This window comes from Malus domestica, chromosome 12, assembly GCF_042453785.1.
Source record: "Malus domestica chromosome 12, GDT2T_hap1".
NCBI lineage: Eukaryota > Viridiplantae > Streptophyta > Magnoliopsida > Rosales > Rosaceae > Malus > Malus domestica.
This window is the reverse complement of record NC_091672.1, coordinates 5,344,359-5,451,471: the sequence shown is the minus strand read 5'-3', so window position 1 is coordinate 5,451,471 and position 107,113 is coordinate 5,344,359. Positions and strand designations below refer to the sequence as shown.

The 107,113-nt window shown below is 37.4% G+C and overlaps 3 protein-coding genes across 10 annotated transcripts; all 3 read left to right on the top strand.

Annotated features, from left to right (window-relative positions):
* The first annotated feature begins 14,077 nt into the window (after positions 1 to 14,077).
* LOC139187702 (ubiquitin C-terminal hydrolase 12-like) lies at positions 14,078 to 18,993 on the top strand. The gene is made up of 10 exons (XM_070809009.1): positions 14,078 to 14,152; positions 15,882 to 15,948; positions 16,094 to 16,301; positions 16,414 to 16,571; positions 17,548 to 17,813; positions 17,909 to 18,127; positions 18,206 to 18,314; positions 18,409 to 18,460; positions 18,566 to 18,650; positions 18,844 to 18,993. The coding sequence occupies exons 1-10, from the start codon at positions 14,078 to 14,080 to the stop codon at positions 18,991 to 18,993; spliced, it is 1,389 nt and encodes a 462-aa protein (XP_070665110.1).
* LOC103423244 (ubiquitin C-terminal hydrolase 13-like) lies at positions 18,610 to 65,395 on the top strand. 2 transcript variants are annotated; one of them, XM_070809722.1, is made up of 25 exons: positions 18,610 to 18,664; positions 18,844 to 18,942; positions 19,423 to 19,532; positions 19,654 to 19,728; positions 20,071 to 20,149; positions 20,251 to 20,397; positions 20,477 to 20,554; positions 59,925 to 60,044; positions 60,137 to 60,259; positions 60,765 to 60,830; positions 60,947 to 61,035; positions 61,113 to 61,221; positions 61,374 to 61,442; positions 61,546 to 61,647; positions 62,009 to 62,064; positions 62,167 to 62,344; positions 62,447 to 62,554; positions 62,633 to 62,704; positions 63,078 to 63,143; positions 63,361 to 63,426; positions 63,705 to 63,791; positions 63,889 to 64,005; positions 64,091 to 64,165; positions 64,305 to 64,391; positions 64,535 to 65,395. In XM_070809722.1, the coding sequence occupies exons 3-25, from the start codon at positions 19,477 to 19,479 to the stop codon at positions 65,288 to 65,290; spliced, it is 2,781 nt and encodes a 926-aa protein (XP_070665823.1). In that variant the 5' UTR covers positions 18,610 to 18,664; positions 18,844 to 18,942; positions 19,423 to 19,476; the 3' UTR covers positions 65,291 to 65,395. The 2 variants fall into 2 exon arrangements, with proteins under 2 accessions (XP_070665823.1, XP_070665824.1); XM_070809723.1 differs by lacking the exons at positions 18,610 to 18,664; positions 18,844 to 18,942; positions 19,423 to 19,532; ... (2 more) ...; positions 20,251 to 20,397; positions 20,477 to 20,554 and adding exons at positions 59,203 to 59,352; positions 59,496 to 59,559; positions 59,803 to 59,841 and having other exon boundaries at positions 63,705 to 63,797.
* Positions 65,396 to 77,993: 12,598 nt separating this feature from the next.
* On the top strand, positions 77,994 to 93,392 carry LOC103449641 (ubiquitin C-terminal hydrolase 13-like). 7 transcript variants are annotated; one of them, XM_070809719.1, is made up of 30 exons: positions 77,994 to 78,093; positions 78,164 to 78,236; positions 78,437 to 78,584; positions 78,696 to 78,853; positions 78,963 to 79,228; positions 79,324 to 79,539; positions 79,618 to 79,726; positions 79,820 to 79,935; positions 80,237 to 80,335; positions 80,513 to 80,622; positions 80,868 to 80,942; positions 81,333 to 81,411; positions 81,517 to 81,654; positions 81,754 to 81,831; positions 89,014 to 89,091; positions 89,208 to 89,296; positions 89,381 to 89,489; positions 89,581 to 89,649; positions 89,771 to 89,881; positions 90,044 to 90,099; positions 90,200 to 90,377; positions 90,469 to 90,570; positions 90,648 to 90,719; positions 91,101 to 91,166; positions 91,389 to 91,454; positions 91,647 to 91,736; positions 91,827 to 91,943; positions 92,064 to 92,138; positions 92,278 to 92,433; positions 92,508 to 93,392. In XM_070809719.1, the coding sequence occupies exons 2-30, from the start codon at positions 78,230 to 78,232 to the stop codon at positions 93,246 to 93,248; spliced, it is 3,774 nt and encodes a 1,257-aa protein (XP_070665820.1). In that variant the 5' UTR covers positions 77,994 to 78,093; positions 78,164 to 78,229; the 3' UTR covers positions 93,249 to 93,392. The 7 variants fall into 7 exon arrangements, with proteins under 7 accessions (XP_070665820.1, XP_070665817.1, XP_028946225.1 ...); XM_070809716.1 differs by having other exon boundaries at positions 78,434 to 78,584; XM_029090389.2 differs by having other exon boundaries at positions 78,012 to 78,093; positions 78,161 to 78,236; positions 78,434 to 78,584; positions 92,278 to 92,364.
* Positions 93,393 to 107,113: the final 13,721 nt, after the last annotated feature.

The window sequence follows — 107,113 nt, the reverse complement described above, 5'->3', positions numbered from 1 at the left end:
TTCCAAATTCCAATAGTTAGTATCTTTCTCCCCCTTCCCTGTGATCATTTTCAGTCCTGCTGTCTTCCTCCTCACTTAAAACCTTGTCCTGCCTTTGGAGATTGAACCATGTACTATATTAGGATTGGAACTCAAGAACTTCCTGTTAGAAATAGGAAGAGGTACCACTAAGCTACGGGTTGCTAGTGGTGTGGCGAGCCTCTCTTACATTGTTTACTGGACCACAACCATGGTTAAAAATTTGTACAGCAGATAGGACAAGTGGGCTGCTTCCAATGGAATTTTATGGATGTGAATATGAACTGTAAAGGTCTCCTTAAGTTCGCAGCTTATTCTCTTTGCGCCGAAAATTATGTCAGTATGTAATGGCTAGTTTATAGGTTGTTTCTAAATTTTGACGTTCCATGATGATTAGGGATCTGTTATAGCACCTATAAACTGAGCTCTAATATCTAATAAAACGACTATTGCAGTATTGCTGGATTTATAGAGGTAGCCTCTATGTCTGACAAAAATTATATATGGTATTTGCAATTTTCGATGGCACATCCCACTTCATTAGTATCTGGTCATAAATTGGTTTGAGTATATCAAACCGTTTACTAAATGTTTCATGAAGTTGAAAATGGAAGTGTTAAGACATGATTTGATACAATACTATACTAAACCAAGTTTTACATAAGTAAATGGAAGTGTTAAGACATGATTTATGAATCACAGCTTCAATAGAGTTTGGCTATGGCTTGAGAATCTTTGATCACATTGGTTTTTTATCATTGGACAAAAAATGGAAATGTAATGCCATATTCTGCTTATAAGTACGTTTTTATATATGGTTATTTTTTATTTTAAATAATGGATATTGATGCAAATATTTACTATGTAGAAGTATGCAAATGTTGATGAAATCAAGAAAATATTGATATCGGTGTAAGTTGGATGGAAATTTTGAATGGAGTGTCAAAAAAATGTCATCGTATCTAATATTAATTCTTGCTAGATGGATAAATATCGAGGATATTATGATATCTATGCAGCTGCTGTGCTGTTGTTTTTTTTGTCTTCAATCTGTGCTGCTATGTTCAATTGTGGGACATTTTTGCATAAGCAGTTTGTGCATATATATATATATATAGACACACACACACTCTCACACACACACACACACACACACAAAACATTTATATATCCATGGTGACATGATTCTTGTTGTCTCCTTTAGCTGGTTTTGTGTATGTATTGATTTGAACTGATCTTGGTGTTAGAATTAGGAATATAACCCTGTTTTACTGAAAGTGAATCAAGAAGAAGATGAATGATTTCTTCCAACACAGATGAATGCAGTAAGAATGTTCACACCAGAAATAACAAAGGTTTTCTCATTCATACATTGCACACAAGACATGTGCAAAGATATATCCGTAGAGAAGAGAGTTCACAATTCAATCTCAACCCTTCATGTAATCTATCCTATAAGATAGATACAAGTGGCAATAGACACTACTAAAAACTAAGATTACATCTCAGCTGTCCAATTGGTCTATAATCCAATGGTTCACATTTAAACTTAGACACATTAAGAAAACACAGCACACACACTTATATTCCAACACTCCCTTCTAAGTGTTGTGCTGAAATTACTCCAAGCTTCTGTCTCAAAAATTCAAATCGATCTCTGGCCAAAGCCTTAGTGAAAATGTCTGCAACCTGCTCCTCTGTCTTGCAGTACAATAAGTCAATTTCTCCATCTTGTAGTGCATCACGAATGAAATGAAACCTCCTGTTTATATGTCTTGTCTTATGATGATGCACAAGATTTTTGGTTATGGCAATAGCGGATGTATTGTCACATAAGATTGTAGTTGGCTCAACCTGTTCTTCACCAAAATTCGAGAGAACAAATCGCAACCAAATTGCTTGTGCTGTGGCCTCTGCTGCACTAACATATTCAGCTTCTGCAGTAGATAATGCAACACTACTCTGCTTAACTGATGCCCACGAAAACACTCCTGAACCAAGATTAAGTGCATACCCAGATGTACTTTTCATGTCATCCTCACTACCTGACCAATCACTGTTACAGTAGCCAATAAGCATTGCTTCATTTCCCTTCTCATATGCAATACCATAATCAAGTGTGCCTTGAATGTATCTCAGCACTCTCTTAGCTGTTCCCATATGTTTTCGAGTAGGACCATGCATGAATCTTGCTAACAAACTTGCTGCAAACATGATATCTGGCCTTGTTGCAGTCAAGTATAATAGGCTTCCAACTATCTGCCTGTATAGACTCTCATTAGCTTGTTCACTACCATCCATTTTAGACAGTTTATCATTCACAGCCAGAGGAGTAGCAACTGATTTACAATCTTTGAAACCAAACTTGTCTAATAGTGTCTTTGCATATTTCTTCTGATGCAAGAAAATGCAATTATCAGTTTGTATCACACCAAGACCTAAGAAATGATGCAACAATCCAAGATCAGTCATTTCATATTGTCTCATCATTGCAGTTTTGAACTCCATCAACAATTCTTTAGAATTCCCTGTGTAGATTATATCATCCACATATAGTGAAACAATAAGTATTCCACCTTTAGTAATCTTCACATATAAGGTTGCTTCACTAGGACTCCTTTGAAAACCTGCCTTAGTGAAATATGAATTAATTTCTTCATACCAAGTTCTTGGAGCTTGTTTAAGACCATAAAGTGCCTTCTTGAGTCTGTACACCCCATCTTCCTTGTTTTTAATCACAAACCCAAGGGGTTGATCAACATAAACCTCTTCCTGCAATACTCCATTTAAAAATGCTGACTTCACATCTAACTGATAAAGTTTCCACCCTTTCTGTGCAGCCAAAGCAACCAAAGTCCTTATTGTATCAAGCCTAGCAACCGGTGCAAAGGTCTCATTGAAATCTATACCAGGCTTTTGAGAGTAACCCTTTGCAACAAGTCTTGCTTTGTTTTTCTGAACTGAGCCATCAAGATTCAGCTTAAGTTTATAAACCCATTTGACACCAATTACTGGTTTATCAGATGGTCTATCAACTAACTCCCAGGTATTATTCTTTTCTATCATTGCAATTTCACTTTCCATTTCTTTCTGCCATGCTTCATCCTTGACAGCTTCTTCAAATGTTTCAGGTTCAAGTATACACAGATTACATCTTTCATACACTTCTGCAATACTTTTATATTTCAGAGGTGTGTGATCAACATCCTGTGGACCTGAATCAGATCTAACATGTATTTCTTCACTCTCTTCTGGTATTTCAACATCATTTTCAGAGATCTCAGCTTGACTCAACCTTGTTTCTTCAGTCTCATTTCCTTTCTCAGTGAGAGAGTCAGTAACTGGTATTGTAAAACTGCATTCCTTTTGTGCATTCCAGTCCTAACAAGCTTCCTCATTGAACACCACATCTCTGGAAATAATGACTTTTCCAGAGTCAATATTGTAAAGCTTGTAGCCTTTCTCACAACTACCATATCCCAGAAACACACATTTTGTACTAGTCAAATCAAGCTTTTGTCTCTGATGCTCTGGAATATGTGCATAGCACAGAGAACCAAACACTTTTAGATGTTTGATTCCTGGCTTTCTTCCACTATAAGCCTCAAATGGAGTTTTCTTGTCTAATGCCTTAGTTGGACACCTATTTAGAACATACACTACAGTGTTGACTGCCTCAGCCCAAAACTCCAGTGGTATATTCTTTTCAAACATCATACATCTAGCCATCTCCACAATAGTTCTGTTCTTCCTTTCAGCTACTCCATTCTGCTGTGGTGAGTATGCCACAGTGAGTTGCTCTGATACCATGTTAGAATTAGGAATATAACCCTGTTTTACTGAAAGTGAATCAAGAAGAAGATGAATGATTTCTTCCAACACAGATGAATGCAGTAAGAATGTTCACACCAGAAATAACAAAGGTTTTCTCATTCATACATTGCACACAAGACATGTGCAAAGATATATCCGTAGAGAAGAGAGTTCACAATTCAATCTCAACCCTTCATGTAATCTATCCTATAAGATAGATACAAGTGGCAATAGACACTACTAAAAACTAAGATTACATCTCAGCTGTCCAATTGGTCTATAATCCAATGGTTCACATTTAAACTTAGACACATTAAGAAAACAAAGCACACACACTTATATTCCAACACTTGGTTGTTTCGTTTATCTTTCAACTCACTTTAATCATTTTGATTATTAGGCAAAGATCCCTGATATTGAGAAGTGCTTAGACGTTGTCGCCACTTCGCAAGCCAAGAAGGGTACTGGTGAGGTTCCTTTTTTGTGATTCTCCATCCTTTGCAGTATGTGTAATACTATACTTGTTCTATCTCTATTTGTATTTGATGGACCTGTTTAGCAGCATGATTTAAATGGCTTATATTCTTCCATTTCCGCTTGTTTCTCATTTCTTTCTTTCTCAGTGAGGATTTACCCTACAATTAGGACTAAATGGCTTACATATTTTTGCCTTCCTTACTGTGAATTTTGTACTGTCCCTTTAAGCTCTCAAAGAGGTGTTTTTGTTTAGTTAAAAGGTCAGAATTGTTGCAAGCAATGTGGTTTTAGATTGTTGGATATAACAAATGACCACTCAAGATTTCTACTTTGTTTCCTTCTTGGATGATTACTATTTTGTGGTAATTTCATGAAATTGGTGTGCATTTTTCTCTCTTTATTTGATTAATGAATATACTTCCATTATTTATTTTTTTACAGATTTCTACATAATGTCTTAAAGTCAAAGTACCCCTAGTACTAATGTAGCATCACCTATGGCTACATCATCATGTCTTCCACAACCAACACAACCCACACAGTCAAAATCATCAATGCCTCCCCCAAAACCCTCCTCCTCCAGAAAAAGAAAAGCACCAACTATTCCAAAGACAAAACAACCAACTATATTAGCTTCACTAGAGAAATCTTGTTCTTAGAGATCTTGGGTTTGGGATTATGTCACTAAGTGTACTGTCTTGGAACTAAAAGAAGTAGAAAATGATGGAAAGAAAGAGATGGTGGAGGTACAAGCATTGAAGGCTAAGTGTAACCATTGTAGCACCCTTTTTGCATGTAATACTAGTGGAGGAGGAACTAGTACTTACATTAAACATATCAATAAACATTGCAAGATGTATAAACCAACTGATGAGTTGCAAAAGGTTCTAGACAATTCTGGACCTTCTGGGGATGTTAAAAACATGCTTGTTGCTAAAGGGTGGAGCCAAGAAGAAAGTGCGGAATGTATTGTTGAGTATATTGTGATCGACGAGGTATCTTTTAGTGTTGTGGAGGGTGAGGGGTTTAGACAAATGATATGCAAAGTCTAGCCTAGATTGCATGTTCCATCTTGGAGAACTATTGTGAGGGAGTTATTCAATATGTATGATACCATGAAAGATCAGTTAAAAAAGGAGATACACAAGCATAGAGATGGACAAGTGTGCAAAATTTGAACTACATGGTGCTAACCGCTCATTTTGTAAATGATGAATGAAATATGCACAAAAGAATTCTAAACTTCTGTTTGATTTCAAGTCATGAAGGCAAAGAAGTAGGGAAGCTGATTGAGGAATGTTTGGTTGAATGGGAGATAAAAAAGGTGATGTGTATCTCAGTTGACAATGCATCGGCTAATAAAATGGCAACTGACTATGTTGTTTTTAAAATGCAGAAATAGCCTAATAGTAAAATTATTATGAATGACAAGTTTATGCATGTGAGGTGCTTAGCTCATATTATCAACTTGGTAGTAAAATATGGGTTGAAAAGATTATATACAAGTGTGGATACTCTTAGAAATGTCGTGCGATTTGTGAAATCAAGTCCTTGAAGGTTTGGTTATTTCAAGAAATGTGTGGAGAATGAGAAGTTTGATAGTAGGGGTCTAGTTGTTATGGATGTGCTTACTAGGTGGAATAGCACATACATGATGCTAGAATCTTGCTCGAAGTTTAAAAAGGCATTTGAAAGGATGTCCGAAGATGATGAAGCCAATGTATACTCGACCTATTTTAGGGAAAAGGTGCTTAATGATGAAGGAGGAGAAGTGGCGAGTAAAGGGAAGGTTGGACCACCTAAGGAGGAAGATTGCGATGGTGCAGAAGCGTCTGTGGAGTTTTTGAAGGTTTCTATCTTGCAACTTTGAAAGTTAATGCAAGTATCCCACATCTAATAAAAATGTTCATGATGTCATTGCTGTGGAGAATGAGATTGAAAAGCTTTTTTTGCCTGAATATATGCAAACTAGAAGAACTGTGCAATTGGTGCTATGTGATATGGCAATGAGCATGTGAGCCAAATACCGAAAGTATTTTGGTTCAATGGAGTCCCTTAATCAAATATTTGTTGTTGCCCTTGTCTTAGACCCAAGGTTCAAATTAAGGCACTGCATGCATTTGTGTAGAAAGTAATTACAACTTCCTTAAGAAGAGATTCAACAGAAAAGTAATAAAGTGAAGACATTGTGGAAGGCGATGTGTGATGAATATGCTCAACAAGCTTTTAGTTCACAAACACAACAAAAGGGTAAAGAAGATTTAGTTGTTGACACTACTTGTTCAAGGGTAAAACAATCATCTTCTAGTGTACCAACAGAAAATCCAATGATATTAAGTCAAATGATGGATGATTGAGAGAAGGAACTAGAAGACACTGAGCATATTACGCTTGCACATGAGGTTGATAGGTATCTCCTTGACACTCTAGAGAAAGTACCACATGGTCAACCATTTGACGTTTTGAAATGGTGGAAGTTGAAAGGGAGGAGCACATATCCCACACTTGCTTTGATAGCGAAAGATGTGTTGCCAATTCAAGTGTCAACAGTTGCTAGTGAGAGTGCATTTAGTGCAGCAAAGAGAGTAATTGATCCCTTTAGATCATCTCTCCTTCCTCAAACAGTGGAGTTATTGATATGCCTCCAAAACTAATTAAGAAGTGAACAAATTAGCGACATTGAGTATGAAGCAAGTCCGGTAGAGCTTGAATTTTATCAAGAGTGTGAAGAAGGTAATTATTTTGTTTTGTATAGTTTGGTATACATTAATTGTTGTCTTCTATTCATTTACAATTATGTGCTTCTTTTGTTCTTTGTTGTAGAATATAAAATAAGAAAAGCAAATACTATATCTACAAGTTCAACCCTCTCACCAAGTGTTTCTGAAATTGAAGCTCCTCAAACAACTCGAACGAATAAAGGAAAAGGAATCGCAGTAATATTTTAAACTCAAATTAATAAACTTTAAATTCAAATGATTCAATGAGGATAATATGATATTGGATGATAAAAATGTCATGTTTATATTCTATTTTTCTTTACAAAGTCAATGAGAAATGTTGTTGGAACTTGGACGTTGGATGTGGTTTCGGATGTTAATTTGGAATTTATTGCGAATATCATGTTTATGTTATTTTGGATTATTTGATTTTGGACTTCGGAATTTGGATGTCTCGGACTCTCGGATATTTTGTATGTTGATTTGATCTTTAGATGTCACTCGAATGTTATTTTGAATGTCTTGGATTTAATGTATCGAACGATGTTAGACGATGTAATGTTGTTATTTTGGATGAATTGTTAATCTATGGACTTGGATGTTGGACTTTGTAATGTTTGGATGTGAATCTGTGTAGGGAGTGAATTTGTGCAAACTGTAAAATCTACACTGGTAGTGAATCTGTGCAAATTTTAGGTTTTTTTTTCTACAAAAAAAAAAAAAAAAAAAATGAAGGACCCATGGACTTGGCCCATTTCAACCTGGCCGGGTTAGGTCCAGTTCCTATATTAAAATATTTTGTCCCCAGCCCGGCCCGGCAAGTCTCTTTTAAACCCGGGTTTGGTCCGGTCCATTCAAAATTGGGCCCGTGCTCAGCCCTAGCTGAAAGGGATTCTAAGAAGAGGGTGGGAGAAAAAGAGAAAAAATTTTGGGCCGTTAGATGAATTTGATCTTGTATATTAATTAGGATAAAACTAATTATGATAACGCTAAATATAAATTTGTTTTGAAAACATTTTAGCTAAGGGAAGTGATTTCAATACATTACGTTTCATTTTCTGCACTCCCTTTTAATATTCACCATTGATTTTCCTTTGATTATTTACTTTAATGGAAACACAAGTGTAGTGTGTAAGAGGTGAAAAGAGAACAATGTTTGGCTACTCATGGAAGAGTAAGAACTCTTACTCAAAAATCTTCGTCTTCGAATAACTGTCTTTTGTGCTTATGATCATAACCGTTTATATCACAAACCATTATGTAAAAGATCCGACTTGCTTCCCACTTCGTAAACTTATAGCTTTTGCAGATTCGAATCCACCCTTTGGATTGACCACGGTTGAGCTAGGCAACTTACCTTGCTCTCGGAATTACCCCATGAACTCCATAATCTGCCCTACTTGCTTCTCTAACTCGTCTACCTTCTTGTCCCTAGTTTGCATACCCTACGCCATAGAAGTTAGTAATTGAAAATTTTGATCATTATCAATAGAAGAACCTGATTTGTTTTGGGCAGGTTGTGCTTGGGATTGAGTTGGTGCAAACGGCTTTTGATAGAAACCCAGGGGTTGTTGCCTAAATGTGCTTTGTTATTGGCCTTGTTGAAGTTCTCGCCATTTGAAATTTGGATGATCCCTCCATCCCGGATTGTACGTATTAGAAAAGAGATCATTTCTTTGTTGGTATTGCTGCCCAAAACCCACGACATTGAGGGTCTCCTATCCTCCATTTTCTATCAATTGTGGGCACTTGTCCGTAAGGTGTCCTTGCATGGAGCACACGCCACAAGCAGCCACATTTTGTACTTTTGGTCCTTCCACCACCTGAGAAAGCAAAGTAGTAAGGTTAGCCATTTGATTTTGAAGTTCGGATATGGCATTTACCTCATTCACTTGGTGTTGCCGTATGGTGGTTCTTTGCCCAACACATTCGTATTGTTGAGCGTTCAACGCTTGATTAGCAATCAAAGTCTTTGCTGCCATGGGGGTCTTGTCCACCAAGGCTCTTCCCGCTAAGGCATCTAGCATTTGGCGTTCGATTGGTAAAAGCCCCTCGTAGAAGTATTGTAGAAGAAGATCCTCCTTCATTTGATGCTGTGGACATGAAGCAACAAGAGATTTAAAACGTTCATAATAAGTAGGAAAAGATTCACCTTCATCTTGCTGAATTCCACTTATCCTCTTTCGTAGGAGGATGACTCGAAAAGTTGGGAAAAACTTCTCCAAGAAAGCCCGTTTCATGCTCTCGCAAAATGTGACAGTTCCGGGAGCTAATTCATACAACCAATCTTTCGCCTTTTCCATGAGAGAAAAGGGAAACGCCTTCATCTTCAATATGCTCCCGTCGATGTTGATAGGAGTCATGCTTGAACACACCACCTCGAACTCCTTCAAGTGCTTGTTGGGATCTTCCATGGACAACCCATGGTACTTCGGAATATGGTGCAACGAGCTTGACTTCAACTTGAATTCCTCGGTCTTTCCTTGAGCAACCGCATGGTATTGGATGCATAGAGGTGCGGCATTGTCCAATCCCGAAGTGGAAAACTCCTTGATTGTTCGGTTGTTTACTTCCATGTCCTACTTTACTTCACCCACTCTTGCCGTGGGTTCCTCGTCCTCAAACTCAGATTTGGCCTCTGAATTTGAACTTGATTCACTAGGTTCTGGATTCTTCCTCTTTCGTCTCAACTCTCGCTCAAAATCGTCGTCAAAGTCCAAGATATGTTCACGAACCGGATGAGAACTCCGAGTCATAAACTAGTACCTAACACAAGAAACAAAAACAAGGTCAGAATCTGGAACGATTTAAACAAACTGAAATAAAACAATCCAAGGGATTAGCAAAGTTGCTAATCCCCGGCAACGGCGCCAAAAATTTGATGCGAAATATATAAGCACCCAAATTAAACCCTCTTTTTATCAATTGTAGTAAAGAATATAAGTAGGGATCGTTCTAGGCCGGGGATTAGGAGGGATTGCTAAATCACTTGAAAACTGACTCAAAAACGTAAAAACAAAGTTTAAAACACTAAACTAGACTTAAAGAATGCAAAACTAAACTCTAAAACACTAAAACAAACTAAAAAACTCAAAGCAGCACATAAACACTCAAAACTGCCTTAAAAACACAATATGGGCAGTTTTGAATACCAACACAAAGTTGGATGAAAATAGGTTATAACTTGACTCAAGGCACTTCAAAACACAAACTAAATTGATTTCTAACTAATCTAACACTTCAAAATAAAGGGGGATTTGGTTTTGACGAAATTGAAAACAAAACAAAAACTTTGTAAACTAAAACAGATTTCAAAACGAATTTGATTAAAGTGAATGGATGGAAAGCTAGCTAAGGGGTTCTTCTCCACACATGTCACACTTGCATACAAAACGATTTCCAATTGCTTTTCAATAAACTATGAATTCTCCACGCCCCAGATTAACTGTGAATTGCACTAATTAACCCTCAGATTTTCCTAAAGTTAATGAATTGGATGATTGCATACGACAACCCAAAGCATTCCCCACAAGTTCCCTACATGAATTGCATAATAGAGATACAAGCAAGAATCATTAAGTTCTATGAAAACCATGAGCATTGACGAGGCACTTGTTACTATGAATTGCATGAAACTTATGCCAAGAATTTACTTAACATGATTGTGATCAACAACCTTTACTACTTGCGAATATAAGTTCATAACGATTAGGTGAAACTCCCTTATATCCTAGCATTAGATTTATGCATGAAAATTAAGCGTGCACTCTCAACCAACATACACAAATCAGTTTTAATTCATATCGATAAGCAAATTGAATTCACAACTCATGAAACACAATTAGAAGTAATCAAATCATATAGCAAGCATAAAACATGGTTTCGAATCCCCCCTTAGCCAAGGGGGGTTTAGTTGCTCATACGCATAAAGCAAAGATAAATAAGTTTAGACATTGAAATCCAAAGAAAGAAAACACCTAGACGCTCCAACGATCCAATCTTGAACAGCAAGCACGCATATGGATTGTCCTCATTCCTCTTTGCTGCGGCACAAGACTTAGGGACAGATTCTTGGGGTTATGAATGGTGTAGAATGGATGGGGGATGGTATGGTAGTGTTTAGGATGGATGGATGGTGCGGCAAGGGGTGGTTTTGGTAAGGAATTATGGAAGAATGGTGATGAAAGCTGCGGCAGAGAATGGCTTTATGTTTCTGGCGTGAATGATGTGTATGAGAGGTGGTAGTGTGCGGCATAGGCTGAAAATACATATTTATAGGCACCTAAACCCTAGGGCAATCAGATTAGGGCTTCTAGAACCCAAATCCAGTAGGAAAAAGGCTTAGAAATCAGAATTAAAAGGGGAAAAGGCCTACAAGGTGCGGCTGGATGATAAAGCTTCTAGAAAGCCTTGCAAGGCAAGGAAAAAGGGTTCTAGAATGTCTTGTCATGCAAGGAAAAGGGTTCCCTTGCTGTAATAAGTGCGGCATTCCTCTAGAATAAGAATAAGGCTAAGGTGTCCTAAAGTGTTTAGGACTCCTCTTTGTAGCTGAAACCCTTGCACATTAGGAATAGGAAAGCTTGTCTTGATCAATCCTTCTTCTTTTTGGACTCCTTTTCCTTCTTTGACTTGGAATACTTCTTTGTTGCTGAAACTCAAGGCCAATTAGGTTTAACTTTCCTACTCCAAGTAGGAAACCTTGTTTGAGTAGGAATCCTCATTCTTCTAGGAATCCATCTTTGACTAGGATTCCTCCGTTGATTAGGAATCATTCTTCAATTAGGACTCCTTCGTTGATTAGGAATCCTTCTTCAATTAGGACTCCTTCATTCTCGTCCATTCCTTTCGTTCCAAGCATGTGATATCCATTCCAGGCTTAATCTTGCTCCAAAAGGCTCCAAAATGCATCATTTTGCATACTTTGCCCTTATAACCTGAAAACACATGAAACTAACTTAAAAGACTAATTTAACTAAGAAAACACAACGTAAATACACAAGAACAAGCTCACTAAGTCGCATAAATATGCTCATATCAGCTACTCAAAACTATTCGTTGTTGATTCACAAAATTTCATGTTTATGATTAGAACCATTTATAGTATAATCTAGTTGGAGTTAGATGGAATGGGAGTGGAAACTAGATAGGGAATGCAATCAAAGCGAGGAATGAAATCAGTTCTAATTGTAATTAAATTGAAATTAAGTGTGGCCACTAGCACTATTGTTTAGTGGTATTCATGTGCTTGTAAGTGAGAAGTCTTAAGTAATAATTGACGTGTTCATTACCTAATTATGATTGACCCAATTAGGATTTAATTAATATTTTGAAAGATTTCAAAAGAGTTCAAAAATCTCAAAGTTATAAGAAAAAATAAAGCTCAAGAGTATTTAAAGAGGATTTTAAACAAATCTTAAAAAGTATGAGGTATTCAATTAAAATTTATAAAAAGCTTACCAAAATCCAAAGAAATCCAGTTGTATTATTGAACAAGACTATAAAAATCCAGTTTATTCAATTAAGATAAATGAATTTCATAATGTATTTTGGGCTTTAACAAATTTAGTCTTTCTCCTTGAGACTTCGAACAATTTCACATAGGGCCTATATGGAAGCTCATTAAAACATCATCAAACTACATGAATTTATAAGAGGGGAGTCCCATAGTGAAAATCAAACATCTTTGTGATCCTCCTCACCCAAATTCGAGACTTACCTACTCTTTGTCTCCCATAGAACCCCACCTAACTATTGAAAAAAAAAATGTTACATATCATGTCGAAGTTTTTCTACAGTGTGAGGGACTATTGTGCGAAAAAGGTAGGAACGTATTAAACTATGGAGATATAGGAGAGATATCTCTACAACACTCCCTGGGGAATAAATCACTGTTCTAAAAATCCCCGTCCAGCGCCGCCTAGGCGCTAGCTGCGCTAGGCGGCTGGCCACCTCCTTGATTAATGCTTAAGTGTTTGAAAATTAAGAAAGGGCGCCTACACCTGATGAGGCACCCGCCTAGCCCACCTAGACTCGCTTAGGCACCCATTTAGGTTGCAACTCACTTAAACAGAAAATAATAACTTTCATTTTGTATTTTATTTTATTTAATAAATTGTAAGAGACTTGCTGAATAGTTAAATGAACACATATTATATGATTGTTCCCCATATTTTCAGTATATTTCAATACTTCATAATATATATAGAGTGGAACTAAGTCTATATTCCCACCCACTATAAAAAGGTAAATAATAGCATCACTCTTTTCCCACCCACCATGATTCCAATTATAACATTTTAAATATCTTTAAGTTCTTTAAATTTTATTTTCTGTAATATGTATATATAAATATGTATGTAAATATTTATCTCAAAAAAAAAAAAATCCAACCATGGGATGAGATAGCAAGCTCCTTGGCTTGGGGCAACAATGATTGAAGAAGGAATACATTAGGGAAATGATAAACACACACCCTTTATAGCTTTCTACACACCCTTGGTTAATCATGTCCGTTGTTTTCATTTGATTTATTCAATCCAATGGCCTGGACCAAAGAGGGGTGTGGGAAAAGCTATAAAAGGTGTGTGAAAATCAGCTCCCATACATTAATGCTATTTCCCCTGTTTGTTATTGGATAGAAAAAGCCCATCTTACACATAGGAAGAGGCTCATGCTACTAATATGATATGAAACCAATTTTCAGAGAAGACGAAAGGGCAAGTTCAGTAGAAATCAAACCTGATCTCATAGGAAGCATGACTAATCTCCGTTGTCGTTTGTCACATCCCGGCCCGGGGTCCACCACATCCCAGGCCCGCTTCACCACCGTAGCACAATATTGTCCGCTTTGGGCCCCGACTACGCCCTCACGGTTTTGTTTCTGGGAACTCACACGAGAACTTTCCAGTGGGTCACCCATCCTGGGAGTGCTCTGGCCTCCTTCTCACTTAACTTCGAAGTTCCTACAAAACCCGAAGCCAGTGAGCTCCCAAAAGGCCTCGTGTTAGGTAGGGATGAGAATATACATTTAAGGATCATTCCCCTGGGCGATGTGGGATGTTACATCATTGACACAGTTAGTTTGGCTACTGTACAAGAGATCAGGCAGGAAAAGGGTTTTGCAGGTACGGGTGCAAAATGATTAGAATAATCTTTTTCTCACACATGGTCGTTGTCAATGGCTTCGACCGAATAGACTCAGATAACAGCACGACGAGTTCTACATACACAATAGATGGAATTTGAAGAGGGAGGAGCTGTCATCGACGTCGCCGTGTGGGTGTGGACTGGTTGGGTTTGTATAGGGTGGATTTTTAAATTATTTTTTTCTTTTTTCTTGTTTGCTATTTCAGCTGATGCTGATGTGGTAAAATGTTAATGGTTATTGTTTAAGTCCTTAAATGTCATTTTATAAGAGGAGATATTTGTCATTGGAATTTACATTTAAAGTAGGTGGAGTGATAAGACAATGGGGTGGCTTAACACCACACACCCTCTCTCTCTCTCTCTCTCTCTCTCTCTCTCTCTATATATATATATATATATATATTATTCTATTTTGTAGTTTATGATGAAAAATATATATTTTAAGTATAAAAAAATATTTATTTACACGAAATATAATAGATTTACTTAAATTTGTCTAGTTCCCCTAGGCGCCCGCCTAGACCCCGCATAACCACCTAGGTGCTAGGCCCCAGCTTACCGCCCGACTAGCGCCTAGCGTCTTTTAAAAAATTGGAATAAATAATTAGTTGTCTCATAAAAAGTTTATGAAAAAAATCTAGGCTAAAAAAAGAGTATAACTCTTGTTTAGATTATTAATATCATGTTGAACGTGTTTAATGTTACTTCGTTAAAATTTTGTTAGAAAATAATTTAATATAATAAAACTTTAGTCAAAGAGAAAAAAGAGTATATTGCACATATGTCTAATGTAGTATATTTTTTGTTGTTCTCTCTTAATGAGTCCATTTGATAATAGCGTGCTGCAACACTATTTTTAGTGAAGTTGACAGATTCCATGGTATTCACACAAAATTTTAAAGAATAGTCTTTAAAACATTATTGGCGCCCTTTCAATTCCTCATGCATGTATTTTTAATTAGCGAAACAATCACAATAAGATGTTGAACAAAGCTCACAAATATCTATTTAATTACTTAAAAGAAATATGAATAAAAATATACAATGTCTATCCCCAAACATTGCGATAGAGAGATGCAGATGTTTTATTTTCCCAGAAGGAAAAAAAAAAAGAAATTTAAATTGCAGACATTTTTTTTTTTGGAAACTATTTAAATTGCAGACATTAATATTTACTTTTATTGTCCGAAAGGCTCTGTAATCGAAAATCCTCTTGCGCAACACGTATATCGTTAACATCGATGAGGACGAGGGGAAATAAATGTAAAAAAAAAAAAAGAATTAATATTTCAACTATAAATATGCAAGAGGTACTTAAGCTCTTCATTCAAAAAAGGAAGCCCCGCTTCTATCCTTCATCCTCTCTCTCTCCCCTCTCCGCCTCCACTCTCTCTTGCTCTCCTGCACTGTTTTCACTCGTCTCTCAGCTTCCTTGAACGGACGGCTCATCGCGTGACAGAAACTACGATCTTTGCGCCTGCATCGTCAGATGTACGTACCGACTCTTCCTTTACATTTTTTGCTTTGGTATTTTTTTTCACATAGTTTCGGCTACGTTTTTCGTTTCTGATCGCCTAGGTTTCCTGCCAGCTGGATTTAATTGTGAAATGTCACCTGCTTACAGTTTTTGATTTGCTAGGGATATGATTCAGCAGGATAGGGTTACGGTTTTGTAGATCAGAGCTCTAATTCTGTTTATCTTTCCAGCAGCAAGAGGACGAGGAGATGCATGTGCCGCTTTCGAATTTGGCTGGAAGCTCTCGGGGCATGGAAGGTTTCGTATTTTTTTGTGGTTTTCGATGATCCGTTGTTTGAATTTCATAAGTTTGCGTTTACAGTGTGGTTTTGAAGCTTTGCATGTTGCATAATTGAGCTTAAAGAATTAATTTTTGTGTGTGTTATGTTGTGTACATGATTAGTGTGCAAGTCATTTAATTTTCTTCCGGGTTTTGATAATCTTGTTTTGAAATTTATGGTATTTGATGTGGTGGGAGTAGCTCAAGTGGAGCAGACTAATGCATTTGAGGATCCTCAAAAGATGAAATTCACTTGGACAATTGAGAACTTTACTAGGTTGGACAACAAGAACCACTACTCTGACATCTTCGTTGTTGGCGGCTTTAAATGGTATTTTCCTTGTCAACCACATGTCAAAGTCGATTTTGCACGTACGCCCTTAGTTGGTTTATAATTGTATCTCGCTAATTGGGTTTTATATTGCTTTGCTTTGTTTGATCAGGCGGATAATAATGTTTCCCAAGGGAAACCAAGTGGACGCGTTATCAATGTATTTGGATGCAGCAGATTCTGGGACATTGCCATATGGGTGGAGAAGATTTGCGCACTTTAGCTTGGCTGTAGTTAATCAGATCGATACCAAGTACTCAGTAGAAAAGGGTATATTTCTTTAATTATTAGTCTTATTTCTTTTTCGAATTCAAGTTGTGCTTTTGCTTGGTTGTCGTTTTCCGTTTTCTTTTCCTAATTTCAATACTAGCTTCTCTTGGTTGTCGTCCTATTGTCATTTAAACCTAAGGGTTTCATTTAGAACTTATTATTCTCGGGGTGAACGTACTAGCTTTCAACTTCGTAGTTCTTGGGCGATGCCATTTGAACGCAATCAATCTATAAGTAATCACCCTAATCTCTTTTATTATCAGATTTTAATTCCAATTTTACTCCCAGAAAAATAAAAACAATAAAGTAAAACTTCTTCCATCCCTTCCTCTCTAACATCTTGGCCAACAGCAGCAACGCGCACCATGGCATACCCATCTGCCCATCGTGACATTTTTTTGGAATTTATTTTAAATTTGACAAAAAAGATTGAGAAAAATTGTGGAGTAAAACGTACTAACAGATGATAGAAATTAATTCAAATACAATAGATTTGTTCTTCTATAGTCATCTAGATGTTAAATAAATTAACGGTAAAACGTGCAATAAAAAATAATGGGCAGATTGAATTCTGGGTAATGAAAAGGCTGAATATACTAAATCAAGGGTTTCAATTTATTAAGTGATGAGCTTGAAGTGGGACTTGCGACGTTTTTAAAATTAGAGTTGTGAAGTACAAATATTCTAGGCCAGAACCAAATGTAGTGGGGCTGGCAATGGATTCTATTTTGTTGGTGTGGCTCATGCTGTAGAACAATACAACAACAACAACAAAGCCTTTTCCCACTAAGTGGGGTCGGCTATATGAACGCCATTGCACTCGGTTCTGTGTCATATCCTCTGTTAGATCCAAGTACTCAAGTCTTTTCTTAGAGTCTCTTCCCAAGTTTCATGCTGCAGAACAATAATTTGAATTAATGCGTTTAACAAAAAACTAACAATCTTTAATCATTTTGATTGTTGTATGATGTTGCAGACACACAACACCAGTTCAATGCAAGAGAAAGTGACTGGGGATTCACTTCATTCATGCCTCTTGGTGATCTTTATGACCCAAGTAGGGGATATCTGGTGAGCGATACAGTTGTGGTTGAAGCGAAAGTTACTGTCCGTAAGGTTCTTAACTACCAGTCATATGACTCAAAAAAGGAAACTGGTTATGTTGGGCTTGAGAATCAGCGGCAAAGTGGTTATATGAATTCTCTACTCCAGACGTTTTACCATATACCATACTTTAGAAAGGTAGTTTACATGATATCCTGTTGTCATTGTAAGCCAAACATGAATTGTCTTGTGAATTTTTTATGAAAAATCTTAATTTTGGAGTTACTTACCAGGCTGTTCATCATATGCCAACAACTGAGAATGACATGCCTTCAGGAAGCATCCCTTTGACACTAAAACGTTTATTCTATAAGCTTCAATACAGTGACAGCATTGTTTCAACTAAAGAATTGACCAAGTCTTTTGGGTGGGATACACATTATTTGTTTATGAAACATGACGTCCATGAATTTAATAAATTTCTTAGTCAAAAGCTTGAAGATAAAATGAAGGTATGGGAATGTTTCATTTTGACCATGAGTTTAATTTTCATTTCACCTACAATTTTTATAATTGTTATGTTGGTTCAGGGAACTGTTGTGGAGGGTACAATACTGCAGTTATTTGAAGGACATTACATGAACTACACTGACTGCATCAATGTGCACTACAAATCTGAAAGAAAAGAGTCATTTTATGGTAACGTTTCTTGTCACAATCTTCATTTATTATGAGTTGGAAGTATTTCATGAATGTCAGTGCATGCTACTGGTTTCTTCTTATTGCTTTGCAGACCTCCAGCTTGATGTCAAAGGCTGTCGGGATGTCTATGATTCTTTCGATAAGTATGTGACAGTTGAACATCTTGAGGGTGACAATAAATACCGTGCGGGACAATATGGTTTGCAGGTTATATTACTGAATTTCTATTGTTGACTGCATTTATACAGTAACTCTAATCTGAGTTTGCTCTTAGTTGCTTCCTTCCACAAACCACTTTATGGAAATAGTGGTTTTACATTATTTCCTAAGCCAGTGAGATTTTTAATGTATGGTTCTTAAAACATTTGTGGGGTCGTGCATGTTATGTTTTACTTTCTGATTGAATGATGTCCACAGTTTTTCCTTCCATTAAACCACTTGCTGAAGCCACTATTCTTACACATTTTCCTCGATAGTGAATTTTATAAATATTATTCTCAAGGATTATGTTGTCTGCTTATTCCAGGTTGCTAAGAAGGGTGTTCTGTTTATTGACTTCCCTCCTGTTCTTCAACTTCAGCTAAAGCGATTTGAGTATGATTTTGTGCGGGACACTGTGGTTAAGGTCTGTAACGGAACTAATCTACATGCTTCAGCTTCATCTATGCTTACATGAAGCATTGAATCTGTGATTCTTTGTTGAAGATGTAGCATGCATCTTAGTCGCTAATGTATGCAAAGATATGTTTCTTCAAATTATTTATTGATCCAAGTGAAGGACTTGAGCTCACCTTATGGTTTCATCCAACTCTTAGTTTAATTTTTGTTTCACTATTGCATTCTGAGAGATGGATATAACCCTATTTGAATGGTGTTTTTTTTTTTTTTTTCAAAATGTCTGCAGCGTGAACCATTTTTTCTTCATACTAGTTAAATTGAACTGCCTCTATCTAGTGCATTATCTTTATTTGAAATTATATAAACTAATTAAATTCGTTTTTATTTCTTGGGCTGCAATTGTTTGTTCGGTGTGAAAATGATATTTCATAGATGGAAAGCAAATAAACTATCATGGTAAGAATATTGTATTATTTGTTTTTGCCAGGTAAATGATCGCTATGAATTTCCTATTCAACTTGACCTTGATAGGGAGAATGGAATGTACCTATCACCTGAATCAGATAGGAGTGTCCGCAACCTCTACACTCTTCATAGGTAACCATAATAATAGTAGTTGATTGGGTTGGATGATTAAAAAAGCGCGCTAACTTTAACGATAGTGTTAAAAAATTCCTAACAACATGCTACTTACTATGATACTTAATTACTGTTGCAGTGTCTTGGTTCATATTGGTGGGGCGCATGATGGACGTTACTGTGCTTTCATAAGGCCAACCCTCTCTGACCAGTGGTATATGGATCTCCTGGAATCAAAGCTCGGTCCTCTTTTACTTTGCTTCTTACTTTTTTGTTTATCGTTGTGGTTCAAATGAGTCGGTTTTGTTGTGAATCTTGTGATTTATATTTCTCACATTGCTTTTCGCATAGAACACAATTCGGTTTACCTGACTGCCTAATTGACAACTGTAAAGAAAGCACATGTTTAATTAGTTATATGCCTTTTTTATTTATTACTTGGTGTTGAGTATTTATTTATTTGGATTTTTATGCATGACTATCAGTGTTATTGTGCATGCATTTCATCTATGTCGATAACTTGTCCGTTGATGCAATTTGTCCTCTCGTGTTTTAGGTACAAGTTTGACAATGAACGTGTGACGAAAGAGGATGTGAAAAGGGCTTTAGAAGAGCAGTATGGTGGTGAGAAAGAGGTAGTTTATTGTTGTGGCTGTTTCCCAACTGCTCCAGTCATCCTTAATTTTAAAGTTGCTTAATTCTAAACTGACTTATTGTTGTCTTCTAATCCCAACAGTTACCACGGACCAATTCTCACTTTAATCGTACTTCCTTCAGCCTTACAAAATACTCAAATGCATACATGCTTGTGTATATACGGGAAAGTGATAAGGAGAAAATAATGTGTAACGTGGATGAGAAAGACATAGCCGAACATCTAAGGGTAATGGTACATCAAGCATAGTTCCTGCATTTAATTGTCCAACTAAGAGGCTGAACCAACTTTCGTTGATTCATTTCAGATAAGGTCGAAGAAAGGACAAGAAAAGAAAGAGGTTGAAAGATGTAATGCACAAGCACACCTCTACACTACTATTAAGGTAAAGATTTCCAGTAACCGGTTTTCACCCTTGCTTGTTCGGATGAGCTAGTACAGGCATTTGGCATACACTAAAATATTATTGCGAAATTTATGGATATGTTTAGGTTTCTCGAGATAACGACCTGGCAGAACAAATTGGAAGGGATGTATATTTTGGCCTTGTCGACCATAACAAAGTTCATAGGTTCCGTATTCTGAATCTAACACCCTTTAATCTTTTCAAGGTACACCAGTACAGGCTGAAGTTCATTTATGTCTTATCTTTTCTTCATTTTTGGCTTATGGAAGATTGGCGACCTTGAGTGCAAAGTATTCTGAATTCAATTTTATTAATTATGAGAATTCCTAATTCGGAAATGGTTAACAGAAGGAGGTTGCAAATGAGTTTGGCATACCAGTGCAGTTTCAGCGTTTCTGGATTTGGTCCATGAGAAAAAACCATACATATCGCCCCAAACGACCATTGACAAGTTGTGAAGAATCAAAAGCAGTATGACTTCACACTTCCTACCTTTGAAAGGATTTTCAAGCATAAACTTGGAGACAGTGCTCCTTGCATATGTGCTGTATCTCTGGGTTTATAGCTGGTTCTTTGCGTAATCCATATTTCTGATTGTGTCCAAATTTACTTTGTTGCATCTGACACCGAAGTTTTAAGTTCATGATTTTATGATGGGTGATTATAAATGTCAATTTCTTTTGCGAAATTGGAATTTGAAAACTGCTTAATGCATAGATTTGTTGGAGTTTGGATAATCATTAGCTTCTTAGTACTTGTTGAGGCATTTTAAATGAAGTTATTAACTTATAATAGTATATAAAAAAGTCTGTTGGTCAGTGATAAACATTTTATCTCAGATTTTGAAATGATTGATAGTGTTTTTAGTTGCACATCAATGCCCAGAAGAGGTTGTTTGGTGCCTTGTGCAACTAATGAAGACCACTTGCATTTTCCAGGTTGGACGATTGAGAGATGGATCAAATACAATACACAATGGAGAGCTAAAGTTGTTTTTGGAAGTAGAGTTCGGGCCGGTAATCCAGTGTTACTCTATTCTTGTTATGACCTATGGTGTGAGGGTTATTGCAGTTCCAATTGTTGGTTGAAAGATATCTTTTCTTACATTTATTTCTCTCATTAATGCTCCAGGATCTATGTCTTATTCCTCCGCCTGCCAAAACCAAGAAAGATATCCTTGTTTTCTTTAAGCTTTATGAACCTGAGAAACGAGAACTACGGTACGCCAGCTCTTTCTGCTTAGCTGAACATTTTTTGCATTTGACTTATGTTTGCTTATTTAAGTTTCTTTTCTGTTTCCAGTTTTGTTGGTCGGCTTTTTGTGAAGAGTTGTAGTAGGCCAGTAGAGATTTTAGCAAAATTGAATCAGCTTGCTGGTTTTTCCCCTGATGAAGAAATTGAACTCTATCCGGTGTGTTTCACATTATTTGTCGCATCATTTGTGTTAATAATTTGATGCATGCTTTGCTATAGCATCTTAAGCAAATTCTATAATATGTTTTTGCGCTACATTTAGGAAATAAGTTCTGAGCCTTGTATCATGTGGGAGCAGCTTGACAAGAAGATCCCATTTCGATTCAGTCAGGTAGCTATCACTATATTGCGAGCTTGGTATATTCTTAATTTGTGTCTGCTCTGGAAATTAATGTTTTGATGCTTTTATAGGTATATTTCTGGTTAACCGTCTATTGCTTTCCTTTTCCAGATTCAAGATGGGGATATAATATGCTTTCAGAAATCTACTCCTCATGGAAGTGAAGTATGTAAATATCCTAACGTTCCTTCATTTTTCAAATACCTACACTATCGTCAGGTACTGGCTGTGGAAATTTTTACTTTATTTGTAGTTTAAATTAGATGTTGTTATACAATAAGTAGACTTAAACAGTGGATTGCTTTTGCACCTCCTTTTACTTTGTTTTTAGTGTTTTTTTATAGCTGTATTTTGTTGAATTTTATACCTACCATGTTGAATGATTGGAGGCTTTACAGATTGTTCGTTTCCGTTCGCTGGAGAAACCGAATGAGGATGATTTCAGTTTAGAATTGTAAGTACTTCCTGAACCCTTGTTCCTCATGGTTTAATTTTAGGGTCAATAATTGTTCTTTACAGTTGGACTTGGACTGTCCATCATTGTTTTATTTCAGTGCTTTAACTTTTTTCTCTTGTTTTTTAGGTCAAAGCTTCACACTTATGATGATGTTGTGGAGAATTTGGCTCGCCTAATTGGTTTGGAAAATGCCACCAAAATCAGACTCACTGCACATAACTGCTTATCTCAACAACCTAGGCCCCGACCTATCAAATACCAGGGAGCAGAGCATTTAACAGAAATGTTAACTCATTACAATCATGTGAGTGGCATTGTATTGAGCTTCCTCCGTTGTTTTACTCTCACTCTCATAAGCACCATGTGGCGTGGCTACTAATTATGCTTTTCCTTCTATAGAGCTCTGATATTTTGTACTATGAAGTCTTGGGCATTCCCCTGCCAGAGTTGGAAGGCCTGAAAACTCTAAAAATTGCTTTTCATCATGCTACAAAAGACGAGGTCCGTGAAATATACCGCAACATCTGCTTATGGACGGTGATTACATCATTGTGCACATCCTAATCTTGTATAATTTATGTACAGGTGGTGATTCATACTATTAGCTTTCCCAAATGGAAAACTGTTGGGGATTTGATTAATGTACTTCAAACGAAGGTAGGGTTTCCCTTTTCTGTGCATTCCATATGCTTTAATTTACTAGCCATCACTTCTCATCTAAATATTTCTGGCAATCGTATACACTGTCCTATATGTGTGTTTTTTATTTTTCTCTTCTCTTTTTTTGGATTTCACTCAACTTGCAGTGATATTCATAACTTAGACAAAATTGGTAGATGCTCAATAAAAATTTATCACCACCACAATTGCCATGGAATTTTCTCACTGTACGGTGTACCTGAAACAGGTAGAGCTATCTCATCCAAATGTAGAACTCCGAGTGCTTGGCATTTTATATCACAAGATCTACAAGGTAATACTACTTGTATGTCTTCTTTATCTGAATTTGAGGTATTTTTTCTGGTCATAAGTGATTGTAGGTTGCTCCATTTGTTAAGCTGATAATGTATCGTATGTATTTGCATGTTCGTTATGGATCTTATTGCATCAGAAATTTTCTTCCTTCTATTTAATTTATATGATTTAATCACTCATGATTCATCGTGTTCTATTGCAGATCTTTCCACACTCAGAAAAAATTAGGAATATTCATAAACAGTACCGGACTTTGCGTGTAGAGGAGGCAAGTTCCTTTTGCCCCCTTTTCCTTATTTAGTTTTATTTTGAGATGTTTCTATTTTTATTTTTCAGTTCAAAATATGTAGATTACGGATATAGTTTTATGGGCAAGATTCGTAATTTAGTTTCTTTTCCCTTTCTAAAACAGCATCCCTACGACTGCATCGGACTGAATTGGATTGATATTTTGTACCAGTGTTATTTGTCAGCTGAATGTATTTTTTTTTTCTTCTTGTTATCAGATTCCAGAAGAAGAGAAAAAGTTGGGTCAACGTGATCGCTTGATTCATGTTTACCACTTCACAAAAGTCACTGTACTGAAAGACATGGTAGAAGCAAACTATTTCATTGCTGTTTTAGACTTTCAGTCAAAGAAGGTTTTACCCAGATACTTTGTGATTTTTAGAATCGATCTTATTGTTTGAACATTTTACAGCATGTACAAACTTTTGGGGAACCTTTTGTCTTGGTCATCCATGAAGGTGAAGGTCTAGCTGAAGTTAAAACACGGATACAAAAGAAATTGCGGGTTCCCGATGAGGAGTTCTCAAAGGTACTAGAGCCATACCTTATTTTCATTGGAAGGGGTCACTAGAGGAAAAGAGTGTTCTGTCGCTATTATTATTGGTTCTTTATTTTGCTTCCTCATCTATTTCCACTTTTGTTGTGCAGTGGAACTTTGCATTTTTGTCACGTGGTCATCCAGATTACTTGCAGGATTCCGACATTGTTTTCAGCCGATTTCAGGTGTGTATATGATTTATCGCTATTGATGTCTGATGTTCCCCTTCTTTCAAATTTTATGTGACGCAGAACAATAGGTTCATGCGTCTACTATTAGTACATAATAATGAAAATGTATCCACTATTAGTGCATACATTCACTCAATCGATGCATGTAGTCGATCAACTAGTATTTACATATTTCATTTTAGTAAACTGTCTCTTTACCCTCTGAACAAGAACACTAGCTGAAATTGGCCCCTTAAACTATTTTTTTGGTAAACTTTTGAAAATTAGTTGATAGAGATTTTTACCACCTGCAAAAGTAGGGATAAAAACACTTTAAATACTTGCAAGAGTACAAGGTAATTGTAGTAAATATAGCTCTAGCAAGGTTGCTCTTCACCGAGATTGAATGAATAATTTATATCAAACCAAATCTTAATTAATTACTTAAAACAAAGTTTGAGAAAATGTTGATTTTGTGATTTCAAATAATAAAAACGAATTTAATAGAAAATAATTAAATAAAGTGACAAAATAAAATAAACTAAAAGAAAACGGTTTTTAAAATTAAATTGTAAAAGTGGTTTAAAATTAAATTGTAAAAGCCTAGGGTTCTGCTGTTACCTTAACAATGTTATGTAGTTTTTCCAATTACTTATGAATTACACATGCATATTTTGAAGGTTAGGTTTTCCTAATATATGCCTACTTGGACTCTCAACATAGAGTGTATATCAAACATGCAACCCGTCTGTAGTATTCAGATCAAATTTAAACATGCATGACTAATTAAGCTTTGTGAAACCTTTTGAAAAATCATACAACCCTTAAGACGTGATATTCATCTTAAGTGAACTTGCACATATTAACCACAAGAAGCCTTTGTCAATTTCAGGGACCGACCTCCGAGCAAAATTGCATCAAATTACTTTTCTAAAGATCCTAATGGTAGTTAAGCATTAAGACAATTAGATAGTTTAAACCGGTGATTAATAATTCAAACCTACATGCATAATATCATAAGTAAATTGAAAAGAAATTACATATTCTTGCTAAGGCTCATGGCATAGCCCTAGCAAACGGAAATTAGTTACTAACAATCGTAAACAAAATATTATTAAAAACAAGGATAGAAAACACCTTGAAAATAAACTTGAATCCAAAAGCTCTCTAAGTAGTGCATGTGTTCTCTCCTCTTTCCCCCCTCTGTCTTTCCCTTTTTATTTTTTATTTTTTTTATTTTTTTAATCATAATGGCTGAAAAGCCTTATTTATACTACTAGAAAATAAAACCCTACCTAGAAAAGGTCTTAGAATAATACTAGGAAACCAAATAAATTAAAATAAATTAGGAAACATAATCCTAATCAAATATGGGAAATCTGCCCAGCCACAAATCAGCCACGTTTTTGGACTTCCAAGGCTCCAAAGCATGCCCAAAATGACTTAAATTAAAGTTTGAGATGTCTTGAATATAATTGCAAAAGGCCTCGAACCCAAAAGACATCATCTTGAACGTCAAAAAGCCCAAATAAGCCCAAAACATCAGGTTGACAGCACTGCACGCTGCTCCTTTCTTTCATCGCCATAAATAAACTGCTTAGTAGAAAATTATGAAACTTTGACACCAACAAGTTAACAGACACATGAACGTCCTCCAATTTGAATGACTCCAAAATTCGTCTGTTTCATCATGTTTTGCTCCAGAGGAAGTCGGATGTCCTACATTGAAAATACATAACAAAGTATCAAAAGTTCACACAAAATAACCAATAAATTAATACTAAGATTAGGGTAAAATATATTTACTAATTAATAAAACACTCATTGTCAACCAAAACCCTATAAAATTACCAATTTAACCCTCTAAAACAGAACATGAATAAGAAATATGGGGCATAAATGTAATTTCACTTAACCAAATTTTGTTGTTTTTTTCAAAGCTTCATCTACATGTAATCCTAATATATCTCTAATTAAAAAAAATAATTCCCACTCCCCACAGTCTCTATCACTCTCTTCCTCTCTCCTTCTCTCCTTCTATTTCAAAAAGTTTTTTAGTTGAGCATCACAGCCATGTAATACTAACAGATTTTATTTAAAATTTCTCTTGGTTCCTGTTTCTCTCTCATAAACTCTCCTGGAATTCTCTTTGTAGCTCTCTCGCCAAAAGCCTCTTCAACTGCCTACATCTTCCCACGTTCCCACTCCCACATTATCTATCACTCTCTTCCTCTCTCCTTCTATTTCAAAAACAAAAATTAAAAAAAAAATTCTCACACGCTTTGTGTATGTTCATATGCTAGCATATTATAATATCGACTCATCATTAGCCAATTCAGCCCCTCACGTTAGAGCCCTGTCTACTTTGCAGCCTTGAATTCAGGTGGGTCGATTTCATTTTTGTAGCCTTGAATTCAGATCATCATATTTTCGGCTACAAATTCAGAGAGTTTTCGTATCTTTCTTTGTTTTCTCTTCTCCTTGAGTTTCTAGGTCCTTCTCGATAGGATATATCTACGTTTCCTTAGTTTCTTCTCTTAATAGCTTCCGGTGCGATATGATGTCTTGCGTAGGTGATTTTTCTTTTAAATTCTAACATTTGAATTTTGTTTTCCCCAGAGAAATGAATCATTGCCTCCATGGGAGCAGTACCTCGGGTTGGAGCACTCTGATAAAGTTCCTAAGAGGGCTTATGCAGTAACTGAAGCAAGTGCTGCTGTACCCAGCAAAAGGAGAAAAGAGGGTCGAAAGGGGGGACAAGTGCCCTATCCCGTTCCAATCTCTACCGATGTCGTTCCAGCGATCACGGGGAGTTCTCAGCCCCAAGGACCTGCCGGGAATGCAGGCAAGGTAGGTGAGATTCCGGCCTTAAATCTATCTTTACCAACCACTGAGCCAGGCAAAGCCAACTCTTCCGGAATGAAAGGAAATGAAGTGTCGGGAAAAACTATTCTTCTCATTGATTGAATAATGATTACACCATATGAGACATTAGTTAAGTCCATTTAGATTATGATGAGTTTTTTAGGAAGTTGCAACTTTTATGCTATGCTTATCTTTATTTCCCTTAAATTATGATGTAATACAAGCATTTGGGCAGACTTGATTGAATTGAAAATATTTTTGCTTTGGAAACAATTAATACAGATTGCGGAATGACTCTCTGAATACTCCTCTTACTAGTCATCCTTTTGGAATAGCTTACTCTGATTCTAACTAAGAAGCCTGACTAATTCGATTGCCTAGACTTCATAGCTATGTACATCCCATTCTTTCTTTGCCTAGACTTCGTATCATTACACAATTTTTATTCCCAATTTGATAATATTATTTTAATATTCGCTTTAAAGCAGGCAACCCACTTTTGTTCTTGAAAATAACTAGACCAAAATAATCATTCACTAGATCCTAACTTCCATAGTTTTTTTTTTTTTAACTTTTTTTATTTACAAGTCGTGTTTAACATTCTTTAGGAATAAAAATTGCTATGTTTTTTCTTCCAAATATTTACCCAACAAAAAAATATATATATTTCGTAATAACTCAATAGCTTAAAAGTATTCAAATGATTAATTTCAATGATATTTTTCAGAGACAATTTACATATTCAACAGTAGCCAAAAAAGCATAGCAAATTAAATGACATCCACACAAGTTTTATGCAAAAGAACTATGAAGTGCAGATACTTCCTGCAATTTGCAACCACAAGATCAATTCCAACCATTTCTAACACAAAAGACCATTATGGTTGCAAGCAACCATTTCTTATTTGACAATTGGAAAACTTTTACATACACCGTACTTTTATCCAAAAGTGTTGCATCACTTCAAAGCTATTGGAGCAATGTTTCCCCTTTTAAATTTTAAACCAAAGCCAGTCTATAATATAGATCACTTACAGTTAACAATTACATGCATAACTACTAAATGTAAGAAATGACATACCACCAACTCAAGATATCATATCGCTTACTCAAATAACTTTTCCTTTGGCCTTGCAGTGGGGCCTTGTTTATGGAGTCTAAGTTATGCTCGTACAAAAAATAAATTTACCATTTAAGGATCTACAACTTCCAATGACAGATGTGACAATAGCTTTCACTTCTCCCTTATGTGTCCGGTCAACTCCGCAAATCTCTTTGATATGGTTCCAATAGAGGCAGATTCTCTGCCCTCCCACTTCCTGTGCCCTCTTGTTTTGTGTGGTCATGGTGTGGTCATGGTTAAGTCACGTCAACATTTTATATTATTTTTTTATAGAGATAATAAGACAAAAATGAATAATAATATAAAATGTTGACGTGGCTTAACCGTGACCACACAAACAGGAGGGCATGGGAAGTTGGAGGGCAGAGAATCTGCCTCCGGTTCCAATGGTCCTTAGCCTTCCATTCGCATTATTTCTGGAATTGAATACTAATTATTCCTAGGACTAGACAATGGAACTATCATTATTTCGTAAACTGAACAATTACTATTTCTAGAACTGAACACAGGTACCTTATCTATTTCTTAAATAGTGTGGATTATTTTGTTGTATTTCTAGAAATAATGTTTATTTTGTTCACTTCTAAAAAAAGTGTGGATTTTTTTTGTTCACTTCCAAAAATAATATGGATTACTTAGTTCAGTTTCAGAAATAATGTGGGTTATTTTGGTGTAATGTGAGTTATATTGATTCAGTTTCAAAAATAGTGTGAATTATTTTGGTTCAATTTAAAAAATTGTGTGTAATTTTGTTGTAGTTTCAGAAATAGTGTGAGTTATTTTGATTATTTCATAAATAGTGTGAGTTATTTTAGTGTAGTTTCATAAATAGTGTGAATTATTTTAGTTTAGTTTCAAAAATAGTGTGAGTTCTTTTGCTATAGTTCCAGAAAGTATGGTTATTTTGCTATAGTTCTAGAAATAGTGTGAGTTATTTTGCTATAGTTCCAGAAATAATTTTTATTTTGTTCCATTCCAAAAATAGTGTGGAAAATTTTGCTATAATTCCAGAAATATTATGGTTTATTTTGGTTTAGTTTCAAGAATAATGTTTGTTATTTTGTTATAGTTTTAGAAACAATGTTTATTTTGCTCATTTTCATAAATAGTGTGAGTTATGTTCGTTCAGTTTCATAAATAGTAGTTTCAGAAATAGTGTAAGACACTATTTATGAAAAATGACCAATAAGGAGATACTATTTATGAAACTTGACCAATAAGTAGATACTATTTATGAAATCAAATCAAGAATGAGACACTATTTCTAAAACTAAATCAATAGGTGAAAACTATTTATGAAACTAGACCAAGAAAGAAATACTATTTATGAAACTAGACAAAAAAAAAAGACTATTTATGAAAATGTACCAATTGTTATACACTATTTATGAAACTAGACGAAAAATTAGGCCACTATTTATGAAAGTGGACTAAGAATTAGGTACTATTTATAAAACTGGACCAATAAGGAGACTCTATTTATCAAACGGAACCAATAAGTAGACACTATTTATGAAACCAGATCAAGAATGAGACACTATTTCTAAAACTAAACCAATAGGTAGAAACTATTAATGAAATTAGACCAAGAAAGAAACACTACTTATGAAACTAGACCAAGAAAGATACACTATTTATGAAACTATACCAATTGTCATACACTATTTATGAAACTATACCAATTGTCATACACTATTTATGAAACTAGACAAAAAACTAAGCACTATTTATGAAGTGGACCAAGAACTAGACCACTATTTTACAGTGTGGTTATTTTACAATACTTCCAGAAATAATGTAGATTATTTTGGTTCAGATTCATAAATAGTGTGGTTATTTTGTTGTAGTTCTAGAAACAGTGTTTTTTTTTTGTTCCCTTCCAGATATTGAGAGTTATTTTGGTTCAGTTTTCAGAAATAGCGTGTAACTTTGTTGTAGTTCCAAAAATAGTGTAGATTATTTTGACTCAGATTCACAATTTTGGTTCAATTTTCATATCAATGCCCCCTTATTTGATATGATTTCTTATTAGATTAGAGATCCATTATGTGCACAAATGTATTCACAAGCACATGAAAGTTAAGAATTGGAATAATTTCGATACTTATTTTATGTGGATGAAGAGAAAATACTTTTTCGTAGGTTACCACATGGAGGGTTTGTACCCGTGCTCTATTAATAACTTTCAATGTCTACTGATATTATGTTCCCTATTAATATGATACGGTGTACAAGATCTTCAACCTAATCAAAATTTCATACCCACATGAACTCTTCAGTCAACCTGCTACCTGAATCAAGGTCAGACTAAAACATGTTCTACAAAAATGTATAAAATGGGTTTTCACAATTCAACTCCAAGTAATCGATTTCTCTCCTAAACCAAATGAAATGCCTAAATGGCTCAATGATATACACAAGTGTGCACCTGAACATGAAACTCCACACGATGCAAAAAAAGAAAAAAAAACTCACTTCAAATCCAAAATACCAGTTGGGTCCTGCAATTTACAAACAAACAATGTCAAACACGAAAACGTTGAGAATTAAATTAACAATTAGCTTGAACACCAATAATCAATTCAGTTACAGGCACACGCTGAAACGCTTTGTCAATCTTTTTTTTTATGAGACCCTTCTTTTTGAGAAAAGACCGTCTTTAAACAACAAGAGAGCCCCTAACTTTTTGGTGCGAAAGGAATTTCACAGCATTTTGCACTCGTTCCTCCCCCATTGGTTCAGAATTCACAAACACCGACGATGTAGAACTTTCCTTAGCGGGCTCTGCCCCATCATCTTGCTGACCCTAAATTATGAATTGAGCAAGCCCTGCTGCTCAAGTTAACAACCACAATTATTATTTTCACATAAATTAGACAGTAGTTAAGTTTGCAAAAATTGTGATTTCTTTCATAGGTCATCAATTCATTCAATCAATTCCACCAGGAACTAAATTTCCCTAAGAAAATTATTCAGTAATAACAAAAGAAAACAATAATTTACATAACTACTAGAATATACAAATTGTTCATTAAATATACAATTGCATAACTTCCTCGACAACTATATGAACAATAAACAATAAAATTAGAGTAAAAAATGAAACAAAGCAGAGAGAGAAAAAGAGAAAGAGAGAGAGATGGCACTTGGGTTCTGCTCTTTGTCCTTTATGGTGTCCCTATGTCCAACTGAATCACTCAGCAGAGAGACAAAAAAAATGCAAGAAAAATTGAAAAGAATGAAAAATTAATCAACAAAAACTTAATAAAAAGTTTCTAATTTAAGGAAATCAGCAATCAGCAACACCTCAGCCTCCTATTAACCTCAAACAAGAACACAGCCATTCATACAAATCTCGGTTAATTTGATTCTATAAATCCAAGATCACAAAAAACTCAATTCTAAATAATATAAGAGATTTGATGACAAAACCCCAAATTTTGTCCATCTTCTAGTACCTCTTGCAATCGATCTTCAAGCCATCTCTGATAATGGTTAGAACTATTGAAACTTAACTTTCAGAGAACTTAGAGATATAAAAAATATCTTCTTCTCATTTCACTTCCTTACTCAACAATACATTTACATCAGTATATATAGATACAATTCTATGGACATAATTGACCTCAACATACAGCAACTAATTACACATTTACCCTTGTCTAACTAACTCCAACTATACAATTACTACTAGAGTCTTTACACCCCCTCAAGCTGAGACTTGGGACAGGAAAAGTGCCAAGAGGAAGCTTGGATTTCAGAAAACGGAATCTGTGTTTTGAAAGGGATTTGGTGTGAATATCAGCTAATTGATCTTGGCTGCAGACATAAAGAACTTTAATCAAATGTGCCAATACTAACCCCCGAATGTAATGATAATCCACTTCTACATGCTTTGTCCGAGCATGAAACACAGGAATGGAGGCAAGAGAAATTGCGGAAATGTTATCACACCAAAGAGTTGGAACGTTACACAGAGGAAAGTTGATATCAGAAAACACTTTGCAAATCCAGGTGATTTCAGCTGCAGTATGTGCTAAAGCTCGATATTCAGCCTCTGTGGAGGACCGGGCAACAGTGGGTTACTTTTTAGCATTCCAACTGATCAGATTGGGACCCAGAAAAACACAGAAGCCAGTAGTAGATCTTCTATCAAAAGTACAACCGGCCCAGTCAGCATCAGAATAAGCAGTGAGGGCAAGATAACCCCTTTTAAACCAAAGACCTTGTGTAAGAGTGCCTTTGAGAAACCGGAGAATTCGTTTGACAGTTTGCAGGTGTTGTTCCCGTGGTGAATGCATGACCTGACAAACTTGGTTTACAGCAAAGGATAGATCAGGCCTGGTCCAAGTTAGATACTGTAAACCACCCACTATAGATCTATATTCAGTGGGATTAGAGAGTAAAGGACCACTGTGATCAAGTTTAGTGGTACCAAGAGGAGTGACACAAGGCTTGGCACCTGCCATATTTGCCTTGTTAAGAAGATCAAGAGAGTATTTACTTTGATGCATGAAGAGGCCTTCAGAATTGCGTTGTACCTCCAAACCCAAAAAATAAGGAAAAGGTCCCAAATCCTTAACAGGAAATGCTTGGCTAAGTTTGTGAATGAATTGTTGGCAGAGAATGGCATTTGGTTCGGTGACAAGAATGTCATCGACATAGACCAAAACAAGAACAGGAGCTGAAGCTTGAAGAACAAAGAGAGAAACATCAGAGGATGACTGCTTAAACCCAAGTGTGCACAAGACTTGGAACAGTTTATCAAACCAAGCCCTGGGGGCTTGTTTTAAACCATACAGAGATTTCTTGAGTTGGCAGACATGACTAGGAAGATTGGAGTCAATGAAACCAGGGGGCTGAGTCATAAAAACAGCTTCCTTGAGATCTCCATGTAAAAAGGCATTGTTAATGTCCAATTGATAGAGAAACCAGTCATATTGAACAACCAAGGTTAATAAAACACGAATGGTGACTGGCTTAGCTACTGGACTAAAAGTATCTTGATAGTCAACACCCTTTTTTTTACGAAATCCTTTGGCCACTAACCGAGCCTTAAACCTGTCCATTGTACCATCAGGTTTTCTCTTAATTTTGAACACCCATTTACAGCCAACAATGTTCTGAGACGGAGAGTGGGGTACCAAATGCCAAGTACCAATGAGTTGAAGAGCATTAAACTCTTCCTGCATAGCTTGTCTCCAGTGTACATACTTGGAGGCTTGTAAGTATGTGGAAGGAACAAAATTAACATCAACAGGTAAAGGATGTTTTGTGGCAGAATAGGCTTTTGGTTTAAAGATACCAGCCTTTGAGCGAGTAAGCATATGATGGGTATTAAGAGCTGTAGAATGTGATACAGAATTTGAAGATGATGGTGGGGAAGAAACATGCTCAGTGGAAGGGGCAGTGGATCGAACTGGAGGAGGTCTCTGTGGAATAGAGAAGTGCAAATCAATAGGTGAAGGTGGAGGTTGAGAGTCCGGAGAAACTGCCACAGATGAAGAATTAAGAAATGGAAACTGGTTTTCATTGAATTGGACATGGCGGGAGATATATATTCTCTGAGTAGTAGGATGAAGACACCGATAGCCCTTGTACTGCAAACTATAGCCCAAAAATACACATTATGTACTCTTCCTGTCTAACTTGGAGTGAACATATGGCTTTAACCAGGGATAACATGAGCAACCAAAAACCTTCAACTTGGAGTAATTGGGGATAGAGTTGAATAAAATTTCCTATAGAGACTTATTCAAGCTGGAAATAGGCAGGCGATTGATCAGATAGACTGCAGTAGAGAATGATTCAACCCAATACAAATGAGGAACTTTAGAGGCAACTAATAGAGTCCTTGCTGTCTCAACTAAATGTTTGTGTTTTCTTTCAACATAGCCATTCTGTTCAGGTGTGTGGGGACAGCTGAGCTGATGAGATATACCATGATCTTGAAGAAAAGATTTAAACTTGTTACTAGTAAATTCGCCCCCTGAATTGGACCTCAAACATTTGATTTTATTACCAACAAAATTCTCAACATAGGTCTTGAATACAACAAAAGTAGAATATACATCAGATTTGGCCTTTAAAGGAAAGAACCAAGAGTACTTGCTGTAATCATCCACTATTAAAAGATAGTACTAATAACCACAGGCAGAAATGACGGGAGCAGGACCCTAAACATCACAATGTAACAAACTTAAACTAGTAGTAGAAATAGAACTAGATGGATGAAACGGTAGCTTGTGATTCTTAGCAATTGCACAGTTCGAGCAGAAGAAATCAACATAGTGTTTTCCCTGCAGTGCAAGCTTATTTGCAGATAGAACTCGCCTGAAGATGGCAGAAGAATGATGCCCCAAGTGACTGTGCCAAATATTCACAAGTGCTTTAGTACTACTAAAGCATGAGGGGATGAACAAGATGGAGAGAAAGAAGCAGGGATACCTTGAAGAGTATAGAAACCATTGTTAACCGGTCCCTGTAAAAGCATCTTCCCCGTAGAATGATCCTTAACAACTGAGCCATTGGAATGCAAAGTCAAAGAGCAGGAATTATCCTTGAGAAATTGATATGCAGAGAGTAAATTGTGCTTCATTTGCGGAACATGTAACACATTGTTCAATTTAAAAGAAGCATGAGCAGTATTTAACAATGTACTGCCAGTATGATGAATGGACAAACCTTTACCATCGCCGATATACACCTTATCTTCACCAGTGTAAGGAGTAGGAAAAGAGATATTGGAGATGTCATGAGTGATATGAGAGGTAGCACTAGAATCTAAAATCCATGAAGGAAAGGGTTTGGAAGCATAATGAGTATACATGGCAGCAAGTTTAGTAGGGGTACTTTCCCAAAGATATTTGGATTCATTCGATCATAGCAATCAATAGCTTCATGACTTGACGATCCACAGATTTGACAATTGTTACGAACTCCAGGATTACTAGAAGAACGAAAGCTGGGATTGTTGTACCTTTGGAAACCAGAATTAGAGTGAGAGCCCCTATTGTTGCCATGATAGTTTCGATTGCCTCTGTTGTTAGGAAAGCGATTATTGTTCCGGCCACGATTAGAGTTGTAGCGAGAAGAATTCTGCATAGGTTGATGTTGAGCTGCATAAGCTTGAGAAGAATGTGGTGTAGGAAGGAGAGGTGGTTGATTCTGAGCAGCATAAGCATGAACCGGTTCAGTAGCAACTAATTTCTTTCGACGAGCCGTTGACAATTCTTTAGTAAGAAGAAGACCATGCAGTTTATCCAAAGTAGTATATGAGAGGCAAAGAGTAATAGAATCAACAAATGAGTCAAATTCCTCTGGTAAACCATGCAATGTAGCAGCAATCAAGTCATGATCGGACACAGAGGCACCATCAGCTGTTAAAGAATCAGAAATTGCTTTAATTTGCTGGAGATACTCAGAGATCGATTGAGAGCCTTTCTGAAGAGATTGAAGACGAGATAGAAGCTGATGAATATGAGCATCGGAGATGCCACCAAACCTCTGTTCTAATTTGAGCCATAGATCACGAGAAGAAGAAACCCCAACTGTGAAAGGAATAATCTCCTCTGAGAGTGTAGAATTCAACCAGATCAATAGATTTTGATCTTTTTTGTACCACTGTTCAAACGCAGGATTGACTGAGCGATCAGACAAGAGAGGAGAGGGACAAGGTTCAAAACCATCAATAACACCAAGAAGTTTGTAGCGACGAAGAATTGGGGCAAAGAATGCTCGCCATGGAAGATAATTCGAGCTCTTAAGCTTGATTGGAACCATACTTCCAATGTTCTGAATCGTGAGAGAGGTATAGCTTTGCACCAAATTAAGGTTTGGATAAGAGGAATTTAGGAGAGAAGATGACGAATCGGACGCCATGGTGGATGAAAAGATCAAGATTCAACCAAATAACCACACAAATTACAGAGAAGAATCACCAGAGATCGAATCGGACCAGAGATCGGAGCGGATAAGCCGTGAGGATCAAAGAGTCACCAATGCCGTGAGGCGGTGGCAACGTAGCAGTAAGGCGTTGACAACAGTGACGAGAGCGATCAAAGATTCACCAAGGCCGTGAGGCGGTGGCGATTGATACCATATTGAAACTTAACTTTCAGAGAACTCAGAGATATAAAAAATATCTTCTTCTCATTTCACTTCCTTACTCAACAATACATTTACATCAGTATATATAGATACAATTCTATGGACATAATTGACCTCAACATACAGCAACTACTTACGCATTTACCCTTGTCTAACTAACTCCAACTATACAATTACTACTAGAGTCTTTAAGAACCATCTGGAACTCCTAGTTATTGGTGGAAGACTGGTTGTGATCGTCATCCCGAACTTCTCAAAGCCATTTCTCATGATGGTCAGAACCATCTAGAACTCCTGGTTATCGGTGGAAGACTGGTTGGGATCGTTCCGAACTTCTCGAACTCTTCCTCGTCCTTGACTTCCTTGTGGATCACGAGGGTGGCGCCTGAAGGGAAATCTATGAGATTCATGGATGGGATTTCATAATGACAATCATGCATATACAAATCAAATTTAATATACGAAAGCAGCGGAAGCAATTATAACAAATTATCAAAGCTATAGTCATGCAAATCCCCTTCAAGGTTCATAGGTTTATATATAATGCATCAAATAAAAATTTAGAGAAAAGAACATAGTGAAGGTTTAGTCTTATACCTCTTGATCTAGACTTGAGACCAAGGATGGACCACCTCCAAGCCCTTTGTTCCTTGAACTCCTTGAGCCTAGCTTCCCTCCTTGCCTCCTCCACTTTGATAGAATGAGTGCTCCTAGGTTCTCTTCAAGTTTCCAAAGTAGGAAACCTCTAAAGATCCTCACCCACTAGAGTAGTGAGAAGGATGAAGGAATAACCAAAAGGGTGTAAGATATGTTAGTAAAAACACCCCTAAGGTGGCCGGCCTTTGTGGTTTAAGAGAGCTATTTTCTTTTGCCTCTTTGTTGTTCAAAACTCACAAAAAACCCCTATTGAACAATATCTCTATAAAGTTCCTTAAATAGACAAAAGAAACCTAGTCAACTACTTGACTAAATATCTCTCCTCTCCACTTGTATATGGCCGGCCTCTTTGTTGTTTGTTTGGGCTTTGGGCTTTTATTATTTCAAGTCATCCAATGCTTGAATAAAAGCCCAATGGGTTTAGGCCCAATGGGCCCAATTAAACCCGAACGTTTCTTTAAGCCCAAAACGATCTTTATCGCTTTTATGATTTCTTTAGACTTTCTAAATTAATCACAACACTTAATTAATCCAATTAATTGTTTCCATCATCCATTAATTACTCACTACAATAGTGTATTGGTGAACAACCTTTTAGGTTCTAATTAGCAAGGCAGTGAGGTGATTGGCATCAATCCAATTGATTATATTTAATTCAATCACTTAGTGAATTAAAACTTCATTTTAATTCACCTTTCTTCTTTGACGACTACATTTAATCGTCTAGAAGAACTCACAAGCTATGAGTGACATCTAACCATATGCATAGCTACCCAAGCTAATGTAGAAGTTTATTCGGAGAACCTATTCAGTTGGAATTACAATGTAATTCGATCATTCTCTAAAACAATACTCTCAATCACATTATTAGGGTATGGATATATTATGTCAAACCCCTAATGTGATTATTCCTTCTTATATGATTCAATTGAGTCGTATAGGAACGCTTTCCTATATTACGCTCGATACTTTGGCCGAAGATTCCCGAATCATATCTTAGAGTATTCTTCCTCTCTTATCGAGGATTAGAGATTCCTTGTTGCGCATACACTTGCCTTCATGACTAAGTGGCTTAACCCCAACTATGCCGTTGACATTCTGATAGAGTGACTTTTGACATAATCAAAGATCAAGTACTTAACCACAAGACAACGACGATGCCTCAGGTCAAAGGACTACTTACATTATTCCAACCATTAGAGTTACTTGCTTGACATGTGAGTAGACCTCCATGCAAGTACTCTCGTTCGATTGTGTTCAGTGAACTCATTCCCTTAATGAGCACCTACATACTTGTCTTAGTGTCACAACACGAATGGGATGAGACTTTCCATCCTTCCATTTGAAGCAGACACAGTATGTACCGGTCTAAGCATTGCCAGTATCCCTCCGACAATCCAATGACCAGGAACCTTTTTGGACATTTGGTTATGTGAAGAAGGTCTCTGTAGTCTAACATCATTATATTACTTCTTCAATCGATCCATTGTCCATGGATACACTATTTAGGACATATATCGTTTATTGAGATAGTCCTAATTAGTATCTTTGCCATTTGATGTATAAGAGTCATCCATACATCGATTCAATTGTCCTGAAAGGTTTCTTCCAAATATTGACTTTCAGGGCATAGTTTCAACAGCGCCCTCGCCGTCATCCACGATCATATCGGGCTTATAAAATGAGAAAATAGCAGAGATAAAAGGAAAACAGACTAAAGAAATGGGGGAACGTATTGTAGTCGGGGTGTAATCGAAAACTCACTAGTGGGCCAGTTTTATTGGGCTGGTTTGGCGTTGAATTTGTCTTCACCATTAAATAAAATTTTAGCAGATGGTTTTTTTTTTTTTTTTGAAGATTCAAAGTTTTAAAACTCTTTTTATTAATTTTCCTTAATTTTTAATTTTTAGCGCACTATGTATAGATGAGGGAAATAAACTTGAAATTTTAACAATAGTTAGAATTTATAAATAGATATGCTCAAATTCCCTTATTTGAATTTATAAACATATAAATTTAGAATTTCGACGTGGAAAAAAAGTTTGGAATTTAGAGCCTCGAATTCCCAAGTTTAAATTTCATGTAAATAGGTTAATTTCAATTTTTATGAGGGAGCCTTACTTATAGAGAAAATATATATACCATATTTCACACAACTCCACACCTTTTAAAACATTTCAAGGAGGGACAAAAAACCCAAAACAACACAAAACCAAGCCCAATCCAAAAAGAAACGGACTGAGTAAATTACGGCCTATGCCCCTTATCTATAACCGTTAATAAACGGCCACATTAACCACTACACGACAAAAAATCATAAAAACGGATTGTATGCCCTATTCAATACCGCGAACTAATGGTTTTTTCTTTCTTTCATCTTCCCCCAAAACAATCATTTCAAAAACTCTCTCACACAAAAAAACTTCCCCAGAAAAAACCCTAAAATCTCCATAGCTTTCGATACTTTCAAAACGAATTTTTAGTAAGCGGTACACAGGTTCGGCCGAATTTCCAGAAGATCAGTGTTTCAAAGGTATTCTACTACTCCAAATCGTTCATTTGCATTATTGTCTTTTGAATTCTGACAAAAAGGAATGCATTATCAAGTTTTGGATGCATTATTAAGTGTTTTTGCACTTGTTTTTGCAAAAGACACTTTCGAAAACTATAAAAAAACACATGTTATCAAGTGTTTTTGCACTTGATTTTACAAAACTTTCAGTGTTCGAGTTCGAGAAAAAACAATTTTGATGTTTTAGATGTTCTGTTTCGTTTTTTTTTAGTTTATATGTATACTGATTCTTCAACAACATCTGTAAAAAAAAATGATTATCCGTCTAAATTTTGTGAGTAAAAACATTAACCGTCTAGCTTGATGATGCACTTTGTCACTAATGCTGCATTTTGTATGTGAATTGATGTTGCACCTGCCTATTGTCTGTAAATTAATTATGGAACTATTTTTTGTTTGTAAATTAATTCTGCACATAAATATGTTATGTTAAAAAAAAAAAAAAGGAATATGCATCTACCTTGTGTGTTAAAAATAATTATGCATCTACCTTGTCGTTAACAACCAATTATGCATCTACCTTTTTTGCTAAGTGATGTTGCATCTACCTTGTTTGCTAAGTGATGCTGCATCTAACTTGTGTGCTAGGTGATGATGCATCTACCTTGTGTGTTAAGTGATGCTACATCTTCCTTTTGCATCTAATTTGTCATTTATATGACTTCATATTATTTTATTAAAAATTATACTCATTATCGTTTTTTTTATGAAAATGCCGCCAAAAGAAAAACATTCATCAACCAAAAAGAAATCAGCTCAAAAACCTCATGTTGCAAAGCTTCGGGCAATAGATGAGAACTATGCTCAAATAAGACTGAATATCATGGCCTTTACAGAATTAATACAAGAGCTCAAGCCAAATTTTGATGAAAAACCAGAAGTCTTGGCATTCATATATAAGTCATCTTTTGGGAAACTTATGAAAGCAAATGTAAAGGGTGAATTACAAATGAAGAAATCAGACTGGGATGTCCTATATATTGTGAACTGGTATGACATTGAAAAATGAATGTTTAAATTCAAAAATGGATATAGCCAAGTAAATGCTGATGATGTCCAACACATATTTGAGATTCCAAATCGAGATAGAGAAGCCCCTCAGTCAACAAGAGACATAAGAATCCTGAAGCCAAAAGAAAACAGATTTGTTGATAAATACTTCTAAAATTGGCAAGAATCGGTAGAAAAGAAATTGCACGCACAATTAAAGTTGCATTTGACATTGGGACAAAAGAAGGAAATGAAGATGCAGCCTGTCTTATAATTCTATTTTTGCTCAACACAAATATGCTTGGGAGCTCAGTAGGCAAACTCCCTTGAAGTTTGGCCAAGAATTGTACCTCCATTGATAACATAAAACAATACAACTGGGCCAAAGAAACAGCAAGATACTTGATGGAATCAATTGATAGAGCACAGAAGAGGAAAAGAGATAAACAACCAACCATCAGTGGCACTATTGTACTTTTCATGGTAAGCAAACAAAAACTAATTAAAAAAAAAAAAAAACGTTTTTGTGTTATTTTACAAGGGGTAAAATGCGATTTAACCCCTGAACTACTACCCAGTTGAAATTGACCCCCTGAACTATTTTTTTTTAGTAAATTTACTCCCTGAACTATTTAAAATCAGCCAATTAACCCCTTGACGTAAGATTCCATTTATCATTCCATCAAATTCAAGGGCAAATTAGTCATGTCATCATCAATTCTTACTTATTAATGATAACTACCAATAAAATTATAACAAATTGACACAACATAATGTGTAAAACATATAGCATATTAAGAAAACATAAAAAAATCGAGCGTTTACATACATTTCTCATTGTCATTACACATTATTTTGTATCCATATGTCATAATTTTATTGGCGGTTATAGTTGACAAGTAAGAATTAATGATGAAAAGACTAATTTGCCCTTCAATTTAATGAAATAGTGGATGGAATCTACCGACAAGGGGTTAGTTGGCTAATTTCAAATAGTTCAGGAGTTAATTTACCAAAAAAAAAAATAGTTCAGGGGATCAATTTCAACAGGAGTAATAGTTCAAAGGGTCAAATAGCAGTACCCTTTTACAAAATCTCTAATAAAAAAAAAAAATTTATTCTGTCTACGATATTGGATTTGTGATCACAACCAAATCATCAAACCAATATAAGAAAAGGAGAAACGCTTGCCAACAACAGTTAAGTGAGATTTGTCAGTTCTTCTTGAAAAAAAGGGTAAATTACACTTAACCCCTCAAGTTTGGGTGTAGTTTCAACTTCTTACAACATCTTTAAAACATTTCAATCTCATACTTTAATTATTATTTCATTGCAATTTCAAACATCTGTTAGTTAATCCGTTAATTTGACCGTTAAGTGATGAAGTGGCATGTATTAAACTACCTGCAATAAATATAATTAAATATTAAATAAATTGCTTAAAAACTGAATTAAAACAAAGTGGGTCTCACCCATTTTTTCTTTCCCTCTGCTTTTTCTCTCTCCAGTCTTTCTTTTTCTCTCTTCGGTCTCTCCACTCATTTGCTCCTCCATTTTAAAAAACTAGCAATCTATTTTTCAGAAGCAGAACTCGTGGTGATGGAAATTGAAAGGCGGAAGGAGTTTAAGAGAACAGCGCAACATGCCCATCCTCACCCACATCTCCCTTCATCTTGATTATTGTACGCGGCCATCAGATTAGATATAATCGACCCATTTGAGGAGGGCTTGTCCTTGGCGATCTTCTCCACACCTGATTTAGCACCCCAAACTTGTTGACGACCTCCTCGCCACCATCCACCAAATCCCACCTGATTGGTACTTCGTTCTCTAAATGGCCCGACCTAGCTCCACAAACCCGACTCATACTGGCCCAGTTTGAGAAACTCAGGACCCTTTTGGAACCTGGAAATAACCAGTTTGCTTTCTCTTAAGAGGCTTTATGTCTCGTTAAAAAAGCATGGTCCATACTATCGGACCCGGAGAAGAAAACCCAATTCACAAACAGGTCTGAGCAAGGGAAAGAAAGTGGAAAACATATAGAGGGGAGAAATTATGGGTAATGGGAAAAATGGCGGTGGGTAGAATGGGAAAAAAATATTCTAGATTGTGTGTCCGTACTTGATGAGCCATAATTGCAAGGGTGGTTGTTGTTGGGATTGTGGCTATAGAGTCCACCGATGATGAAGGGGGTCTTCTGGTGGCGCCAGAAAACTGGAAATTGGAGAAATTAGTGTGATGTACACGAACCCAACAAGGAGTCCTGATGTGGGGGTCGATGAGTCTTGATTTCTTCAAATACACACTGCACTGGCACGAATAACCCAATTAAATTTGGGAAAATGATGGGTGAATGGGAGAGAAATGAGAGATGGGTGAACGAAGGAGACGAGGGCCCAATTTTTTTAATTTACTTTATAACTAATTTTTATTTAGGTAGATTGCCACGTCAATAAAAAATAGGCCCTTCATTTGTCACGTCATCACTTAACGGTCAACTTAACAAATTTTTTAATGGTTATATAAAATTGAAATAAAATAATAAGTAATGTATGAGATAGTTTTAAAGATGTTGTATGAGGTTGCAGTTGCACTCAAACCTGATGGGGTAAAATATAATTTACCCTGAAAAAATCTATAAGGAAGCAAATGAAAATTTGGAGATAAAACTGATATTGCATGTACTTTTGTGTAAAACATGATTCTGCATTTTTTTAGGAAAAACAAAAAAGTATAAAAAACAAACAGTATCAACAAAAATCATAAAAAAGGAGTAAAAATATAGTTTATATTTGTGTAAAACTGGTTATACATGTGTGATTCTACATGTACCTATTGTGTGTTGTTTTCAAACAAAGTATCAAAAAACTAACTCTTAAAACTTTCACAGATGGACAATGCAAAACCAATTGAGGATTCAGTTGAACAAGGATAAAAAATGATGATGATGATGATGATGACTTTGTCGATCCTCCACCTGCATCAGAAAAGAGGAGATTAGAAAAATAAGTAGCCAAGAAGGAGCCAAAAGCTAAGAAAGCTAAAGCAGAAAAAAAAATATTAGTGCTTGAACATGCAGAACCTGAAGAAGATCAAACTGTACTAGGGTCTAAGCAAGTAGCCAAGAAAGATAAAGCAGGAAAAAATTTGGTGCTTGAACATGAAGAACCTGAAGAAGATCAAAATGTAAGGGGACATGCATAACCTCCATAAGATGATCAAGTTGTTGAAAAAAAAAAACAAGATGCTGATGATGATGAAAGAACCATATCAAATGGGATGGCAAAAATTAATGCTCAAAATGAAAATGATGATGACGTTCAACAACAAGAAGAAGATGATGAAAGAATAGTTTCAGATGTTCCGGAAAAAGTTGATGATCAAACAATGATGAGGATGTACAAATGACACTAGTTGCATGGAAGATAAAAACGCAAAGCCAAGAGAAGTTCCAAAATCAACGAAGACCAAACAGACAAAATGGTAAATCCAAAAACAAAAACTAATTCTGCTTGATTTTTATGTGTATGTTTTATATAAACTGATGAGTTTGCATAAAATATTAAATGTCATCAACTGCATGATTGTGGTGTAATTGATGCTGCATGTTGATTATGGTATAAATGATGTTGCATCTAATCCTGGTATAACTGATGTTGCATGCTAAATCTGATATAAGTAAATGATGCATGCTAATTCTTTTATAACTGATGTTGGATACTAATTCTTATATAAAAGCAACGTGAGTTGCGCGAAAAATCAAATGAACAAACGTGAGTTACGCGAAAAATCTTTATACCTTTTCTAAATCACAAACACTACACAATACTTGTATTCGACACAGAGGAGATGCATTTCAATTTTTACAACTCTAAAAAAAAAACCTTCAAGAAGGTGAAACAAACATGCACAATGACAATGCATATAAAGTGGTAAGTCTAAATTCAGTATCGCTTATTTTTTCAATACTTTCCTATAAAGTTTTCAAACCTATGCTTAATCTGTATGAAGGTCCAAATGATTAAAGAATGGTACAACAATAGATACAGGTTATTCCATTTGCCATTGAATGAAAGAGAAAAAACAACAAATGACTACATGCGAATAAGCCTTACAAATGCAACTTTTGAGATGGATGAAGTTTGAGCTGGACTTCTAACATTTAAATTGTTATGAACCTTGATGTTTAAAATTACATTATTATAATTCACTTTTGTGATATTACAAATGTTTTTTGAATGTTACATTTCTTTTTGAAACTATTCATTGCAAAATGTTACATAGCTTTTTCAATTTATTTATTCATTTTCTCCATTATAGAAAATTTGCGAAATTGGGAATAGCAAGTTTCTTACTGCCTTTTTCAATAACTCCTTGTTACAAAAACATGAATTCAATGCTTAAAATGATTCTTCCTAAATTGGGAAACCAAAAATTGTTAAAATACAAAAAGTGATGCTGTATACAAAACAATAACCTGATTCTGCATAAAAATCAAAAATTGATTTGGCACGAAAATAACAAAAATTGATCTAATAACAAAATTCAAAAAAAAAATACAAATTATCCAAAACTAAAATAAATACAAAAATCAAATTAAAGCCTGACATGTCTGCTTGTTGTGTGTGAAGTCTAATGACAATGATTGCATCTTACACTACACATCTTGTCTCATTTTTAGACTTATAATAATGAATTTGTGGTTTACCACCTTGTTTCCTTGTAAGAGGGGGCTTAACATGAGCATTTATTAGATCAAAAGTGAGCTTGTTCAAGTCAGAAACTGGAACGATATGAAACTGATAGCTTAGCTTATAAGAAGAAACTTTTCAGTAGTCATCCATAAAATCCTCAATATCATGATGATCATGCAGAATAACTTGCAAAGCATGAGCACAAGGAAATCCTTTATGCTTCCATTGAACACATGAACACTGATGTTGATCCAACATAACAACAAAAGAGTTCATATTCCCCGAACCTCAAATACATCATCATATGACCTACTAACAATACCTCTAAGATCAATTTTATTTTTTGAACATAAGAAAGAAAACCACTTTTCTGAAACACGCCTCCTATCGGACATCATGACCATCAACTTAAGAATAGGCATGTGATGCTCTTCGAAATCATTGCGTTAAATGATTATGCAGTTCCATTACTCATTTTGCCCCACCGATTTATCAAAAAATGTAAAATAGAACAATACTCTTTAGGAAGATCATCTAAAAATGAATTAGAAATATATCTGCTAACACTTCTCATTTTCTCAATATTCTTATCAAAATCTTCAACACTATATGCATATGCACAATTTTTGAAATACTCACATAACTGATCCTTCAAAAACTTATTACATGCGCATTGTCTCTCTAAATTTTCCCTCAAATGTATAATGCAGAAACCATGAGAAGTAGTAGGAAAGTACTTTGGAATTGCATTCAAATCCCATGATGTCGATCATTAATGAATGTGATCTTCCTCCTTTGGTAATTTAATATTCAAGCCAAATGTTTAACAAACTGCGTCCAATTGTCTTCATTTTCTATGTCAACAATACCATAACACAGGAAAAATCTCTATATAAAAAAAAAAATAATTATATCACAAAACAAGTTCTGCAAATAAACATAATTGATTATGCATATTAATAAACTCATGTTGCACTTTAATAACAAATCTATAGAGAAAGAATAAACTGAGTCATTAATAGTTCTTTGTAAAACAGATGTTGCACAAATGATAATAAAAAAGTAGAAATTCTTAAACGTATATGGGGGTTCCCCCAACCCATAAATTGATTCATAATCCATTGTACATTAATAACTGATGCTACACATTAATAAACTGATGTTGCACTTTAATAAACAAAATCCATACAAAAAGAATAACTTAATTCTCCAAAATAAATAAATATTGAAATTCAAAACAATATCACAAATATTTAATTTATAACAATTAAAAAAACTTACCATTATTTGCATTTTTAGCACAACAACCAAGAAGAGTACCGGTATATCTTCCCTTAAAAAAAGTACCATCAAGGAACAACATTGGTCTACACCATCAGAATCCTTTAACACAAGCTCCAAAAGATATGAATAGTGTACTTGAAAACAAAACCAACCTCAATAGGGTATTGTGTAAGTTTTCTTCGAAACTTAACTGCACCATCTTCATAACTTTGACCCTCATAAGAAATATAATTGTGCCACTCATTTGTTGCATAATGGTGAGGTCCATGAGAGCCACACTTACCTAAATATTGGTTCTCATCTCAATTACTAGTAGTTTCACTTAGACAAACATATGACATACTACTAGTAGGAACAACAAACATCTCATTCTTAGCATGAATATAAACATCAACAACTGGATTTGAAATCAAATTATTCACCAATAGAAGCGTCTGAATATCTTCGTTGCATTCTAATAAACAGTTTGGTTCGCCTCTGAATAATGAGTATTTCAACAAAAAGTCTCATGATGACAAACTTGGAAGCCTAAAAGTTAATTATCCACACAAATCCCCATAACTAGAGTGCAAATAAAGCGACACAACTACTGCACAATTTTCATACACACTTCAACACCTTAACAATGAACATGATCCACCAAAAAAAAACAAAAACATAAAATTAAACTGATGCAGCACATAAATAATTAGATATATACATTCATTTCAAAATGTAAATCTAATCATCAATAAAAACGGATGTTGCACAAAGGTTTCACAATGATAAACTTAAGAAAAATCTGTAAAATTGATGTTGTACAAAAATTCTGTAAAATTGATGCTGTACAAATATTTTGTAACATTGATGCTGCACAAAATGCCAAAATGATTAATAATCCATTAACTGGTTGCTAATTCATTGTTCTTTTAATAAACTAATGCCAAGTGTGACACGCCCCGATCCCGATAATTCCCCGAATACCAGGATAGGCATGTGTTGGCCGACACCCGAGGGTGACGAAAGCCATTTATTGAGTGCAAATGCTGAAAACAACGAATTGATAAGGTTTATAAATATAAAAGAGTAAAGAGTATGCATTTAAGGAACGTGTTCAAAGCACACATCTAATCTAGAACACTAAAAGAACAATATAAAATTGAATGAATAAAAAAATAGGTCCCACACCAAAAGAACCCGAAGACGCCGATGCGTAAGTGCCTTGACGTCGGGATTGTATGCCTCAATTCTAAGTCCTGAAGGGGGCGCAAAACAAATATGAGTGGACCAATTTGATATATATATATATATATATATAATAAAGCAATTATCAACGTACTAACCCCCAGGTTTTATGAAAACACAAATATAATGATAAACATAGGTTTTTCGAAACCTAGCATGTCGTACAGTGTCTCAAATCATAACTTGTATATATAATAATTACTAGTGAATTGTCCGATAACCCCCAGGCCCCATGCCGGCTCCCCATCTCTTAGCTTACAGTTGGAGGAAAATACACTTCAGGTCCCATGCTGGCTCCCCATCCCTGTGCTAAATAGCCAGAGGAAACACACTTTAGGCCCTATGCCAACACCAAACCGTCGCTCGGGACGGACAGGAATCTATCCCTACGTCCTGTAGCGGAAAGGACCACTAGGTAAGTACAAAACCATTGAACATATATATATTGAAAAGCAACTTCATAGTATAAAGTCATCCATCATCTATACTATAAAGAGGTGTTCTAAACATGTTCTAAATATCATATCGTCATCCATCAGATATTCTATAAGAACACGGGTTATAGGAAAAATAGTAATAATTCAAACTAGCCTCAGTAAGCATGTTATCTCATAAAACGTAGTCATCAAATCATGATTCTCATGTATGCATTTCTATTATCAAAACATGCATTTTTAGAAGGGGTCCACTCACAGTACTTCGCCGTCGAAGAGCCACGTAATTGACGAAGACAGAAATGCCACTATAATTGCCCCTAAGCACATAAATGGTACATTTAGTCAAACTCTACTCAAACGATTGAATTTGGAAAAACGGACGTTGGAAACGGATTCAGAACGTCGAATTATGCTAAGAAAGGTCTTGGATAAATTTCGTAAAATGTCAACAGAATATCCCTAGAATATTCCAGAGAATATTTCCTGGTGGAATATTCCACATAAAGGGTTTGAGTTTAGCTAATTAGGTGAGCTAAGTTTAGAGGAGAGAGCTTAGGGCCCTGGTTCAAAAGGCCCGAAGGCCTTAAGCTTAAGGGTTTTGGGTTTTTAGATAAAAAGGCTTAAGGCCTTAGCTAAATTTGGCCCAAAGGCCTTTAACTTAAAACAATTAATAAAATAAATAATAAAAACTGAAATGGGTTTTGGGTTGGGTTCGGCAGGAAAGGCCCAAAGGCCTTTTGTTGGTGGGTCGCTGGATTCAAAGGGAGGAGATGGCCGGATTTCGGCCGGAGAATTCCCAAGCTCCGATGGAGCTCAAAACTCAACCAAAACATGTCATTCAATATACCAAATTGAAGCCCCGAAGGTATGGAATCGAAATATACCCTTGGTTCTCATCATCATGGCTGGAGTTGGCTGGAAAATAGCCTGGAAGGCACGGGTTCGCCGAGAAAACTGGGCTTTCCGCCAGAATTTCTGGGCAACCTTTAAACATCCATAACTTTGTCAATACTCAACGAAATCGAGTGAAACAAAAACAAAAGTTGTAGCCCTCGAAGAGACGAAGAGAATGGTACCTTGTATGATGTCTAACTCGCCGTGGTTTGGCCGGACAACGCCTCAAGAGCCGCGGAGGTCGTCGGAAACTGGGTAAGATTCAAACGGATATAACTTCTTCAATACTCAACGAAATTGGGTGGAAAAAAAAAAGGAAAGTTGTAGTACTCAACGAGGCAAAGAGATTGCTACCTTGCACCCCGGCCAACTCGCCTTGGTTTAGCCGAATATTTCCTCGAAAGTCGCCGGAGTCGTCGGGGGAGACATGGGTGTTCTCTGGGTGTCCCGGAGCTTCGCCGAGATGGGGGAGAGAGAAGAAAGTTCCCAAGGTGATGGTGGTGAGTGGTTGCTGCCTGGGTGTACATATGTATGTGTGTGTGTGGCGCTCGGGCAGAAGGAAGGAGAGAGTGCAGAGAGAGAGTTGAGAGAAGAAAGAGGGAAAAAGAGAAGGAGAGAAAGAGTGAGACTGAGAGAGAGAGATGGAAGGCTTGGACCCGGGGGACAACAAACAAAAGTGGGCCCCTTGGCACACCTATTAAGCCCCAAAAACAATTTTAAAAGCAAGATAAACTCAAACTTTTTGAAAATACAATTTAAATTAGGGGTGGGTGTAACAATCTACCCCCCTTAAAAGAATTTCGTCCCCGAAATTTAAAATCACCTACTAAATTGAAATACTCGAAAATAGTAAGAAGAATATATGTATAAAGAGATATCAAGTCAGAGTGGGTGCATCAAAGAGAATATGCCACACCGTCGCAAGCGGGTTGCAAAATCCTCTATTATGCCTCAAAGCTCTTACTTTCTTCCCCATCAATGTAAAAGTAGAAAACATACTTTAATAAGATATAAAGTCAAAAACATAAAATAGCTTAAGGTTGATAGTAAGTATACAAAATACGATAACGTCAAAATAGATATGTACTAACATATAGGTTGAAAATTCGTGCTGAACTTAAAATTGAAAACGGAAAACACTTTCCTCAAAACATTGTAACGACAAAAAACAAATAACTAAATTAAAAGAAGTTAAAGTACTTATATTGAAAATCAAAACTGAAAGATGAGAGTGGGTCTCGCCCAAGAATTCGTAACCTCACGTACCCCGAGAATAGATGCGTCTTTGGGTCGAGCCCCAACGATAATAAATATGTAACCACTGCTGAAGACAGGTCTTCCTGCCCACTTGCTTAATGAACCCAACAAATAAGCTATCGATATCACAGTCTGCAGCCCACAATATCGACCACACATTTGTTGTCTCGATAAGCAAGTAATAATTTCCTGAGGATGCACATTTCCATACGTCATAAATTCGATCCTCCGAATACCAGTTCACAATACTCCCCTGCCAACTAGTGTTGTAAGTAGAAACTCTCGTACCATGTCACAAAAGTGCCATACCCAAATCGAACAAAACCAAAAACTGTTGTCTTAATGATTCCATCTAGCACCAAACACACTATCCTCCTCAATTCTTCCAAATTCAACCAACTACTCCAGAGTTATGCCAACAAAGAACCCGTTTGAAAACTGTACCTTGGGATTCAAGAGACGTGGCTACCATGTTAGTAATAGACTAAAAGCTCAAATCAGGCAAGCAGAAAACGAGAAGTCACCTTTCCCAACAAGCAGTATTTCTTAAGAAGTTGTTGCAATGCTCAATCCACCTTTCCATTTTTGCTTAGTTGCAGATTTCTAGTCAAACAAGATCAATGTTGGTGGAAAGAAGAATGACTCGCGGTAATCAACCTAAACACCCCATGAGAGCACACACCATTCGAGAAAAGTGTAAAGATCTTCCGATTCTCGCCTCAACTACGTTGTGGTGCCATTCCAGAGTGCACCAAACAGATCTGCTAGAAGCATTTCAACATCCACATACTCACAACAATAAAGTTCAGAAGTGAAGCAGTGGAAAGATGCGTTGAGACGAGCACATATCGTTAGAAAAAGACCGATGTGATGCCTATGAATTATAGTAAGATGGTGCTACAATCCACTGACCTTCTGTACTAAAACCTTCATCCAACTCTTACTAAAAGACAGCTCAAACCTCAGGCTCATATGCTCGCGAACCAAAGGATCCTGGTGCGAGGTAATGGAAAGCTGCGTTGAGGCGAACACATCACTTCATTGAAAAGGTCTATTATAGTACGATATGATGGTGATGAATTGCAGCAGGATAATGAATGGTAACCATTCAAATCAGCGTGAAGATAGTGATACAATCTGCTGATCACTTGCACTACAATCTTCACCAGTCTCTTACCAAAAGACGGTTTGAATATCATACCCACATGGAACTCATACTGGTAAATATGGTAAACTTGTGAAGAGGTTATGCCCCAAAAATTCCTGTTCGAACAATAAGAATTGGGCGCACACTTCCACTGAATCGATAGATTATGAATTCCTCACTGATTGAACGAGAAACCATGTCGAGAAGGCTAAAAGAACACTAAAAAATTTGAGGGTCAAAACAAGTATATTAAAATCTAGGGTACAAGATATCGAGATTTGAACTAGAAACCATGACGAGAACAAACATTTTTTTATTTATTTTTTTTATTTTTTTTTTGTTCCGGCAAGATCTAGTTACATTGAGAAACAAACAAGCGAAGGAAGGTAAAGATACAAAAATAGAAGTCACTGTTTATGATTATTTGGTAAATCATCATAGTAAGATCAACTGATTTCTTAGCCAAAAGGAAATAGGTCTAAGCTCAAGAATAGTTAAGAACTGTCAATAAGATTTAACGAGGCCAAAGACATTTCGAAAATTCACAATACTTTGTGAGAGCTGTTTCAACATTAAAAAATTAAACATAGAACCTATGAATCAATAGAATGACGAAGAACAAAGATATGAAGCAGTTTGCGCATGCATGCAGTGGCACGATTAGCTACCTTAAAGTGATGCCTATGAGCAAACCAAAGCTCAATGAGTCCAAAGAAATTCAGAGCAAAGCTCGATCTTCGTACAATGATGAATATGGTGGAATCTCAAGCCATTACACACCTAGTACCAAACCCAGGTGAAATTCAAGGAGTCTGTTTATCCAACCCAGACTGGATCTTCATCATCCAAATCCAACTACAACAACAACAAAAATTGCAACTCCGTTTGGAAATTGGTGAGAATAGCGTCTGCTACCGAGGAGTTTCCCAAGAAAAATAATTAATGTAAACAAAGTCAACACTCAAAGAATTTGATGTGAAGCTGACGGTCAAAGGTTAGGGAGCTTGACTTCGTAGTTGGAGTAAGCAAGAAGGCAATCGATAGAACAATCGCCGAGAATTGTTCTAAAAATCCACACGAATTTCTTCAGTGGTAATGAGTTTGAGAACATTGATTTGCTCCCACCAACTACCACTTACTAACCGTCATCACAACTAGCACTTACTCGCTTTCTCTAACACACACTTTGAAAGTTTCGAGTAATTTCCAAAAGATACAACTATGCCCGCCATTCCTAGGGAACGCATGTCGCAAAGTGATATCACCATTTCAGGTTTCTAGTTGGTCTTAACCAGCTTGTACCGTCAAGATTTTCCGTTTTCCAAGATTTCGATGTAGAGCCGACTCTGCCTGCAATTCCTAGGGAACGCATGTTGCAGAGTGGCATCGCCATTTCGGATCTTCAGTTGGTCTTGACTAGACTTCCTCAAACTGAGATTTCTAAAACACGTCGCTTCTAATTAACACCGACTTTGCACACCATTCCCAGTGAATGCATGCCGCAGAGTATCGATCTGATGTTGAAAGTCGTCCAACAAATCACACACGTCACCGATGAGGCACAATCCCGACTTGAATTTCTTGTATTTCAACCAGAATGTGACAATTCAAACAGAGAAAGGTTTGCACAATTGCGCCGAATGGCATAAACTTCGAAAGTCTTGACATCTAAATGACGTCAAAACCGACACGCTACTAGAGTAAGAGAAGATCCTAAGTATGCTCTGAACAAAACCTCACTCTGATACCAATCTGACACGCCCCGATCCCGATAATTCCCTGAATACCAGGATAGGCACGTGCTGGCCGACACCCGAGAGTGACAAAAGCCATTTATTGAGTGCAAATGCTGAAAACAAGGAATTGATAAGGTTTATAAATATAAAAGAGTAAAGAATATGCATTTAAGAAACGTGTTCAGAGCACACATCTAATCTAGAACATTAAAAGAATAATATAAAATTGAATGAATAAAAGAATGGGTCCCACACCAAAAGAACTCGAAGACGCCGATGCGGAAGTGCCTTGACGTCAGGATTGTATGCTTCGATTCTAAGCCTTGAAGGGGGCGCAAAACAAACATGAGTGGACCAATTTAAAAAAAATATATATATATATATATATAAAATAAAACAGTTATCAACGTACTAACCCCCAAGTTTTATGAAAACACAAATATAATGATAAACATAGGTTTTCCGAAACCTAGCATGCTGTGCAGTGTCTCAAATCATAACTTGTATATATAATAATCACCAGTGAATTGTCTGATAACCCCCAGGCCCCATGCCGGCTCCCCGTCTCTGAGCAGACAGTCAGAGGAAAATACACTTCAGGCCCCATGCCGGCTCCCCGTCCCTATGCTAAATAGCCAGAGGAAACACACTCCAGGCCCTATGCCAACACCAAACTGTCACCCGGGACGGACCGGAATCTATCCTTACTTCCCGTAGCGGAAAAGACCATTAGGTAAGTACAAAACCATTGAACATATATATATTGAAAAGCAACTTCATAGTATAAAGTCATCCATCATCTATATTATAAAGAGGTGTTCTAAACATGTTCTAAATATCATATCGTCATCCATCAGATATTCTATAAGAACATGAGTTATAGGAAAAATAGTAATAATTCAAACTAGCCTCAGTAAGCATGTTATCTCATAAAACGTTTCATAAAACGTAGTCATCAAATCATGCTTCTCATGTATGCATTTCTATTATCAAAACATTCATTTTTAGAAGGGGTCCACTCACAATACTTCGCCGCCGAAGAGCCACGCAACTGACGAAGATAGAAATGCCACTATAATTGCCCATAAGCACATAAATGGTACATTTAGTCAAACTCTACTCAAACGATTGAATTTGGGAAAACGGACGTTGGAAACGGATTCAAAATGTCGAATTACGTTAAGAAGGGTCTTGGATAAATTTCATAAAATGTCAACAGAATATCCCTAGAATATTCCAGAGAATATTCCCTGGCAGAATATTCCACATAAAGGGTTTGGGTTTAGCTAATTAGGTGGGCTAGGTTTAGAGGAGAGAGCTTAGGGCCCTGGTTCAAAAGGCCCGAAGGCCTTCAGCTTAAGGGTTTTGGGTTTTTAGATAAAAAGGCTTAGGGTCTTAGCTAAATTTGGCCCAAAGGCCTTTAACTTAAAACAATTAATAAAATAAATAATAAAAACTGAAATGGGTTTTGGGTTAGGCTCGGCAGAAAAGGCCCAAAGGCCTTAGGTTGGTGGGTCGCCGGATTCAAAGGGAGGAGAAGGCCGGATTTCAGCCGGAGAATTCCCAAGCTCCGATGGAGCTCAAAACTCAACCAAAACATGTCATTCAATATACCAAAATTGAAGCCCCGAAGGTAAGGAATCGAAATATACCCTTGGTTCCCGTCATCGTGGCTAGAGTTGGCTGGAAAATGGCCTGGAAGGCACGGGTTCGCCGAGAAAACTGGGCTTTCCGCCAGAATTTCTGGGTAACTTTAAACATCAATAACTTTGTCAATACTCAACAAAATCGAGTGAAACAAAAATGAATGTTGTAGCCCTCGAAGAGACAAAGAGAATAGTACCTTGTACAACATCTATCTCATCGTGGTTTGGCTGAAAAATGCCTCGAACGCCGCGTAGGTCGCCGAAAACTGGGTAAGATTCAAACGGATATAACTTCTTAAATACTCAACGAAATTGGGTGAAACAAAAAGGAAAGTTGTAGTACTCAATGAGACGAAGAGATTGATATCTTGCACGCTGACCAACTTGCCTTGGTTTGGCCGAAAATTTCCTTGAAAGTCGCCGGAGTCGTCGGGGGAGACATGGGTGTTTTCTGGGTGTCCCGGAGCTTCGCCGAGATGGGGAGAGAGAGAAGAAAGTTCCAGAGATGATGGTGGTGAGTGGTTGCTGTCTAGGTGTACATATGTCTGTGTGTGTGTGGCGCTCGGGTAGAAGGAAAGAAAGAGTGCAGAGAGAGTTGAGAGAAGAAAGAGGGAAAGAGAGAAGGAGAGAAAGAGTGAGACCGAGAGAGAGAGAGATGGAAGGCTTGGACCCGGGGGACAACAAACAAAAGTGGGCCCCTTGGCACACCTATTAAGACCCAAAAACAATTTTAAAAACAAGATAAACTCAAATTTAGTGAAAATACAATTTAAATTAGGGGTGGGTGTAACAAAGTGATTCTTTATGATTATGTAAAACTAATGCCAAAGAAAATTTAAATATAAAACCAAAAGAACAACTTACCTTCGAACAAACTTGAGAGATAAACTTCAGAGAGGACCAAAAATAGCAGAGAAACAAAAAAAGAAATTGAATGATTCGAATAGAAGAGAGTAAATCTAAAGCTATATTTCCGTCAATCTCCGCCGATCACGTTTAACAAAAAAGGGAAAGGTAAATATGTAATTCCGTTTCTAACGGAAAAATAGGACATGATGTCATCTTACACTGGTTTAAAAAAATGTCCCTCCTTGAAATATTTAAAAAGTGTAATCTCAATATATAATTAAGTATTGAAATTATTCTCTAAGTGTAATTTTTCCTTAAAAAGTGAAAGTTTAAAAGTAAAAATTACGTATTCAAATTCCATTGTTTTTTAGGTTAACCAAATAAGAAAATTCATAATTAGAAAAGAAATTCATAAATTCTGAAAAATTAAATTTCGTCATTTCAATTTCCGTCATTTTAAAATTACTTAGTAATTTTAATTTCCTCATTGAAATATAGTTGACACATTGGTCCAATAGAAAGAAAGGGAACAGAGGATGAGAACGAAGCGGTTGCGAAGGCCATAGAAAGAAGATGTCGTAGAGTGGGGCACCATGATACCATATAAAAATGCATATCTTTATATATAAAGTCAACAACCCCTTTTAGGGTCACGGGCTTCACCAAAAACCACTGAACATATTTATATTGAAAAACAACTTCGTAGTATAAAGTCATCCATCATCTATACTACAAAGAGGTGTTCTAAATATGTTCTAAATATCATATCGTCATCCATCGGATATTCTATAAGAACATGGGTTATAGGAAAAATAGTAATAATTCAAACTAGCCTCAGTAAGCATATTATCTCATAAAGTACTTTATAAAACATAAATATTAAATCATGCTTTTCATGTATGCATTTCTATTATTAAAACATGCTTTTGAAGGGGTCCACTCACTGTACACCGATGGTGCAAAGCTTTACCAAAAAGGTATAACGGAATCACCGTTAATAATTTTACCTATTCACATAAAGGAGTACCTTTAGTCAAACTCTATTCAAACGATTGAATTAGGGAAAACGAACTTCAAAAACGAGTTCAGGACATCGAAATTAGCCTAGGAGAGGTCCTGAACGAAATCCCGAAAAGTCAACTCAAAAAGTCAACATTGACCGTTTACCGGTCAAAGTCAAAGGCAACTCTGACAGTTGACCGAGTCAACAGTCAGAGTCAACTGGTCAAGGTCAAAGTCAGATTGGGCTTAGGGTTTTGGGTTGGGCCGAAAGGCCTTAAGGGTTTTGGGTTTTAAACTAAGGCTAATGGGTTTGGGAATGGGCTGAAAACCCAATTCAGATTGGCCCAAGGCCTAATCTGTTTGGGCTAAACACACACGGGCCTACTGCCATAAATAGAAAATGGCCCAAGGCCTTATTTCTATAAGAGAAAATAAATAAAACCTAAAAAGGTTTTGGGTTTTGGTCACGGGCGTCGAGCCCTGAAATATAGTGGCCCAAAGGCCTTTGGTCCTAAAACAACTAACAATTACTAAAACAATTAAAATGAAACTGGGTTAGGACCTGGGCTGGCCTCACCACACGGGCCTAAGGCCCGTTTGTCCCTGAAACATCATGGAGGGCCAGGCCTCGCTGGAAACGAACACCGGAGCTTCAACAGCTTCGATCGACTGCAAACAGGGGTTTTAGACCCCGATCTAGGTACCAAAACGAAAAGCAAGACGAGGGGAGTGTTTTTATACCTTCCTTTCATCGTGGAACGGCCGGAGATGGCCGAAAAATCCCTCGACACTCCCCAGTTCGCCAGAGATGGGTGTGCTTACACCCGCCTTGAATTCGTCCTACAACCTCCCAAAATCACGAAATACACTCATTTAAAACTCATTCACCATATTCTAGGACGAAAAATGGAAGGCTTGGAGCTTACCTCACCAGGAAAAATAGAAACTCGCTGGAGTTCCTTTCCAGGTTTCTGGGTTCGCAGCACGGGACAGAGGGAGAGAGAAGAACGAGATGGTGATGATGAGTGATGCTTCTTCCTCACCCAGGTGCGATGGGTGTGTGCGTGCGTGTGCGGTGCAGAGAAGAGGGAGAGAAGTGAGAGATGAGAGAGAGCCGAGATGGAGAGAAAGACAGGACATACAAGAAAACAGAAAAGAAGAAGAAAGAAGGAAGAGTTCACAGGGGGGGATAGAGAGAGAAGAAAGAAATTGCTTGGGGTGCTGCCACATGGCAGCTTGAAAAATAAAAAGAATCCAAAGCTTAGATCCTGATAGGGCAGTCAAAGAGAACCAAATTGATATATTAAAAACGTTGAGGGGTTAAATTACATCAATATTTTTATAACTAGGGGGTGGGTGTTACATTTTGGGGTCATGGGCTTTATCAAAAAGTTTTGGACAAAAATGCCCCCCCAAACAAAAAAGTTCAAAAGGAACCGAAATAATGTAGGGGTATTTTCGTCATATAAACAGTGTTTTTTAATATTTTTTTTTTTTTGTACAGTTTTTTTTTAATTTTTTTAATTAGTACCTCACAATAAGCTACAAATAATGTAATTCAATTAGTTGTTTATTAAATATTATTTTCTCTATTTTTAAACACGTTCAAAACATTTTAAGAGGCGGGTAGTGCCGGTTCTAAAAAAGTTCTTTTGAATAAGCATAATAATGTGATTCAATTAGTTGTTAAATGATTTTTTTTTTTTTAACAAACGATATTATCTACACTAAGAGTGAGGGGTGCTAAAAATACAAATGCTTATATTTATACAATGCATATGCTTGGTGTACAAGTAAGTATCTCATTCTAAGAGTGAGATATAAACTTCATAACGAGATTACAACGTCAAATCCTAATACAGTTGATTTTGACAAAGACTCCTCTAACACTCCTAACTCGCTGTCCTTCTCTTTCACTGTTTCACTCGTCTCTTAGCTCCACTGATACGATTGCTTACTGCTCGACAGCAATGGCGATCAATACTCCTGCAACGTCATATGTACGTATGCTTATATTTATACAATGCGTATGCTTGGTGTACAAGTAAGTATCTCATTCTAAGAGTGAGAGATAAACTTCATAACGAGATTACAACGTCAAATCCTAATACAGTTGATTTTGACAAAGACTCCTCTAACACTCCTTCTCTCTCGCTGTCCTTCTCTTTCACTGTTTCACTCGTCTCTCAGCTCCACTGATACGATTGCTTACTGCTCGACAGCAATGGCGATCAATACTCCTGCAACGTCATATGTACTTGGTGTACAAGTAAGTATCTCATTCTAAGAGTCAGAGATAAACTTCATAACGAGATTACAACGTCAAATCCTAATTCAGTTGATTTTGACAAAGACTCCTCTAACTCTCCTTCTCTCTCGCTGTCCTCTTTCACCGTTTCACTCGTCTCTCAGCTCCACTGATACGATTGCTTACTGCTCGACAGCAATGGCGATCAATACTCCTGCAACGTCATATGTACGTACCGACTCCTCCTCTACTTTTTCTGTCTCGTTTTTTCATTAAATTTCTGCTTCATTCTTCATTTTTTATCGCCGAGGGTTCCTTGTTCTACCCGGCATTTTCAAGCCTGCTTGAATTTTGAAAATTCACTTGTTTACAGTAGTTGATTTGCTAGGGTTATGATTCAGTAGATTAGGGTTACTGGGTTAGGGTTAGGTTTTTTGTCGATCAGAGCTCTGATTCTGTTTGTCTTTCCAGCAGCAAGAGGACGAAGCACTCCACTACACTATTATAAAGGTAAAGCTTTCTAGTATCCTGTTTTCACCATTGCTTGTTCGGATGAGCTAGTACAGTCATTTGGTGTTTAGTGATATGTTTAGGTTGCTCGAGATAAGGACCTGGCAGAACAAATTGGAAGGGATATATATTTTGACCTTGTTGATCATGACAAAGTTCGTAAATTCCGTATTCACAAACAAATGCCCTTTAATCTTTTCAAGGTACACTAGTACAGGCTGACTTTTGAGGGAAAAAAAATTATGAATTCTGCTTTATTGATTATTAGAATTTCTAATTTGGAAATGGCTAACAGGAGGAGGTTGCAAAAGAGTTTGGCATACCAGTGCAGTTTCAGCGTCTCTGGATTTGGGCCAAGAGACAAAACCACACATATCGCCCCAGTCGACCATTGACACCTCAGGAAGAATCGCAATCAGTATGTACTTCACTGATTATGCCACTGCTCCTTGTTCCTTTCGTAATTCATGAACTTGGATGTATTACAATTAGTATGTACTTCACTGATTAAGCCCCCTTAAACTCGGAGGCACTGCTCCTTGTTCCTTCGTAATTCATAAATCTCATTTTGTCTGAATTTTTGCTTTGCTGCGTCCGACTCTGAACTTTTCAAGTTTATGAACTAATGATGTACGCTTATGTCCAACACTGAAGTTTTCAAGTTTATGAACTAATGATGTACGGTTATAACTTATAACTGTCAATTTCTCTGGCAAAATTGGATTTTAAAAAGTTCTTAATGCATATTCCGATGCTCATTATGCTTCCAGTATTAGACGAGGCATTTTAAATGAAGTTGTTATAGTACAGAAAAGGTTGATGGGCAGTGATAAACATTTGCTCTCAGATTTTGAAATGATTGATAGTGTTTAAGCTGTACATCGGTGCCAAGAAGAGCTAATGATGACCCCTGTGTTTTACAGGTTGGACAATGTAGCAAGGTATCAAATAACATGCTAGAGTTGTTTTTGGAAGTAGAGTTTGGGCCGGTAATCCAGTCTTACTATATTCTTGTTATTGCCTGTGTTCTGAGGCTTATTGTGGTTCCAATTGCTTTATGAAAGACATCATTTCTTACATTTTCTTGCTTGTATAAACTCTCCAGAATCTACATCCTATTCCTCCTCCTGAAAAAACCAACGAAGATATCCTGCTTTTTTTTAAGCTTTATGATCCTGAGAAACAAGAAATACGGTATGGCTCTTTCTGCTCAGCCAAATAGTTCTCCTTTGACTCATGTTTGCTGATTTAAGTTTCTTTTCTGTTTCCAGTTTTGTTGGCAGGCTTTTTGTGAAGAAATCTTCACAGCCAGTAGATATTTTAGCAAAGTTGAATCAATTTGCTGGTTTTCCCCTTGATGAAGAACTTGAAATTTATGAGGTTGTTTCACATTAATTTCGTAGCATCAGCTGTGTCTTTAACTTAATATATATACGTACATGTAGAATGTATATGTAAGTTTATAATTTGCTGCATGCTTCGCTTTACCATTCTTATACAAAAACTAATGTATGTGTTTGTCCTACATTCAGGAAGTAAAATTTGAGCCTGTTGTCATGTGCTATCGCATTGTTAAGATGTCCTCGTTTCAGTCGAACCTGGTAATTGTTGCTATATTGCATGCTTGGTATGTTGTAAATATGTGTTTAAGGTTTACGCTTTTATAGGTTTGTGGGTAGTTAATCTGTTGCTTTGCTTTTCCAGATTGGAGATGGGGACATTATATGCTTTCAGAAATCTACTCCGCTTGAAATGGCCATATACCCTGATGTTCCTTCATTTTTGAACTATGTGCACAATCGCCGGGTACAGGCTGCGGAATTTTTTTTTCTTTTTCTGTTTTAGTTTAAATTAGAGGTCGCACTTGGTGCGATGGCAAGTGCCTTCGCCCATGAGCGGTAGGTCTCGGGTTTGAGACTTGGGAGCAGCCTCTCCATAAATGGGGGTAAGGCTAGCCGACATTCACCTCTCCCAGACCCTGCGTAAAGCGGGAGCCTTGTGCACTGGGTACGACCTTTTCTGTTTTAGTTTAAATTAGATTTCATTATTCCATCAGTGGTTTTTCACCTCCTTTTACTTCGTTGTCAGTGTTTTTTTATTTTATTTTTATAATTGTATTTTGTTAAATGTTAAACCTAACGATATTGAATGATTTGATGCTATACAGCTTGTTCATTTCCATACTTTGGAGAAACCGATGGAGGAGGGTTTTTGTTTAGAATTGTTAGTACTTAATCATTGTCCCTCATAGTTGGACTGCCCATCTTTGTTTTATTATTTGGTGCTAATGCTATAACTGTTTTTTTTTTCTTTGTTGTTTTCTAGGTCAAAGCTACACACTTACGATGATGTGGTGGAGAAATTAGCTCACCACATTGGTTTGGAAAGTCCCACCAAAATCAGACTCACTGCACATAACTGCTATTCTCAACAACCTATGCCCCAACCAATAAAATATCAGGGAGTAGAGCATTTAACAGAAATGTTAACTCATTACAACCAAGTAAGTGGCATCGTACTGAGCTTCCTCTGTTGTTTTACTCTCACTCTCATAAGCGTCCTGTTTCGTGGCCCGGGGGTGCTAATTACGCTTTTCCTTCTATAGAGCTCTGATATTTTGTACTATGAAGTCTTGGACATTCCCCTGCCAGAATTGGAAGGGCTAGGCCTAAAAACTCTAAAAATTGCTTTTCATCATGCTACAAAAGATGAGGTCCGTGTGAATATTTGGTCGGCATCTTATGCTTATGGACGATTGTGCACATCATAATCTTGTGTAATTTGTTTACAGGTGGGGATTTACAGTATTATATTGCCCAAACAGAGCACTGTTGGGGATGTGATTAATGTACTTAAAACGAAGGTGAAGTTTCTCTCTATCTATGCATTCCATGTATTATCCATCACTTCCCATCTAAAAGTTTCTGCCAATCGTATGAGAAGTCCTCTGTGCGTTTTCAGTTTTTCATTGTTTGTTCAGGAATGCTAATGATGCTATGATACATTACTTTAGCGCTGCAGAGCTTGTAAAAATATGTGACCTTTAATTGAAAACTAGTCTTTTCCCTCCCTTCTACTGGTTTTTGTACTTTCTGTCTCTTATAGTTGCCAATAATGGATACACTCAACTTACAGTGGTGATCATAACTTGACAAAATTGGTAGAAATTGTTATCGCCTCCTCTTAAACAGTTTCTTATAACGGATATTTCTCAAAGTGTGGTGTACCTGAAACAGGTAGAGCTGTCTCATCCAAATGCAGAACTCCGACTGCTTGAGGTTTTCGATCACAAGATCTACAAGGTAATTACTACTGGTATGCCTGACGTATCAGCATGTTAGCTATTTTTTTTCTGGTCTCAAGTGATTGTAGCCTGGCCCATTTGTGATGCTGATTCGTATCATGATGCTTTTGCATATTTTCCATAAGGATCTTATTGTATCGGAATCCCTTATACTGTATACGACTGATGTAATTTTGTCTGATGTAGCACTCATAATTCCTTGTGTTCTATTTCAGATCTTCTCAAACAGTGAGAAATTTGAGAATATTAATGACCAGTACTGGACTATTCGTGGAGAGGAGGCAAGTCCTTTTGCCTCTTCTTTATTTAGTTTTATTTTGAAGAGTTTCTAGTTTTATTCTGTTGAAAAAAATTTATATAGTTTTATGGGCAAGATTTGTAATTTTGTTTGTTTTCCCTTTCCCAGCCGACCCCGCTAAGTGTGTAAGGCTTGGTTGTTGTTTTTTTGTTTTCCAGTTCTGGATTAACATCCCTTATATTGTACAGGATTGAATTGGATTCATATTGTACCTCTGTTGTTCATGCAGCTGTCCTTTTTTCTTTCTTTCTTGTGTATCAGATTCCAGAAGAAGAGAAAAACTTGGGTCTCGATGATATCTTGATTCATGTTTACCACTTCACGAAAGTCACTGTATTGAACCAGACGGTAGAAGTAAACTATTTGACTACTGTTAGAGGTTTCACCCAAATACTGTTCATTTTTCGAATCGGTCTTATATTCTTATTATTTGTACATTTTACAGCAAGTAAAAAATTTTGGGAAACCCTTCGTCTTGGTCATCCATGGAGGGGAAACTTTAGCTGAAGTTAAAATAAGGATACAAAATAAATTGCAAGTCCCGGATGAGGAGTTCTCAAAGGTACTTGAGGAAAAAGAGTGTTCCTTCGCTAGTATAAATGATCTTTTATTTTGCTTCCTTGTCGATTTCCCCATTTGTTGTGCAGTGGAAGTTTGCATTCTTGTCACTTGGTCGTCCAGAGTACCTGCGGGATTCTGACATTGTTTCCAGCCGATTTCAGGTGTATCTACGGTCTATCGCAACTCATGTCCCCCTTTCTTTTACATTATGTCTGCAGGCCAATCTAAACCATGTTTATGGGTATTGCCTAGGTGGATTTCTTTTTTAACTTCCAACATTTGAAATTTTGTTTTCTTCAGAGAAGAGATGTTTATGGTGCATGGGAGCAGTACCTTGGGTTGGAGCACTCTGATAAAGCTCCTAAGAGGGCTCACGCAGCAAATCAAGTAAGTGCTGTTGTAAATATTTCTTTTCCAACCTCTATTTGCCAGGCAGAGCCAACTCCACAAGAAGACTTAAGAATCCGACCGAACCCACATTCATTTTTTTTTAATTTAATCTTCGTCCTGATCTCTGGACTCTAATGCAGGATGCCCAAGAAACCTTAGAGTCCATGGCGTCTAATGTCGGCAATGTTACAGCTAGCAGAGAAATGCAAAATGGTGACCTGGATGGCCCTGCTTCTCCAGCAGTTGATCGAACTCTGAGAAGACTTTCTGCTGCAGAGGATCTATTGAAGTCCACTTCAGCCAGAGAACCATCAGTAGAGACTTTGGCTGCATTAGACACTGTGAGCCGCTATGCAAGGAGCAGCCTAGACACTCTCAGCACGAATGGGGCATATGAGGAGTTCAAAGCAGCCGTGAAACTCTTGACTGAACAAGGGATGATCCATTCAACGATCACTTCCATGCTCAAGGATCTTCTTTCGTCTTTGGAGGGTGAAATGCCGAAGTATGTGGCTGCAGTAAAAGAGCTTGCCCAAGCTGAAAATTTTGCAGTCGAACACGAAGATATAAAAGTTAAAATGGGACTGGCCATGCAGACATGCCAAGAGAGAAAAGACATTGTGGCCAATTATGATGCCAAGGTTACAGAACTTGAGGCTGAACTGGCGCGAGTCAATGCCCAACTGGCGCAAGTAAAGACGGAACGAACTGAGGCAATGGCGAATCTAGAAACTGCCGTGGATGAAATGGAACCTCATAAGCAGAGGTTTGCAGACAGCTCTTTAAAATCTGAAAACTTGATCGTGAGGCAGGCTACCTTGACATTACAAAATTGTGGCTCTGTTGGAATCTGGGCCGTCCTACAAGATGTGCTGAAGAAGTACTTTAAGTTTTAGAAATATTTGCTTTTGTGAATAAACCCATTCGTGGCTCAAAAATTTGTATGAACACGCAAAGAAGTGAACAAGTCGTGCAAAATTCAGCTAGCTTGTTTCGTTACATTGCTCGAGTTTGAGTGGGAAGCAAGGTGATTGTGCTGATGGGTATTTTCGTTTACGCTCCTACCCCTCGTTTGGTAACTCCGAAAAAAATTGTGTTTTTGGCTTAATCTGCACCCTGCTAAAAACGGACATTTGTTTAACAACCACACTTTGTCTAACCAACTCTTTCTTGCGGAGTAGCAGCGGCCGATCAACCTCATGGTAGAAGGAATTGGCAGAGTATGCAAGCTAGACTTGGATGTCAAAAGTCCAAGATTTAATAAATTGACGAAGGAAAAACCAACGTTTGTGGTCGAGTCAGTTGGATCTCATGTCCGTCATGATAGGATTTTGTACCTAAACCAGTCGCGCACTCAATAGGGTTACTATTTTTGTTGGTTAATGGCACTTAGTTTCGCCAACTCCAATAGCAATCAAACGCGACACCAAATGATTCAGCTATAACCTTTTCATCATGTATTAATTATGTCATTTCATAATCCAAATAGATATATGGAAATGAAAAATGCTCAAGGTGAATTCAAAATTGTGCCCATGTAAGCAAAAAATTGGCCCACCCAATGCGATCTGAAAAAAGTAGGAATTAATTTCACAAGGTCTATTCCCACACTCCTTTAGTGTAGATAAAAAAATAAAAATAAAAAACTTCCAACAATTGTCTAAATTGATGTACTAATTAATCTAGAATACTAAAAAGAATAATATAAAATTGAATGAATAAGAGGATGAGTCCTACACCGAAAGGACTTGAAGATACCAATGCGGAAGTGTCTTGACGCCGGGTACGTTTCGAATCTAAGTCCTAAGGGGCGTAAAACAAACATGAGTGGACCAAGTTGATATATATATATATATATATATATATATATATATATATAAAATAAAACAGTTATCAACATACTAACCCCCAAAGTTTTATGGAAACTAATAGCATAATAAGTAACAGGTTTTCCGAAAACCTTAGCATGCCATAAAACTTCTCATGAAACATATCTCGTATATAGTGTGCTAACTAGTAGTATCAATGTTGTCCGAAGGCATATAGAACTCTTCCTTCAGAAACTTCCTTCACAAGTGTCAATCACCCGCAGGCTCCTACAATACCCACCCGAAGGCATATATAGTATCAATCACTCGAAGGCTGTAACAACCCTTCCCGGGATTTACGGAACAAAAAAGGTAATTTTGTATTTTCACTAAGTTTGGGGATATTTTTCCTTTTAAAAAATTGTTTTTGGGTCTTAATAGGTGTGCCAAGGGGCCTACCTTTGTTTGTTATCCCCTGGGTCCAAGCCTTTCATCTCTCTCTTGGTCTCACTCTTTCCCTCCCTCTCTCTCTCTCTTTCTCTCTCTTCATTTTCCTCTTTTTCCCCCTAGTCTCTATCTTTGTTCTCTCTTTTTCTCGTCGAACACGCATGCACGCAGACCATCGACCCTTTATAGCCCTGATGAACCCATCACCCTCGAGACTCCCTCATTAAGATCATCAACACGTTGAAGTTTCTCTCACTCTCTCTCTCTCTCTTCCCTTTGCCATGACAAGCACCGAAAGGGTGCAATGGAAAACTCCGGCGAACTCCACCATTTCCGAGTAGGTGGGCCTCATAATCATATTACCCTATCTTAAGTTGGATGTTAGTACGAATTTCTGAGTTTGTATACCTGTTGTGGTGAAGGTTGGACTTGAAATCAGTTCGGATGTGTTAAACCCATTTTTAGGCGAGCCGTGGGTGTGCAAGCCCAGTTTTTGGTCACCTTAATCTTCTTCACGGTGAATCGTGGGTATAAACCTCTTCCTTTCATCTTGTACTTTGTTTTCATACCTAGATCGCATCCCTAGGTTACTAGTTACTGTCGACCGGAGCTCGAGAGGCTCCGGCCTCCTTCCCCGGCGAGATTAAGCAAACCAGGCCGTTTAGGTTGTTTAGAACTCGAGCCTTAAGCCTGTTTGAAAACCCAACCCAAAACCCTTTTTAAGATATATTGTTTTATTTACTTAAAACCCAAATACAATCAAGCTAGGCTTAAAAGCCCAGCCCAATTGTGAAACGTTGTGAACCCAGGCTCGTGTGAGTAACCCAGGGCTTCAAGCCCTTTCAGGCAGGCCTTCGGGCCATATGAGAACCAGGGCCTTCGGCCCATTTGCCTAAAACCTTAAACCTTAGTAAGCCAGGCATGCGGGCCTTAGGACTAAGCCCAAATCCACTAGACCTAACCCTAAAACCTAAGCCCAACCCAGATCCAAGCCCAGACCCATGACCTGGTGACTTTGACTTTGACCGATTAACAGTCAACGTTGACTTTGATCGTTGACTTTTCAAGTTTTCGTACGGGACCTCTCCTAGGCTAATTTCGACGTCTTGGACCCGTTTTTGAAATCCGTTTTTCCAAATTCAATCGTTTAAGTAAAATTTAACTAAATGTACCATTTATGTGCTTAGGGGCAATTATTGATGACGTTTCCATGTTCGCTAGTTTGCTTGGCTCTTCAGCGGCTAAGTATATGTGAGTGGGCCCCTTCTAAAAATGCATGTTTTGATAGTATAAATGCATACATGAAAAACATGATTTAATGATTATGTTTTATGAAACGTTTTGCGAGATAACATGCTTACTGAGACTATATTGAATTACTACTATTTTTCCTATAACCCGTGTTCTTATAGAATATCTGATGGATGACGATATGATATTTATAACATGTTTCGAACACCTCTTTATAGTATAGATGATGGATGAATTTATACTATGAAGTTGCTTTTCAATATTTTTATGTTCAATGGATTTGTACTTACCTAGTGGTCCTTTCCGCCACGGGACGTAGGAATAGATTTCGGTTAGTCCCAGGTGACGGTTTGGTGTTGGCATAAGGCTTGGAGTGTGTTTCCTCTGGCTATTTAGCATAGGGACGGGGGGCCGGCATGAGGCCTGAAGTGTATTTTCCTCTTAATGTCTACTCAAAGACGAGGAGCCAGCATGGGGTCTAGGGGTTATCAGACAATTCACTAGTGAATATTATATATACAAGTTATGATTTGAGACATTGCACGACATGCTAGGTTTCGGAAAACCTATTTTACCATGATATATACAAGTTATGATTTGTGCCCCCTTCAGGACTTAGAATCGAGGCATACAATCCCGGCGTCAAGACACTTCCGCATCGGCATCTTTGAGTCCTCTCGGTGTAAAACCCATTCCTTTGTTCATTCAATTTTATATTAATTCTTTTAGTGTTCTAGATTAGTTGTGTGCTTTGAACACGTTCCTTAAATGCATATTTCTTATTCTTTTATATTTATAAGTCTTATCTATCCCTTGTTTTCAGCAATTGCACTCAATAAATGGCTTTTGTCACCCTTGGGTGTTGGCCAGCACGTGCCTATCTTGGTATTCGAGGAATATCGGGATCGGGGCGTGTCAAAGGCTCCTACAACACCCACCCGAAGCCAATATGTGTCCACTAGCTACGCACAAAACCATTGAATATAATCTTTCCAAACATAGGTACATATATCTCAAAAACAGTTTCATGGTATAAAATCATCCATCATCTATATTATAAAGAAGTGTGTAAAAACATGTTCTAAATAGTATATCGTCATTCATTATATATCCTACAAAGAACATGGGTTCGATAGAAAATATGGTTTTCCAAAATATTCTAAGTAGTCATGATAATCATATAAGGTAAATCCCATTTACTCATAAAATGTTATCTAAAACGTGCTCATAAAATCATGCTTTTCATGTATGCATTTCTACTATTAAAACATGCATTTTAGAAAGTGTCCACTCACAGATACTTAGTTGCTGAAGAGCCACGCAACTAGTGAAGACGGAAACGTCACAAAGATTGCCCTTAAGCACATAAAGGGTCCAATTAATAAAACTATATTTAAAAAATTAAATTTGGGAAAACGGACTTCAAAATCGGGTCTAGGACGTCGAAAAGGGTCCCAGACGAAAACCCGAAAAACGTCGAAAAGTCAACGTTGACCTTTGACCGGTCAAAGTCAAAGTCAACGAGTCAACAGGGTCGGGTCAAACCGGGTCAACCAATTTGGGCTTAGGGTTGGACTGGGTTAGGCCTAAATGAGTGGGCTTGGGTTCCAAGGCCCAAAGGCCTAATATGATAGGTTTTGGTTCAAGGGGCCTCGGCTTGAAAGCCCGGCCCAAAGCAAAGGGTTTTGGGTTTTGGGCTTAAGAGCTTACGGGTCGAAGCTCTTTGTTCTTGGGCTGAAGGCTTGGCCCAACAAAAGGGTTTTGGGTTTAAATAAAAATAAAAGGAAAATAAATAGGTAAAAGGATTTTGGGTTTGGGCTTAACGGCTAACGGGCCTAAGGTCCAACTCGTAAACGGCCCAAAGGGCTTGGGTTCACTGTCATTCAAACCGTTTCTCGTCGAAGAAGAAGGCCGGAGCTTCTTGAGCTCTGGTCGTCGTCGTTTGGTCACCATAACTTACAATCTACCTACGAAATTGAAGGTAGAGGTGAGAGGGAGAAGTTGGTACCTGAGGTTTGCCGTGAAACGGCCAGAGATGGCCGAATTTGGGCTCACACAGCCACGGTTCACCGTACCTGGGTTTGGTGTTCCCTGGGTACCCCGGAGCTTCAAGAAGACGGTGGAGAGGAAATGGACGTCTATGAGGGTGGTGGTGGTGTCGCGCCGTTGTCAGGGTGTTTGGTTGGGTGTGTGGGTGTCGATCGGGAAAGGGAGTGAGAGGGAGAGTGAGATCCGAGAGTGAGAGAGTGAGAGAGAGAGCTCGGGAAAGAGAAAGAGAGAGATAGTGGATGAGTTAGGGTGGTGCCACGTGGCAAACGGAGAGAGAAGGAGAATCTAAAAGGGATGGTCCGGATTTGTTAAAGATAAGTGGACTAAATTGTAAAAATGAGTAAACCTTTAGGGGGAAAGTAAAATTCACAATAATTTGGGGATGGGATTTCACAGAAAAACCAACTTTTGTGGTTGAGCTCCGCTCTTGCAATCAAGTCGTTATGACTATCAGTTGGATGTCATGGCCGTCATGATAGGATTTTGTACCTCAACCAGTCGCTTACTCAATAGGGTTACTATTTTTGTTGGTTAATGGCACTTGTTTCACCAACTCCAATAACAATCAAACGAGACCAATCAGATATAACCTTTTCATCATGTATTATAGAAAATTATGTCATTTCGTAATCCAAATAGATATATGGAAATGAAAAATGCTCAAGGTGAATTCAAAATTGTGTCCATGTGGTATCGTTTGGTACGTGGGACGGGACGGAACGCAGTGGGATGAGGCGTTCCGTCCCACGTTTGGTGCATCCAAAAATCGTGTAGTGCGCTGTCCCATGGAACGGATTTTGGTCACTTTTTCGTTCCACCTTCCCCTGGAACGACTCGTTCCACCCCGTGGAACACAAAATTATATTTTTTTGGACAACAATACCCCTCTTCTTTTTCATTAATTACATTGTCTACCTCCCTTTCTCTCCCGTAACCTCCTCTCTTCTACCCTCGTCTCTCATGTAGCCTCATCTTCCTCCACTACAAACCCAGCAACCCAACTGCTAACCCAATCCCAGCAAACCCATCCGAACCCAACTATGGTTGCACCTTCTCCGACACCGTCACCATAGCCCGGCTGCCGACGATGACGACGACGCTGAACGGAGGATGATGACGACGCTGCAGGGAGGACGATGACGAAGCTGCAGAAATTGATTGAAATGAATTTGCAGATCCGACGAAGCCTCAGTAAATTGAAAAAAAAAAAACAATTTGGGATTTTTCTATGTTTGATTTGAAGAGAAAGAAATTAAAAGAATCTGGAACCCTAACACCTCCATTTCCAGAATTTCTGCGTTTTTTATCTTGTAATTGTTTGGGGAACTGATTGGTTGCCAAGAAAACGAAGGAAAACAAAATTGAATTGTCGTTTGTTGATGAATTATTCCCCTACAAATTTGGATTTGATATGTTTTGTGAGAGTAGAAATTGATAGTGGCATTTTGTTTTTCTTTCCATGCTTGTTGAGATGCGGTTCAGGTTGATCCGGAGTCTCATGATCCAGTTGTTCATGTTAATGGCGTGAGCTACTTGTTTATACAGCATAACAATGTTTACTTGATGACTGCGTCCGGGCAGAACTGCAATGCCGCTAGTCTTCTCTTCTTTCTACACCGAACAGTCGATGTAAGCTCCATCAAGTTGAGAACTGCAGCCATTGAGTTCATACTCGCACTCAGCAATTGTACAACTTTTTTTAATTCTCCAGAACACAACAATTTACCGGAGCATAGTAATGTAGAGCAATTCCATTTACATTTTTAACTATCTACCTTTCTCTTTTATATGTTGGTATCAGCTAGCTACTTGTACTTACCCACGCATAAACACTGTACAATCCTTTCATTTTCTTTGTTTGAATATATCTCATCCCGTCCAGTCCTATGTATAAACAATGTACCAAACAACAGACGGAATAAAGTTAAGTTAGTCATTGTAAGCACAAAATGGGCCCACTTCTACACTCCTTTAATGTAGATAAAAAAATAAAAATAAAAAAGGTAAAAGACTGTTTACTACCCTCATGTTTTGTGGTTTTCAACATTTAGTATATCAAATTTTTTTCGTCTCAGATTCATACCTAAAGTGTAAATTTTGGGACAGTCTCATACATCCGTTAGTCAAACTGTTAAATCTGTCATTAATTGTGACGTGGTGCCATGACTGGGCGCTATGTGTCATCCACGTTTTTTTTTCTTTTTTTTCTTTTTTATCTTTTCTTCTTTCTTCTTCTTCCTTCTTCTGTAACTTTTTTTTTTCCCTCCTTCTCCTTCTTCCTTCCTCCTTCCTTCCCCTTCTTCTCCTTCTTCTTCTTCTTCTTCCTCCGAATCTAGGGAAGTTTTTTTTTTTCTCTTTTTTCTTTTTTCTTCTTCTTCCTCGTTCTTCCTCTTTCTTCCTCTTCTTATTCCTTCTCCGACTGCAACTTTTTTCTTCTTCTTCCTTCTTCTCCTTCTTTCTTCCTCATTCTTCCTTCCCCTTCTTCTCCTTCTTCCTTCTTCTTCCTTCGAATCCGGGGAAGATGAAGGTTTTTTTTTTCCCTTCTTTCTTCTTCTTCCTTCTTCTTCTTCTTCTTCCGACTGCAACTTTTTTTTTCTTCCTCCTTCTTCCTTCCCCTTCTTCTCCTTCTTCCTTCTTCCTTCTTCCTTCTCCTTCATCTTCCTCAAAAAAATTAAAAAAATAAAAAGTTGCAGTCGGAGGAAGAAGAAGAAGAAGAAAGAAGAAGAAGGAGGAAGAAGAAGAAAAACGAAAAAAGAAAAAAGAAAAAAAAAAACTTCCCCAAATTCGGAGGAAGAAGAAGGAAGAAGGAGAAGAAGGGGAATGAAGAAGGAGGAAGGAAGAAGGAGAAGGAGGAAGAAAAAAAAAGTTGCAGAAGAAGGAAGAAGAAGAAAGAAGAAAAAACGAAAAAAAAAAATATGGATGACACGTGGCGCCCAATCATGGCGCCACGTCACAATTAATGGCAGATTTAACAGTTTGACTAACGGATGTATGAGACTGTCCCAAAATTTACACTTTAGGTATGAATCTGGAACGAAAAAAACTTGATGTACTAAATGTTGAAAACCACAAAACATGAGGGTAGTAAACAGTCTTTTACCCAAATAAAAACCTCCAACAACTATCTAAACTGATGTACTAATTAATCATAATTGTTTTTAAAATAAGTATATCGTTTTAATTTTATCCAATGTCGTCAAGGAAATTAAAAATAAGCAGATAAATTACAAATTAGCTAATAACTGGATATAATTTTATTCCCATTAGCCTCCCCATTGGAACATTGATCAGTGTCATAGAATTGGAAATGATCTCTCAATTCTTCTATCCTTTAGATTTGGTGAAGCCATTGCTAGAAATAAGTCTCTCTCTTTTCTTTTTCTTTTTTACCGAGAAACTTATAGTCAACTTTTTTTGTCAACTTTTTCCGTCTATTAGTTTTACAAGGACAGTCGGAACAACTGGTATTCAGCCACATCTGTCCAAACCCTAGGACTATACGTTCTTAGCTCATCATCATAGTTATTCGTGCTGATAATGTGTTGTAAAACTAATGATTCAGGGAGAGTAGAGAGAGTGCAGCAAAACTAAACAGAAAGAGAGAAGGGCGTGAGGAATTCTATGTGTAATTCCTCATGCCTAGTGCCTTTGTGTATGTACGTAGACTAATTCTTTAGACCAAATTTACAAATTATGTGATGTGTCACCAATAGAAAATAAGCACGTTTACGTTAATTAACACTTAAATAATAATTCAATAATCAACAGCTAAGTCATATGGTTTACAAAATTTGGTTCAAAAAGTTATCTCTCTAGCAATACCTTCTATTTATACTAATCATGATGAACTTTTTTGTCATACAGGTAATTCAAAGTCTATGAGAATTTGATATCCAAATTCTATTGTGATTCTACTTTAAGTTTACACTATCACATTCCTAAATAAACATGTTATTTACAACAAGATGAACAATTCTTCTTTTTCATTTAAAATATTTGATTATCGAGTGATTGGCAAAAATATATATCCTTTTGCATGCCACATTTTTGTAATAAGTTTAACTATGATTTGGTGTAGATTTCACGTCCCGATACAAAAGTTGGGATGTGATATCACATGAAGGGTTTTTTTCTTACACCAATTCCCTTCTCTTAACATTCAACTAACTAATCAAACACTATCATTTTTCAAAAAGAAAAAAACTTGTGATTTATTCCAACTTTTGAAGGAGATGTCTTATTAGACAAAGTGCTTATTTGGATGTACTTTTAAAATGACTAAAAGAGTTTTTAGAAAAAATGTTTTTAGGTTTCAAAAGCACTTTAAGTGATTTCTATAAGAAGTACCAGTTATATGCTTCATCCAGGAAACACTTTAAGTACTTTTCCAGGATTTAATGATATTTTTACTAAGGATTATTTCTAAAAATATTTTCACCAAAAGCGATTTTAGTTATTTCAAAAGCACATCTAAACAAGCTCTAAGTTTAAAGTTAGACTGTGCATGTCGTGTGATCAAATTTAATAAAATTATGGATGAAAAATTGAAGTAGATAACATTTCCATTTATACTATAATTAAGAGAAGAACCATCGTCAAATTCTCTTTAGAATTTCAACAATGCCCTTTTTCTCAAATTTGCACTTACTATACTAAATAGGAAAAATTACACATAGAGTATACTTTTAGTACTTAATTTTATATTGAAACAACACTTTTTGAACGGGAAACTTTAGATGTGATCCTTAACTACCAATGTTCTTTGACTAAAACCTTTGTGATTTTCAATTTTTGATCGAAGTCCCTGACATTAATGTAATAATGTATTTCTATATAGGTTATTATATTTTTAAATTAAAAATGAAATTTGTAGTTATTTATATTGATGAGATTTTAAATAAAACCCATAATTTATGGGATCAAAAACATTAAATATAAATTATACTCTCCAATATATATTTTGTGTGTGTGTATATATATACATGGGTACGTTTATCAAAACTAACCAAAAAATTATTGTACCAAAACATGGGTACATTTTCAAAAAAATAAATAAAGAAGATATTATGCGTAATAACATTATTAAATTTCTTCTATTAAACTTGATATGGATACATTCTCAAATCAACGAAATATAATGCACCGATATAAGTTTATATAAGGGATTAAGAAAAAGATTAAATGAATTTTATATAAAAAAAATGGGTGCATTTTATTTAAAACAAGGTACATTTCACATATAACAAATTGGTATATTTAAGAATGAGTACTTTTTTTTTTGAACAAAATATATTATCTATACTAAGGGGAGGGGGTTGGGTACATTTAAGATTAGAAAAAATTGAAAAATTATATGAATGGGTACATTTAAGATTAGTAAGTTTCAAAATCCAAAATCAATTACTAATTTTTATTTTTAAAAATTATGTAACTAACATGTAATCATTAATACATTAATGCTAGGGACTTTGATCAAAATCCAAAAACTGATAAAGTTTCAATCAATGAACATTAAAAATTAGGGACTAGATCCTAATTTTTCCCTTTCTAAACATTTCAAGGTTGGACAAAAACTATTCTACCTCACAAGTGACGTCTAACATTTTTAAGTTGTTTTTCACATTTACAATTTTAACCTTTGGGTTTGAACGATCTCTCTATTTTTTTGTTAGCTGTCATAGTTCTCTCTATTTATATTTCCTCTCCATGGTACAATTGTAATTTTCTCTCTTATGCCCATTACCCAGAATTAAAACCAGAGAGGCAACACATAAAAACGGGTGCAACCTCGCCGCCTAATCGTACGTCGCCGTATCCTTTGAGATCTCCAATTATACTGCTGACACCGTCACCACCGGATCTGTGAAATGTCCACCCGTTGGTCTGCAAGGCCTGGAAATATGAGAGGTTTATTTCAATTCGATTATTGTAGTTACATCAGGTAGCCTTGGACATGGCAGTGATGATGGAGGCACATGGTGAACAGATGACGATATTGTACACCATCATTCAATACATGATATTGACCGGCAAGGTGAAAAGAATATTGGGGAAGAAGACGAAAAGCCACATATGCTTTTGATTTTTGATTTTTGATTTATTTTATATAAAACATGATTGGATTTCCAATAAAATAAAAGTTAGATTTCCAATTAAAAAAAAGTTTGATTACGAGTTAAACTCTTAAGTGAGGTTAAGTGAACGACCAAATGTTAAATTGGTTCAACTAAAATTATTAAAATATATATATATATATATATATATATATATATATATATATATATATTAAGTGAATGACCAAATGTTAAATTGGTTCTACTAAAATTATTAAAATATATATATATATATATATATATATATATATATATATTTTTTTTTTTTTGAAACTGATGCTGCAAAAAATGGTTGATGAGAGGTTTGATTGATGGTATGCATGTAATTTTTTTTTTGAAAGTTTTGATTATACTAAAACTATACAAACTGAATCTACTAAAAAGTATACAAACTGATTATACATATATTTGATACTGATAAAAATGGTCGATGGGTTGGACTAATGACATGCATGTAATTTTGTTCAAAATATACAAACTAATTCTGCAAAAATGGTCGAAGACGGGTTGAACTGATTTTGCAAAAATGGTCGAAGACGGGTTGAATTGATTCTGCAAAAATTGTCGAAGATGGTCAATTGATTATGCAAAATGGTGGAGAGTAAGTTGAATTGATTCTACAAAAATGGTGGAGAGCGGGTTAAGCTGATTGTGCAAAAATGGTCGAATACGGATTGAACTGATTTTGTAAAAATGGTGGATGACGAGTTGAACTAATTCAGTAACAAAGGTCGATGACTGATTGAACTGATTCTGAAAGAATGGTCAGGACAACTTGAACTAATTTTGCCAAAATGATGTAGGACGTGATAAACTAATTCTGTATAAATGGTCGAAGACGAGTTGAACTGATTCTGCAAAAATAGTGGAGGACGGTTGAATTGATTCTACAAAAATAGTAGAATACGGGTTGAACTAATTTTGCAAGAATGATCGAGGACGAGTTGAACTGATTCTGCAAAAATGGTTGAAGACGAGTTAAATTAATTCTGCAAAAATGATTGAGAACTGATTGAACTGATTCTACAAAAATGATTGACGACAAAATGAATTTATTCTAATAATAAAAGATACAAACCGAATCTACATATAACTTCAAAACTGATTCTACAAAGTTAGGTGGGAAAGATGGTGCAAAAGAAACTCCTTTTCGCAGTGCTAATTCTTTACCATCGGTGTCCGAGTTTGATAAAGAATACGCACTGGGAAAAGGAATTTCCTTTTTCTTCACGACGGAACTACTTGCCCTACAAGTTTCCCTCATTCAATGAAGGGGTGGTCCCTCAAGTCTCAACGTGGCAACTTACACCAGAGCAAATTAGAGGGTTCACTTGGCCTTCTTAAAACTGAGTATGATTGATATTTTAAAACATTATTTTTATGTTTTTGGTCTGGACTTGAATTGTTTTTATGTTTTTGTGCCTTTTTAAAAAAATTAGTACAGTTCCTTAAAATATAGTAAAAGTTTTTATCTTTATATATAAAAACTCCTTTCAAATTGTGAATTTTCATCTAACTCTTTGTCATCTCATATTTTTTTTGCACGAAGATTCGTAAGATAAACACGAGAATTATGCAAAAACATAAAAATGGCAAATAGTACAAAAAGAGTCTTATTTTGAGGGAGTTTTTCATAACAGTTCTCTCTGTGCGGAATTACATCTATAATTTTATATTGTGATAAAGACTGAATCGCTTTTCACGCTTTTTTGATTCAGAAAGAAAATTTTGTTAATTAATTTAGATACCTTTCCGCACTGAGTGCTGGATTGTATGAAAGAAAACTAATGAAAAGGCTTGAAAACTTTTGAGTTTTAATGATAAGGACAAAATAAAGGGTAAAGTGAATAGTACCAGGATTGACTTTTTAGTGTAAAAATGTGGTTTTTCGTTAAAGTGAACAGTAACAGGTGCTTTTCGTTAAAATTCCCTTGAATGAAAGTAGGAGAATCCAGTCCATCACCCACTTGAACAAAAGCTTGATTACCAGTGTACGAGGAAAGATCACATGCCGTCATTTGCCTGTTAAAAGTAACGCACGCGACCCTCTGGTTAGGTTTTTCTTGATCAGAGCTCTGATTTTTGCTTATTTTGTTAGCAGCAGCAGCAGCAAGAGGACGAAGAGATACTTGTGCCGCACTCGGATTTGGTCGAAGGCCCTCAGCCTATGGAAGGTTTAATTTTTAGCAATTTTTCGATGATTTGCTGTTTGAATTTCTTAAGTTTGTGTTTACGGTGTTGCCTAATCTGAAAGAATTGATTTTTGTGCGAATTTGGCGTCACGAGGTTTGATTAGAGGGCAAGTGATTGCATTTTCTTTAGTGTGGTGGTTTTGTTGTTTTGAAATTTATGGTATTTGGTGTGTTGCTAGTAGCCCAAGTGGAGCCGGCTTGTACAGTTGATAGTCAGCCAGTGGAGGATCCTCCAGCGATGAAATTCACTTGGACAATTGAGAACTTTACTAGGTTGAACACCAAGAAGCACTACTACTCTGACATGTTCGTTGTTGGCGGCTATAAATGGTATTTTCTCTTGTCTACCTGATGTCAAAAACTGATTTATGCTGCTTAAGTTTGGCTTATATTTGTATCTCGGCGTTTGGATTTTGAATTGCTTTTGGTATGTTTGATCAGGCGGATACTAATATTTCCCAAGGGAAACAATGTGGACTACTTGTCAATGTATTTGGATGCGGCAGATTCCAGGACATTGCCATATGGGTGGAGTAGGTGTGCGCAGTTCGGCTTGGCAGTAGTTAATCAGATCCATCCCAAGTACTCAATAAGAAAGGGTATATTTCTCTATTAGTCTTATTTCCTTTTAGCATTCAATTTTGTGCTTTATGACCAGAGTAGTCAAATTTTAAGACCTTTGTCCTTGATTGTTGTATGATATTGCAGACACACAACACCAGTTCAATGCAAGAGAAGGTGACTGGGGATACACTTCATTCATGCTTCTTGGTGATCTTTATGACCAGAGTAGGGGATATCTGGTGAACGATACAGTTGTGGTTGAAGCTGAGATTTCTGTCTGTAAGGTTCTTGATTATGGGTCATATGACTCGAAAAAGGAAACTGGTTATGTTGGGCTCAAGAATCAGGGAGCAAATGGTTATATGAATTCTCTACTCCGGACTTGGTACCATATACCATACTTCAGAAAGGTTGTTTACGTGATCTCCTGTTGTTACTGTAAGCTAAACATGAATTGTCTTTTGAATTTTATATGCAAGATCTTAATGTTGGAGTTACTTACCAGTGTGTGCATCATATGCCGACAACTGAGGATGACATGCCTTCAGGAAGCATCCCTTTGGCACTACAACGTTTATTCTATAAACTTCAATACAGTGAAAGCAGTGTTGCAAGTAAAGAATTGACCAAGTCTTTTGGTCCCACACATGATTTGTTTGTGAAACATGACCTGCCGGAACTTAATAGAGTTCTTATCAAAAAGCTTGAAGATAAAATGAAGGTATGGGAATGTTTCAGTTTTTTCCATGAGTATAGTTTGTGTTTCATTTTCATTCTGATAATTGTTCTGTGGGTCCAGGGAACTATTGTGGAGGGTACAATACAACAGTTATTTGAAGGACATTACAGGAATTACATTGAATGCTTCAATGTGGACTACAAATCTACATGGAAAGAATCATTTTATGGTAATATTTTCTTGCACAATTTAAAGTGTTAAGAGTGTGAAGTAGTTTGTGAATGTCAACACATGCCGCTGGTTTCTTCTTATTTCTTTGCAGACCTCCAGCTTGATGTGAAAGGCTGTCGGGATGTTTATGCTTCTTTTAGTAAGTTTTTGGAAGTTAAACGTCTTGAGGGTGACAACAAATACCACTCCGAAGAACTAGGTTTGCAGGTTAATTACCAAATTCCATTGGTGACTGCATTTATACTGTGATTCTAATCTGAGGCTGCTATTAGTTGTTTCCTTCCACAAACCACTTTATAAAACTAGTGGTCTTGCATTATTTCCTCTTCCACTTAGATTTTTAACATATGGTTCTCACAACGTTATATTTTAAGTTCTGATTGGATGCCGTCCTTAGTTTTGTCTTTTTATTAAATCACTTGCTGACGCCAGTATTCTTACATATATTTCTTTGATATTAAAAATTTAAAATATTGTTCTCAAGGAATATTTTGGATGTTTATTCCAGGATGCTAAGAAGGGTGTCCTGTTTATCGACTTCCCTCCCGTTCTTCAACTTCAGCTAAAGCGATTTGAATATGATTTTATGCGGGACACTACGGTTAAGGTTTGTACTGGAAGCTCATCTTCCTCCTGCTGCGTGTTTTATTACATGAAACATTGAAAGTGTAATGCTTTACTACAAAGCTTCTTAGTTGAAAACAAAACTGTAGCATGTAAATATTAATGGAAAGCAAATAAACTATCATGGTAAGAATGTTGTATTATTTTTTTTTTTTGGCAGATAAATGATCGCTATGAATTTCCTCTTCAACTTGACCTTGATAGGGAGAATGGAAAATATCTATCACCTGAATCAGATAAGAGTGTTCGCAACCTCTACACTCTTCATAGGTATCTATTTTGCCTTGCACTATTGCACGATATAATATGGTTCATCTGTTTCCTAAATTTGGCATGTTATTTCAATGAATATTACTTTCTAGACCTTTGTATGCACTCTGTGCTTGGCAATATCTGAAGACGGTTATTCGAACCTGCTTTTTCATCTGCCTGTTTGGTGCTCTTCATGTTGTGTGGAGCTTCAAATTTTTACGTTGTAATTGGTTACTTACTATGATAATTTTCTACTGTTGCAGTGTCTTGGTTCATAGTGGTGGGGTTCATGGTGGACATTACCATGCTTTCATCAGACCAACCCTTTCAGACCAGTGGTACGGATCTCCTGGAATCGATTCTCTCTGTAATTGTTTCCAGTCTCACACACAAAAACACATAAGCACGAGACAGACATTCTCTCACACTACTCTTTTGCTTTGCTTCTTACTTTTCTTTGTTACTCCTTATTCAAATAACTTGGTTTATTGGAGTCTATATTTCTTACATTGCTTTCCCGATGGACTTTGACACCATAACTTGGTTACCTGACTGCCCGTTCGAGAACTTTAAAGAAAGCATCTGTTTTGTTATAACTTATATGCATTTTATGTTTTCAAGTAATACTTTGAAGTTTGCATTTCCTTATTTGGATTTTTATGCATGACTGAGTGTTCTTGTGCATGCATTTCATATGTGTTGATGTAATTTGTCATATCTTGTTTTAGGTACAAGTTTGGTGATAAATGTGTGACAAAAGAGGATGTGAAGAGGGCTTTAGAAGAGCAATATGGTGGTGAGGAAGAGGTAGTTTATTTTTGGCTGTATCCCAACTGCTATAATTCTCCTTATTTTAAGGTTACTTAATTCTCAACTGACCGTTTGTTGTTTTCTTTCCAACGGTTGCCACAGACCAATCCTGACTTCAATAATACTCCTTTCAAATTGACAAGACACTCAGATGCATACATGCTTGTGTATGTACGGGACAGTGATAAGGACAAAGTAATATGTAATGTGGATGAGAAAGACATAGCCGAACATCTGAGGGTAAAATGCTTGTCTTTACTTCTAGTTAATGGTAGTATAGGTTCTGGATTCCAGTGTCAGACTTAAGGGGCTGAACCTTTTTTCTATGATTCATTTCAGATAAGATTGAAAAAAGAACAAGAGAAAGAGAAAAAAGAGAGATTTAAGGAACAAGCACACCACTACACTATTATTAAGGTAAAGCTTTCTAGTTTATCCCTGTTCAGAATCTTCAGATGTGCTAGTACAGGTATTTGGTGTACACAAAAAAATAATAACAAAATTTATTGATATGTTTAGGTTGTTCGAGATGAGGACCTGGCAGAACAAATTGGAAGGGATATATATTTTGACCTTGTTGATCATGACAACAACAACAACAACAACAACAAAGCCTTTTCCCACTAAGTGGGGTCGGCTATATGAATCCTAGAACGCCATTGCGCTCGGTTTTGTGTCATGTCCTCCGTTAGATCCAAGTACTCTAAGTCTTTTCTTAGAGTCTCTTCCAAAGTTGTCCTAGGTCTTCCTCTACCCCTTCGGCCCTGAACCTCTGTCCCGTAGTCACATCTTCGAACCGGAGCGTCAGTCGGCCTTCTTTGCACATGTTCAAAATCACCGGAGCCGATTTTCTCTCATATTTCCTACAATTTCGGCTACTCCTACTTTACCTCGGATATCCTCATTCCCAATCTTATCCTTTCTCGTGTGCCCACACATCCCACGAAGCATCCTCATCTCCGCTACACCCATTTTGTGTACGTGTTGATGCTTCACCACCCAACATTCTGTGCCATACAACATCGCTAGCCTTATTGCCGTCCTATAAAATTTTCCCTTGAGCTTCAGTGGCCTACGACGGTCACACAACACGCCGGATGCACTCTTTCCATCCAGCTCGTATTCTATGGTTGAGATCTCCATCTAATTCTCCGTTCTCTTGCAAGATAGATCCTAGGTAGCGAAAACGATCGCTTTTTGTGATCTTCGCTAGATTGCTCCGGTCATTAGTGTGGATAAGTATATAAATGGATAGAGATAGGAAAGCAAACACAAGATGTACGTGGTTCACCCAGATTGGCTACGTCCACGGAATAGAAGAGTTCTCATTAATTGTGAAGGGTTTACACAAGTACATAGGTTCAAGCTCTCATTTAGTGAGTACAAGTGAATGATTTAGTACAAATGACATTAGGAAATATTGTGGGAGAATGATCTCGTAATCACGAAACTTCTAAGTATCGGAGTGTGGTGTCGTCTTGACTTGCCTTATCTGTCTCATAGGTAGATGTGGCATCTTCTCTGGAAGTACTCTTCCTCCATCCAGGGGTGGTATCTTTAACTAGTGGAGATGCACAAGGTAATGTATCAATTTCACTTGAAGCTTACTTGTAGTTTCAGGCTTGGTCAAGCGCGATACAAACCATGTAGTAGGAGTCCCCCAAGTCGCCGAGCTAGGGGGTCTGCTGAAAGAGGTGACAGACAAGGTAAGCCATCAGAGCTCCGACTGATTGTTCACCTTCTCCCCATCTTGCAGCAGCATGAAGGATAAAGAGAAGAAAAATGAGAAGAGATGATATGAGATACTTTTGCTTTTGAAGAAGTAACTTTCCACAGGCTTATTCTTGAACTGAGCTGGAGGGTTTTCTGGTTTCCTCCAGAGTATAAGGCCGACTGAAGAATTTGAGGGTCAAAACAAGTCCATCAAATCTAGAGTACGTTCCACCCTGCTGATATGGGATACTTTTGCTTTTGACAGAGTAATGAATGTATCGGCACGTGTGCTGTTACGCTTGTCTCCACATGCTTCCTTGTATCCTTCGCACTTGCCCTATCTGTTCCTCAAGCAGATGCGGAATCTTCCCTGGAAACATAAGATGTTGAAGATGAGTACTCGAGAGCAATGCCAGGTAAGTAATCAGGTAAGGGGTTCCAGGCAGTCAGTTCCTGGCTGGAAGCTTGATTCCAAGTGCTGACTGATTGCTCTCTTTCTCCTTGTCTTGTAGGTAAAAACAAGGCCAAAAGAAAAGACAGGGAAAAAGCATGATATGGGATACTCTTGCTTTTAACCCTGATGATATGAGATATTCTTGCTCTAGTATAGCTTGTTTGCAGAGGTATTATCGGGGGGAAAGAAAGCTGAATATTTCGAAAGGCTTCGTTGGGAGTGCCCTCTCAGATATGATGAAGGGTTGAGCATTTTTGCAGGTCTGCCTGTCCGTTGGGGATGGAGGTCGACATATATAGGAGTCTCCCTAACAACAAGTAGTAATGCTATTCCTTTACCCTGCTTGGTCATAGCACGGTAGTGGGAGCTGCCAGTTTCACATGTTTTAACTATGTCAGAGCACTTTGAAAAAGTGGTCTGTGGTATCTGGCTCTCGAGATTCGGAGAACGATGCCTCTTCGATTTTTGAGAAAGCAATCATGCTGGGGGTATGACTCTCGAGATTCGGAGAGCAGTGTCTCTTCGATTTTTGAGGAAGTAATCATGTTGGGAGTCTGGCTCTCGAGATTCGGAGGGCGGTGCCTCTTCGATTTTGGAGTAAGCAATCTTGTTGGGAGTGTTGTCTCGAATGTGAGTAAAGGTTGGGCATGTTTGCTAGTCTACCTTGCCACGAAGCACAAAGGTTGACACACAGGGACTTTCCAATTATCCAGCAATGGTACTGTTCCTTTACCCTCTCTTCGATTTTGAGAAAGTAGTCATGTTGGGAGTCTGGCTCTCGAGATTCGGAGGACGGTGCCTCTTCGATTTTGGAGCAAGCAATCTTATTGGGAGTGTTTTCTCGAATGTGAGTAAAGGTTGGGCATGTTTGCTAGTCTACCTTGCCACGAAGCACAGAGGATGACACACAGGGATTTTCCAATTATCCAGCAGTGGTACTGTTCCTTTACAGTTGTGGGTAATAATATGGTAGCTAGACCTTCAAAATTTATGTGTCTAAACTTTTGTTAGTGCTGTTTCTTTGCTATTCTTTTACCTTTCTTGGTCAGAGCGATGTAGTGGGAGCTGCAAGCTTCACGTGCTCAACTTTGGCAGAGAACTTTGGCAAAGTTATTTGTGGTACCCATGAGCTATTGTTGCGTGTGGGAAGTGGGTGATTGAACAGTAAGATTCATGTGATTTCTACTTCACCAGAAGTCTTCGACAGAATGCCCATAATTTCTGCAAAGCTGAGTGTGCGTGTGACAGGTGCTGACAAGGCTAGAAAAGTAGGTGCCTCTTCGATTTCTGAGATCGGCCCTCGTGGTCTCTGAGCAGCCCAGCTTTTGAGAAAGCGAGCGCCTCTTCGATTGATTCGGAGAACGATGCCTCATTGATTTTTGAGAAAGCAATCATGCTGGGGGTCTGGCTCTCGAGATTCGGGGAGCAGTGTCTCTTCGATTTTTGAGAAAGTAATCATGTTGGGAGTCTGGCTCTCGAGATTCGGAGGGCGGTGCCTCTTCGATTTTGGAGCAAACAATCTTGGTCGGAGTGTTTTCTCGAATGTGAGTAAAGGTTGGGCATGTTTGCTAGTTTACCTTGCCACGAAGCACAGAGGTTGACACACAGGGACTTTCCAATTATCCAGCAATGGTACTGTTCCTTTACCCTCTCTTCGATTTTTAAGAAAGTAGTCATGTTGGGAGTCTGGCTCTCGAGATTCGGAGGACGGTGCCTCTTCGATTTTGTAGCAAGCAATCTTATTGGGAGTGTTTTCTCGAATGTGAGTAAAGGTTGGGCATGTTTGCTAGTCTACCTTGCCACGAAGCACAGAGATTGACACACAGGGACTTTCCAATTATCCAGCAGTGGTACTGTTCCTTTACCCTTGTGGGTAATAATATGGTAGCTAGACCTTCAAAATTTATGGGTCTAAACTTTGTTAGTGCTGTTTCTTTGCTATTCTTTTACCCTTCTTGGTCAGAGCGATGTAGTGGGAGCTGCAAGCTTCACGTGCTCAACTTTGGCAGAGAACTTTGGCAAAGTTATCTGTGGTACCCATGAGCTATTGTTGCGTGTGGGAAGTGGGTGATTGAACAGTAAGATTCATGTGTTTTCTACTTCCCCAGAAGTCTTTGACAGAATGCCTATAATTTCCGCAAAACTGAGTGTGCGTGTGACAGGTGCTGACAAGGCTGGAAAAGGCTGGAAAAGTAGGTGCCTCTTCGATTTCTGAGATCGGCCCTCGTGGTCTCTGGGGAGCCTAGCTTTTGAGAAAGCGAGCGCCTCTTCGATTTTTGAGATCGGCCTTCGTGGTCTTTGAGCAGCCCAACTTTTGAGAAAGCAAACGCCTCTTCGATTTCTGAGATCAACCCTCGTGATCTCTAAGCAGCCCAGCTTTTGAGAAAGCAAACTCCTCTTCGATTTCTGAGCAGGCGCCTCTTCGATTTCTGAAGCTTCGTCGAGTGCAGATTTTTATAGGGGCTGGCATTAAGTTCCAAAGCACACTTGAATCTCCACCAGTAGAAGCTTCATTCTTGCACTTCTAAGATCTTGATTTGTCCGACCTCTTCTCTCTTCAACACCTTTGAAAATGTCTGGCCCCTCCGACCGTTGTTTTGACTTGAACCTTGTTGAAGAGGCAGCCCCGCCTTCTCCAGACAACATATGGCGCCCATCCTTCGTCTCCCCTACTGGTCCTCTTACCGTTGGGGATTCCGTGATGAAGAATGATATGACCGCTGCGGTGGTGGCCAGGAACCTTCTCACTCCCAAAGATAACAGACTACTTTCCAAACGGTCTGATGAGTTAGCTGTTAAGGATTCGCTGGCTCTCAGTGTTCAGTGTGCAGGTTCTGTGTCTAATATGGCCCAACGCCTATTTGCTCGAACCCGCCAAGTTGAATCATTGGCGGCTGAAGTGATGAGTCTCAAACAGGAGATTAGAGGGCTCAAGCATGAGAATAAACAGTTGCACCGGCTCGCACATGACTATGCTACAAACATGAAGAGGAAGCTTGACCAGATGAAGGAAACTGATGGTCAGGTTTTACTTGATCATCAGAGATTTGTGGGTTTGTTCCAAAGGCATTTATTGCCTTCGTCTTCTGGGGCTGTACCGCGTAATGAAGCTCCAAATGATCAACCTCTGATGCCTCCTCCTTCTAGGGTTCTGTCCAGTACTGAGGCTCCAAATGATCCCCCTCCGGTGCCTTCTCTTTCTGGGGCTCTACCGACTGCTGAGACTTCTCCTAAGCAACCTTTGTGAAGGCTCCCTCTTGTGTGCTTATTTTGACTCATGTATATGTACATATTTGTAGCTTATCGGGGATATCAATAAATAAGCTTTCCTTCATTTCAACGTATTGTGTTAAATACACCAAAGCCGTCTTCGCTAAGTTCTTTGAATTTTCTTTTGTTAAAGCTTGTATGTTGAAGCTTTCTGAGTGGAGCATGTAGGTTGGGGTAGTGTTCCCTTAATTTCCCGAGTGAGGAAAACTTCTCGGTTGGAGACTTGGAAAATCCAAGTCACTGAGTGGGATCGGCTATATGAATCTTAGAATGCCATTGTGCTCGATCCTGTGTCATGTCCTTCGTTAGATCTAAGTACTCTAAGTTTTTTCTTAGTCTCTTCCAAAGTTTTCCTAGGTCTTCCTCTACCCCTTCGGCCCTGAACCTCTGTCCCATAGTCGCATCTTCTAATCGGAACGTCAGTAGGCCTTCTTTGCACATGTCCAAACCACCGTAACCGATTTTCTCTCATCTTTCCTTCAATTTCGGCTACTCCTACTTTACCCCGGATATCCTCATTCCTAATCTTATCCTTTCTCGTGTGCCCACACATCCAACGAAGCATCCTCATCTCCGCTACACCCATTTTGTGTACGTGTTGATGTTTCACCGCCCAACATTCTGTGCCATACAGCATCGCCGGCCTTATTGCCGTCCTATAAAATTTTCCCTTGAGCTTCAGTGGCATACGGCGGTCACACAACACGCCGGATGCACTCTTCCACTTCATCCATCCAGCTTGTATTCTATGGTTGAGATCTCCATCTAATTCTCCGTTCTTTTGCAAGATAGATCCTAGGTAACGAAAACGGTCGCTCTTTGGTATTTCTTGATCTTCGATCCTCACCCCTAACTCGTTTTGGCCTCCATTTGCACTGAACTTGCACTCCATATATTCTGTCTTTGATCGGCTTAGGCGAAGACCTTTAGATTCCAACACTTCTCTCCAAAGGTTAAGCTTTGCATTTACCCCTTCCTGAGTTTCATCTATCAACACTATATCGTCTGCGAAAAGCATACACCAAGGAATATCATCTTGAATATGTCGTGTTAACTCATCCATTACCAACGCAAAAAGGTAAGGACTTAAGGATGAGCCTTGATGTAATCCTACAGTTATGGGAAAGCTTTCGGTTTGTCCTTCATGAGTTCTTACGGCAGTCTTTGCTCCTTCATACATATCCTTTATAGCTTGGATATATGCTACTCATACTCCTTTCTTCTCTAAAATCCTCCAAAGAATGTCTCTTGGGACCCTATCATACGCTTTTTCCAAATCTATAAAGACCATGTGTAAATCCTTTTTCCCATCTCTATATCTTTCCATCAATCTTCGTAAGAGATAGATTGCCTCCATGGTTGAGCGCCCTGGCATGAACCCGAATTGGTTGTCCGAAACCCATGTCTCTTGCCTCAATCTATGCTCAATGACTCTCTCCCAGAGCTTCATTGTATGACTCATTAGCTTAATACCCCTATAGTTCATGCAATTTTGTACGTCGCCCTTATTCTTGTAGATAGGCACCAAAGTGCTCATTCGCCACTCATTTGGCATCTTCTTCGTTTTCAAAATCCTATTGAAAAGGTCAGTGAGCCATGTTATACCTGTCTCTCCCAAAAGTTTCCACACTTCGATTGGTATATCGTCTGGGCCTATTGCTTTTTTATGCTTCATCTTCTTCAAAGCTACAACCACTTCTTCCTTCCGGATTCGACGATAAAAAGAGTAGTTTCTACACTCTTCTGAGTTACTCAACTCCCCTAAAGAAGCACTCATTTCATGTCCTTCATTGAAAAGATTATGAAAATAACCTCTCCATCTGCTGCTCCTTGTTCCTTTCGTAATTCATAATTCTCATTTCGTCTCAATTTTTACTTTGCTGCGTCTGACACTAAGTTTTCAAGTTTATGAACGATTGATGTACGCTTATAACTGTCAATTTCTCTTGCGAAATTGGAATTTAAAAAGTTCTTAATTTATATTTCGATAATCATTATGCTTCCAGTATTGGATGAGGCATTTTAAATGAAGTTATTATAATATAAAAAAATTCTGATGGGCAGTGATAAACATTTGATCTCAGATTTTGAAATGATTGATAGTGTTTTAGCAGTACATTGGTGCCAAGAAGAGCTAATGATGACCCCTTGTGTTTTTACAGGTTGGACAAATTGAAGGGGTATCAAATAAAATGCACAATGCGGAGCTAAAGTTGTTTTTGGAAGTAGAGTTTGGACCGGTAATCCAATTTTACTATATTCTTGTTATGACCTGTGTTTTGAGGCTTATTGTAGTTCCAATTGCTTTATGGAAGACATCAAGTCTTATATTTTCTTGCTTGTATAAATTCTCCAGATTCTACGTCCTATTTCTCTGCCTAACAAAACCGAGGAAGATATCCTGCTTTTTTTTAAGCTTTATGAACCTGAGAAACAAGAACTACGGTATGGCTCTTTCTGCTCAGCCAAATAGTTCTCTTTTGAGTTTTGACTCATGTTTGCTGATTTAAGTTTCTTTTCTGTTTCCAGTTTTGTTGGCAGGCTTTTTGTGAAGAGTTTTACTAAGCCAGTGGAGATTTTAGCAAAGTTCAATCAACTTGCTGGTTTTTCCCTTGATGAAGAAATTGAAATTTATGAGGTGTGTTTCACATTAACTTTGTAGCTTCAGCTGCGTCTTAACTTAATAAATACGTACATTTAGAATGTATATGTGTTTGTCCTGCATTCAGGAAATAAGGTTTAAGCCTTCTGTCATGTGCCAACGCCTTGACAAGATGACCTCATTTCAGTCGAGCCAGGTAATTGTTGCTATATTGCATGCTTGGTATATTGTAAATATGTGTCTGCTATAAGATTTAAATTTTATGCTTTTATAGGTTTGTTGGTCCTGGTAGTTAATCTGTTGCTTTGCTTTTCCAGATTGAAGATGGGGACATTATATGCTTTCAGAAATCTACTCCGCTTGAAATTGACGAAGGATGTAAATACCCTGATGTTCCTTCATTTTTGGACTATGTGCACAATCGCCGGGTACAGGCTGTGGAAATTTATACTTTGTTTTTAGTTTAAATTAGATTTCATTATTCAATTAGTGGTTTTTCACATTCTTTTACTTTTGTTGTCAGTGTTTTTTAATTTTGTATTTTGTTGAATGTTAAACCTAACTATATTGAATGATTTGATGCTATACAGATTGTTCATTTCCATTCTTTGGAGAAACCGACGGTGGAGGATTTTTGTTTAGAATTGTTAGTACTTAATCGTTGTCCCTCATAGTTGGACTGTCCATCTTTGTTTTATTGTTTGGTGCCAATGCTATAACTGTTTTTTTTCTTTGTACTTTTCTAGGTCAAAGCTACACACTTATGATGATGTGGTGGAAAAATTAGCTCACCACATTGGTTTGGAGGATCCTACCAAAATCAGACTCACTGCACATAACTGCTATTCTCAACAACCTAGGGCCCAACCCATCAAATATCGGGGAGTAGAGCATTTAACAGAAATGTTAACTCATTACAATCAAGTAAGTGCATCGTATTGGTCTCCTCTGTTGTTTAACTCTCTCTCATAAGCATCATGTGGTGTGGGTACTAATTATGCTTTGCCTTTGACAGACCTCTGATATTTTGTACTATGAAGTCTTTGAAATTACCCTGCCAGAATTGCAAGATCTGAAACATCTAAAAGTTGCTTTTCATCATGCTACAAAAGATGAGGTTCATGTAAAATTTGGTCTGCATCTTCTGCGTGTGGACGATTGTGCACATCATAATCTTGTGTTATTTGTTTGCAGGTGGAGATTCACAGTATTAGATTGCCTAAACAGAGCATTGTTGGGGATGTGATTAATGTACTTAAAACGAAGGTGAAGTCTCTCTCTCTCTCTCTCTATGCATTCCATGTATTATCCATGACTTGCCATCTAAAAATTTCTGCCAATTGTATGAGAAGTCCTCTGTTTGTTTTTAGTTTTTCATTTTTTGTTCAGGAAAGCTAATGATGCTTATCATACATTACTTTAGGGCTGCAGAGCTTGTAAAAAATGTGACCTTTAATTGAAAACTACTCTTTTCCCTTCCTTCTGCTGGTTTCTGTACTTTCTGTCCTTTATAGTTGCCAATAATAGATTACACTCAACTTGCAGTGGTGATCATTACTTGACAAAAGTGGTAGAAATTGTTATCACCGCCTCTTAAACAGTTTTCTTATAATGGATCTCTCTCAATGTGTGGTGTACCTGAAACAGGTAGAGTTGTCTCATCCAAATGCAGAACTGCGACTGCTTGAGGTTTTCGATCACAAGATCTACAAGGTAATTACTGCTGGTATGCCTGATGTATCAGCATGTTAGCTATTTTTTTCTGGTCTTAAGTTATTGTAGCATGCCTCATTTGTGATGCTGATTTGGTATCATGATGCTTTTGCTTATTTTCAGGATCTTATTGTATATGAATCCCTTCTACTGTATAGGACTGATGTAATTTTGTCTGATGTAGTAGCAGTAGCACTCATAATTCCTTGTGTTCTTTTTCAGATCTTCCCAAACAGTGAGAAAATTGAGAATATTAATAACCAGTACTGGACTTTGCGTGCAGAGGAGGCAAGTCCCTTTTCCCCCTCTTCTTTATTTAGTTTTATTTTGAAGAGTTTCTGGTTTAACTCTGTTGAAATTTTTTATATAGCTTTATGGGCAAGGTTCGTAATTCTGTTTGTTTTCACTTTCTGGATCAACATCCCATCAACATCCCATCAATATCCCTTTTTTTTTTCCTTTTCTTTTCTTGTGTAACAGATTCCAGAAGAAGAGAAAAACTTGGGTCTCTATCGTCGCTTGATTCATGTTTTCCACTTCACGGTTACTGTATTGAACCAGATGGTAGATGTAAACTATTTGATTACTGTTAAAGATGATTTTACCCAAAACTGTGATTTTTCGAATTGGTCATATTCTTATTATTTGTACATTTTACAGCAAGTACAAAATTTTGGGGAACCTTTCGTATTGGTTATCCATGAAGGGGAAACTTTAGCTGAAGTTAAAATAAGGATACAAAAGAAATTGCAAGTCCCGGATGAGGAGTTCTCAAAGGTACTTGACCCATGCCTTATATTCATTGGGATGGGGTCACTAGAGGAAAAGAATGTTCATTCGCATGTATAAATGATCTTTTATTTTGCTTCCTTGTCGATTTCCCCATTTGTTGTGCAGTGGAAGTTTGCATTCTTGTCACTTGGTCGTCCAGAGTACCTGCGGGATTCTGACATTGTTTCCAGCCGATTTCAGGTGTATCTACGGTCTATCGCAACTCATGTCCCCCTTTCTTTTACATTATGTCTGCAGGCCAATCTAAACCATGTTTATGGGTATTGCCTAGGTGGATTTCTTTTTTAACTTCCAACATTTGAAATTTTGTTTTCTTCAGAGAAGAGATGTTTATGGTGCATGGGAGCAGTACCTTGGGTTGGAGCACTCTGATAAAGCTCCTAAGAGGGCTCACGCAGCAAATCAAGTAAGTGCTGTTGTAAATATTTCTTTTCCAACCTCTATTTGCCAGGCAGAGCCAACTCCACAAGAAGACGTAAGAATCCGACCAAGCCCACATTCATTTTAAAAAAATTTAATCTTCATAATGATCTCTGGACTCTGATGCAGGCTGCCCAAGTAACCTTAGAGTCCATGGCGTCTAATGTTGGCCATGAGACAGCAAGCAGAGAAATTGAAATGCAAAATGATGACCTGGATGGCCCTGCTTCTCCAGCAGTTGATCGAACTCTGAGAAGACTTTCTGCTGCAGAGGATCTATTGAAGTCCACTTCAGCCAGAGGACCATCAGTAGAGACTTTGGCTGCATTAGACACTGTGAGCCGTTATGCAAGGAGCAGCCTAGACACACTCTGCACGAATGGGGCTTATGAGGAGTTCAAAGCAGCCTTGAAACTTGTGACTGAACAAGGGATGATCCCTTCAACGATCACTTCCATGTTCAAGGATCTTCTTTCGTCTTTGGATGGTGAAATGCTGAAGTACGTGGCCGCAGTAAAAGAGCTTACCCAAGCTGAAGATTTTCGAGTCGAACACGAAGGGATAGAAGTTCAAATGGGACTGGCCATGCAGAAATGCCAAGAGAGGAAATACATTGTGGCCAATTATGATGCCAAGGTTACAGAACTTGAGGCTGAACTGGTCCGAGTAAAGGCAGAACGAGCTGAGGCAATGGCGAATCTAGAAACTGCTGTGGATGAAATGGAACCTCTTAAGCAGAGGTTTGCAGATAGCTCATTAAAATCTGAAAACTTGATTGTGAGGCAGGCTACCTTGACATTGCAAAAGTGTAGTTCTGTTGGAACCTGGGCCGTCCTACAAGATGCACTGAAGAAGTACTTTAAGTTTTAGAAATATTTTCCTTTGTGAATAAGCCCTTTCTTGGTCCAAAAGTTTGTATGAACATGCAAAGAAATGAACACGTCGTGCAAAATTCAGGTAACTTGTTTCCTCACATTGTTCGAGTCTGAATGGGAAGGAAGATGATTGTGCTGATGGGTGTTTTTCGTTTACACTCCTACCCCTCCTCGTTTGGTTACTCCGACAAAATTGTGTTTTTGGCTTAATCTGCACCCTGCTAAAAGTGGATCTTTGTTTAACAACCACACATTGCCTAACCAACACTTCCTTGCGGAGGAGTAGCGGCCGATCTACCTCATAGCAGAAGGAATCGGAGCTAGACTTCGAAGTAAAAAATCCAAAATTTTATAAATTAATAAAGGAAAAACCGACCTGGTGGATGGGTCGAGCTTTTCTCTTGCAATCGGGTTGTTATGACTACCAGTTGGATGTCTTGGCGGTAATGATAGGATCTTGTACTTGAACCGGTGGCTCATTCTAGGGGTTGCTATTCAGTTTTTATCATAAATGGCCTATGAAGTTTAGCTAAATTATACAATTTGGGTTGTGTCACCTATTAATGGTCCAAGTGACCAAGTTGTGATATAAGTCTGGTCGTGTGTCCTAACACCTATTATTTTAACAGGTCAAGTCACCCAGTTAAGAACTTTTGTGGTGATGGATGGAAATTTATTTCAATGAGGCAACGCTCAACAACAATCAAACAAGACCAAATGATTCGGATATAACATTTTCATGGAGAGATGAAAAATGCCAAGGTAATATTGTGTCCATGGTCGGACGAAGAGGATAGTCTAGTGATTTATAACTTTATGCTAAAACAGATCCACATGTCCTACATAAAAAATATAAATCAAAATATTAAAATCTCCCTAAAATAATCATCAAAACCTACTAAGAATAGAGTAAAATATATAGTATGAAATCGACTCATCATGGAGAGGAAGCATAGTTAACTTTCTTTGTTTTTTTTTTTTTGGTACAACATTTTAAGTATCTACACTAAAGGGATACAGGTCGAGATTCGAACTTAAGATTTCTTAATTATAAGTAAAGAGGAATACTACTACATTGTAGTACTGAGTGACAACTGCTCTATCATTTATAACTTGGGTTTTGAACTTGCCATTAATTAGAGTCGAACATAATACCTTTAATTTTCAAGTGATGTAGAATATCACTAAAACGTAGTGCTAGTATAAAATTAACATTAAATAAATAAAGTATCAAAACATAATCAATGAAAAATGTAAAAATCATATTCGGGTATGGGCTGATAAGAATGATTTAGGCGGGTCGCGTGTGGTTTCTCCGAACCGTTGGCCATTCAGTAGTATAGCGATACGTTTTGCACGATTAGAGCTCTGGATTTATTGCTTTGCTCACACGAACAGATGCTTGTGCATGCCACACTCAAATTTGGTCACAGATCCAATTGCTTATAAGCACATGCATACTCTCAACACGCCGTTTCATGTGTGGACTTTATACTCTCAGCATACCGCCTCACGTGTGGAGAATTTTCAAGCTTAGCATGTGAACAACAAAAATCGGATGACGTGGGTCGGATGACGTGGAGCGGATGACGAGCCTTACATTTTGGACAACTTGCTATGATAACATGAAGAAGATTGAGATTCCATCATAAAACTAACTGACAATATGGATAGTAGCTCAATTTACTTATTTTCTCTCATCTAATTGGCCATATAGAGAGTAGTCTTACTTTTAAGCCATGCAAGTCTGTTCTCCCGTCAATCCTCAACAATTTGAATTTCTAAAAAATAATAGTGGATTGCGGTTATGGATAGAGTTTTCTTCTTCTTCCTGAGTGAGTCCAAATCATTCCCCTCCTTAGTATAGTTCAGGGTAACAATGGCGTCTGACTAGAGTGTAACTGATCACATTTTCTGTAGGGTTTTTGAAATATGTAGAAAATGAATTCTGGATACTTTCGTTGAGTTTACATGTATATATAATTACAAAGAAGAACCCTAGCCATATAAAACTAGGACTCTTAACTACAAAGATAACTACTTAGAAGTAAATGAAGCCTTATCAATAATTCGTTAACAAAATAAATGGTATTTGGTGTGCTGGTAGACGCGCAATTGGAGGATCTTACGAGCATGAAACTCGGAAAATTGATAACTTTACTACTCTGAACACCAGGAATGTCTATTCTGATATCTTCATTGCTGGCGGTTATAAATGGTAATTTTTTTCTTCTTCCCTAGATATAGACCTTCATGTCAACATTCGATTTACGCACCCGAAGTTGGTTTATATATTTTTCTTCTTGGTTGATTGGATTTTGAATTGCTATGGTTTGTTTGATCAGGAGGATACTAATATTGTTGGAAGTTCAAATCAAATATAGTGGCCGAAAGTGGTGGAAAACTTTTCAGAAAGTGGTGGAACACTTTTTAGAAATTGTTGGAACACTTTTCAGAAAGTGTGAGCTACTAGCCGAAAGGTTGTGATGTTTGTTTATTAAAAGATGGTAAACACCATCATTGATTGCATGTGTGTGTGTATTTTTTTATTAAAAAGCACTTGAGTGATTTGTAACTTTTGCATGTATAATTAAGCCTCTTGTAAGACTTTAGAAAAAACCATCCGAATTCCCATTCCATTCCAATTCCCATTCTCATTTTTCAGCTTGTAACCTTTAAGAGTTATAAACTCTTCTAATATTTCAAAGTATTTTGTTATCAACAAGTTTGCCACTTCTTTCCTTTCGTTTGTCCAATTTTATTGAGAGTGATAGTGAGAGGTGTGATAAAGTTAGAAAACTTATCACCCACATATTTTTGGCATTGAGTTACTAAACTTTTAAATACCAACATTTGGTATCAGAGCCAGGTTACCTTTATGGCAAGTGCAGTAGCTATGGCATCTAACTTAGTGCAGCTCCAGGTTCCCACATTGAAGAAAGAAAATTATGAAAGATGGTGCATCTAGTTCAAAGCATTGTTTGGATCATAGGACCTATGGGAAGTTGTCAGTAATGGGTATGATGAACCCACTACTGAGCAAGAAGCTGCCTACACTATAGATCAAAGGAATACTCTCAAGGACTTACGAAAGAAGGACAAGAAGGTGCTATATCTTCTATATCAAGGATTAGAAGATTCAACGTTCGAGAAGGTTGCAAAAGCAACAACTAGCAAGCAAGTTTGGGACACTCTGAGGACAATTTACCAAGGAGTAGATCGAGTAAAAAGAGTCCGGCTTCAATCATTAAGAGCAGATTTTGAGGCTACTTATATGAAAAAAGGAGAAAACATTTCAAACTACTACTCTCGACTACTTGTAATTGTGAATCAAATGAAAAGGAATGGCGAGAAGCTTGAAGATGTTCGTGTCATGGAGAAAATCCTTCGATCCCTTACATGCAAATTTGAGCATGTGGTGACTGCCATTGAGGAATCCAAGGATTTGGAGAAAATGAGCGCAAAGGAACTGCTAGGATCCCTTCTGGTTCACGAGCAATGCATTCAGAAGAATGCAAGCCCTACAATGCTAGAGCAAGCTTTGGAGTCAAAGTTGAATATTCACAAACCAAATGGAGGTCGTGGGCAGTGGAACTCACGTTGTGGGATTTCATCCAACCTAGCACAGGACGAGCCCGAGGAAGAGGTCGAGGCTATGCACAAAACCGAGGTCAATCTCAAGAGTGGAGATCTACTAGAGGAAATGCTCATATCCAGTGTCACAGTTGCAAGCAATATGGACATTATGCCAATGACTGTTCATAAAAAAATGGTGAGCATGTTAACATGGTAGAATCAAGTGGAAATGCTGGTGAGGAATTTACAGTCTTACTAGCACACCATGATATCAGTAGCCAATAAGATGTTTGGTATTTGGACTCTGGTGCAAGCAACCACATGTGTGGAAAGAAAGAGTTTTTTGTCGAACTCAAAGATAGGCCTTATGGATCTGTGAGTCTTGGTGGCTCCTCAAAGTTTCCAGTTGAAGGCAAAGGAAAAATCAAAATCATCCAGAAGGGATGGTAGAGAAGAATACATATCCGATACCTACTACATACCAGGTATGAAGAGCAACATTCTGAGCATTGGTCAACTGCTCCAGAAAGGGCATGTTATACATATGGAGAATTTGCTTCTCACTCTCAGGAATGCAAAGAGAAAGCTTATTGCACGTATTCAAATGTCAAAGAAATGAATGTTCCTGTTGAAGTTGAACACAAATATTGGAAGCTACAACATTGGTGTGATGAAAGATGAGTCATGGAAATGGCATCTTCGGTTTGGCCATCTTCATTTCAATGGTCTAAAGTTATTGTCAAGTGGAGAAATGGTTCGTGGTCTACCCCAGATTGAAGCCACACACAATGTATGTGAAGGTTGTGTACTTGGTAAACAAGCACGACTATCGTTCCCTGTTGGTGATACATGGAGAGCAAAGGCAACACTGCAGTTAGTGCACACAGATATATGTGGTCCGTTGGATCCTATGTCCTATGGAGGTAATAGGTATTTTATTACCTTCATTGATGATTTTAGTAGGAAGACTTGGGTTTATTTTCTCAAGGAGAAGTCGACTGCCCTAAGAGTTTTCAAGGAGTTTAAGGCATTCACAGAAGCTGAAAGCAACCACAAGCTTGTGGCTGTGAGATTAGATATAGGTGGAGAGTACACCTCCAATGCTTTCCAAGCATATTACAAGGAGCAAGGAATTAGACATCAACTGACTGCTGCCTATACCCCACAACAAAATGGGATAGCCGAAAGAAAGAATCGAACCATCCTTGACATGACAAGGCCTATGCTTAAAGAGAAGAATTTGCCAAAAGAATTGTGGGCAGAAACTGTAGCTTGTTCGATTTATTTGTTGAATCGATGTCCAACAAAAAGTGTCAAGAGGATGACACCACAAGAGGCTTGGAGTGGATACAAGCCGAATGTTGCACACCTAAGAGTTTTTGGGTGTGTTACATATGCTCAAGTTCCAAAAGCCAAGAGGAGGAAGCTTGATGATCGAGGTGAAAAATGTGTGTTTGTGGGCTATAGTGAAGAGTCTAAGGCATACAAACTCTACAACCCACTAACTAGCAAACTAGTGGTTAGTAGAGATGTCATCTTCAACGAGGAAGATGCATGGAAGTGGAACAACAAAGAAGTCGGTAAAGAGAATATCGTCTCCACTGATTTTGAAGAACCAGAAGTTGTACCACCTGTCGAGTAACAACCTGCTCAAACAATCACAACAACTCCATTACACAGACATGCAAGGAGTGGCCCTACATCCAGTGAAGAAAGCAGCTCCTCAACTTTAGTGAGGCTAAGAAGTCTCACCGAGATATATGGATAAGAAGAAGAAGAAGAAGAAACCAACCTTTTCTGCTTGTATGCAGACCACGAGCCCTTCTCATTCAATGAAGCTGTGGAAGAAGATCGTTGAAGAATAACCATGGAGGAAGAAATCCATGCCATCGAGAAGAATGGCACTTGCGAGTTGACAAAGCTCCCACCAAATCAGAAGGCTATTGGTGTCAAGTGGGTGTATAAGATCAAACGCAATGCAGATGGGAGTACAAGGAGAAGAAGAAAATGTGTATCGTTTGAAGAAGGCTTTGTATGGCCTCAAGCAAGCACCACGAGCTTGGAACTCAAGGATTGATAACTACCTTCACCAAAATGGATTTCAGAAATGTCCATACGAGCATTCAGTTTACATGAAGAATGGTACAAAAGGGGAGTTCTTAATTATTTGTCTCTATGTAGATGACTTATTGTTTACAGGAAACAATGAAGCAATGTTTCGTGAGTTAAAGCAATCCATGTTCAGTGAATTTGAGATGACTGATAATGGATTAATGTCATACTTTCTTGGCATAGAGGTGAAGCAAGAAAGTGATGGTATCTACATCTCTCAACAGAAGTACATGAGAGATATATTGGAGAAATTCAATATGGACAAGTGTAATATTGTCAACACTCCAGTTGCAACTGGATTGAAGCTGTCCAAGGAAGGAGAAGGTGAGTTTGTAAACTCAACCGTGTAAAAAAGCTTGGTTGGAAGCCTAAAGTACCTTACAATCACACAAGACCTGATATAGTTTATGGCGTTGGACTCGTGAGTTGGTACACGGAAATACCTAGGGAGTCTCATTGGCTGGCCGCCAAGAGAATTTTGAGGTACATAAGAGGTACTCTAAACTATGGTCTGTTTTATAATTTTCGTGAAGATGCAAAATTATTTGGTTATTCAGATAGTGATTGGGGAGGTGACCAAGATGAAAGGAAAAGCACAACTGGCTATGTGTTTTTTCTAGGATCAACAGCTTTCTCATGGACTTCAAAGAAGCAATCAATTATTGCTTTGTCATCGTGTGAAGCCGAATACGTTGCTGTAGCCTCAACTGTGTGTGAGACAATTTGGTTAAGAAATCTGTTGAAGTCAATGTGTCATCCACAAGTGGAATCGACTGTGATTCATGTGGATAACATCTCAGCTATCAAGCTTGCTAGGAATCCAGTCCAACATGGAAGGAGCAAGCATATTGATACCAGGTTCCATTTTCTGAGGGACCACGTGAAACAAAAAACAATTGAACTTGTCCATTGTCACACGAAGGAACAAGTAGCTGACATCTTCACAAAGCCACTACCAGTTGAATCATTTCGATTGCTGCGTGAAATGCTAGGCATGAAGGTATTTTGATTTGAGGGGGCGTGTTGGAAGTTCAAATCAAATACAGTGGCCGAAAGTGGTGGAACACTTTTCAGAAAGTGGTGGAACACTTTTCAGAAATTGTTGGAACACTTTTCAGAAAGTGTGAGCTACTAGCCGAAAGGTTGTGATGTTTGTTTATTAAAAGATGGTAAACACCATCATTGATTGCATGTGTGTGTATTTTTTTTATTAAAAAGCACTTGAGTGGTTTGTAACTTTTGCATGTATAATTAAGCTTCTTGTAAGGCTTTAGAAAAAACCATCCGAATTCCCATTCTCATTTTTCAGCTTGTAACCTTTAAGAGTTATAAACTCTTCTAATATTTCAAAGTGTTTTGTTATCAACAAGTTTGCTACTTCTTTCCTTTAGTTTGTCCAGTTTTATTGAGAGTGATAGTGAGAGGTGTGATAAAATTAGAAAACTTATCACCCACATATTTTTGGTATTGAGTTACTAAACTTTGAAATACCAACAAATATTTCCAAAGGGAAGCAACAATGTGGGCTGGTTTTCCATGTACTTAGATGCTGCAGATTCTGGGACATTGCCAGACGGGTGGAGTCGATATGTTCAGTTCAGCTTGGCTGTAGTCAATCAGATCCATAGCAAGGATTCAGTAACAAAGGGTATACTTCTTTATCAGTTTAAATTTTTTTCTTTGAAATCAAAACAAGAAAGGTAAAATCAAAGCAAGAGACCAAGTGTGGCCAGCTGCCTTACTGAAGTTTTTTCCTTGATCATATGTTCAGAGTTTATGCTTTTTAATGCATTCGTCATCTAACGGTTAGATATGATATTCTCTATTTTTGGTTGCATATATAACCGTTAGATCATGAATGTATTAAGTAAATGCATGTACCGTACCCAAGTAATTAAGGGGTTTGAAAAGGTAATAGAAAATGAGGGGAAACAAATGTAGCTCACTAACAGAAAATTGCACTGGAAAAAAATGTTATTAAAAAAATTAATGCCTAATTACCTGCTGCTAGCATGTAGTGATCTTCACCAATACATTTCTCTTTTGTTAATGGTGTATGTTACAATTGTGTTAAAAAAAAAAGTTTATGTGTCCTAGAATCGATCAAGTTTTGTTCACATTTTGAGTATTTTCTGAACCTCGATTCCTGATTCTTTACATGGAGTTTCAGAAACACATCACCAGTTCTGTACAAATGAAATTGGCCTTGGATTCACCTGCTTCATGCCTCTCATTGAGCTTTATGATCCTAGTATGGGTTATCTGGTGAATGATACAGTCTTCATTTGTCTCTACGTCTAGTTAATGCTACATTGAGCGTAAGTTCTCCATTCAAGTGTACAACTAAGAGACTGAGGTCACTTAACTGACATTTTTTTTAATTTCAGATCAGGACCATAAGGTTGAAGAACGAAGAAGAAAAGGAAGAAACAAGGAGATACAAGGCACAAGTGGACTGTTATACTCTTATTAGGGTGAAGACTTCTTGTACCTACCACTGCTTGTTTAGAAGTGCTACTACAGGTATTTGGTTTACATCCAAAAATTACGGCAGACGGAATTTATTTATATGGTCAGTTTCTCAAGACGTGGACCTGGAAAAACAGATTGAAAGGGACATATATTTTGACCTTGTGGACCATGACAAAATTCGTAGTTTTCCTATTAAAAAAAAGATGCACTTTTGGCGTTTCAAGGTACAGACAGTAGTACCTCAGATTTCCGAATTCAGTTGTGTTGTTACCATTAGAATTCTAATTTTGAAATGGTTCACAGGAGGACGTTGCAGAAGAGTTTGGAATACCAGTGCAATTTCAGCGCTTCTGGTATTGGGTTAAGAGAAAAAACCAAACATATCGCCCTTGTCGACCATTGACACCCAAGGAGGAATCACAATCTGTATTTACTTTACACTTCATTTCTGGTAGATGCAAAATCCCCAATACAGGCTGCGGGAACTTTACCTGCTTTTTAGTGTTCTTGGTTATTGTCGTAGTTAGTGTTACGTCAATCATAAGTTCTGCTTTCAAGTGTCCATCTAAGAGACTGAATTGTCACTCTGTTTCATTTCAGACAAGTTTGAAAAGAAAAAAAGAACAAGAGGAGGAGGAGGACGAAAAATGGCATAAGACACAAGCTCAACTTTATACTATCATTAAGGTTAAGACTTCTTCTCTTTCCCCGCTTTCACCATTACTTTTTCAGAAGTGCTAGTACAGGGACTTGATGTACATCAAAGAATTATGAGAGAGGCTATTTATTAATATGCTTAGGTTGCTCGAGATGAGAATCTGGTAAAACAAATTGGAAGGGAACATACTTCGACCTTGTGGACCATGACAAAGTTCGTAGTTTCCCCATTAAGAAACAGATTCCCGTTTATGTTTTCAAGGTACGGCAGTACAGGTTCACTTTTCGGCATTCATGTCTGGTTTTTCCTTTTATACCCTTTCGGGTTTTTGTAATTGATGATTGTTGAGGGCAGCAGATTCTTAATTCAGTTTGAAATGGTTCCCAGGAGTGGTTGCACAAGAGTTTGGCATACCAGTGCAATTTCTGCGGTTTTGGATTTGGGCCAAGAGACACAACCACACATACTGCCCCATTCGACCATTGACACCCGAAGAACAATTACAATCAGTAATTACTTTACACTTTCTACTTTTTAAGTGCCCAATGAATGGATTTGTTGGAAGTCCATATTTGAAATGATCAGAAGACTAGTAGTGTTTTGATGTGCTTATTGTTGCCTTTCACAGCTTCGTATACGTTCCTTATGCGTGCTAATCAAGACCTTTTGTTTCGTAGGTCGAAAAATTGAAGGTCTATATAAACAGCACAAAAATTCAGAGATAATGTTGTTTTTAGAAGTAGAGCTTGGGCCGGAATCCAGTCTCTATCATTGTGTTGACCTATGGTTTGAGATTTACTTGCAGCAACAATTTCTGTACGGAAGATGTTTTCTTATGATTTTCTTGCTTCGATGCAATTCTCCAGGATAAACGTCCTATTCCTCCGCCTGAGAAAACCAAAGAAGATATCTTGCTTTTGTTTAAGCTTTATGAACCGGAGAAATGAGAACTACGGTACCTCTGGCTCTTTCTGCTGAGCTAAATAGTTTTTCCTTTTAATTCATTGTTTGTGATTAAGTTTCTTTGTGTATACCAGTTTCGTTGGTAGGTTTTTTGTGAATATTTCTAGCGAGCCAGTAGAGATTTTAGCAAAATTAAATCAACTGGCTGGTTTTTCCCGAGGAAGAAATTGAACTTCATGAGGTCTATTTCACATCTATTTTTTTTTGCAAATAGCCGTGTCATAACTATCAGATGCACGTTTCGGTTACCTGTTTTTATGCTACATTCAGGAAATAAAGTTCGACCCAAGGGACAGGTGTGATCATCTCGGCAAGAGGACCTCATTTCGATTAAGTGAGGTAAGTGTTGCTATATTGCAAGCTTGGCATATTGCAAACAAGTGCCTGAAATAGGAATGAACAGTTTTGCTGCTATCCGGATTGCTAGGTAAATATTAGTGCTTTGTTTTTCCGATTGAAGATGGGGACATTATCTGCTTTCAAAAATCCACTCCACTTGAAAGCGAAGAAGAATGTTTATATCTTGACGTCCTTTCATTTTTGGAATATTTAAATAAAATCCTGGTACAGGATGTGGAAGCTTTTACATGTTTTTCGCACCTCCTTTTACTTTTTTCGGGTGGACTGTCATTACGGTATTATAAGAGTTGCCTTAGGTTTTCTAACCTAACTATATTGACCATTGAGTGATTTGGAGTTCTATAGATCGTTCATTTCCGTTCTTTGGAGAAGCCAAACGAGGATGATTTTATTTCAGAATTGTGAGTACTTCTGTCTAGAACCATTGTCCCTCATAGTTGATAAAGGTTTGTTTGTTTTGGATGATTTTGGTTATATTTTGGATCGGTTTCTTAGCAGAGAATGGAGAGGACTTGGAGATGTGATTGACTGCTTGATTGGCTATGTAAAATGCAGCAGCTCAGATTTCATTAACTAAGGGAAATGTAGTAGGGTATGGTGCATTGCCATGACCCATACTTGTGTAAAAAGGTGATTGACAAGAGGCTTAACAACCATTTTAACCTTACTACTCCATATTTAATCATAGTCCTTCATTTGGGTTTTAAGTGACCTAATATGGAGTGTACACTTGTCACTCACACACTCACACATTCATTTAAACAAAAACTAGCCGTTGGAAGCTTTAACCCTTTATTTCTTCTTTCTTCTTCGATGTAGATAGAAACCATGCTCAGGAGCTCCTTGCTGCCTTCGATCCTTCGACTTCAGAAGCTGTTTAGCTTCCAAAACTCCCTTCTAAACTGCTTATGGGAGTCATTCCAAGCAATCCCCTCAGGTAATTGAATCTCTCATTCTGTAATGCTTTTGTGAAAATGTCTGTGATCTGATCTTCTATGTTGCAATAAATTAGCTTGATTGTGTTGTTCTGCAATGCCTCTCTGATGAAATGATATCTTCTTTTGATGTGCTTTGTTCTCTGATGAAATACTGGGTTTTTGGTCATGGCAGTTGCAGAGGTGTTGTCACACAAAAGTGGTGTGGCATCAACCTGCAATTCGCCAAAGTCTTTGAGTATAAACCTTAGCCAAATAGCTTGAGCTGTAGCTTCTGATACACTCATATACTCTGCCTCGGTTGTGGACAGTGCAACACTTTGTTGCTTCACAGAGGCCCATGAAAATTCCCCTTATCCAAAGGTGAAAGCATAGCCCGATATGCTTCTGCTATCATCTTCACTGCCACCTTAGTCATTGTCACAAAATCCGTTGACTTCCTCATTTCATACTTGATCCCATAATCAAGTGTTCCTTGCACATATCTTAAAACTCTCTTTGCTGTTCCCATGTGTATCTTGCTAGGATTCTGCATAAACCTAGAAAGTAGGCTTGCTAAGAACATTAGATCCGGCCTTGTTGCAGTTAGATACAATAGACTGCCAACAATGCTTTTATAGAGACTAGCATCTGCAGGTTCACTTCCATACTCCTTCTTAAGCTTTTCATTTGCAATTAGGGGTGCAGAGACTGGTCTGCTTCCCTTTAATCCAAACTTTTCAAGCAAAGTTTTAGCATACTTCCTTTGATGAATAAAGATGCTAAATGAGTAAGAGGCCTAGGTCAGTCATTTCATACCTCTTCATCATCTCTTCCTTGAACTCTTCAATCATTGCAACATCATTTCCAGTGTAGACAACATCATCCACATAGATTGAGACAATGAGTGTCTTGTTGTTGCTTTCTGTCTTGGTGTAGAGTGTAGCTTCACTAGGACTTTTCTGAAATCCTTTCTCAGTGAAATAGGAATCAATCTCACTGTACCAAGCTCTTAGAGCTTGTTTTAGGCCATAGAGAGCCTTCCTTAGCTCGTACACCTTTTCTGGAAACTCTTGATTTGTGAACCCTTGAGGTTGTTCTACAAACATCTCATCCTCTAGCACTCCATTTAAAAATGCAGATTTGACATCCAATTGATGTAGTTTCCAACCCTTCTTGGCTGTTAGAGCTATCAAGGTCCTTATGGTGTCTAACCTTGCTACTGGAGCAAAGGTTTCATTGAAGTCTACACCTGGTTTCTATGAGTAACCTTTGGCAACCAACCTGGCCTTGTTCTTTTGCATAGAACCATCTAGGTTGAGCTTGGTTTTGTACACCCATTTCACTCCAATCACAGGCTTGTCACTTGGTCGATTTACACATTCCTAAGTATCATTTTTCTCTATCATTTCAAGCTTTTCCTTCATTGCTTTCTCCCAAGCTTTGTCTTTCTCAGCTTCTTCATATGTTTCTGGTTCCATTACACAGTAATTACATGTAGCATATATCTCATCCAAGTTTCTCAACCTCACTGGAGTTGAACTTGGAGTTGTTATCTATGATTGACTCGGTTGTGGACTCATGCTAGCTTGCTGTGGAGTCCCTTGTATGTCACCATTTTCTGTGACTTCTTCTTAAACTGAGGTCTCCATAGGCTCCCTTGTTTACCTTTTGTTGAGGTCAAGTTGTAAAGAGACATTGTCCTTCTCTTCTACCCTTGTTTCCCAGTTCCATGTTGAGTCTTCATCAAATATAACATCCCTTGATAGGATTATCTTCTGAGTTGACAGATTGTAAACTCTGTACCATTTCTCACTGGTTCCATAACCCACAAAAAACACCCTTGTTACTTGATTTCTCCAACTTCTGCCTTAGTTGTTGAGGAATGTGGGTATAGCACACTGAGCCAACACACTCACATATGCTTCACAGAAGGCTTCCTTCAACTGAACACTTCAAATAGAGTCTTATTGTCCAATGCTTTAGTAGGGCACCTATTCAATAGGTACACTGAGGTGTTCACAGCTTCACCCCAAAATGTATAGGGCATGTTCTTCTCATGCATCATAGACTTAGCCATTTCGACTATAGTCCTATTCTTCCTTTCTGCAATGTCATTCTGTTGTGGTAAATATGCCACAGTGAGTTGCTTCTCCAACCCCAAATCTTCATAGAATGCATTAAACTCAAGAGAAGTGTACTCTCCCCCTATCATTTCTTAGTCTTTTGATTTGATATCCACTTTGCAATTCCACCATTGCCTTGAACTTCTTGAATATTGTGAATACTTCAGACTTGAACCTCATGAAATACACCCAACACATCCGTGAGTAATCATCAATGAAGGTTAGGAAATACTAGTTTCCATTGATTGTTGTTGTTTGCATTGGTCCACACATATCCGTGTGAATCAATTCGAGTGGCTTTGTTGCCCTCCAAGCCTTTCCAGCTTCAAATGGATCTCTGTGATGTTTGCCAAATACACACCATTCACAGGTTTCATTGCATTGATCCATCTTTGGTATACCTTGCACCATTTCATGTTTTTGCAGATTTTGTAAGCTTGTCATATTTAAATGACCAAGCCTTTTGTGCCATAACTTCATAGAACCTGTCACACTTGCTTTCCTTGATACTTCCTCTAGGTACTTCAACATAAGTGGAAAGCTTCTGTTTTTCACTTCCACTATACTCACTAAGTTTGATAGGGACTTGTCATCATAGATCTCAATCACAATTCCCCCCAAGAGTAGGAAATAACCATGCTCCATCATTTGACCCACACTAAGTAGATTCTCATCCAAT

Coding starts and splice junctions, on each gene's coding strand:
- LOC103449641 (XM_070809716.1), top strand. Junction 80,943..81,332: donor CCAACCCTTTCAGACCAGTG/GTACGGATCTCC, acceptor ATCTTGTTTTAG/GTACAAGTTTGGTGATAAAT. Junction 91,455..91,646: donor GGACTTTGCGTGCAGAGGAG/GCAAGTCCCTTT, acceptor CTTGTGTAACAG/ATTCCAGAAGAAGAGAAAAA.
- LOC139187702 (XM_070809009.1), top strand. CDS start 14,078: ATGTGGGATGTTACATCATTGACACAGTTAGTTTGGCTACTGTACAAG. Junction 18,128..18,205: donor AGCTTGAAGATAAAATGAAG/GTATGGGAATGT, acceptor ATGTTGGTTCAG/GGAACTGTTGTGGAGGGTAC. Junction 18,651..18,843: donor TTACATTATTTCCTAAGCCA/GTGAGATTTTTA, acceptor TGCTTATTCCAG/GTTGCTAAGAAGGGTGTTCT.
- LOC103423244 (XM_070809722.1), top strand. CDS start 19,477: ATGTACCTATCACCTGAATCAGATAGGAGTGTCCGCAACCTCTACACT. Junction 61,222..61,373: donor AAGAACTTGAAATTTATGAG/GTTGTTTCACAT, acceptor TCCTACATTCAG/GAAGTAAAATTTGAGCCTGT. Junction 63,792..63,888: donor TCACTGTATTGAACCAGACG/GTAGAAGTAAAC, acceptor TACATTTTACAG/CAAGTAAAAAATTTTGGGAA.